Source organism: Myotis nattereri (genome assembly GCF_964212035.1).
Source record: "Myotis nattereri genome assembly, chromosome: 18".
Classification (NCBI taxonomy): Eukaryota; Metazoa; Chordata; class Mammalia; order Chiroptera; family Vespertilionidae; genus Myotis; species Myotis nattereri.
In genome coordinates this window covers 15,631,540-15,769,017 of record NC_138093.1, presented here as the reverse complement: position 1 = coordinate 15,769,017, position 137,478 = coordinate 15,631,540, and the positions used below count along the sequence as shown (strand labels likewise).

At 53.7% G+C, this 137,478-nt stretch overlaps 7 protein-coding genes across 11 annotated transcripts in view; 3 read left to right on the top strand and 4 right to left on the bottom strand.

The window, feature by feature from the left end:
* The window catches only part of SEMA4A (semaphorin 4A), a 17,419-nt gene extending 9,096 nt beyond the window's left edge, over positions 1-8,323 (bottom strand). Inside the window, exons 1-9 of the mRNA XM_081112234.1 lie at positions 7,466-8,323; positions 5,234-5,394; positions 3,687-3,749; positions 3,354-3,452; positions 3,041-3,146; positions 2,174-2,290; positions 1,706-1,830; positions 1,361-1,533; positions 200-350 (exon numbers count right to left, since the gene is read on the bottom strand). Coding sequence (XP_080968360.1) covers positions 200-350; positions 1,361-1,533; positions 1,706-1,830; positions 2,174-2,290; positions 3,041-3,146; positions 3,354-3,452; positions 3,687-3,749; positions 5,234-5,394; positions 7,466-7,604 — 1,134 coding nt within the window. The 5' untranslated portion in view covers positions 7,605-8,323. The remainder of the gene's footprint in view (positions 1-199; positions 351-1,360; positions 1,534-1,705; positions 1,831-2,173; positions 2,291-3,040; positions 3,147-3,353; positions 3,453-3,686; positions 3,750-5,233; positions 5,395-7,465) is intronic.
* Positions 8,324-18,932: 10,609 nt separating this feature from the next.
* On the bottom strand, positions 18,933-65,005 carry LMNA (lamin A/C). 3 transcript variants are annotated; one of them, XM_081112237.1, is made up of 12 exons: positions 38,793-39,568; positions 26,444-26,600; positions 24,454-24,579; positions 23,997-24,167; positions 23,695-23,820; positions 22,665-22,885; positions 22,350-22,572; positions 21,903-22,010; positions 21,689-21,808; positions 21,094-21,183; positions 20,090-20,359; positions 18,933-19,820 (listed from the first exon to the last, which is right to left on the bottom strand). In XM_081112237.1, exons 1-12 carry the CDS (start codon positions 39,146-39,148, stop codon positions 19,794-19,796), a joined length of 1,995 nt encoding a protein of 664 aa, XP_080968363.1. In that variant the 5' UTR covers positions 39,149-39,568; the 3' UTR covers positions 18,933-19,793. The 3 variants fall into 3 exon arrangements, with proteins under 3 accessions (XP_080968363.1, XP_080968364.1, XP_080968365.1); XM_081112238.1 differs by having other exon boundaries at positions 20,090-20,201; positions 38,793-39,338; XM_081112239.1 differs by lacking the exons at positions 18,933-19,820; positions 20,090-20,359 and adding an exon at positions 64,540-65,005 and having other exon boundaries at positions 20,968-21,183; positions 38,793-39,380.
* A 682-nt stretch (positions 65,006-65,687) lies between these two features.
* MEX3A (mex-3 RNA binding family member A) lies at positions 65,688-70,816 on the top strand (the record flags this gene model as incomplete). The annotated part of the gene is made up of 2 exons (XM_081112252.1): positions 65,688-66,141; positions 69,717-70,816. 2 exons carry the CDS (start codon positions 65,688-65,690, stop codon positions 70,814-70,816), a joined length of 1,554 nt encoding a protein of 517 aa, XP_080968378.1.
* Positions 70,817-75,883: 5,067 nt separating this feature from the next.
* Positions 75,884-85,332, bottom strand: RAB25 (RAB25, member RAS oncogene family). The gene is made up of 5 exons (XM_081112282.1): positions 85,073-85,332; positions 81,830-82,025; positions 80,451-80,644; positions 76,622-76,702; positions 75,884-76,227 (listed from the first exon to the last, which is right to left on the bottom strand). Exons 1-5 carry the CDS (start codon positions 85,113-85,115, stop codon positions 76,100-76,102), a joined length of 642 nt encoding a protein of 213 aa, XP_080968408.1. The 5' UTR covers positions 85,116-85,332; the 3' UTR covers positions 75,884-76,099.
* A 1,038-nt stretch (positions 85,333-86,370) lies between these two features.
* Positions 86,371-89,934, bottom strand: LAMTOR2 (late endosomal/lysosomal adaptor, MAPK and MTOR activator 2). Its single transcript, XM_081112293.1, has 4 exons — positions 89,770-89,934; positions 89,319-89,481; positions 86,941-87,030; positions 86,371-86,729 (listed from the first exon to the last, which is right to left on the bottom strand). The coding sequence occupies exons 1-4, from the start codon at positions 89,835-89,837 to the stop codon at positions 86,673-86,675; spliced, it is 378 nt and encodes a 125-aa protein (XP_080968419.1). The 5' UTR covers positions 89,838-89,934; the 3' UTR covers positions 86,371-86,672.
* Positions 89,935-90,950: 1,016 nt separating this feature from the next.
* On the top strand, positions 90,951-105,849 carry UBQLN4 (ubiquilin 4). Its single transcript, XM_081112241.1, has 11 exons — positions 90,951-91,108; positions 92,555-92,706; positions 93,796-94,013; positions 94,488-94,750; positions 95,838-95,996; positions 99,939-100,164; positions 101,226-101,365; positions 101,852-101,935; positions 102,088-102,203; positions 102,389-102,569; positions 104,087-105,849. The coding sequence occupies exons 1-11, from the start codon at positions 91,001-91,003 to the stop codon at positions 104,237-104,239; spliced, it is 1,800 nt and encodes a 599-aa protein (XP_080968367.1). The 5' UTR covers positions 90,951-91,000; the 3' UTR covers positions 104,240-105,849.
* Positions 105,850-108,211: 2,362 nt separating this feature from the next.
* On the top strand, positions 108,212-116,279 carry SSR2 (signal sequence receptor subunit 2). 3 transcript variants are annotated; one of them, XM_081112288.1, is made up of 6 exons: positions 108,212-108,477; positions 109,204-109,358; positions 110,043-110,141; positions 111,446-111,554; positions 114,591-114,668; positions 115,750-116,279. In XM_081112288.1, exons 2-6 carry the CDS (start codon positions 109,204-109,206, stop codon positions 115,858-115,860), a joined length of 552 nt encoding a protein of 183 aa, XP_080968414.1. In that variant the 5' UTR covers positions 108,212-108,477; the 3' UTR covers positions 115,861-116,279. The 3 variants fall into 3 exon arrangements, with proteins under 3 accessions (XP_080968414.1, XP_080968413.1, XP_080968415.1); XM_081112287.1 differs by having other exon boundaries at positions 108,453-108,522; XM_081112289.1 differs by lacking the exon at positions 108,212-108,477 and adding an exon at positions 108,529-108,578.
* Positions 116,280-137,478: the final 21,199 nt, after the last annotated feature.

Sequence of the window (137,478 nt, the reverse complement as noted above, 5' to 3'; positions counted from 1 at the left end):
GGATGGGGCTGGACACCTGAGGAATGGGGGCAGCTGGACCCAGTATATATCTCAGCAGACAGAACTGGTGGTGGCCGGGGGGGAGAACTAACATTTGTTGGGCACCTATTATGCCACGACGGGTACTTTGATAAGTGCATTATGTGAGTGTCTCTGGGGGGAAGAGGGGACTTTGCTCAGTGTGGGGGCTGGTACTCACGCTGCCTGGTCGAGGACTGATATCAGTGACCCCAAGAGTAGTCCATCGTGAAGTGTCTTTGTTCAACTCCTTGTACTTCCCCTCAAAGACACGCCTGATGTCCTTGAGAGAGAAGGCACAGACAGCTGAGCTCCTGGTCCCACCGATTTGCCTGGAGACAGCCAGAGGGGACATGGTCTGTGATCTCCTCTGCTCTATCAGGAAGCTCCCCCTCCAGCCCTGGCCTACCCTTGGTGAGGAACCCCAGGAGGGCAGGAATGTGGAGGGCTGTGCCAGCCTCTAGCTGCCTCTCCTTCCCCTAGTTGTGGTAATAAGGGCTAGGAGGGCCCCTGACTCTGGCCCATTTTAGGATCTGAAGTGTGATTATCCTTAAAGAGAATGAACTGGGGGTCAGGCCCTGGGGTTGTACCCATGGGAAGGGCAGTGTAGCCAGTGCCTGACAGGCTCCAGGTGAAGCCCTCCTCCTTTACGTCCTGTGGCTTCCTGATCCTCAGAGAATGAACCAGAACCTGACTACAATTCCTTCAGCCCTGGCCTGTGGAGACAGGTGTCTTTCTTGTTCTCTCTAACTTGACTGTGGCACACACCGAGTTCTAAGTTCTGGGTGCCATAGATACCAGACCCTGCTTACACCAGGTATCTTTGGTACCTGACACATTGTCAGCCGATCCCTAAAACACTATGGGATCAGACCACAGCAAATCAGTTCACCTTTCTTAGGCTCCAAGCAATGGATATATTTTTATCTTATGACGCTGATGGTGTTTCTCTCCTTGCTCTGGCCATTAGGAAGCTCGGCGCCAAATTTGTGACTTGGCATCCAGGGACTGTGTACATGACAAACGTTAGTAATATGTTGATCCTATCCCCGGCTACTCTTATTCTCCTTTTATTCCCATTTCTTTATGGGATATTTTTTAATTTTACTTTCCTTTTTTATTTTATTTCTCTTAATGGTTGCCTTTTGTAAGCTGCCTCCTACCCTTTTTGGAACCAGCCAGGATATAAACTAGTAAGAACTTCTCTGAGCTACATTTTTTTCCCATCTACATGAAGGGCAGAGATCAAATTCCTGGGAGGTATTTGGACTCACGTCAGTTCCCTGGCCCCCCTCCCCCTCCCCAGGGAGCCCCACTCCCCCCCCCCCTCCCCGGGACTCACCACTGAGAGGTGAAGACTGCGTAGACGTGGAGGTCGCTGGAGACATTGCCCGGCAGCAGGACGGCGTGGCGGATGACGTTGAAGGGCAGCTGGCCGGGCTGGGCGCACACCAGCTGGGCCTTCAGGAAGGTGGTCCACTGCTTCTGCAGCAGCCGCTCGCCGCCCACGTCGTTCTAGGGGCGAGGCTGGGTGAGGGGCGCGGCTGGGTAAGGGGCGCCTCGGGCCCCACGGGTCCCCGCCCCCGCCCCGCCTTCCGCTTCTCCCATTGGGCTCTAGGCTCAGCCCCGCCCCTGCCACCTCCCCATTGGCTCGTCCACGTCAGCCCCGCCTCCCGCCCAGGCCGACCTTGCAGACTCGGGCCACTCGGGACGTGCGGAGCTTGTCGAAGAAGTCAAACTCGCTGGCTGTCTCCTCGAAGAAGAAGTAGACGACCTGAGTGGAAGGGATGGCTGCCACAAAGGAGGCGTCCGCTGCGGCGGGGTGGGAGGGTAGGCAGAGAGGCTTAGGGCTGAGCCCCTGGGTGCCCTGGGGTCCCCTTGGTGAAAACCCTTGGTTTGGCCCTGGAGGCCAGGAGACCGGAGGCCTCGGGTGCCACGGCTGATCCAGGGTAGCCGTGGGGGCGGAGGGGAGGAGGACCGATACTTCTTTCTTTATGTCACACGAAAGCTTCTTGGGGACGGGAGCTCCGTCTCCTTCCCTGCTGTGCCCCCAGTGCCTACCAGGACTGCCTTGCATGTGGTATGCCCTTAACAATGAGCAGAGTGACTGGGGGGAGGGGACCAGACCTGTCCTGGACGGGGCTCAGGCTCTTACATTGCAGCCAATGGAGGAAATTGTCCGTCTTGAGCACAGGCAGGGATCCCAGCGCGCGCATCAGGACGGGCTCGCTGCCCAGGAAGTTGTTCATGGTGCCGGAATAGAGCATCCCGTCTGGGTGGGAGGAGGACGGACATGATCGGTTGGAAGGGGCCCTACCGGGCTCAGACCTGCCTCTGTCTGGGGCCAGCATTCACATCCGTCTCATTCCTTGTACACCTTCCTGTGGAGCCCCAACACCCAGCTCCTAGCCCCACTGAGCACCCTGCTTAGTAGGCCCTTCTGCTCACAGGAAGTGGCCAAGCCTCTTTCTCGCTACTCCCCAACACAACCAGCCAAACCACTTGCCAAGTAGAATCACTCATTGTTCCCAGAAGGTGGCTGGTTTTCTGTTTCCACACCTTGGGTCCTACCCTTCTCTTCCTGGTGGCCCTTCCCCACCCATCTTCCTGTCTTCCAAGGTCCCATTCAAAAGCCAAAGGCCATCTTCTCCGAGGAGCCAAGTTGGGAAGTCTAATGGTTTGTGTCTGGGAGGGTAACTGAAACCCCTACCGTTGTTAGCACAATGCCTGGCACACAGAGGAGGTATCGCACGGAGCCTGTTTGTTGAACAGTCGGCTGGATCTCGGGCCTCTTCTCTGCCTGAGACCCTTTCCAGACCTTCCTGCTTCTCTCCCCACAGCCATCTCTCCTCACCTTTGTAGCAGCTTCAGCAGGAGCTGGTGGTTGGGGTGCCCAGTTTCCCCTCTGAACTTGTGCTCTGAGGCTCCTCGCTTTCCCTCCCTCTGTCCCCTGCCTTTCAGGAAACTCAGATTCCATATGTCACAGAGTGACTTGGGATGGACCAGGGAACCTGATACTCACCTACCAAGACAGCCGTGTGCTTATGGGCAGGATCAAAAGGGCTTTGCCCTTTCCCCTCCACAACCTTGTCCTCCGAGATGGGCAACAGATAGGAATTTTGGAGTTCCTAGAAGCGGGCAGAGGATGGGAGACTAGAACGCCAGAGTCTCATATCTGGAAAATGAGGGGTGTGAGGGAGGAAGGTAAAGGGACATAGAGGGACATTGGTCTGGGGCCAGAAGCTCAGGAGGTTTCCAGAGCTGCAGAGGATGGGCTGGGAGTAGATGTGAGGAGGGAGGCTTGGGGCCTGAGAGCTGGGCGCCAGGTAACTCACAATGAAGGTACAGGCAGGGCTGAAGGCGAAGGTGCCGCAGGCGTAGAGGTGGGTGGCGTTGAAAGAGACCAAGACACGAATGAAGTTGAAACACTGGGTCTGGAGGAGATAGAGAATTCAGGCCTCCAGCACATTTGCCCCAAACTCCTGGGCCCCCAACTCCAATGCTCCCTCACTTCCTAGTGGGAAGAAGGGCTGGGCAGTGGGGAGGCAGTCCGTGTACGTCTTCATAGAACGTGATGCAGGCAATAATCATGCGAACAAGCTGCCTCTGCCGCCTGCCCCACCTGAGGGTTCTCTACTCAGAGCCCCGACACCCCCACCTCTGCTTACCTCATTGCTCTTCTTCTTAAAGGCACAATCACTCTTTTTTTTGTCACTGGCTGGCCAGGATATCTGAAATGGGGAGTTGGAAAGGGGGAGATGAAGGGATATGAGATGTTCAACTCTAGCTTTGACTTGCCATCCCCTCCTTGGCTCTGGGTGTGAAATCACCAGCAGCGATTAGTGATCTGCTGAGGGACTATAATAACATCAGCTGGTGACCAGAACTATCACTCTGACGATACTGCTAGTCATTAGGATAGTGCTCCACGCTAGACCTGAGTTTGGACCTAGGTTCAGCCATTTCCTGGCTGAGTGATCTTGGTCAGTTTTGCAGGCTTCTGGAGGGCGCCAGTAGGCAGTATATGCAAAGCACGTAAGGAATGCACGGTGCACAGAGCAGCAGTTGTCAAACCACCCATTTCCCAGGGAAACTGTTTAAATGTCAGTTCCTAAGTCATGCCTCAGGAAATGTGCCTTTTTAACTGGTAACCCATATGCGCAGGTGGCCTGCAGACCACACCGAGAAACACAAACCATGGAGATGCTCCATCCTTGCTAGCTCCCTCCCTCCCCTTTTTCCTTCCTTCTCCTTTTCTCCCTCACATCATTGCTGTTAACAGGGTGACTAAAATTTAACATAGGCCTGCTCTCCCTCCCCGTGGGACACGCCCACGCCTCTCTTCCCTCTCAGGCGTGCATCTCCTAAACTCTAAGGTCCCCCAGGAGACTTGCAACCAGGGGAGCAAGGGGCAGCAGCAGCTTGTCCCGAACTGAGTGTCCAATGAGCCAAGTAGCCTGGCCTAGGCTCTGCCCTGTTGCTTTTTCTATCCTAATTCTCACTATCCCCAGCTTCAATAAACATACTCTAAAAACAAAAACAACAATTAACACAGAAGCTTCGGTGATTTCTACCAGTGGGTAGATATCACATTATCGATACCATTTGAGTCAATGTTCCTCTCGTGTGTCAAAGATTTCCATCTCAGCCATTTTAGCAATTAATATTATTCAACCAGTAATCAGAATACCAATGAATAGTGAGGCCATGATAGTATTTCTTGCCTGTTTACCGACCAGATACACATAACAAGAGGTGCTGATTATTACCGGATACAGTTGACCCTCAAACAACACGAGGGTTAGGAACAACCGCCCCTTGAGTAGTGAGAAGACCTCATATAAGTTTTGACTCCCCAAAACTTAACTGCAGAGTCTCTCAGTATCCATGGGGGATAGGTTCCAGGACCCCTACATAAAAGTCCCTTATATAAAATGGGGTAGAACATCCATGGATTCCCAACCGCAGATTGAAAACGCTGGTTGAATTCTCGGATGGGAAATCTGAGGATACAGAGGGCCAACTGTACAATTACGGGGGGGGGGGGGATCTGTATAAAAGTGGACCCGCATAGTTCAAACCCATCTTGTTCAAAGGTCAACTGTATAGATGACAGAAACTGGGCCATTATTCACCCAGAGGCAGCGCAGGCACGGGGCATCTGCGGTCCCCCTCCTCACTCCCAGCCCGCACCCTTTATCCCGGGCCTCCTCACCATGTTCCTTAGCCTCGGCACACCTGGATCCTGGATATTCAAGGCCAGAATGGCCTCTCGGGCCCCCACGTAGAGAGTGCCTCCATCAGCACTCAAGAGCAGAGTGTCAAAGTCCTGGAGGTGCTTCTGGTGGAAGAGGCTCAGAACCCTGCGTCCGTCCCCTGTTAGGAGGTGATGAGAAGGGTGGTAAGTGAGGAGCAGCTGGCGGGCTAGCAACTGATTACTGAGATACAGGTCGGGGGAGGGAAAGGGCTGCCAGAGTGTGCCCCTCGGGCCTTGGCAGCCGGACCCATTCTTCATCGGCAGCTCCCCCTTCACCCACTCCACTGGCAGCCATAGGAACTTCGTGTGTAGAACCCACAGTAGAGAGGGGAGGCAGCCAGAGACCAGTAATGATAGCCTGGGAGGGTGGCCCACACCCAAGAGACAGACAAAGGGACAGGAAGTAAAGTGAGGCATGACGGATGCTCTCCCAGGCCTGGGGGGCTGCCGTGGGGGAGGACACATCGGTGCTCCCTGGCAGGGGGAGCAGAAGGCAGATAAACTGTAGGAGGTGTTAGCAGCCACAAACAGGAAAGTTAGGCACAGACAGGCCTGTGTCAGAGTAGCTGTGGGTTGTAGGGTTCCACTCACCAACCCCACTTCCTTACCCTCCCCTTGCAAGAAATTTCCACCACAAGAATGACTGCCTTAGGCTGAACAGAAAGAAAGCATCTCTCTTCAAAGGCCCATGGGCATGCCTGGATGTCACCTGGACAGGGGAGGTGAGTCTGGGTGGCTCTTCTAGGTCCTCTCTCTCACTTTGGAGTAGATGGGGGTCTGTGTGTTCCTGTCCTGCTGGCCATCAGCTCCTCAAATCCTCTCTCATGGACACTTCACACTTTTGCATTAGTTAGAGGACTGGCTAGCTAACTGTTACCGTTGAAGGCTCAGAGTCTGAGACAGGACCAATAGGAGGAGTTGGGGAGTAGTGTGTGGTGAGGGCCGGCTTCCATCCTACTTGCATTAAACCCCCCCTTGCCGAAACCGGTTTGGCTCAGTGGATAGAGCGTCGGCCTGCGGACTGAAGGGTCCTAGGTTCGATTCCGGTCAAGGACATGTACCTGGGTTGCGGGCATATCCCCAGTGGGAGATGTGCAGGAGGCAGCTGATCGATGTTTCTCTCTCATCGATGTTTCTAACTCTCTATCTCTCTCCCTTCCCCTCTGTAAAAAATCAATAAAATATATTTTTTTAAAAAAAACCCTTACAGAACTGATCATGACTGCTCGTTTGCTTCCCTTCGGGACAATGAGCACCTTGATCTTGTTTATGCTGCACCCAACACAGAGAAGGCCTCGCCATCAATGGGCAACATGCATTTCCTTTAGACCAGCCGTTCTCAACCTGTGGGTCGCAACCCCTTTGGCGGTCGAACGACCCTTTCACAGGGGTTGCCTAAGACCATCCTGCACATCAGATATTTATATTACAATTCATAACAGTAGCAACATGACAGTCATGAAGCAGCAACGAAAATAATTTTATGGTTGGGTCACAACATGAGGAACTGTATTTAAAGGGACACAAGGTTGAGAAACACTGCTTAGACATTGCCCCAGAAAGATGCTACGAGCCCAGGACTCCCTGCCCCCACTACTCCTACAGGCCCACGTCCTTTCCTGAATCTTCTCCCTGGAGGCGAGTGTATCAGCAGCCCCACAGCCTCAATAAGAAAGCAGCCACGCTGTGCCTCCAGGGCTCCAGGGCCTGTCCCCCAGCTGGGCCACCCTCAATTCTCGTATCCCTGGGGTCCATGGTACTAGACTTGCCGTGGTCCAGCCTGATCTGTGTGGTTGGCCTGGAGCAGCCTGAGTCACCAGGTCCACAGACCATCTTCTGTGGGCCTTGGCTTTGGGGGGAACTGAGGGCAGGAAAGCAGTTTTGGTTCGAAGTGCCTGCTTGAGGACGGCGATATTGCAGGAGGGGAGGGAAAACCACCAGTTTTGGAGAACCTGAAGGAGTGATGCCCTGGCTACCTGGCCCCTCGTCTCTCTTTCCTCGCTCTTCACCCCAAGTGGTTTCATCTCTCACTTCTGACTCAGTCGGAACCTCTATTTCTGGCTCTCAGTCACTCCCTGGACATCTCTCTGTTTCTCTGTGTTTCTTCCCCTCCTCCATTCATCTCGCCTTCCTCCTCGCCCTCCAGCTCGCTGTTGCCATCCCCACACTTCCCGGACATCAAACACTTACCTGCATAGTATCGGACCCTGGGAATGGGCTCCTGCCCACCGCCCCCTGTGGTCGTCGTTGGCAGCAGCAGCAGGAGCAGTTGGAAGAGGAAGAGGCCTAGGAGGCTCCATGGGTCCAGGCCCAGGGCTGGAAGGGCCATGCTCAGCCAGAGGCTGTCACCAGATGGCTCTGGGGAAACAGACACAGGGGCACTCTCTGGGTAAGCAGTCCTCACCACATCCCCCCCTTCCGTCACCCTCCCCACCCCCGCCCCCACTTAGACCAATCAGAGAGCCCCTTGTAGCAGAAGTGTGTAGGGCAGGGATGACAAAGTTTCCTGTCCAGAAGGCCGTGGAGTAGTCTCACTTCCATCACCCTCACAGGCCTCAGCCTGCAGTCCTAGTCTCCCTTCTGGGTAGGAGGGAGTCGTTCCCCATCCTGTTCTTCTGATCTCTTTTCACCAATAGCCCCGCTCTGCCTTCTCTCGGCTTACTCTCAGAGAAGTCCTTGCTAGCTACTCTCTGCCTGCCTTCCTGCCATAGCCCAGAGCCCACACCATTGCCTGGCCCCAGGCAGGGGAATTTGGGGGGGAACAGATTCCTATGCTCAAATATGAATTCCTCAGACCTGACTCTCCCGGCTCTTTCAGATCTGTGAGTACCCCGTCTCTCATACTTACCCCTGTGCTCTGACGACCCAAGCCAGGGACTACGTCTCAGTCAGCGGCTCTGACCTTGTCCCGGCCAGCCGGGCTCGGGTCTTTGATGTTCAGGCTTACCTGGCCCTTGTCTTGCAGGGTGGCAATGAGAGGACATACAGCCCCCAGGCTGGCTCACAGCATTGCCAGGGAAGTGGCCCAGGGCAGGAAGTGGCTGTGTCTTCCAGCCTCTGCAGCTGCCCACCACCCCTGGACTCTGTGCTGCTGCTGTCTGTCTGCTCAGGTCTCTGCATAAACTTCTCCTCAGGTCCGCCGAGCCCAGCCACCCGTCTCATCTCACGTACCCTTGAGCCAGCCACAGTGTAGAACCCAGGTGTCTGGACTCTTGGGTGGAGGTGCCATCCAGAAGAAAGAAGGTGAGTGGGGGCCCCAGCGGCAGGGGACAGAGACTTAGCCTGGCTGGGCCAAGAGTGAGACCCGCCAGGTACCCATCGTGCCAAAGCCAGCACTGGGAGCTCTGGGCAAGGGAAACCAGAATTTCTGCCTCTCGAGTTGTGACAGATCCCGGGCTTGGCGGAAGTTGGGAGGAGACTAAAGGAAGACACACCTTTCTCTTCCCCCCTCCTCTCACCTCTGTCTATCCAGAAAGTTTACTAGTAAAAGGCCAGAAGGCCCTGCCAGCGTGGCTCAGTGGTTGAGCATCAACCTATGAACCAGGAGGTCACGATTTGATTCCCAGCCGGGGCACATACCCAGGTTGCAGGCTCGATCCCCAGTATGGGACATGGGAGGCAGCCAATCAATGATTTTTTCTCATCATTGGTATTTTTATCTCTCTCCCTCTCCCTTCCTCTCTGAAATCAGTAATAATAATAATCATATATATATATACATATATATATATATATATATATATATATATATATATATAAAAATTTTTTTTAAAGGCCAGTCCTCTCTCCCTAAAAAAAGGCCAGCCCTGGCCAGTTTGGCTCAATGGATAGAGCCAATGAAGGGTCCCGGGTTTGATTCAGATCAAGGGCATGTACCTCGGTTGCAGGCTCAATCACCAGCCCTGGTTGGGGCACATGCGGGAGGCAACCAATCAATGTGTCTCTCTCACATCGATGTTTCTCTCTCTGTCTCTCCCCCTCTCTTATAGAAGTCAATGGAAAAAATATCCTTTGGGTAAATATTAAAAAAAAAAAAAGGCCAGAAAGTTTTATTTATTTATTTTTAAAATATATTTTATTGATTTTTTTACAGAGAGGAAGAAAGAGGGATAGACAGAAACATCGATGAGAGAGAAGCATCGATCAGCTGCCTCCTGCACACCCCCTACGGGGGATGTGCCTGCAACCAAGGTACATGTCCTTGACCGGAATAGAACCCGGGACTCTTCAGTCCCCAGGCCGACGCTCTATCCAGTGAGCCAAACTGGCTAGGGCCAGAAAGTTTTTAGATCATTTCTCGTTCCTCTATCACATCACATCTAGTCTAATCAGCCGAGCAGGGGTTTCTCCTCTTACTCAAGATTTCCCGGACACGAGTCAAGACACTGTCTTCCATATTCCTTTTTCACCTACCCACGGTGCTGGGTCTTTCCACTCCTACCTGCTTGGAAGTCCCTGCAGTGGTCTAAACCAGCGGGCGCCAACCTTTTGGACCTCACAGACCACCAGTGGTCTGTGGATCACCAGTTGGCGACCACTGCTCTAAATTTCTAACTCCCACTTCCAGCAGAGCCATGATCTTATAAAAATAAAACAATCGCACACCGCCTTATTCGTGGCTTTGCTAAGGAAATCCCTCCTGTAGTCTAATCTCCATCTCTCTTAGGGCGGCATCAGGGCAGTGGGAAGCCCAGAAAATTTCCCATCTGAGTTCATACTTTTCAAACATGCTGTGGAGGCACCCAACCCCTATAGTGGCTGCTCACTTCTCCCCCGGGGCTCCAGGGGGAACCTCGTAACGCAGGGCTAATGAGGCATCCAGCACCCAGAGCTCCGTGACCTTCAAAGGGGGTAGTTTCCTGCCCACTCAGCCCGAGACAGCTGACTGCTGGTTATAAAGAGCACAGCCAACCCAGGGCACATCAACTCCAATAAATAACCCCTCTCCTTAAGTGCACATTCCTCACTGTCAGGAAGTCCTTCCTGTATCGGCACTTCCATCCCTCTCGCCACAGCACCAGCCTGCAGGGCGATGGTACAGCCCGGTACAATCCTTAGAAGAATTCCTGGTCAAAGGCTGCTCAGCCTTCTTTCCTTCTCCCTCTGCTCCCATTTCCTCCTATTTTCCCGAGGGTTGGTCTTAGGCAGACCCCTCCTGACAACCGTTTCTGTCAAGACCTGCCTAAGACTCCCTCGGGCTCTCACGGAGGCTGGTGGCCAGGTCTTTGGGAGAAGCCGTGGACCAAGCCCCCCAGAGCAAGTCTTCCTGATTCTCAGAAGCAAGGGACACTCCCACCCAGACCCCACCTTCAGTGTCTCCTCAACCCCAGCTCAGATTTGGGAACCTACCCTTGCCTCTGGGCCTCTCTGCTTGAACAGATTGGTATATCTGGGTCACTGGGAGGAGTTCTATTGGGGGGGGCCATGAGGGGGGTAGAAAGTCCAGCCCCACCCTCCCAGCCTGGTGCCCTGTTCTGGCCTCTCTGGAAGTGTTAGATTAATGCCCTGGAATTACCCTTCTTCTCCAGATCCCAGGCATTCTCCTCCTAGCCCCAGGCCTTTCCCCAGCCCTTCAGCCCACATGAATCAGGCTGGGGCTTACCCAACAATTTTAGCAGATAGGTACCCCCAGGACCTCATCTTACAGATGAGGGAGCTGATTCAGGGAGGTTCCACAGCAAAAAGTCAGGTTAAACTCTGATCGGCCTCATTCCAAGCTAATCCCTTAGCTCTACTGTCTCTGTAGAGTCCTACTCCAGCCCTGGTCCAGGAAGCTCAGCCTCTTGGATGGAGAAGGCAAGTAGGTGGAGGTGACAAGCTCTGGCTCCTCTGAGCTGAGAAACAGTATCTCTGGGGTGATTCCTGAAACCTCTGGGAAGACAGGCCATCAGGTACCACCTCCTGCCTCCACAGGGCCTCCTGGTCCAGCTCCACGGAAGAGCCTGATGGAGAGGCAGGGCCACCTGCCCTTACCCACTGACCCTCTTTTTGTTGTTGTTGTTAATATACTTTTATTGATGTCAGAGAGGAAGGGAGAGGGAGGGAGAGAGAGAGAAACAATGATGAGAGAGAATTATCAATTGGCCGCCTCCTGCATACCCCTCACTGGGGATCGAGCCTGCAACCCTTCAGTCTGCAGGCCAACACTCTATCCACTCAGCCAAACCGGCTAGGGCTGCCCACTGACCCTCTTGCACCAGAACCTCTGGAATCAGACTCAGAGTCACTGCCCTCTCTCTTGCTGCAGCTGGCAGAGCCCACAGACAGGCCCCGCTCTCAGAAGGGCCCTCGTTTCCTCTAACCGTGGCCGTCTAGAAAGTCTTGGTCATTTCTGAACAAGGGGCCCCACATTTTTAGTTTGCACTGGATCCCACAGATGGTGTGGCAGGTCCTGCCTCCAGCATCAAGGAAGCTCTGAGCTGACCCCTCACTACAGAAATGAGCAAACCAAGGACAGGAAGAGGAAGTGTCCTCTGGGCTGGAGTCCGGCAGCAGTTGAGATGGGCGGTGGTGGAGGGGTCAGGTGTTCAGGGAACACACTGAAGGGGCCATGCCATTTCAAAGCCCTGAGGTGGGGGTTCCCCAGCTCCTTTCCCCCCTAGCCCTGGAGCCCAGCTTGGGGACCCTCTAGACCACAATGCTGAGTTCAACCCCACCCCTTGACCCCAGGGTCCAGCTCTTCCAGGGACTCCTCCCCCGCAGCCCCAAGGCCACATCACACAGCAGCCCCTTCCTGCCAGGCTTTCTGGCCCACGTAGCGATCCAGATGTGGGGGTGGTAGTGGGAAGGGAAATGGCGGTGTCACTCCTCACCCCTACCCCATGCTCACCCCAGGGCTCTGTCTCTTCGGCTCCCTGGGAGCACGGATACCTCACTGTGGGGCAGCCCTGGTGTCAGGAGAGAAGCCACTCGGGGCTTCACCCCGCAGGTCCAGTGTCCCCTACCCCCTCTCCCTTCTGGCCTCGGGGACAGATCCAGAAGAGCAGAGCCCTGGAGAAGAGCAGCGTCCTGGCTCCCCTCCCTTAGCCCACCTGCTCTGGCCCCGCGTTGCCCTCCTTCTATGATCACAAGCGAGTCAAAACAACTTGTATTGATTCCGTGCCTGCTGTGTGAAGGCACTAGGGACGGCCCCAAGCCTCTGCTCTCCCAGATCCCCACCCCTGCTGCCTCTCAGCGTTCTTGCCACCTGCCCAGCCCAATCCCGCCAACCCCTTACCCAGCGCCTCCTCGGATTCCTCCTCCAGTCTGCCTAGTGCTGGAAGGCTGAGCTGAATATCGCAAACAATGGCCAGACCCCCTCTGTCTGCCCCCTTCTCGGGGGCAGAGCCAGCACCAGACAATGGCCCATCCTCTCCTTTCAGAACTGCCAGCTCTCCTGCTTCCTTACCTGGCGCTTGGGGATGCTGCCGCGTTTCCCTCCCCCTGGAACGCCAGGCTCTCTCGGCTCCCAGAGCTGAGTCCTGCCACACCCCCGCCCCCATCCCCAACCCCATCCCACCTCACCGGTCCTCAGTCACCATGGCGACCGCATCTCTAAGTGGGAGGGACTAGAATCTCCCCATATTCTTCCTCCTCCTACCCGTGTCCCCCTGCACCCCACCTTCTGCGGCTTCTGGATCCACATGTGGAGAAGGCAGGGCTCCAGATGTGGGGGAGGTGGGAGGGGTCATTGTTCAGCTCCTTTGCTCACTGTTCGGCAGGCACCACAGCACAGAGGTCCCCCAGCTGGGCTCAGGGTCAGCCGGGGCCAATCCTCCTCCCTCATGGCCACTCCCTCTGGGTTTCCCTCTCCTGCTGTTTACATGCAGGGTGGTCACACCTGGATGCCAGCCAGCCTGACCTCATGCAGACTGAGTTTGCCTATGAGGAGGCAAACAAATACATAAATATCTATGCAAACAAGCCCAGACAGGGTCTCTCCTCTGTCAAGAGCCTAAGAAGCCCTGCCTGGCCGGGTGGCTCTGTTGGCTGGAGCATTGTCCCAAACACAAAAGGTTGCCATTTGGATTCCCAGTCAGGGCACAGATGTACACTGCAGGTTCCATCCCCAGTCAGGCTGCGTACAGAGGCAACCAGTGGATGTTTCTCTTTCACATCTCTCTCTCTCCCTGCCTCTCTCTCTCAAATCAATTCAAACACACACACAAACACATCCCTGGATGAGGATTGGAAAAAATTTAAAAACCAAAGGCAGCCTAAGAAGCCCTCTGCTATTAATATGACCCTGGCTTCTGTGGGAAGGGCCACCTCCAGGTCTGGGTCTGCTGTTCTTCCTCCGCCACCTGAGCTAGAAGATGACGTCTCCGGAAGCCGGTGACTAACCCCGAGGCCTAGCAGGGGGGGGGAGGTTTGTGCTGTAGGAAGAGGGATGGAGGGCAGACTTCCAAATGGACTTTCCAAAAGTCTGGACCAGATGCGGGTAAAAAGAGCTGGGTCCTCTCCCAGCTACGAAGGAGCAGAGGCAAGCAGGAGCCTGGGTGGGAGCTTTGGGAGCAGAGCCTGTGTCCTCGCCCACCCCTGATCCCACGCACCCTAGGTAACAGGTCTGCTGTCCCCTCTGGACTCCTTCCCTGGTACCATGAAGAACTGAAAAAGCCCCTTTCAGGCGGGCCTCCCTCCGCTGGGGGGAGACTGGGAGGGAAGACTGTGTGGTCCTGGGGAGCGGAGCCCTGGGTCCTAGGCCTGACTGCCTCTAACTTGCTGTGTGATCCTGGGCAGGGTGCTTGCCCTCTCTGATTCCCACAGGTTAAAAAAAAAAAAAAAAGAAAAGGTTTTTACAGCCTTCCTGGCAGAAGCTTGACTCCTTTCTAGACTTCATAATATTTTCTTAGGAAGAACGGAATGAGTGTCAGCCCCAGGCAGAGGATTTCACAGGCCAGGTTTGGTTCCCTTTTAGGTCTGGGCTGGGGTGGCGGGTGAGCGTGTCTGCCTGGGGCGGGGAGGACACGGCATGTGTTGAAAGCAGAAGTGAACTGTAAGCAGAGCTGCTGTCACATCCCCCATCACTCCCGACTCCATGACTCCACCTTGCTGCCCTCAGCACCTGGGCCTTCGGGCACCGGGGTGGGGGTGGGGGTGCTGGTTTAGGCTCTTCTCCCCCAGGAGGGACACGTGGCAGGAGGGGAAGAATCATTCGGAATCGGAATCAAGGTGGCAGGGACGAGATGAAACAGCTACCACTGTAACCGGAAGGAAGACTGGAAGACTTCACACCCTGCCCCTGCCCCTCCCCGACTTCCTTCCCTTTTGAGGACTCGGACCCAGTCTCGGTGGCAGAGTTGGAAGGGGCTACATTTCTGAGAAACCCAGGGAAGTAAAGGGAGGGAGCCTACAGCTTCCCCTGGCTCCACTTCCTCCTGGTGACCCAGCTGGGCGTCTGGGAGCCTCTCCTGGCCTTGACATAGGGAAATCAAAGCCTCCAGCACGGTGCTGAGTTGCCCCGAGAGGGAAGGGACCTAGCTTAGGTGCTGGCCATGGCTGTAGGTAGGAACTGGCTGTGGCAGCTGGACGCCCAGGTCCCCTGTGTCCAGTGCTGTGGGTGGAGAAGGAGGGAGAAACTTTCTGCAGCCTAATCCCCTCTTCTCCTCCGCCTCACACACAATTCCCGGTCCTCTGGTTGGCGGGGCCGCAGTTTCCCCACCTGTGAGAAGAGGGAGTGTCAGGGCCCTGTGTCTTTTATTGCAGGAGGGACCGGGAGTGGCTGATGGAGTGTAGCTAATGAGGGCCCTGGGGAATGAGATGGGGGAGTGGAGGGTGAGGAGACCCACACATCCTGCCCCCTAGGCTCTGCCCCTCAAGATCCTCTGCCCTTGCCCCAGTCTGAGGCCAGAGGTCCACCCCGCCGGGGCCCCCTACATTATCCACTGGAGTTGGCACACAGACACTTCATGTCCTCAGAGCTAGGAAACTGGCATCCCACACCCCCATCCCAACCCAGGGACCACGGTCCCTTTTTCCCGCCACTTTCAAACCTTACCCCCAGCCCAGCAGTGGAGACCCTAACCCAGGCGTCCAAGACTTCCAGCAGAGTCTGTACCAGTCAGGGGGAGGAGCGGAGGCGGGCATGGCAGGGTGAGCAGTGGGGGCCCTGCCAGCCCCCTCCGGTGCCCCAGTTCCCAGGCAGCTCTTAAAGGGACCAAGATGAATTAGTTAGGAGGAGCTCAAGGGGGTGGGTGCAGAGGAAAGTGGGTGGCGGGGAGATGATTAGTTTCTCCAGGGGCAGGAGGGCCAGAGTGGGGGCCTGCCACCCCCTCTACTCCCCTGGAAGCCTTCAGACTTGCCTTTCCATCATCCCTTGTTGGGCACCAGCTTCTGACTACCACCTCCTTCATCTTGGTCCCTTGGGCCCCTGCCCACGTCCTCCCCCTTCACCCATATTTGTGCCACCTCAGTCTCCGGTGAGAGCTGCCAGCTGGCACTGACTGGTACTAAGCATGGAGAATCAGCCCAAGGATTGTAAGGGTCTGAGGCCGGCCCCAGAGCGGGAGGGTGGCCAGCACCCCAGTCACTCCAGGGGGGTGAGAGCAAGAGGCTCCCACACGCTCTCCCAGTCCTGTTTTCTCTGCTCCTCCAGGGGCAGAACAGGGGGCACTGAGGCGCTGGGGAGGCTAAGACACACGGATCCTGCCGCATCCCCTCCCTCGCCTACATTCACCCTGATGGGTTGTCAGGGTGGTGACATGGGAAAGAAAAATGGCTTCCCCCGTGACGTCTGGCCATGAAAGGGCGGAGGACAGTGAAGAGAATTTAAAGTAAGGCCAGGCATCAGGGGACTCATTAGGATTCCATCCTAAGAAATTACCTGAAATGTTTAAAGAAAAGGCATCCACGGTAGCGTTATTTACAACGCGAAGCTGGGAACTGATGAACTGTCCAGAGGGGGGTTACAGGAAGTGTTGTATAAACATCCCGCCATGAAAAAGTATGTTTATATAATAAACATCCTTAATAAAATATTTTCAAAACATATGGTCTTAAAAACCAACATGAAAAAGATAATCTTGGCAATAAAACATGAGCAAAAGGGTCCCAGCTGGTAGCTCAGCTGGTTAGAGTGTTGTCCGGAGCAGCTAAGGTTATGGGTTTGATCCCTGGGTCAGGCCACATACAAGAGTCAACCAACGAATGCATAAATGAGAGGAACAACAAACTGATGTTTTTCTTTCTCTTTCTCTCACCCTCTCTCTCTCTTCCTCTCTCTAAAATCAACAAATCAAGAGAAAAAAATGAGCAAAAGAGATAGAAACATGTTATACCAGGAGAAATAAAACATACACATTAATAAAAAACTTTCAATTTCTCTTGAAAGAAATGTAATTTGAAGCAATAATGAAAATAACTGTTCTCCTATAAAGTGAGCTAACATTAAAACTGACAAAACTTGTGGTGTTGTTAGAAATGTGAGGGGGCGTGGGCACCGCTGCAGGTGAGAATGACAAGGGTCCCGTTTCACTTGGAAATATTACCAATGGCCTTTTTTTTAATGTGTATAATTTTGAGTCAACCAGTCCCTTCCTTAGAATTTATTTCATGGAAATTCCCAGAGATATGTGTAAAGATGTGCATTCCAGGAAGCATTATTGATCATAGCCAGTAAGAAATTGTAAATGTTGTACATATTTCAAAATTGAAAAATAAAATGCTCAAAGGCCTCCCACCATAATGTTCATGATGGTTTCTACGGAGACGATTTCTTTTTCTTGCTCCTTTTCTACCCTCTCTGTCATGGCAAAGTAGTACTGACATGAAACCGACAGAAAAGGAATCCGTTATTTTTAAATGTTTATAAACTTTGAAATAACATCGCAAAGTGCTTATGCATTTTACCTAAGAAAAGAGCAGAACCAAATTTTGAGCCACAGTGAGGTTTTAACCACGTACTTTCGCTCAGGAAAAAACGCCTGGAAGGAAGCCCATCAGTGGCTGTCTCTGGGCCATTGAAAAGAGATGACTTTTTTTTTTCCTACTTCTTTGTAGGTGCCGGTGTTTTCAGTTTTACTGCTTTCTAACGATATACATGTTTTCATCAATCACACGTGGCCTGCTGGGTGTGGCGTCCTGTCATGTGAGTGACAGCTTGCAGCGGCGGATAAGGCAAGCTCGCTGATTTGCTTTATCCCTTCAGCCGCCTCAAGAACAGGGACCTCGCCTGCTGCTGGTCGTGGTGTCCGTAGCCCACGGTCTCCCGAGGGCTTTTCTCTATAATTCAGAGCCATCCCCTTGCTGGCCATGGTGGGGCTTCGGCGCCCCCGGGTGCCCAGACCTGGAAGTGCATGTAAGCGCCCTCAGAGATGGGTCTCCTTCATTGATGTCCAAGACCTACCAGGGCCCCTGGGTCCTTCCTTTCTTTCTTTTTTCTTTTCTTTCCTTTCTCCTTTCTTTCTTCCTCTTTCTTTCTTTCTTCTTCTTCCTTCCTTCCTTTCTTTCTTTCTTCTTTTAAAAAATATATGTTTATTGCTTTCAGAGAGGAAGGGAGAGGGAGATAGAAACATCAATGATGATCGGCTGCCTCCTGCACGCCCTCTACTGATCGGCTGCCTCCTGCACGACCCCATCACGTGCCCAGAGCAAAATCACACCTGACCTCCGGGTGCATAGGTGGATGCTCCACCACTGAGCCACCCGGTGGGGTGGTTTCTTCCGTTGAAGCTGCCCACGGAGGCGGGGAGCTCTTCCTCTCAGGATCCCTTCCCACGCCCGTGGGAAACGCGTTTCCGGCACGAAGTCAGAGGCTCGTTTGCTCTCATTTTGCTTTTTCCAATATGTTTTCCCATAATCCCTGGCATGCGTTCTCACACTGACTTGAAAGTAGGCTGAACACCTCTGCCCAGGGAATGAAAGCTTGGATTTTATCATCAGTATTTTTTGTTCAGGGGGGAGGGAGTATGACGTCACGGGAGCTGTGTGGCCTTGGGCAAGTGAACTCCGAGTCCCCGCGACAACAACTGCCTCTCAAGACAGTAAGAGGTCCAATGAGACGGGCAGAGCTGCTGTGGGACGTACAAAGGGCCACGGAAGGCTGGTGAGCGTGGCTCATTTTCCTTCTGGGGGCCCTTTCCTTAGGCCCGGCCCCTCGTGCCCCCAGACTATAAACCGCCTCCCTCTCGGAGGCTGCTGCTCTGCCTGGCACGTCCCCTTGCCCGCAGGAATCCTCGTGTTTGACTCTCAGCGGAGTGTAAGTCCCCTGAGGACACTGAAGGTGTTGTCTTGTTCACGTCCTCTCGCCAACCTGAGCAGAGTCTGGCACAAAGGGACATTATCTGGGCGTCTGCAGCCAGTCCTGCTCCCTTCTGGTGCCTCCCTAGCTTCTGCTCCCCGAGATGGCACCACCCTCAGACCGGGCCCACAGGCAGAAGGTGCCCAGGAGGTAGAAGGTGCTGGGAAACGGCTGTGGGAGGAAGGGGGGGAGCCCCCCAAGTGGGTGAGTGTTGCTTATGTCACAGCCTCTGCCCACAGACGACACTAATGTGTACCCGGGTGCTCTGAAGGCCGCATCCTGTCCCCCTGGAGCTGGAGGCGGGGGGGGGGCGGGGGGGGGCAGGGGGTGAGTCTGGGCAGCCGTGAACATGAGGATGCTGGTGACTGTGCAACGTTTGTGTGTCTGTCCCTCGGAACACAGGGTGACGCCCACCAACAAAGACACCACGGCAGACAAGAGTAGAAACAACTAGTGTATTGATTTGAGAAGAGAAGGGGTGCAGACGGGGGATGGGGAGCCAAGGGGATCTTTAGTGTTTGCCAAAAACGACTGCACACCCTCCACCCCTTCTCACCGTCCTCCTCTGGGTGGGGCCCACAGGCTCTCACCGTTTCTAGGGAGCCTCCCTTTCCCTTCTCCTTGCACCCACTTGACCCTGACCTCCAGTGACCAGCAGACCCCACTCCGACTCTACAGCTGGGTGGCAGCAGGCTCAGGCTAACCCTTCGTCCCCCTTCCTGTACCGCTCACCTCATTCCCATCTCTTGTCTCATAAAATACAAGAAAAGCAAGCGCAGCTGGGACTTGGGAGAATCAAGTCACCTGGGGCTGGGGGCGGGCGTGGGACTCAGCCAGGTAACGAGGATGGGAGCCAGCCCAGGGCCTGGGAAGGCGGCACAGAAGACTGCACAGCTGCCTCTCAGGCTCCATGTTCCCGGGGCCCCGGGGTGGGGGCTGCAGGCAGGCAGGAAAGCAGAAACTCGGCTCTGTAAAAGCACCCCTCTCCCCTGGCTCCTGGAGGAGCCTTCTTTGGTTTTAAGGCAGATATGGAGTTTCCTGAAAGCTGGGAAAATGCAGGACAAACAGAGATAAATGCTAAATATATTTTTTTTTTGGTTGTGTTCTTCCTTCAGTATAAAACCACTGTAGAAAATAACTTCTCTTAGAAAAAAAAAACAAAACACAGAAGAAAAAAACCCAAGGGGTATTTTTCTTTGGCTTCAAGGCCCCGCCCATGAGGTGCAGGGGTGGGGTGGGCACGAGGTGAGGAGGAAGCCGGAGGCCTGGGTCCCCCGCTCGCTCGGCCTGGCAGGTCCCAGATTACATGATGCTGCAGTTCTGGGCAGCCTAGGAGGGGAGAGAGGAGAAGTGTGAGCGGCAGTGCAGGGCCCTTCCCTCCCGCCTAACCCTCGGCCCGCCCCGCCCTCCAGCCTGGGGCTCAGACAGGAGGGGCAGGATGCGGGAGTGACTGTGGAGGACCTTGGGCGGCGGTGGGGGGGCTCCCACTCCCCCGGGCTGCGGAAGAGAAGGCTCTGCCCCCACAGGCCCACCTTGTCCTAACCCTCAAGGACCGCGGTCCTCTGTGGGTGGGGTGCGGCGACAAAGAGACAACTCACCTGGGTCCGGGGACTGGAGTTGCCCAGGAGGTAGGAGCGGCCGACCAGGTTGTCCCCGAAGCCGCCACCCCCACTGCCCCCCACACTGCGGTAGCTGCGAGTGACTGTGACACTGGAGGCAGAAGAGCCAGAGGAGATGGATCCGCCCACCTGGGCTCCCGAGCCGCTGGCGGGCGCCTTATCGGCAGGCTGCCCGCACGTCCCGCACAGCACAGTGCGCGAGCGCAGGTTGTACTCAGCGGGGTCCCCCGAGCTGCTGCAGTGGGTTCCCTGAGGAGGGAGACAAGGCTCAGGGGCTCAGGCGAGTTTGGGACTGACTGCTTAGGCCTAACCACCAGTTCCACCAGGGCTCCTGCGGGCTGGCAGCCACCAGGCAGGAAGGTGGGGTTCTGTCCTCAAGGGGCCAGAGGGCAGGCCATAGGGCCTGAGAGGCTGGGCTGGGGGGGCGGGGGGGGGGAGGCATGGAAAGGGAGGAGGACCTGGAAGACCTGGGGACAAGGCAGTGCAGTGTGGCTTTGCCTGTCCCAGCTACTCTAAGCTTAAGAGGGACAGGAGAGAGAGGGCAAGCTTGGAGGGCGGCAGGCATGCAAAGTCAATCGGAGAGGGTGGGAACGAGAGAGAATGTTCTGGCAAGAAAATGGGGAAGAAAGGACATGCATGCAACAGAAATGGGGGAGAGAGGCAGGGCTGGGAGCCCCGCGTCTGTCCTCCCATCCCCTTCCCAAGAGACAAATCCAGACCCTTGTCCACTGCTCCCATGGGAATACTCCATGGCATCAGCGTTCCCACTCCCTTCTTTACCAGAGTAGGGCACCCAGACACCTGGGTCCCCTGTTCAAGGTATAGGGAGGAGAGAGAAGAAAAGCCAGGGCAGCAAGTGAAGTTCCAAAACATTCTTTAATGAAGTGATTTTTGGCATGGGGGAGGGAGGCCAGGGAGAGGCTGCCCCGGGCCTGGCTGGCTGCCCCAGTGTGGGCGTGGCCTCAGCGGCGGCTGCCACTCACGTGGTGGTGATGGAGCATGTCATCCCCGTCCTCATCGTCGTCGTCATCAACCACAGTCACTGAGCGCACCAGCTTGCGCATGGCGACCTCCTGTCAGGTACATGGGACCAGGCCCAAGAGTTAGGGGTGGGGCCGGGGAAGGGGTGTGCGGTGTAGCCACCCACAGGGACCACCTAAGAACCTTTCTTGTGCTCTGCCCTTTGTCCAGCCTGTTGCTTATTTGTCTCTCCCCATCCCCCCAAACCCCCGGGGGGTGGGGGCGGTAGGTGGGGGGGCGGCGGGTTGGAGCTAAGGAGCTGGTTTCTACCCCAGAGAAACACTGTCAAACGGCCTGGGTAGGAATGTGGTTCTGCCTTTAACAATCCTCCTCGCCATCTAACTTCTACCACGCAGGCTGAGGGAGGGGCATCTTTTGGTTTGCCACTGGGTGGAGAGCTTAGGGCCTGGGGCTGCACCATAGAGATAGAGAGATAGAAGAAAGTGACCCTGAATTGGCTTCCTTGGCAAAGGGCTCTCAACTGTGCCTGGGGAGTCCCCTGGGATGTGGCCGCCAGGGGAGCCTGGCACAGGACGAGGGCGGGGGCGGCACACTCACCTCCCCGTTGGAGTTGATGAGCGCCGTGCGCAGGCTGTTCCCACAGCCCCAGGTGTTCTGCGCCTTCCACACCAAGTCGGTCGGGGGGCTATGGGTGGCCCCTGCTCCTGCAGCCCAGATCTGGAGGGAGAATGAGAGAAGGGCGCTCACTCCAGCGCACCCAGCCTGAGGCCAACCAGCCCCCGTCCCAGAGTCCAAACACCCTGCCACTCACCGTCACCACCTGCCCAGCCTTCAGGGTGAACTTCGGTGGGAAGCGGTAGGTCAGCAAGGGATCATCTCCATTCTGGCGCTTGATCTGCCAGTTGCCCAGGGACTGGTCCTGCCGGGCAGGGGAGAGGAAGGTGGGGGATGCTCATCCAGGCTCCTGGATTTACATGGCTCAAGGGCCCCACAGGCACACGTGGAGGCCTCTCCCTCCAGCTCCCCACACTGCCCTCCCCTCAAGGCTAACAGCTGCAACCTGTGGGCACTTTACTTTCACCTTCTCCACAACTCAGAGTTAGGGACTATTGCTCCATTTTACAGATGCGGAGACTGATGCTCGTAGGTCTAGAACTAGAGCCTGGGGGAGACACACACACACTCACTGGGCCTGCCTCTCTCCATCCGCCATGCCTTCACCTCGCCCTAGTCCCTCACACCCAGCCTGGGCGCCTACCTCGTTAGACTTGTTGCGCAGCCGCACGAACTTGCCTTCCTCGTCCACCTCCTCCACGGCCACGCGGCCGCTGGTGCGCGCGTGCTGCGAGAAGCTGCTGCGGCTCTCAGCCGACTCCAGCTTGCGCTTCTTGGTGACGCTGCCCCCGCCCTGTGTCTGGGACGAGTGAGAGGAGGCACGGCCACGGCTGCGCTGCGAGGTGGGGCTGGGGGACAGGCGTAGCCTGGGGAGCGGGAGACAGAGTTGGGGGCCTCGTCAAGGCCAGTCACAGGCCAGAGTGGCTGCGAGCACCTCCCCGACCCCTGCCCGACCCACCTCTCCTCCTCGCCCTCCAGGAGCTTGCGGTAGGCGTGGATCTCCATGTCCAGCGCCAGCTTGATGTCCAGCAGCTCCTGGTACTCGTCCAGTTGCTGCTGCATCCTCGCCCGCATCTCTGCCATCTCGCGCTCCTTCTCGGCCAGCAGCCGGCGGCTGGTGTCCCGCTCCCGGGACAGCGAGTCCTCCAGGTCCCGCAGCTTCGCCTCCTTGGCTGCCAGCTGGGTGAGAAAGGCAGGGAGCTGGTGAGCTCCCAAGGACCCCGAGGATGGGGAGGCAAGGGGCGGGGGACACCCAGCCACACTCCCCGGGAACTCCAGGCTCCCGTAAGAGACTATCATGGCTCTCACATGGCCTGGGCTGGCGACCCGGAAGCCCTTCCCAGCATCTCACTGAAGTCCCTCATTCTCAAGGTAGAACCTATTTCTTCCTGTCACAAATGGCACAGACACCTAGAGTAATACTGATGCCTTTGTTTGTTAATCCTCACCTGAGGATATTTTTCCAATTGATTTTTAGAGAGACTGGAAGGGAGGGGGAGAGAGGGAGAGAGGAAGAAAGAGAGAGAGAGAGAGAGAGAGAGAGAGAGAGAGAGAGAGAGAGAGAGGAAGAGAGAGAGAAACATCAATGTGAGAGAGACACATCGATTTGTTGCCTCCCGCACGCACCCTCACTGGGCTGGGGATTGCAACCCAGGTATGAGCCCTTTACCAGGAATTGAACCCGAGACCCTTTGGTGCACGGGCTAACGCTCTAACCACTGAGAGCACCGGCCAGAGTGATATCTCATGTGCACGCGGTCCCCATTTTCAATGGGAAACCATGGCTCTGAGAAGTGAAGGTCATACAGGTGAGATAGGAGGTGGTCCAGGAACAGGTCATCTCACTCCAAATGCTATGCCCTGTCTCAGTCTGTGGTCCTGGGAGCCTGTTCTGTCCCTGACCTCCACCCCTCCTCAGGAAGCCCCTGGACTTCCACCCTCCGTCCTGGCCCTGCCCAGACGCCTGGCCGAGGGGGGAGGGGCCGCACCTGCTTCTGCAGCTGGCTGAGCTGGGCTGAGAGGCTGTCGATGCGGATGCGGGACTGCTGCAGCTCCTCGTGGGCGGCCCCCATCAGGTTGCTGTTCCTCTCGGCTGACTGCCTGGCGTTATCCAGCTGGAAGGGAGGACCAGGGTTAGGGCGACGGGATGGGAGGGAGGGAGGACCTGGGAAGGGCACCCGGACTGCAGCCACAGGTCCCGGGCACCCTGAGTCACCCCCCCCCCCCATCCACCCGGTCCCCTGTGGGACATGCCAGGGTGGGGGGGTAGGGCTGTGGGCAGAGGCAGCACCTTGGCAGAATAGGTCTTCTCCAGCTCCTTCTTGTACTGCTCCACCTGCTCCTCATGTTGGGCCCGCAGGTCCTGCAGGGCATCCGACAGCCGGCTCTCAAACTCCCGCTGCTTCCCATTGTCGATCTCCACCAGCCGGGTCTCGTGGCGGCGCTTGGTCTCGCGCAGCTCCTGGAGGGTTAGACACCGAAATCAAAATGAGAACTAGGTCCCTGGAGGCTAAGACCCAGGTGACCAAGCTCCCGCCCCAGTCCTAACCGGGTGAGTCACTGTCAGCCCCACTTTAACCTGGGAGCTGGGTGATGGCCACCCCAACCCCTCCCAACCCCCCATCCCCACTAGTGCAAGGGAGGCAGGCAGGTGAGCTCCACACACAGCTGATCTTCCAGCCCCAGCTCTGGTGTCTGTCACACCCAGCCCCGATCCCCGGTCCCCGGCCCGAGGGCACAATGCCCACCTCGCTGTAGATGTTCTTCTGGAAGTCCAGTTCCTCCTTCAGGGTCTGCAGCCTGTTCTCAGCATCCACCCGCCGCAGCATCTCATCCTGAAGTTGCTTCTTGGCCTCACCCAGGGCTGCCTCGAGCTGGAGGAAGGGGGCAGGTGTCAGGGAGCTGGCTGGGGAGTGGGCTGTTCCAGGGCATCCCTCCATGTGTGTGAAACAGGTCCCAGGGAGTGAGAGCCTTGAAGGCCCACAGAGGTGATGAAATCTCCTCACTCAGAGCAACTACTCTGGGTAGGTACTTGATAAGAAATAAGAGACAGCACCTCCCCCTCTGGCATCACACAGCAATAGCTATAAAGGAGATGTGTCCCAGATCTAGAGGGAACAGGAGAGAAGGAACCAAAGTGTGGGGTCAGGGCTGGGGTCAGGGTGGAATGATGGGAGAGGTGGCTGGGCCGGCAGTGTGAGCAGGGAAGCACCTTTGTTAGAGTTTCATCTCAGGAAGCTCAGGCTGGCCAGTGCAGCTGGAAGGGCTAGGGGCAGGGTAGAGCTGGAAGAGGAGGCCGGGGAGGAGAATGGCCCAGTCTTGGTTTTATAATCAGCCAGCACCTCCCCTTCTCTCCCTGGTGTACTGTGGTGCTAGGGCCTGGGAGGGGAGAGAGTCCTGGACAGAATCTTGGCAACTGACGAGTGCAGGCCCTGCTCTGAGCAGATGCGGCTGAAACTGACAAGAAGCCAGCTTTTTAAATAGTTTCCTAGATTGTACCCTGAGAGATTAGAGGAAGAAATAGAAAGCAGTGTTTTGAAAGTAAGGACCAGCCCTGGCGGGGTAGCTCAATTAGTTAGAGCTTCGTTCAGATACACCGAGGTTCAATCCCTAGTCAAGACACACACAGGAAACAGCCAGTGAAGGCATAAATAAGTGGAACAAGTCAATGTTTCTCTCTCTCCCTCAAATCAATCAATAAAATTTTTTTAAAAAAGAAAAGGAAGTAGCCCTAGCTGGTTTGGCTCAGTGGATAGAGCGTCAGCCGGCAGACTGAAGGGTCCTGAGTTCAATTCTGGTCAAGGGTACATGCCTGGGTTTTGGGCTCGATGCCCACTGTGGGGTGTGCAGGAGGCAGCTGAGCAATGATTCTCTTTCATCATTGATGTTTGTATCTCTCTTTCCCTCTCCTTCCTCTCTGAAGTCAATAAAAATATATATTTTTAAAAAATAAAGTGGCCGGAGCCGGTTTGGCTCAGTGGATAGAGCATCAACCTGTGGACTGAAGGGTCCCGGGTTCGATTCTAGTCAAGGGCACATGCCCAGGTTGCGAGCTCGATCCCCAGGGTGGGGTGTGCAGGAGGCAGTCGATCAATGGCTCTCTCTCATCATTGATGTTTATATCTCTCTCTCCCTCTCCCTTCCTCTCTGAAATCAATAAAAATGTATTTAAAAATAAATAAACTAACGATTAAAATTCTGTGGCACACCAAAAAAAATCTTATTAAAAAAATAAAAAGAGCCCTAACCGGTTTGGCTCTTCCACAAAATACCAACTTCTGCGCACGGGCCACGAAGTTTCAATTGCACTGTACGTGCGCGCCCTCACGTGGTATTTTGTGGAAGAGCCACACTCAAGGGGCCAAAGAGCCGCATGTGGCTCGCGAGCCGCAGTTTGCCGACCACGGGTCTAAGAGGTTGCAGCTCTTTATAAGGAGGCCAAACCAGGAGGAAATCCAAGGCCAAGCACAGTTCATTGCCACGTTAAATGGGAATGCTTTATGGAATATTTTAAATTCACTCTGCCAGATACCATGGGCAGCAGAGAGAGGACATATGGCCAGGACGGGGCGAAATGATGCTAGGATAGGGGCATGGCTCTGAGGCCGGGACAGGTCAGACCAGCCACCTCCAGAGAGCAACTGGGACAGAAGAACGAGTGTGCGAGTGTGCGTCTGTTTGGGGTGGGGGGAGAGCAGGGGTCGGGGGGTCATGGGCAGGCCCGGAGCGTGGTCTCACCTTGGCCACTTGCCCCCGCAGGTCGTGCAGCTCGCTCTCCAGCGTGCGCTTCTCGCTCAGAGCAGTGCTCAGCGCAGCCTCCTTGGAGTTGAGCAGCGCCTCCAGGTCCTTGAGGCGGGCCTGGGCGGCCATCAGGTCTCCCTCCTTTTTGCTGTTGCTAAGGAAGCAAGGAAGAATGGGTTTAAGGGGAGGAGTCTGTGTCCCTAGAGAGCGCCAGGTTCCCTAGAGAGAGAGAAGTCACTCCCTCCCCGCCACCAGAGGTCAGCTGTGGGGCCTGGCTCTGCTATCCCTCCAATGGCCAGCAGAGGGCATCCTGGGATTTGGTTTGGTGGCATCTGCCTGCCTGTGGGGCTGGACTCCCACGTCCACCAAAGTCCCCCAAACCCCTTCCCTGCTTCTCCACCCTTCCCATGACTCAGTGTGCAGGAACGTGCCTGGGGCCAAGGGCAAAGCCGGATCCCGTGAGATGAATGCACATGCTTTTCCCTTTCTCCCCTCCTTCCCAAAGAAACAGACCCACCTTTGTCTCCCACCCCTTCCCACACTGGGGCCTTAACCTTCTCCTCCCTGACTCCACCCACCTTTCATCCAGCCGAGCCTTCCCCCCAGCAGGGACCCAGACTCCCAGCCCTGCGGTCAGTGCATCCCTAATGGTTCCCCGTTTGAGCGCTAAAGGTGTTAGTCACCCTCCTCTAGTCCCTTTTACACTCTGGGGGCTGTGGAGTAAGCCTGGTTAGAACTCAGGGAGGCCTGGGATGAGGACAACCAGGCGTGGTATGAACCCTTCCCTTTCTCAGACTCAGCCTGGCTCCCGTGATCTGGGCAGAGCACGGGGCTTCCAGCCTCCCTCCTTCTGGGCCTCCTCAGAGCCTGAGAGAATGCTGATCCCCATGTGTCGACCATGAGCCTCGGCATCTGGCTCCAGATATGACCTCCCCACTCCTCACAGCAGGTGAAGCTTCAGCTAGAACCGAGCACACAGGCTGCCTCTGCCCCCACCCCCCACCCCTGCTCCCCTTTCTGGGCCCCTGGTGATTTTTGCTGGATAGTGAACTGGAAAAATAGAGGGGTCCTCTTTTCTTAAAAACCCCTGGGGAATCCAGGAACTCTCCAGATGTTCTGCCCTTTCACCAATGTCTGCTGAAAGAAAGGTTCGGATGCAGGGGGTGGGGGCGAGCCAGAGGGCCGGGTCCCAGCTGCCATCTGTAACACATCAGGCCTTCAGCACAAACCACCACAGCAGATGGAAAAAAGAAAACCCAACGTCGGCAGGGGGAAAATATTCGATCCTGGAAAGGGAAAAAGCGGCCCTGCCAACATTTTTCTCCGGCCACAAAAGCGCTAAGCTCCACAACAATCCACTGTGGAGCAGGAGGGAGAGGCCAGACTGGAGGCCGCGCTGGAGGGAGAGGCCAAGACCCAGGCAGCATTCTGCCGCCTTCGCAGATTCAAACAGGAGTCACTTCCTCTTCCACTGGGCTCCTCTGGGAGGGGACAGGGTGACGTCCAGACAGGCCCATCCAGACAGGCCCGGGAAGGATGTGAGCCCCTGGGGGGAGCACCCCCAGCCTGCATGCTTGCTCCTGTCGAGGCCTCTGGCCACACCTCACAACAAGCTGTTGAATGCCACAGCGTCTGTCTCCTGTGAAAGGAGGCCCTCCCAGAACTGGAGGAGGTCTCCCCTCCTCCGTCTCAGCCTGAAAAGCTAAAAATAAAGTCAAAACCCAGCTCAGGTTTTGGCCGCCATCCGGCCCAGCCCCTGGCTGGGAGCACAGCCCCAACTTTCCATGACTTCAGAACTTTTCCGAAGCCGAGGCAGCTGCAGGGGGAGGAGGGAGAAAGAAGAAAAACCGCTGGTAAAGTGAAGACGCAGCAGACAGAATCCGAGGGCCTTGACCAGACTCCAAGGCTGGCTGGGGCTTCCCAGAAGCGGCCTCTCTACCCTGCGGGCCAACAGCTGCCGCTGGCCGTACTGAGGGCTCTCAGGGTGCAGGGAACTAGAAGGAGTTTAGAGTGGGTTCAGCTCAACCCCCTCCTTTTACAGAAAAGGAAACTGGGGCACAGAGGAGGAAGGCAAAGGCCCATTGTCAAGCCCTGCAAGCCGCCGCAGGGACAGGCTCACAGGAGGGCTCCCCCTCACTGCTTCCTAAGCCCTAGGCCCAGGGAGAGTGGAGCTGGCGGGAGGGGGAGGGCTCCACCCAGCCAGGTCGCCTGAGCTGGGGAAGCCGGAAAGAGCGATGCCTGCAGAAGGCATCTCAAGGGCATCTCTTCCCTAGTCCTGCTTCCTGACCTCAGACTCCAGGCTCTAGTTCTTCTTGGAAATGCCCTCCTGGTGGCAGACCTGACCCCGGAGAGCAGAGGTACAGAGCCCCTGGCAGCTTACAGGTGAACAACTACGAGAATTTTCCCTTCCGTCTAACCTCTTCCCTTCCTACTGCTCCCAAAGGCAGGGTGGTTAGAGTCACAGTAATATCATAACAGCAAACACATATCGAGCTGATTACGTGCCAGGAGCTGCTCTCAATCTTTCACTGTTAACCCAATCTTCACCTGGCAGGCCACGGTAGATGCTACTACTGTCTGATGGAGGAAACTGAGGCACAGAGAGCGGAGTCCCGGGTCTGAGCAAGTCAGTTCACCCTTGGTGGCTGTGCTGCTTCAGCACCTGCCACAAAATAATGGCCCCCATGAAATTAAGGGGCTATTTCCCGTGCCCTCCTGGAGAATTAGATGATCGCCCGAACCACGTGCCATTGAAGGACCACGCCACACCCTGCAGACGAGGAGAACCATGAGCAGAGAGGGAACTGAGGAAGGGCCGCTGCGGTTTTCTCCGCTGGGCTCGGGGAGCTCCCATCGGCGGGGAAGAAGCCACTATCACTCATGCCTCATGACTCAGAGCCCGGGAGCTCTGTGGTTAGGAGCCACACGCACTCCCTCCTCCCCAGGGCTGCCCGCCCACCCGCCCCCGAAGCCATGTCCTAGCTAGTTGGGGTCTTCAGATCCAGTCCAGACCCCAAGCAGGCACTGGCCAGGGGCTCGGCCCCAGAGCAGTGGGGCTGCCTGTGCTGGAGTCCTCTGGGGGTTGGCAGTGGGAGAACTGGGCACGTGCTGTGCTGTCCCACACTGGTTGGCAGGGGGACAGGGTGGGGCAGGCCAGGGGAGCTGGGAAGGGTGGGAACCAGGGGCTCTTGCAGTGACTCATCCTCAGGCAGACAATACCCAGGCAGGGGTCGGGAAATCCTCTAGTGCTCACAGGGGAGATCCTGGCTCTGCCCAGTGTCCTGCCCCAGGCCCCATGGCATGCCAGTGCAGGGGCGACGCTCTCCCTCGCATCCGCCAGGCTCCCCAAGCACAGGAGTGGCTCCATCCCAGGGGTCTCGTGAAGCGAGAAGGGCTGGGCAGCCTGTTGCTGACTCTTCCCACAGCTGGCAAATCTGACCTTGGACGGAGGGAGGAGAGAGTGGTAGAGCGGGCAGGGGAGCAGGAGGGAGAGCATGAGGTAGAAGGGAGAGCCGAGAGCGGGCGGCCTGGCCCACGGCGGGGGGCCACGAGGCTGAGGCTGGCCAGGCCTCTGCGGGTGGGACTCCGGGCTGCGGTGGGGGAAGAAAGGAGCCCAGCACAGCTAAGGGGCTGGGTGGGCACGGGGCCCAGTGTGACCCACCCGCTGAGTCACCCTCTTCAGCAGAGCTCGGATGCCAGATATGGAAGCCGGGCCTGCCGCAGGCCTGTTTGGGCCTGGTTGCTGGGAGCAACTTGCTAGGCCCCGAGGGAGGGCCCCCATTTCCTCCCCTGGGCTGAGGGGAGCAGAGACAAGGGCTGGGACTAAAATAAGAAGTGGGAGGCCCCACCTCAGCCCCTCAGCCTCACCAGCCAATGGAGTTCCCCATGATGGAAGGGAGACCCTGGAGAAGTGGGGAGAGGAGAGGCAGGGTAGGGGGGCAAAGGTCTCAAAGACCCTGGGCATTTCCTGTCTCACAGGAAAGGGCGCCCCCTGTGGCTGGGCAGGGCGTGCTGGCCCTCCTGGCTTAGGAGCAGCTCTCTCCTGCCCGCCCAGGTGTCTAAACCTTGTGTCCAGGCTGACTTCTACCCCAAGCCTGCCTGCCCCTTCCTCCTCCTCCTCCCTTTGTCCCAGCAACCCCTCCCACTGAACACCCCCCCTTCCCTTCCTCCATCTATCTATCCAAATCCAGCCCCAACCTGAGCCCGCCTTAACCATGCTGATGCCCCAGCGCCCCCACCCCCATCCTCTTCCCAAATGTGTTCAGCTGTTGTTATACCTATTGGTTGATTCTCTTTCCACTTACACTGCATCTCTGGGCTTTTTCTGTATGTCCCCTGATGCCCTGACACTAGGGGGTTCACACAGACGCTCAAGGCTTCTAGACCAGTGGTTCTCAACCTCCTTAATGCTGCGACCCTTTAATACAGTTCCTCATGTTGTGGTGACCCCCAACCATAAAATTATTTTCGTTGCTACTGTTAAATTCATAACTGTAATTTTGCTACTGTTATGAATCGTCCTGTACATATCTAACATGCAGGATGTATTTTCATTGTTACAAATTGAACATAATGAAAGCATAGTGATTAATCACAAAAACAATATGTAATTATAGATGTGTTTTCCGATGGTCTTAGGCGACCCCTGTGAAAGGGTCGTTCGACCCCCAAAGGGGTTGTGACCCACAGGTTGAGAACCGCTGTCCTAGAGGGACCTTCTCCCGGGCCAACTCCTGCATTCTTACAGACAGGAAACGAAGGCCTAGAAAGGGGGAGGCTCAGACACTAAAAACCTGTCCACCCGGTCGCCTGAGGACACTCACAGCACAGACGGAACACAGACAATGGCATCATGCATGCAGGGGGCGCAGAGACACCCAGGAGGGAGACAGGCCAGTGAAACAGCCCTCAAACGCCCGCCGCACACCGTGTGCAAAGCCACGAGGGTGGCATCCTCCCTCCAGAGGAACCACTGCTTGGTTTGGTGGCTGGCCTGTGGTCTGGCCTCACTTTCGGGGAACCGCAGGGTGTGGGAAGGCTGGGACATCTGGCCTCCCCACTCTGGGGAGGAGGCCTTAAATAGAGGAACTGAGGGGAAGGTGCTCCAGGGACAGAGAAGCCCCTGGAGGCTTCCTCCAACCCCACCCTGTGAGTCCCAAATGTCTTTGACACCCAGGAAAGTGTATGGTAGGCCCTCCGGGAGGGCCCCCTCACTCCTGACGCCCCACACGGGCACATGCACCCACAGCAGGCACAGCTCTGCTCCCACATGCCTCTCTCTTGGGTGTCACACCCGCCACACATGCTCGGTGTCTGAGGCCCATCAGATCTCCTTCCAGGGCCGCCAGGCTCCAGCTGTCCTGCCCCCAAACAAAGCTGGCTCTGAATTCCAGAGGGAGGGCTGCGATGAGGGAACCAGTGCTGAGAAGGGGAGTAGGAGGCCTGCTGACATGTTCAGACACTGGGCCTGGCAGGGGGCCCAGCCTGAGTCACAGCTGCTGAGGATACAACGTGGCTCTGTGCAGAGGCAGGAGAAGCCTGCAGCCAGGGGCCAGGGCACGGGGGTCCTGGGCGGCAGGAGGCTGGCTTCCTGACCCACCGCTCCCGCAGGGTCCCCTGCCAAACTCCACTGGCCTTCTTCCTGGCCTTTCTCTACAGAAACCATTCCTGTGTTGTCACAGAAATGCAGGGGTGAGGTCTGGGAACAGACGAGAAGTGGGGCATGGAGGGAGGAGGGATGGCCTAGGAAGAGATAGAACATCTTGGGGAGTGGGAGGGAGGGAGGCCACTGGCCAAAGGTAGGGACAGTTAGGAGATCCCCACAAGAAGGTGCCTTGGCAGTCCCTTCTTAGGACATGTTAACCCTCCATCCGCCTTGGCCAGTGTGGCTCAGTTGGCTGGGGAGTTGTCCAGTATACTGAAAGGTCGCTGGTTCGATTCCTGTCAGGGCGCATACCAAGGTTGCGGGTGGATCTCTGCTTGGGGCACATATGGGAGGCAGCAGATCAATATGTTTCTCACATTGATGTTTCTCTCTCCCTCCCTCTCTCTTTCTCTCTCTTTCAAAATCAATAAAAACATATCTTCAGGTAAGGATTTAAAACAAACAAGCCCCATCTGGTGGCTCATGGTAATTAGCCCTGACAACAATGGGAGGGGTGGGAGCAGCACCCCAAGATCAAGAAAGGAGGTGGGGGCTGGCGCCATCTGATTTTCCAGATGACCTAACCAAAAAAAAAAAAAAAAAAAAAAAAGAGGTGGGGTAGGACCTAGGAGTTCTGGTCACACTGCATTCCAGCTCCAGCCTAGGGAGATGCAGCTCTCTCCAGACCCAGCAGAGGGAGGCAGCGTGAGTGCTTCGGGAGGAAGGGGGACTTGGCAATCCCAAACTGCCTCCTCTCCACTGCCCAGAACTGGGCCCCTCAGAATGAAGGGCCTCTCGCTCCCCTGGGCCAGCCTGGAAAGAACTCATCAGTCCTATTCCCTTCCATGTGTCTCCCATCAGATCAGACTCATCCCTCTTGCTGCCACTCAGCAAAAACAGCCATGGTCGTTCTCAAAAACGGCGACCCCTCCACCTTTTCTATGGCTGGAGAAGCTCAGGGTCTCCCCTCCACTCTCTACTCTACTCTCTGCGGTGACTCAGCTCCTCTGCTGGGCCTGGGATCCCAGCCAGAATTATTCCTGTTCCACAGGCAGGACTCAGGCTTCCTCTCCCGCTAAGGGTCGGGGAGCACCCCCTCCAGCCCTGTCTCCTTCCCAAACTATACCTTCCCTGTTGAACGACTGTTTAGGGCCAAGGCCTCACAGCCCAGCCTCCGGTTGGGGGAGCCAAAAATGGGTACAGGACGGGTAGAAGGTGGGCCCTCAAGGTCACCCTGCAGCTCCCTCTGGCTTAGACACACAATGTCTACTCCTGGGCAGCTTGAAGGTGACAGCCCTGCCTTTCCCAGGGCCTCCCGCCTCCCCTCAACACACGTCAATGGGACTCTCCGTCTCCTTCTGCATGATACAGCCCTTTCCGCTGTCCCGAAGGGAGAGGCACTGAAAACGGAGTATCCTTCCCCACTAGCGATAAAAACAAAGCACAAGCCAAGAGTGTAATGTCATCACTAACCCATTTTCTTTGGGAAGAAAGAGGCACGTATTTTTAATTCCACAGATTGTAGGAAATATTTCTACCGAGAATAGCACTGGCCATTCATTCTGTTTGATTTTAATATTTACAGCTTGGGATTTAGAAGGCTGTTTTCTCACTTTGTGGGTCATTGCACTACTTTGAAACCTGAGGGATCTCTGGAGACCTGCTCTCACCCCTTCTTTTATAGCCAAGGAAATCCAGAGAAGGGAGGTGATTGCTCAAGGGCGCACCGCAATTTAGTGACAGGGCACCGAGGGCCGGGGCTGCTGCAACTCCCTCACACACTGTTGTTGGTGGACCCCCATGCCTCTTGTTAAGGGCTGAGACTGCAACCTCCCCAGAGACAGCTCCGAGAAGATTCGAGCTCGGCCTGTGTCACCTTCAGTACAAAGGGGGCTAGGCGGTATGAACTGGATCAACTGTTCTAGTGTGCGGGCCTCTGAGCCAGACCCGGTCTTGGCCGCTACAGCTGCTAGAGGTGGTCAGGGGCTGGGGGGGGGGGGGGGGAGCAGAAGGCACAGTTGGTAGGTGAAGGCCTCTCCTACCAGTTGTTCCCCCAGCTGTCTCTGGCTTCAGCCCTGACACTGAGCTACTTGAATCACTGGGGGTGGGATTGGGAGTGGGGGCAATGGCCACATCCCAAACAAGAGTAAGTCTCAGACTCCTGAAGGGCAGGGCAAGTGCCAACCAAAGGCATCGATTGTGGGAAGGCAATCAGGGGCCCTGAATTATTGTCTCTGGTTTCTCCTCAGCCCCAGGGTTTAGCTGTATCTTCCTTTGCTTTGAATCAGAATGTGGGGGTGGGGGGTGGGGAAGAGGGGTGAGGACTGGGGCCCAGGTATACTCAAAGGCCTCCATGAAAAGGGCACATCCTGCCCGGCCATCGTGGCTCAGTGGTTGAGCATCATCCTATGAACCGGGAGGTCACGGTCTGATTCCCAATCAGGGCACATGCCCGGGTTGGGTTGTGGGCTCAATCTCCAGTGGGGGGCATGCAGGAGGCAGCCATCAATGATTCCCTCCCATCATTGATGTTTCTATCTCTCTCTTCCTCTCTGCTGAAATATATATATAGTTGTTGTTTTTTTAAGGGCATATCCTTCCTCAGATCCAGGTAGACAATTCCCATGACAAGTCCCAAAACAGAAATCATTAGCCTCCTGATCCATGGCCTGGCAAGGTAGGTCCTGGGTCATTCAGGCTGGGGCAAAGGCTGTTATTAAGTGTTAACAGGCTCTGACATAAGAGAACCAAGATGGCGGTGTAGGTAAATGCCACCTCCCACAACCACATCAAAATTACAACTAAAATACAGAACAATCATCATTCAGAACCACCTGAAAGCTGGCTGAATGGAAGCCCTACAACTAGGGAAACGAAGAAGAAAGCACATTGATACTGAAGCTTTGCAGACCAGAACGGAGTGGCAAGAAACATTCGAAGTGATGAATAGCAAGGACCTACAACCAAGATTACTCTACCCAGCAAAGCTATCATTTAGACCTGAAGGTCAGATAAAGAGCTTCACAGACAAGAAAAAGCTAAAGGAGTTCTACAGGTTGTTCTTTTAAGAAGAGGAAGAAGAAAGAAGAAGGAAGAAGAAGAAAAGGAAAAAAATATGAACAATAAAATGCAATAAATACAAATCTATCAACAATTGAATCTAAAAATAAATGAACAAGAAATCTAATGAACAAAATAAACTGATAAATAAAATAAGAATCAGAGGCATGGAAACATGGAACAGACTGACGAATCTCAGAGGGAAGGGGGTTGGGTGTTGGGAAGAGATTAACCAAAGACCTATATACATACATGCATTACCTATGGACACATAGACAATAGGATGGTGAAGGCCTGGGGCGGAACGGGAACCGGGCGGAGGGGGACCATAGGGGGGAAAGAGGGATATCTGTAATACTCTCAATAAAGTGCTAACAGGCCCTGGCAGAATAGCAGAGCATTGAGGTCCCAGAGCAAAATCTCCAGACTCCACCCCTTCCACCCTCCTGACCCTCCATCCTGTTCCCTAAGCTGGACGAATACGGTTTAATGGTATGATCACTCAACTAGAAGTCAGAACTGGACTTGTGCTCAAGCCCTAACGTGTCACTCCCTTGCTCTGTGACGTGGAACCTCTCTGGCCTGTGCTATGCTTATCCTGATGACAGCTCTGATGACCATGCGCCTACACTTCCCTGCCTGTCCCTACTGAGGTGGGCAATCCAGGAAGTTGTCAAGTGCACATGCCTCATCTGGATGGAAGTAGCACTTCTGCTTTGTGGGCCTGGGATATCCCCACTTCTGACTCAGCCTTCCTCCTCCAGTTCCGCCTGGGAAGGCACAGACCCCAGCACTGTGTCCTGCACCCAAGCTCATAATTCTAGAACCACTTGTGCACACTGTCTGCCCGGAGCCCTGGTTCCAGACCACCACCAGAGGTCCTAAGGAAGAAGGCAGGAAAGGATCCCAGGATGTTGTGGGGAGTAGGGAGCAGGAGGTTGGGATGGAGATGCAGACATTCAGGCCCCCATCCCTCCCTTGAAGACATCTGCTGTCTCTGCCCGGTCTCCCGCAGTCTCTTGTAAAGCCACCAGGGTGGGAGGGAGGGGGGCAGCATATGAGTCATCTACCCAGCTGTCCTGCCTGGGGTGGGGCCCAGCTCCAAGTCTGGACCCCAGGCAGGCCTTCCCTGATGCTTTCAATCTCATTCTCCCTGGACTTAGGCTCCAGAATAGAAAGGATGCGTGTATCCACGCGTGTATGTGTGTAGATGGGAAGGAGGAGAGGAGTGTTTCCGCTTGGAGCCTACAACCCAACTCAACAAGAGAGCCTGGGTGTGACCCACAGGATCTTACTGGTGGCTCTGCATCCCAGCCCAACGCCTGACCCTGAACTCCGAGCTCTAATTAAACATTAAACCAGACAACACCTCTTTAGGCTTTAGTGGGAGGAGTTAGGACAATGCCTTTCCTCCTCTACCAAATCTTCATTCGACTCTTCTCTACCTCCCCCTGAGCACAGCAGACACAACAGGGTGCAACGAATCCTAGCTCCTCCCACTGGGGGACATAGAAGGGATTGTCACCCCATTCTGAGCCCCCTTTGTCTCCACCCTGCTGTCCATCAGCTGGGGATCCAGATGTGCAAACCCACCCCCCTTTTCCGGAAGCCCCGCCAGGATCAGCGGGGGAGAAGAGAGTCAGGTGGCTAAATATAACAAGTCCACACGCCACCCCCACCCCTGCCCCACGTGTGCACACCTCCCTCTGGTGTCCGGGGCCTGGACAGCTGCACCAGGAGGCAGAGGATACAGGCTGGTGTTGCCGGGTTAGCATGAGACCATCAACTCCACCAGTCCCATCTCCTGAGCAGTGTCTACCCCAGGAAAAAAAAGTCTGCAAAAACGCCCTTCACGGGGATTTGCAACGGGGGCTTTGGTGGTTGAGTGGGCAGAACACTCACATTCTCCAGGACTCGTGTTTCTCCTGCTAACTAAACAGTTCAAATCTCTAGTGAAAAAAAACAAAACAAAACAAAACAAAAAACAGGAGCGATCCCTTTCAACAGAAATAAAAGTCAGCCCATCTCTCCACACAACTTCCATCTACTCTTCACCAGAGGATGGATCTGCCACACCCACCGTACTTGGGACTGGGGCTAGTGAAGTGGTGGAAAGAATACAGAATGCGTAGAGATTTAAGAGTTTGGAGATGATGCAAAGGGAGAAGAAGAGGAGAACTCAAACCCTGCTCCAAGCCCAGGGATCTTCAGGCACCTTTAGAGCTCTCTTTCCCTCTGTTTTTTTTAAGATTTTGTAGAGAGAAAGGAAGGGAGAGGAAGAGGAAAGAGAAACATCAATGTGAACGCAAAACATGGATCAGCTGCCTCCTGCACTTGGCCTACTGGGGACGGAGCTGAAACCCGCGGCATGTGCCCTGACCTGGAATCTAACCGGCCGCCTTGGGTGCTCAGGACAACGCCCAGCCAACTGAGTCATACTGTCCAGGCGCGTTAGAGCTCTTCAGCTTGAGCCTTGGTAGAGAAAGGGCACCAGAGAGGAGGGAACCAAATTCTTGGGGCTGAAAGGCGGCCTAAACTTCCAGGCTCCAAAGGCCTTTTTAGAAAAGAGGGTGGAGTGAAGTAGGGTGGGGTGGGGCGGGGTGGGGCAGGGATGGGTAAGGTAGGAGTGGCCTGAAGCTTCCAACGGCTGGATTTCAAAAATGTCACTGTATTCCAGCAATTTATTAAGGCAAAGGTCCAGAGAGGCAGTGGCTAAGAGTTCTGGCCAAAGCAAAGACGGCTCGGCTGGCCTCGGCTGGGAAAATGAAAGTGGCTCGCCCCAAGGAGGGAGGTAGAGAGGGACACAGCCCTAAACCGGACAAGACACCAGGCAGAGCGGGCCCGGGAGGTTCGGGCAGCCACCAGACCTAGGCATAACACAACTTCCTGAGGTGGAGCCTCTGCCCTCCGTCTCCCTCCCTCCCTTGCATTCCAGGCCAAGCAGGCCAAGGGCTGTGGGAGCTGCGGGGGAGCGGCTCTCTGGAGCTGTTCGGTGGGCCTGTCAGGGCCCAGGGAAAGTCCCGGACATGCCGGAAGCCAAGGATAACTTCCCAGCTCTTAGAAAGAACCCCAGAAAGGGTCGTGCCAAGAGGGCTACCCACATGCCCCTGCCGGGGGAAAAGGGGTCACTCTGCCTCAGTGACCTCTCCCCAGCACCACGCGACATCTGCCAGCTTGGGAGTTCCGTTTTATGGTCATCATGTGTTTAGAGGCCAGTCTGGGCAAAACTGGCACTGTGCCAAGCCTGCCAAGAAAGTTCTAACAGGCCCCTTTCACCCACTCCAATGCGTCCTGGGGTGCCCGGAATTCTTAGGCCAGGCTGGGTTCATTCTGCTTTGCTCAAGCCCCTGCCCCAGGCTCCAGATGGCTGGAAACCTTACCCGGATTGAATGTGGGCCTGCCACCAGTCCCTACTTGGCCCTGATGTCCCCACCATTTCTTATATACCCCACCCTCTCCCGGAGACCCCTCCCTTATCTGTCCTATCCAGACGATTTCCCTTGGCACTGCCAGGCACCCGCAGGGGGCAGTTCGGAGGGAGGAGACTATATGGCATCGTTATCAGCCGCCTGGGGCCAGGCGAGGGTGACCAGTCGGCCCGCACGCCGTCACGTGGGCCCGCCGCCACCTGGGCGCACTCACCGCGCTTTGAGCTCCTTAAACTCTTCCCGCACTTTGCTCAGCTCCAGCTGCAGGCGGGCGCGCTCCTTGGCCACCGAGTCGAGGGTTTTGCGGGCATCGCCGAGCTCGGCCTCATAGGCGGCCTTGATGCCGGACACCTCGCGGCTGACCACCTCCTCGGACTCGGTGATGCGAAGGCGCAGACCCGCGTTCTCCGTCTCCAGCGAGCGCACACGGTCGATGTAGACGGCCAGCCGGTCGTTGAGCTCCTGCAGGTCCTCCTTCTCCTGCAGCCGGGTGATTCGGGTGGGCGACAGAGGAGTGGAGCTGGCCTGCGCCCCGCTTCGGGTGGCGCGCCGCTGGGACGGGGTCTCCATGGCCGGCAGGGTGGCAGCGCTGCCCGCAGGGCAGGGGTCCCGGGAAGGGCACGGGGCTCCGGCGGAAGGATAGAGACGGCTCGGGGTTGGAGCGCACCGGCCGGCTCGCTCCTGGCAGACGTGGAGAGCTGGGCTGGGCGCTGTCAGATCTGGGATCCGGGTTGGCTGGAGTGGCTGCGGCGCTCCCGCAAACACTGAGTCACCGGTGTCCGGGCAAAGGCTCTAATAGGTCCTGGGAATGGGAGGAGGAGCCACTGCTCTTAAAGGGGCCGTCGCAAACCCACTGGGGCGGGGGCGGGAGTGAACCGGGGCAAGGACCGCCCCGCCTTGGCGGAGTCGCGCCCCACCCTCTCCCGCGCACCCCACTGTGCCAGGAGCTTTGCTGAAGCTCCCATCTTGGTTCCTGGCTGCTCAACCCTCCTACAGTCTCAGGCCTTAGGGGTAGAGCGCAGAGCCAAGGGGTGAGAGTGGGTGGGTGAAGGGCAGGGGGGAGAGGGAAAGTGGGTGTAAAGCCAGGGAGGGCGCCAGGCAAGGGGGGAGGGGGACAGAGGCTGGTGCCCATCGGGGTGACTCACTCTTCTTCCACCACCCGTCCCCCCTTCCCCCCCATAGTAATAGTGAGTCACCCCTGCCCCCCCTCCACACGTGGGCAGTCCATTGAAAGCTGCATCTCAGTATGCCAGGATGGGGTGGGGAAGGAATGCCTAGGGGGAGTTGGGGGAAGCAACAAAGTCCTAGATTCTGAGTTCCTTTTACGCCCCCAGTTTTGTGGTGGGGGCCAGGAGTTGGGGGTCCCTCTTTTTCCATTTTCTGCTCCAATTAATCTCCCTTCCAAACCAACCATTGCAACAAGCCACCCCCCACCACAGAGAAGGTCCAAGTAACAAGCCACAGATCTCCAGAGAAGGCCAAGAATAGGACCCAGGCCTTCCCCCTCCAGCCCCTGCCCCCTTCCTTTGGCCCCAAGCAATTGGGAAAAGAGGTTCTTTCCCCTTTCAGTCCCTTCCTACTGCTAACCCCACCCTGCTAACTGCAGGACTATACTGCGCCCCCCCGCCCCCCCCAGGATTGTACTTATTTTAATGGATAATTTAAAACAGATACCAAAGCTGTGTGCACACTCATCATGTTGCCAGGACACCAGGTCCCAGATTTTTGTGGTTCCCAAAGGGGCCTGAAATGGGGAGCAGGCAGGGAGCTGAGCAGCCAATGATATGCCTCCATCTTGGCTGCAGTCAGAAAGGGGAAGTGGAGGGCAGGGACAGCAAAGCCCCCCACAACCTTGCCAGCACTGCACTGATCTCTACCCCCCTCTCTGGCCACGCCTGCTTTGCAGCTGGCTCTGGGGAGGGGCCAGGCCCGCTCACAAAACAGGATCATCCAGGTCCCCAGGCTTCCCACCCCAAGCGCGAGGGACTCCATCCTCAGCCCTCACCAAGGACCTCTTTGATCAGTCCTTCCACTCCTGTCCCCTAATTCTGGCCCTGGCCCCACCAGCCACCTCATCTTCTCTAAGAGGTGGAGAGCTGAGGCTCTGGAACCCATGGGTGCCCTTCCCCTGCGCCTCCACAGCTTCTTCTGATGAGAAACCCGGTAAATTAAATTATGTTGCTAACTCCTACCGCTCCAGGACGTCAGGGTTCCTGTCACATGCAAGGGAAGCAAACTGGACAGGCCCTCTGTTCTGGGTTCTGGAGCTGGCCTCAGACGAATAAGGGAGGCAGGGCCTCGGTGTCAGAGAGGGGCACCTGGGGGGGAGTAGCTGCGGGGGTTCCCATCTCCAGGAGGGCACTGGGCAGTGTGGTGAGCATCCAGGACGCATCCAGGCGAGGACTCAGGATATGACTTCTTCTCCCTGCAGCCCTCTCCCCCAGGGGACAGCCCCCAAACTTGGCTTCCCAGAGAAAACAAAAAGTCTTCTTCTGCTTCTCCCTCTTCTGTTCCCCAAACCAGGAGTGGGGGAGGGGTGGGTGAGCGAGTGAAATGTGAGGGACAGGGCTCCTGCTGTTCCCACTGTCTCAGCACCCCTTGGCACTCCCCGCCCCACCCATTCCCCCCGCCTGGTCTGGCTTCTCCTCCTGGCTGGGGAAGCAAAGCCACACTTAACTCTTCCTATCCGAGACCTCCCTATCTTTGGAGAAAAGAGGCAGGAGAAAGGAGAGGGGAATCTCACCCCAAATTTCACTCTATACTCTTTCCAAAGTCCCCTGCCTCACCACCACCAAAACGGCCTCAATCCTAAATCTGAGCTTCAAAGTGGGCCTTTATCCTAAAAATTCAATCCTAACTCTGGACCCCAAGGGCCATCAGTCGCTCTCCTCCTTCCAGGGCATAGATCCCAGCCCCTGAAGAAGCAGGAGAAAGCAGGGGAGGCCAGCCAGCCGGAGGAGCAGTCTCCTGGGGGTGAGAGTGATGGAGGTTGTGACTGGGTGGGGACCAGCTTCCAGTCCTGCCTCTCACTTGCTGGGTGATGACAGAGCTACTGAATTATCTAGGCCCAAGTTTCCTCATCTGGGCAGAGTGGCTATCAAGACATGGGGACTGAGCCTTGACTGGGCGGCTCAGTTAGCTGCAGCATTGTCCTATACACCAGAAGGTTTCAGGTTTGGCCCTAGGGCAGTGATGGCGAACCTTTTGAGCTCGGCGTGTCAGCATTTTGAAAAACCCTAACTTAACTCTGGTGCCGTGTCACATATAGAAATTTTTTGATATTTGCAACCATAGTAAAACAAAGATTTATATGTTTGATATTTATTTTATATATTTAAATGCCATTTAACAAAGAAAAATCAACCAAAAAAATGAGTTCGCGTGTCACCTCTGACACGTGTGTCAGAGGTTCGCCATTACTGTCCTATACTTTCTCTCAAAGGAGTTGCCCGCTGGTAGAGAAAACAGGGAGAAGCAAAACCAGTGGTTAAGGAGCAGCCTGGGACCCTGAACTGGATGAAGTCCAAACAGATTCCAGAAGCCTGGGAGCTGGACCATTAATGAGCGATATAAAAATATTTATTTTTGGTTGCATTGAACTATAATCATGTTCTGTTAAAAAAAAAAAAAAAAAGAATACAGTGGTTGAGTCCAAGGGTAATTCAGGCAGTGAAGGGGCACATGTCTTGAAGACCAATGACCTTGGGGGGGGGGGTGCTCCTCTGTTCCCATAGCATCCTGGGCCTCCCTCTATGACCCTTCACCCCACAAGTGCTGTGAGGGACAGGAAGGACCAAGTCTGTGACCCTAATACTTGGCCCAGCGCCTGGCATACAGGAGGTGCTCCGTGTTTTAAATGAACAAATGCCTCTGGCCCTGACAGGTTCAGGTGAGTGACTGGGCAAGCTTCCTTACCTGGAACATGGGGATGCTGCAGTGGTTACGTTACAAGCATCTGAAGGGAGGTTTCTTGGAGGAGGTAGAGTTAGGGGCTTTACAGAAGTGCCTTATACATAGCGAAGTCACTCATCCAACAACTATTTATTGAGCACCGACTATGTGCCAGGCACTGCTCTAGACACTAGGGGTACAGTAGTGAATAAAACACAAAAATCTCTACCCTGATAGAGCTGACATGGTAGTGGAGGAAGACAATCAATAAAAGACAAAGTTACAGCTTGTTAGAAGGTGGTAAACACTATGAAAATAAAAAATATGAAGCGGGCTAGGGCTCAACAAACTGAATAACTACACTTTTACGCTCTTTACAGGCGTCTGTCTTCACCTACATTCTCACCTTGGTCCACAGAACCACCTCATGGATTGGGGATTACTTTCCTATTTTACGGGTGAGGCTGACTTTCTCAAACCTGGACAGTAAGTAATAGGCCAAGCACAGACTTGGACCAGGCATCCTGGTCCAAATCCAAGATGTGCTTTACTATCTTATGCCACTTTGGCTGGAGGTGTGGGAGGTGTTGGGTGGATGGGGCCAGGAGGAAGTCTGTGCAGAAGGAGCTGGCCCAGCCACCAGAGGTGAGGCAGGAAAAGTGTGGGAGGAGGAGCAGGCTGGGAGAAGTGGGAGAGGAGGTAGGAGCTGGGGCTGGGATGGGGTCTGAGTGGGAGGTTTCTGGCTGTTTGATAAGGCTGGGGTCACAAAGGAGAGAAGGGAGGCATGGAGACCAGCAAGGAAGGAGTCAGAGGCACTGGCCTGGCAAGAAGCAAGCCAAACAGAGCGGGCTTAGCAGAGGGCTGACACCAGGAGGCATTCCAGAGGCAGGCTAATTATGAGTGTATAGGTAGTTTTTATGAGGACCTACTGTTCTTAGGCACTAGGTATTCACATTACCTTGCTGGACCTACACAATAGTTCTACAAGGTAGAGCCTAGTATTAGCCCTATTTTACAGACGAGGAAACAAAGCCAGGGGAGGTTAAGGCAGTCATATAAGGCAGGGTGTTTCTGCTTTGGCAACACTGACATTCTGGGCCAGATAATTCTTTGTCGTTGGGGAGGGGCTATGCGTCGTGGGATGTTTTGCAGCATCCCCGGCCTTTACCCACTAAATGCCGGTAACACCTCTGCCCCTAGGTTGTGACAATCAAAAAAAAGTCTTCAGACATTGCCAAGTGTCCCCTGGGAGACAAAATCTGCCCTCAGTTGAGAACCCCTTGTCTAAGGTCACAGGGTTAGCAGCAGAACTGGAATTTGAATACAGGGTGGCCTGACTGGATGCCAAGATCTTACCATTAGGGTATAATCCTGGACAGGTGGGGATGGGAAATTCAAAACATTCAAATGCATCCTAGGCCATGGGGGAGATAGTTATACGCCCAGAGAGGTGGACGGGGTGGTCTTTGGAGGAGGATCTAGGAAGTGGAGGTGATTTGGAGAGTCAAGGCCATGGTTTGGGAATCCCTTTTCAGAGGGTCCCTGTCTTGTTCATCCTTTGATCACAGGGTCTGGTGCTAAACAAGTCTTACAGTGCTGACTCGCTCATGCCTCATGCACAGGTGATTGTTATAACCTTGAGAGCCTAAGGACTTGCCGGTTCTTTAAGTGGTTCTTTAAGTAACTAGAGTTACCTAGACCATGGGCTAGGCCCCGCTAGGAGCTATCTGGAGGTAATCCCATTTAACCTTCACCTCAGCCTTACGAGATAGGATTATCTGCATTTTGTACACCCAGAACCCAAAACTCCAAAGGTTGAGTAATTGGCCTGAGGTAGCCCAGATGAGATTGCCTTCTTTCCACCCAGACTCAGCAGGGAGAAAGAATGCAGGCTCGGCGTGGATTGGCTCGATTTAGTTTAGTGGGAAAGGCTTGTAGAAGGAGTGGTTGACAGCCATTTGTGAAGCCGGAGCACCCCATAAAGCCCCATATACTAAATGACAGCGGCAAAGTCTGACAGGGAGGTTTGGGGGCCCTTGCGTTGTGATCTTTACCCTCTTTTTACAAGTGGACTCCTGAGGCCAGAGGAGGAAAGATTTGCCCAAGGTCACGCAGCCAGGACCGCCCAGAACCCCCAAGTAGTGCTCTGACCCCCCTCTCACACCACCACCGGAGACAGGGCGTCACTCTGCACAGAGCCGAAGGGGCTAGTAGTTCGTCTTTAGGGACCGGCATTAACGTTACTGGAATGTGGAGAGGCTGGCTGCTCAGCCAGAGCTGGCTGTCTTCCCTCCCGGCTCCAGCCAGGCCGGAAATGGCCGGACGACACCTCACACCTGGCAGGTCTCCCAGGTGACAGTCCTTTCACAATCAGGATGACTACCGTAAGCCTCTGGAGTCTCTCTGAGGTGCACAGCGCAAGCGCCATTGTCCCCATCACACAGATGGGGACACTGAGGTCTGGGCAGGTTAACTGATGTGCTCAAGGCCACACCGCCGGCCAGTGACGGGAGCCGGCCCCAAACCCCGGGAGAACCACCCCGCCCCTCTCTTCTCCCGACCACGGGGACCCATCCAAGAGCAAAACCCTGGCGCTCCTTCCCCGCATCCCAAACCACCGCCCCACCTGGCGCTATTGGGTAACAGGTGTCCGCACGGCGTGGTTGGGCTGCTGCCGCCGCCCCCGCCCCCGCCCCGCGCCGGGAATCGCGCGCCGCTTCTCCCCTTCCCACCCCCCCCCACCCCCGGCTCCGGCCCGGCCTCACCTGGCGGGGTGGGGGAGGGGAGGAAGGGGCGGGCAGAGGCGGGGCCGGGGCGATGGGCGGGGCCATGTGCGCAGGCCCGGCCCCCGCGCCGCAGTTGGAACACCTTGGGCTCGGCCCAGCCGGGTGGTCCCGCCCCCGGACCCGGCGGGGCGGCGCTGCCCGAGGGCGAGGCGCTGACGCAGGCGCCTGCGTGTGGGCGGCCGGGCTGCCCGCGAGAGGCTGTGTGTGTCTGTGTGTGCGCGGTTGCCGGGGCCTCCCCGGCTCCTAAATAGGGATTTCCTCTCCCTGTTGCCAAGGAAACAAACAAGCGCCACAACTCTTGGAAAGGGGCTGGAGGAAAGGGGCCCCCAAGTCCCACGCCCCTGACCTTACACACTTCGGGGAAATGAGGCCCAGAGGGATTCCCTTGCACCCTCCCCTCATCCAGGTGCAGACCTACTGCGTGTGGGGCCTGAAACTAGAGCAGCCAGCTGCCTCGGTTTGCAGAGTGCTGAGGCGTGCCCTGGGCTTCAGCGTTAAAACCGGGACAATCCCTGGCAAACTGACAGTTGGTCTCCCTACATGTTCTTCCAATGTTTGTGGGGAGTCCCTCTTTAAAAATGGGAGAATGGCTCTGGCTGCTGTTCTCAGTGGTTAGAGCGTTGGCCTGTGAGTGGAAGGGTCGTGGGTTCTATTCCCGGTCCAGGGCACATACCTGGGTTGCAGGTTCAACCCCCAGCCCTGCCCAGGTAGGGGTGCCTGCGGGAGGTAGCCAATCAGTGTGTCTCTCTCTCATCGATGTTTTTCTCTCTCTCCCTCTCCCTCTCTTCCTTCCACTCTCTAAAAAGCAATAGAAAAAAATATATATCCTCGGATGAAGATTAACAACAACAAAAAATATGAGAATATCTTTTTACAAACTTCACACGGACATGTGACCATGTGGAAACAGAGGCAGGCTCCTCGGTCCTGGAAGGGCCTGTGCAGCTGAGGTGCTCCGAAGCTTCCCCTGCATTTCCCTCCTGATAAATCCGCCGCTGCCCCCGCAGCCCCCGCAGCCCCCGCAGCCCCCACAACCCCCAGGCTCCTCAGAGTCCCCCTGGCACTCAGGCCCCTGAAGGCAACGGGAAAGGAAACTCTCACAAGGATGGTGGTTAATCAGCCAATGTCCTGATGATGGGCAGAGCAGGGGACCCTCTCTGGAGAAGGGGCAGGGAATGCCGGCTGGGGCAGGTGGATGGGCAGGGTCTTTGCCCATCAGGAGCTCCTGGAAGGAGGGCCTGTGGGATGGAGCAGGGACTGCCTCGGGCCAACGGTTCATCATTAATTGCCTAGAAGCCAGAACTTCAGAGCTAGGAGGAGTCTTAGGGCATCGTGCAGGCCCCTTCATTTCTACACCTGCTTCGGTCCAACTCCCCAGAATCCTCTGTCCCACTATCCCTAAACCAGCCCAAAGGCCTGGCCCAGAGCAGCACCCCATTAGCCATCTTTACCAAATAAGTCCCAAACTTACAAAGCACCCAGAGAGCCCACCTCACCTTGGCCCTCGACCCCTAAGGCGCTCTTCATCCCAGTGACAGGTAATGGGGAGACCACTGGGGAGGGCGGGGCAGTGGGAGCCTGGCTGGAGGTACAGGATGCACAGGCTGAGGCTGGCTGCTCTCAGGCTGCCCAGGGAGGGGCCAAGGGGGCATCTGTTTCCTCTTGGCCACGTTTCTCTCAATTCTAGCCCCAGAGGAGGTGAAAATGGTGCTGGCTTCCTGAAGCAGAGCTTCCTGGCCTGAGGATGGAGGATGGAGGATGGATAGGGTGCCCATCAAAACATCCTACATCCCCTCACCCCTCGCCCCCTGGAGCTTCAGGGAGCTGAGTTAAAGCTTAGGTGGCTTTAACTTAGAACAAGAGAGGTGAGGACCTGAGGCTCAGTGAGTAGCAATGATTATCAAAAGTGATAGCCGGCTGGGCTCCCAGTGGGATGTGGTCAGGGAGGAGCAGGCGAACCGGCCAGTTGCTCCGTTGGTTAGAGTGTCGTCCCACGCCAATGTTTCAGGGTCAAACCCCGATCAGGGCACAGACAAGAAACAACCAATGAATGGGTAAACAAGTGGAACAACAAAGCGATGTTTTTCTCTCCCCCCACCCCCCAAATCAATAAATAAATTTTAAAAAAGAGTTGAGCAAAAGGGTAAGAGGGGAAGAAGGAAGAGATGAGTAGGTAAAGGGACACTGGGGAGAAAGTCTACATGAGAGGAAGAACTGAGTTTTGAAGTGAGGGGATTAGGAATCACATCTGGAGTCCAGGCCAGGGGGACAGAGAGGGGGACAGGGCAGAGGAGAGACCCAGGAATTGAGGAGAGGGGCAGCTTCCCAGGCTGACGTCTGCAGCTCTAGCCCCAGATCCTGGTGGGGCAAATATTTACCCAGCAACGGTTGCTAAGCAGGGAAGAAGGTGGAGGGAGGCCAGTAGCCAGAAGGCCTTTGAAGCTCCACCCCATCCTTCACAAAAGACAGCTCAGAGTGAGCCACGCAGTTCCCCCACCCAGGCTAGCTGTATCCCTCCGTGCACACATACCTTGGGGGTCACCTCTACCCACCCTACCTCAACCTGGCAACAGGCCAGAGGGCTGGACTAGGGGGAATTTAATTTCTGGGCTGCCAGGCCTTCCCCCACTTCAGTCCTCCAGCTCGGGGGACTCAAACCTTACAAAATGCCCCCTTCCCACCCTGCTGCTCAGTGGGGGCTGGAAAGGGGAGTGGTCCAAGGAGTCAGGAGACAGTGAGGAAAGAGATGCTGAAGGATGGAGATGAGGTCCAGGGGATGGAGACAGGAAGAGGATGAGGAAACTGAAAGGAGAGCAAGGAGGGGCCATCAGAGGCTGTCTGGGGCAGGTGGAGGGTTGTTGATGGGCCCAGAGAAGGGGTCCACAGAGGCACTCCCTGCTCTGGCCCCTGGGCAGAGGAGGGGGAGGGACAAAAGATGGGAGGGTGTGCTCAATCGGAGCCAGATGTGGCCCATGTGATGTGGGCTGTCGTTGGCATGGGCACAGCAACGGCAGGAAATGCAACTGTTGCCAGGAAGGACTAGACAGAAGCTGGGCGGGGGTAGGGGAGAGGGACAGCTAGTCCAAGACCCCCAAGGAAGTAGATGGGAGTTTAGGGAAGGGTAGAAAAGCTCACAGCCTGCAAGGAGGAGCCAGCTATGGGCAAGGGCTGCCCTCCCCAACCCCTCCACCATCCTCAAGGTTCCCACCCATTGCCCTGCCTGGGACTCTGTGTCCATATGCAGAACAACGCCCCTTCCCAGGGCCCAAGGTGTGTCCCGTGCACAGGAGGCACAGAGATCTCAGGATGAGGTCTTTGCTTTGCAGGGCTTCTCCCCGGGGCAGAGTGAGTGTGTGTGTGTGTGTGTGTGTGTGTGTGTGTGTGTGTGTGTGTGATAGGTTCTCACCCTCTGCTACAGGCCCTCTGGAATTGGGGTACAGAAATGGGAGGAAAGGGTACAAGAGAGGAAGCTGCTGGGGCTGAGAGGAGGCTCCTGGAGCCCAGGCTCCTGGTGCTGATGCAGGTTCTTAAAGTTTGAAGGGCTGCAGGCCCCCTGGCCACCCTGAAATGGGGGCAGATGGAGGGCTGTCACTGTGAAATGCAAAGACTGGAACTACCCCAGGAGGGGATTCGCCAGGCCCCTACAGTAGCATGAGCTGGTCCAGGGGGGTCGGGGACCCCAGGAAGCAAAGCAGGCCTGAAGGGTGGGCCAGGACGCAGCCGTTAAGGGAAGGCCTCCAGACACAGAACAAGGGACCCCTGAAGAGCCAGGTCCAAGCTGGCAACCACCAGAGTGTTGTTTTCCAAACTCCCATCGGAAAGTTTGGAAAATACACATGGAAACATGACTCACTGCCCCCTCCCCAGGGCTCCCCTTTCCTGGTTTCTGTGATTTTTCTCCCAAGAGCTAATTCAAATCACATTCTCACAGAAACCACGCTTAATGAGGGAGGGCAAAGAGCAGCTGAGGAGGCACGGAGGCGCCGAGGGAGGGGCCGGAGATGGAGAAGTGTGCTGAGCTGGCGGGCAGGGCTTCAGTGATTGCCCATTGTAGTCACCTGGGTGGGGGGTCATTTACACCAGCTCCCCGGAAACCCACGCCTCGATGCCCTGCGCACTCCAGGACCAGGGCGCTTGGCTTCTGGCCTCTTCTTTGGAACCTTCCCCAGGGCCACACCTGAGACCAGAGGCTGGGAGGTGGGGGTGGGGAGTTCCCTGCACTCACCTATCTCCATTGCTTCTTCCCCTGAAGCGGGCCCTGGAGCAGGAAGGGCACATCTCTCCCTTTGGCCAGGGTGCCTCCGAGCCTGAACCAAAGATAGGAGCCTGGCACTGGGCCAAGGGTGAATGGCCGCTCCACTCCAGAGAGTTCCCAGCAGAGGGTTCCAAGCATTCCCAGGTCAGGGGTTACCCCCAGCTCCCATACTTGCCAGGCCTCCGTGGATGTCTCAGATGGCGTTCCCCCTGTCTTCCCAACACACCCAACCCCACTCTGCTCCCCCTCCATTTCCCTTGGCCAGGGAGTCCCCAAGTCCTGTGGGTCTTACCTCCAGAATCTGTCTCCATTCTGTGCACCGCCTCCAGCTCCCCATTCTGATCTCCATCCCCCTGGCCTGGTACCCGCAGGACGTCGCAGCTAGCCCCCCTGCCTCCACCCTTGCCTCTGCTCTGATCCTTCCTCCTCCCTGAACCGCAGCCATCTTTCCAAAATATCAGTCTCGGCCTGTCTCCACAAGACTTCAAACTAACCCTGCATCCCATTGTATTTGGGATCAAGTACAGATTCCTTGGGAGGCTTGTAAAGTCCTCTGTGACCCAGTTCTGCCTGTATCTCCAGCCTCATCGTTTGCACCCCAGATTCCCATAATCCCGACCTCTCTTCTTACATCTCAGGTGACCTGCTTGAACTTGGCACATGCTTTGCCCTCTGACCAACTCCTCCTCCTCCTCCAGCTACTGGTGTCACGAAGACTGGGCTAGGTGTCGCCGCTGGTGACTCGGTCTGCCCACCTCTTGTCTTCCCCCATTTGGGGAAATCCTTCTGGGTAGAGGCTGGGGGAGGGGGCCCTCCCTGTATTCCCAGTCTCCAGCACAGTGTCTGGGACACGCAAGGGGCCCTTTTCACGCTTGAGCTGACCATCTCACCAGGCCTCCATCAGGAACCAGCACTCTCAAAGCGCTCAATGTCCCCCTCTACTTTCCCCACACACCCCACTCTTCCATACCCCATTCCAGCCTCACCTGCCTCCCAAGTGCACCCTCACTATCTCTCTGCATAGAGCTCCGTGTGTGCCCTGCTCCTAGGCCCCTCTCCACACCAGCCCTGGGGCCTGGTCACAACACCACCACCGTGGTAACAGGAGCTGCTGTTTATAGAGCACTCACTATGTGTCAGGGCCTGTTCTAGGTTCTTTCCATTCGTTGACTCATTTGATACCCAGCAGGAGCTTTAAAAATAAATAAATAAATGAAAAGGGCTAGCTGGAGAACTTGTCTGATGGTTCAAGACAATTCTCCCCAGGAGCTTATGACTCAGTAGTCACCATGTGTAAAGGAGATAGGGCATATGCTAGGGGCCCTTAATAACTGTTTATTGAGGGAAGGAATAGTATAATTGCCTACCTTTAGAGCACGTCCTATCAGGAAACATGATCTCCAGGCAGCCCTGGGAGGTGAGCGTAGCTAGGGCATTATTCTCATTCTTTAGAGGAGGACTCAGTCCAGGTGAATGGGAGGGACCTGCTTCCGGCCACACAGGTAGTAATGGCTCTCAATCAAACTGCAGCGTCTTCAGGGTGGTGCAGAGTCCAACGTGACACAGGATGGGGAGCCACTATGTCAGTTATTGAAGATTTTTTAAAAATATATAGTTTATTGATTTTTTTACAGAGAGGAAGGGAGAGGGATAGAGAGAGTCAGAAACATCGATGAGAGAGAAACATTGATCAGCTGCCTCCTGCACGCTCCCCACTGGGTATGTGCCCGCAACCGAGGTACATGCCCTTGACTGGAATCGAACCTGGGACCCTTGAGTCCGCAGGCCGACGCTCTATCCACTGAGCCAAACCGGTTAGGGCTATTGAAGAGTTTTCAGGGGTCAGGTGTGAAAGGGCCACTGCCAGCATGGCTTTTGGGTTCAAAGGCTTGGAGAAAGAGCTGACGCACAAATTGACACACAAGACAAGAAATATTAATTTTGAAATGATGGGGGGAAGCCAGGGAAAACTCAACTGTAGTAGTCAAGTTCCACTGAGTCTCCGTTCCCAGCTGCTTTTATTTACTAGAACACACAATTGCGTTTTAGGAATGCAAACAGACATATCAGTGGTAATGTTTAGTAAATAGTAAGATTATCAGGTTTTGGGGGAGTTTGCTTTAGGCCATTGAGTCAGCAGTAGGTAATAAAATGCAAATATTCATCCTGTTATCAAATATCAAAGCCCAAACTCAGCCTTCTGGGGGACTTCTCACATTTATATTAATTACTGTTGATCTTGGTTTCCAGCAGTCAGGGCTGGGGGGAACCTTGGAGATCACACATCCAGGGGTCTCAGCCCTTACTGGGCATCAACATGGCATCAGGGAGGGGACTTTCAAAGCTGCTAATGCCAGAAAAAAACAAAAACAAAAAACAAAACAAGCCGTAACCGGTTTGGCTCAGTGGATGGAGCGTCGGCCTGCAGACTGAAGGGTCCCAGGTTCGATTCTAGTCAAGGGCATGTACCTTGGTTGCGGGCACATCCCCAGTAGGGGGTGTGCAGGAGGCAGCTGATCGATGTTTCTCTCTCATCGATGTTTCTAACTCTCTATCCCTCTTCCTTCCTCTTTGTAAAAAATCAATAAAATATATTTTAAAAAAAAACTGATAACGCCCAAAGTCTCAGATATCTTGATTCATAAATTGGCCTGGGGTGGGACCTGAGCATTTTTCAGCAAACACCCTTCGATCTATCACTTTTCAGATGAAGAAGCTGAGGTTTGGAGTGGGAATTATAATAACAGCTAATACTTGCTGAGCACTTACTATGCGTTATCCACCTGACCCTCACTATAACCCTGCACAGAAGGGACTGTCTTTTGTTTGTTAATCCTCACCAGAGGATATTTTCCCCATTGCTTTTCAGAGAGAGAGTGGAAGGGGGGGGGGGGGTGGAGAGAAAGAGAGAGATCGATATGAGAGACACATTGATTGGTTGCCTCCTGCAAGTGCCCCCACCAGGCCAGGGATCGAGCCTAAGCCTGCAACCCAGGTGCATGACCTTGACGGGGAATCGAACCCACAACCTTCCGGTGCCCAGGCCAACACTCTAGCCACATAGCCCTCCGGCCAGGGCAGAAGGGACTGATACTTATTTACTATGTATTGATTTTAGAGAGAGAGGTGGGGGGAGGGGAGAGAAACATCAAGTTGTTTTACTTATTTATGCATTCATTGGTTGACTCATATGTGCTCTGACCGGGATTGAACCTGCAACCTTGGTGTACTGGGACAATGCTCTAATCAACTGAGCTACCCGGCCAGGGTGAAGGGACTGTCCTTACAGCTCAATTTTGCAGTAAGAAAACAAAGCCCAATGGATCCAAGGTCGTACAACCAACAAGTGGTAGAACTAACTGGCTTTGAAGTCCACACTCTCAACCTTGACCCTACACAACTGTCAACTCCAGAGTTGCAAAGAAGCCCATGGGAGTGCCAGGCCTAGCTCCCACAAGTCTGGGCAGAAAAGTCTGGAAGCCGGTGAGAGTGGGTAAACTGAGGTCAGAAAAGCTACAGTCCAGCTGGAGGCCTGGAGGCCTGGGAGCTCCTGAAGGGCTGAGTGGTGTGGGGCTGGGCTACCCTTTACCCGCCTGCCTCCCTTGCCCTCCTGAAGGGGCGCCCTGATGGGCCCAACTGAGCGGTCACCCTCCCTGTGCTAATTGATGCAGCCTCCTAATTGCTGATCACAAGGAGGCAATTAAGTCCAATTAGGGAGGGAGAGCTAATTGGTGTTCAGCTTCCCTGGCCTCTAGGCACCCCCCCCTCCTTTCCGGGAAACTGCGGCCCACCTTCCCCCATCCCAGGGAAGAGAACTGCTGCATGTGTGAAGCATGTCAGAAGTTCTCATTCCTTCCTGGCTCTCCCAGGGGTCAAGGGTCAAGCACGTCGGTTTGTCCCCGCCTCCACACCATAAGGCAGCTCTGTCTCACTTGACAAGGACATGCACGCCAACCCATCATTCACGAGTACTTGCCCACCATCCCATCTCTCCTCCCCACAGCCCTGAAGGTAGGGTACCCCTCATTATCACTGGGGCTCAGAGACGGTAAGTCATGTGCCCAAGTCACCCAGTCCGCTTGGACCCCAGATCCTGTACACCTGATGTACTCATGTAATCAGTCTTTCCGATGACCTCACCTCCATTATTCCTGATGTCACCTGGCAGGTAGGTGGAACAGGAATCGCCTGCCTTCTTTCCACGGCTGCACGCTGCGAGGCTATCCCAGTGACTCTGCTGCCTCCGTCTGCTCATCTGCCTGTCTGTTCCCAATCACCCAGTGCCAAGTCCAAGAGTCAGGAGGCCAGGAGCCTAGTTCCCTCTTCCACGAATTCACCCTGGAACCTTGGAGAAGTGGTTTTCCTTCTCGGGGCCCCGGATTCCTTCCCTATAAAACAAGCAGACTGAACTGGGAGATTTCCAAGGCCCTTCCAACCTTCATCCCTCTGCTGCCGGGGAGCAGGGGGTAAAGGCTGGGCTTCCCTCTTGCAGGCCATCACGGTCCAGGGGTGGGATGGGGATACCCCTTTCATACTGAAATTGTGGGGCCCCCACAGCTAAACAAGAATGACACTGTCCTCATGGCAACTGGAGGAGGCCGGGAACTCCCCGGCTTTAGAAGGGACTGTGCTCTAATCAACTGAGCTACCCGGCCATTGCCCCCACGCTGTGTCTGGTTCCTCACCACGGGGGGCAGGGTAGGGCAGACATGATGATTGCATCACACACACACACACACACACACACACACACACACACTCCTTCCCCTAGGGCCAGAACTGGAGGACACACTCTGGCTAGTGGTTATAGCGTCAGCCAATGCACTGAAGGGTCTCAGGTTCGATTCCCAGTCAAGAGCATGTACCCTGAGTGTGGACTTCAAAGCCAGCTCTACCACTTGTTGGTTGTGTCACCTTGGATCCATTATGGGTCGCAAGTTCGATTCCCAGCCCAGTCAGGGCATGTGTGGGAGGCAACCAACTGATGTCTCTCTCTCATAGCAATGTTTCTCTCTCTCTTTCTCCCCTTCCTCCTTCCCTTCCGCTCTCTCTAAAAATCAATGGGGGAAAAAATCCTTGGGTAAGGATTAACCACACACACACACACACACACACACACACAGAATTGGAAGAGAGTGGGGGGGGGGTGGACCCAATTTCTGGCCCATGTCAGGCCATCCATTTGCCAGCCTCCCTCCCTATCAGCGTTGGGCACACAGGGCAGGCAGGGCAGGTATGGAGGCTGGGCAGATGGAGGACCCCTTCCCATCTCCTCCAGAGTCTTAGCCACAACCTAACGTCCATGCTCCTGTTCTTACTTTCCGGCTTCCTGGGTCTTCACAAGCATGGTTACAGCCAGCCTAGCCTGGGTTCTAATCCTGGCTCTGCCACTCAGGTCCTGTCCTACCTGTGTCATCTGGGCGAGGCTAACGGTTTCCTCTTCTATAAAATGGGTGAGCCTGGCTGGGTGGCTCAGTGGTTGAACATCCATCTATGAACCAGGTCATAGTTTGATTCCCGATCAGGGCACATGCTTGAGCTTCAGGCTCGATCCCCAGTCGGGGCGTGCAGGAGGCAGCTGATCAATGATTCTTCTTCATCATTGATGTTTCTATCCCTTACTCTCTGAAATCAATAAAAATGTTTTTTAAATATATATATTTCAAAAAGTTAAAAAAAAAGAGTAACAGTAACTCCACAGGCCGTGTGAGCAAGAAGTCAGATGTGCATGTGCAGTGGGAGCAGAGGGCTCAGTTCCCCTCTTAGCACCTGGTAGAGCACAGGCCTGTGGGCTGGGGTTGCAGGAGCCACAGGGCATCCGGTCCCCAGCACCCCGTCCACAGCCTTCCCTTTCCTGTGGTGAATCACGGTTTCACAGGCCCTGGCGACTCAGGAGTCCCCAGCTTGCCACAAACACTACCATTGTCATAGAAACAGGGCTTCCCCTTCCTTTCCTGCTGATTGGTTTCACCACAGTGTCTGGTTCCTAGATCTCAGCTTTTGACTCATTGATTGAACCGCCTCTCATCTCAGGTCCCCAAGATACTGTCAACCTACCCCCCTTCCAGGGCCTGGGCCCCAGCCCCGCAGCCAGGGGCCCCGTACTCCCTTCCCTGCCGAGTTAGCCGGGCACCCTCTAGGCAACCACCTGTGCCTGAGCAGTGAGCATGCATCACCCCTGCTGCCCAGCCTGGCCCAGTCGATGGCTCGGCTCTGAGATGTGAGACCAGCAAGGGCAAGGGAGGTGGCCACTGGCTGCGACCCGCGGGCACTGGCGCCACCTGCCGTCCTGGGCGGAACCAGCCCCGCCTTCTTACGGGCGGCTGTGCCCAGGCTTGTCCGGAGCGGCAGCAGGTCCGGGCTCCCTGTCCTCTCGGGGGAGGCCATCACCTACACCATTTGTTCCTCCAGCCGCTCACAGGTAGTTACCATCTGGGTGCCAAAATGGTTCCCGTCCTCCTGAAGCAAGCCATTCAATTATAGTACAATGAGTGCCTCCAGCGGGGCGGGGCGGCTCAGGATGCCGGGGGCAGAGGCCAGACACCGGACCCTGGCCGTGGTTTTGGAGCAGGCCTCCCGGAGGAAGGGATGACTAAGTCCTCAATAACAAAAACATTTATTGAGCACTTTCTGTGTACTCTAGATGTTATATCCGTCCTTCACACACCTCTTTCCACTAATCACACAACAATCCCATGAGGTAATTGCTACTATTATCTTCATTTTATTAATGGGGAAACAGGTTCAGAGACATTCATTTGCACAGGGGCAGGCGGCGGCAGCACCACCGCCTGCACCCAGGTCCGGAGGGCGGCCGCGCCCCTGCAGCCTGGGGAAAGGAGGCCCATTCCAGGCGGAGCAAACGGCGGCCTTGGGCACCCTTGGCCGTGTGGACAGAAGAGAGAAGGGCCGAGGAGAATGAAAAGGAGCACCCAGGGAGATAGAGGAAATGCTGGGGAGGGGAGTTTGGAGAAGGAAGGAGGGAACAGCAGGGTCAGAGGTCAAGTGAGAGAAGAACTGAGACTGGACATAGCCCCTGCTCTGAAGAGCCTTGGTCAGCGTGGGCAGGAGGGGCACAGAAACACAGGGCGTAGGTCGTCCCTCACGCAGGTCTGATGTCAGGGCTTGGGCCGACCAACAGGCCTTTAGAAACCTGCGAAGGCTGCCTGAGAGACACGTAGAGTCACCCACCTGGAAGGGCATGGAGGCACTTCTAGAAAACTGGCAATGAGGGGCCCGGGGCAGCCTGGGCACCAGACAGCCTGGCACGTAGTGTTCCTCCTCTCTCCAGCACCCAGTCTGAGCTCACACACAGCAGGAACCCAGTGACGGTGCCCACTCACGGGGAGGACTTCTGACTGATGGCTCAGAAGGGATCTCTAAGCCTGTGAACGCCTTCCCTGAATCACGGCAGGCAAAGGGAGTCGTGCACATCGTATTCCCCAGAGAGGGCAAAAGCGTGTCTACGCACAGGTCAGTGCTCCTGCCAGACCCCTAGGCCTTTGCAGGTGCTCTTGCCTCTGCCGAGAACCCTCTCTGCCCCACTCGTCTTGGCTATCTCCTACTCAGCCTTCAGAGCTGAGCTTAGGAGTCATGTCCTCCGAGAGGCCACCTTGACCACGGCCTTCGACGCCGTGGCCTCCGGTGCCTGCCTTTTGCAAGCACTTAGCCCACAGCGCTGTCCAAGCAGTTTACGTGTTCTGCAAGTGACACCAGCCTGGAAGCTCCCCCGGGACCAGGGAAGTGTCTCTCTAACCCAGCGGTTCTCAACCTTCTGGCCCTTTAAATACCGTTCCTCATGTGGTGACCCAACCATAAAATTATTTCCGTTGCTACTTCATAACTGTCATGTTGCTACTACTATGAATCGTCATGTAAATATCTGATATGCAGGGTGGTCTTAGGCGACCCCTGTGAAAGGGTCGTTTGACCGCCAAAGGGGTCGCGACCCACAGGTTGAGAACCACTGCTCTAACGCCTATCATAGGGGAGACACTCAATAAAAATTTTTGAGTGAACAGTGAATTGAATGAATACAAGGAAGAAAATTACCATGTGATACTGAACAAGTCACTCCACATCTTTCCCCTTCCGTAAAGTGGGGGCAGGGGTGTGTGGAACAGTGGCGTGCATGTTTGTGCATATTTAATAACCTGGGGGCCAGGGGGAGCCCTGCTTTATGGCAGCTTCCAGTTTCTCTGGTGTGAATTCCCTCATCGTGGCTGATTTCAAGTTAAACAAGAGCTCACCACTGCATACAGGGTGGCTTGAGCCAGAGGGTCTCCAGGGCACTTTCTAGCTCCAACATCCTCGTACAAGGTCCCTTCCCAGGAACCGGAGGGTCAGAGGTTAGGCTGCCCTCCACACTCATTACCTCCCTAGCACCTCCCATTACCTCTTGTATCCAGTTCCAGGCCCCGGTGTACTTTATTCCCATGGTGTGCTCAGGGCTCGGAGAGAAGATGCATGTGGCTGCAGTGGAGGCTGGGAGGGGAGGGGCAGGGTCAGCTGGACAGGTGTGCCGGAGCCAGAACATGAAGGATGTCCTAAACCACAGGAAGGCCCTGACCAGGTAGCCCGGTAGGTTAGAGCATCGTCCCAATACACCAAGGTTGCAGGTTTGATCCCCGGTCAGGGCACATGCAAGAATCAACCAACGAATGCATACATAAGTGGAACGACAAATCAGTGTTTCTCTTTGTGTATCTCTCTCTCTCTGTAAAATTAATTTAAAAATTTAAAAAACACATGAAGTTCGGTCTTGAATCTAATGGCAATGGGGAGCTACTACAAGGTTTTAAATAAGAGTTCCATGGTCATTTTTTTTTTAAGTGATCTCTCTGGCCACTGTGTGGAGAATGGATTGGTAGGGGCAGGGGAGACAAGAGCAGAGGAGGGAGAGACTACTGCAGGCAGATGATGGTACCTCGGGTCAGGGGGGCAGCAGTGGAGGCGAGAAATTAGTGGATTTGGGGAATGTTTTGAGGTGCAGTTGAGAGGACTGATTGATGGACTGGACGGGAGGAAGTTTGGGAAAAGGCAGGAATCACAGATGGCTCCAGATTTCTGGCTTGAGCTACCATGTGGGTGGGGGTCCTTTCCAGAAGCAGGGGAACCTGGGGGAGGAGCAGGTATGGACCGTGTTGGCAGTGCCAGGACTAACAGCTCGGGGCTCCTGGTTCCAAGCCAGGAAAATGGAAGCACCTGCTTTTCCTGTGGGGGCCACTGGGAAAAACGTGGAGAAAATTGGGCCAGAGGAAGGGGCGCACGTGGCCACAGAACAGGGCAGAAGCCAAGGGCACAACAGAATAGTGACAACAGCCAACACGGTGCCGAGCCCTGTGCCCTGTAGACGTCCAGTTAAATTCTCCCAATGCGGCCATCCTTTCTCCATTCCTCACCTCAGACCTTCCCATCCCCATAGCCTGCTTTATTTTCCTTCAGAGCGATTAGCACCACCAGAGCTTATATGCTCTACTTCTTTACTGTCTGCCTCCCCCCTGTCCCTACAGACTGTCAGCTCTGGGGCAGTAAAGACTGTCTGTCTTGTTCAATGGCGTTACGTCCAGTGCTTAGAACAGTGTCTGACACAGCAAATGACCGATATATACATAGGTTGTCCCCCCCCAAAATGTGTACACACACTTTGAATATTTACAAAGGCAGTGTTTATTAAACTATACTTCATTTTCTTTTTTTTTTTTTTTTTTAAATATATTTTATTGATTTTTTACAGAGAGGAAGGGAGAGAGATAGAGAGTTAGAAACATCGATGAGAGAGAATCATCGATCAGCCGCCTCCTGCACATCTCCTACTGGGGATGTGCCCGCAACGGAGGTACATGCCCTTGACCGGAATCGAACCTGGGACCTCTCAGTCCGCAGGCCGACGCTCTATCCACTGAGCCAAACCGGTTTCGGCTATACTTCATTTTCAAAACTGAGCTATCAGCTGTTAAAGTGTGTATACATTTTGGGGGGCACCCTGTATTTATTTTAACTGCGTCGCACGTAGGTGTTATTAGAATTCCCCTCCCGGACCCAGGTCAGTTGGACTTGGTGCTTGTTTCCTTAGCCCTGTCCGCTGTACAGTTTCTCCCCTGGACACGAAGCCAGTCCTAAGCGGCGGGAGGGGGCTCAGGTGAACCATGGGGACAGCTAGGTATCGGCCACCGGGGTTTGGGTCCTGGTAGCCTCTTATTGCCTCCCATGTGTTGGATGTCCTGCCAGAAAAGGGCAAGGTGGGAGCTTGAGATGACACCCGAGGAGGCAGGGCTGGGCCTGGAGACCTAGCTGGGCAGGAAAGAAACATCTGGGCCCTAGTATCAGAGCCCACTGGAGCTGCTCCCAGTCGTTGGCCTGCAGCGCCCCCTCGTGGCCAAGGTTCAAAGGCGCTTTTCCTCTGACTGTCCCTGACCCCCCAGGATCCACCCAGGCAAGCTGGCCACCTGCCCAACCAGCAAGTTTCCCAGGGAACCTCTGGCATCAACCTCTAGACATCCCTCTCATTCTTTCCCTTCGAATAAGCCTCGTTCATCCGTCAAGGACTCCAGATCTACTGCATCCAGGAAGCCATTCCAAATGGCTCCCGCTTTAGGGATGACTCCTTCTCAGCCTCCAAAAACTCGCTGGGTGTCACTGTTTACCTCCGGGGTTCTAGGCTCTGGGTCAGACAGGTCTGGCTTTGAACACTGGAGTGTCCACTGACCACCTGTGTGGCCTGAGCAAGTTACTTAATCTTTTTGAGCTGTAGGTCCCTGGTGTGAAGGAGAGATGGCAAGTCCAGCCTCACAGAGGTGTGAAGAGGATCAAATGAAATCAAGAGAGCCTGGCAATCCATAGGCACTCCGGCGATGGCAAGCCCCTTCCCATCCCTCTCTCTGACTTCCTCTTTCTTTTCCTGAAAAAGGAAGCGTGCTGGAACAGAAGGCACAAGAAAGTCACAGGACCTGGGTTCTCTGTGCCTCGGTCTCCTCTATAAAACAAGGCCATTGGATTATTGGCGAACCTGTTAATTCACCCGTCCACTCCATTTCCACCGAGGACAGTCTGTTTAATTCATCTGTGCCTCATTGTGCCTCATACTCCAGTATCCCCTGCTAGTACCCAGCATAGTGCCTGGCCCAGAGGGGGCACTAGAAAAACCCCTCCACAACCTACTAAGGGGATGTGTACTGCCCTCCCCTCCCCGCCCCAAGAGAGCACTCAGCTCTGGCTGGCACCAGAAACCCTGCCCCTCACCCCAGCACGAAACCAGAGCCGGCGCCACCGGGTGAGGAATCTGGGGACCAACTGTCACAGCTCCGGTATCACCGCCTCCAGGACGCCTGGGTCTGGCGCTGAGTCCCAGAGGGGCCCTGTCAGCCAGCTGTCCTGGGGGACCCCAGTTCTGCCCCAACCCCTCTGAGCTGCTCTCCCCGGGGAAATCAGAGAGTGCAGAAGACCTAGAAGGGGGGTGCTGGGGTGGTGGTCCCAGGAGCAGAGGTGTTTCTCTGTCCAGGTCCAAACCTCAGGCTGGGCTTCCAAGCCCTTGGAGATCGGGCCCAGAACAGAAGGACCCGCAGCGACCTCCTCTCTCCTCTAAACTCTGTGTCCCTCCAACTCCCAAAGACTGTCTTGCCCTCACATTTACTCCTATTTGTCCACGTTCCTGGGTCATGCGGACTAGTTTCCGTGTCCTGCTGAGGGCAGAGATCAAGCCTGATGTTTCTTTTGAGCGACCTGCAAAGTTCTCCCCAGTACGTTTGTTCTCATTGATTGAAATTAATGAGCTGAGTGTGTTCCAGCAACAGACAGAAAACTGGCTGGTGTTTACATAACAAGGGGGACTTCCCCTGAGGGAGGGGTATTTTTAAAAAAGAAAATAGAAGTCCCATAAAGCATAGGAGAAGAGACCCACCTGACGAGGACAGATGGAGAAGGCATTCTGAGAAGAGCAGGGAGATGGGTCCGATAACCTCTATAAGGGCCGGCCAGCTAGCTAGGGCAGCCTGGGGGGGTGTCCTCCTCCCTCCCTAGGGGCAGGGAGGGGCAGGTATTAGGTGTATCCCCCTTCCCTTGGGACTTGGTGTGTAGACAGTGATAACAGGTGCCCAGGTTTGCTCAGAAAAGAAAGATACACAGATCTACACACACACAAATCCCCTCCCCCCCCCATTCTTGTCTTCCAGCCTCCACATGAACCTTGGGCCACCCATCTCAACTGGGTCACCTTTCCTGTCCTGCAGCCAGGCCTGTCTACACACGTATACACACACGCGAGCATACACACACACACACACACACACACACACACACTTGCACATGAACACACACTACACATACAGCCAACCCCACAACTCCACAGGGCCCTTTGTTCCTCAGGCCTAAGGCCAGGAGCCTGATGTGTGTGTGTGTGTGTGTGTGTGTGTGTGTGTGTGTGTTAGAGACAGAGTTTGCCTGCATTCCAGTGCTCAACAGGAATTATTTTTGGAATTATCTGCTCTTTGTTTGGGATGATCTTATTTCTGCAAGTCTAGATCTAGAACTGACTTCAAGTGATTCACAGTGGGTCAGGATCTCCAGTGCCTGGCACATCCTAAGAGTTCAATAAATGAATTCATTGTAAGAGCTGAATAAATGAATTAAATTTAATTAACAAAGACCTAAGTCTGGCCAAAGTCAACGGCAAGGGGAGGACAGGCAGGGCCAGGAAAGTAACACCGAATGAGCACCTAAGAGGAGCCAGGCAAGGTGCCAGGAGCTTGGCTTATTATTTCCATCTTAGAGATGAGGAAATTGAGGCTCAGCAGCAAAGAAATGCCCAAGGAGCAGAACTAAGAGGCAGTAGTTTGGCTTCCGAGGCCTGCTCCTTCCCCTTACACCATGAAGCTTCAAATATGCCGTTATACTCAACACACGCCTGCTTCTGTTTTAGGCAGGGCCCTGTGCTGGCTGGGCACTGGGGGGCCAAGGTGGGCGACAATGACAAAGATGAGAGATACAGTCCTATTCTCGAAGGTCCTCAAGGGGAGAGAGATGCCACCTACACACTTTTCTGGTCATAAGGCAGAGAGTGAGTGGCAGGGTGGGGTGGGCAAAGCCATCTATTGCTAAGTTTGGGGCCCTTATTGTCATAATTCTAGGTTGGCCTTGGAGAGAAACCTAGCTTGGCCGACATGAGGGTCAGTGGAGGAGGGGAGTTCCCTGAACCAAGGAGGCCACCAGCCTCTGAAAGCAAGGGAAGGGCTCATCGGAGCCCCACCCTGGAACTTGGCTCCTCAAGGGGCCCATCCTTAGGCTCCTCTGCTTCATGGACACTCGGGTGGCGGGTCCCCAGTGCGGATGGACATGCCCCAGGCCATCTGCAGGCACACACTCCTGTGTGTACACCCGTGCCATAGACCCAAGTGCACTCACACCTGTTCTGCCCTGCAGGGCCCGGGTCCACAGGTGCCTCTCCCACCGTGGAGATCTGCCTGGAGTCTCAGCAGGACCCCTGGGGGTGGGCGTATGGAGCATTAACACACCCAGGGGCTGGTTTGTCCTTGTTGGACAGTGAAGTGAGTCCGGCAGGGGCCACCGTCTCCCCTACCCCACCCCTTTGTCTACCCTTTCCCATTCAGCAGCTGTCCCCCTCCTCACACATACACACCAGTTTCTGTCCTTTGTTTTTCTCCCTGGCCAAATCCCCAAGGCTTCTTTGGTCATTAACCTCCTCCTTTAATTAGCTTAGTGGGGAGGAAAGTGGAAGCAGGGCCAACTCAATGGTGGGTGTCTACGGCGCAATCTCAATTGGGGGGGGGGGGAGGGCAGGAACGCTCAGACCAGCTGGTGACAAAAATGTCTGGCATACAATACGTCCCACGCAACTGTCTGCTATCCTATTAACGTGAAAAACTGTCACCTGGTCCGCAGAGTGGGAACCCTCTACCCAACGAAAGCCCCAGGTCCCCAGTGCCACGGCGCCCCTAATCCAGGCTCTTGGGGGCAGAGAGGGGACAAGAGTAGAGAACAGGCAACTTCCACGGGGCCTTACCTCTGCATTTCTTCCTCTCCCACTCTTGCTCTCCCGAGCGGCACCCAACTCCACGGTAAGGTTTGTTGTTAATCTCCTGTTAAGTCCCTGATCCAGGGGGCACCCCTCCCCAACTCCAGGGTTTCCCAGGGGTTCCTCAGTCATGGCTCCTGTGCCTGAATCTTCTGCTTAGCAGAGGAGCAAGGGCCCCGCACAGCGTCAGTCCCTAACCTCTCCAGAGTCCCCCCCCTCTCTCCCACTGGTGTGCATTTTAGGGAACTGGGTTTGGCTCAGCCCCCCCTCAGGGCCTCACAGTGCCAGGTCTACCAAGAGCTCATCTGTCCTCCAGCAGGACTTCACCTCACAAACTAGTTCAGACTTCTGGTTTCCAAGGTGCCCCAGAAAAGGACACCTACTCTTGCAGCTCACCCACCCATTCTTATAAAACTACTTTGGGAAGTTCTACTTAAAGTCTGACCTCACGCCCTCGTGCTGCAGTGCCATCCTTCCTCCTCTTTAGAAAGACCAGGCATAAGAGTGCAAAAGAGATGCTGCCGGTGCAGGGTAAGGAGAGAAGCAAAGAGTGCATTATCCTTCCACTCCCCCAAACTCTCTCTAAAAGTACCCGAGTGCCCAATTCATGCCTTAAAAACTTATTTTCACTTTCACCAAATTCCCGGCGTCAAAGGAACGAAGTGAGTTTTCAATGCGGAAGAGCCGGGCGGAATGATGGAGGAGGATAAGCAACAGCTCCCTCCAAGCTGCTGCACGGCCCAGGCCTGAAGGAAGTCTGGGCCACAGTCCATCCCCTCTCTCCCTCCTTCGGCGGCACCCAGAGCTCATGACTCTCACCCGAAAACTGTCCAGTCACCTCATGCCTTTAAGACGGACTCTGCCTCCCCGCTCTCTGCCCCCACCCCCACCCCACCCCCCACATCTCTCCTCTCCCTCCACCCCCTCACCCTCCGCACCCCCTAACCCCAAAGCCCTCCAGGCTCCCCTCCAATGATCCGAAGGCCATGAACTAACTCACCTCCCAGTCGATGCCTCTCAGATCTCCGAGACTGGGGGGCGGTTGGGTATGAGGGGGGAGGGCTTGCCGCTTGGGTAGGAGGGCACCCCGTCTTTTGCCTGGGGGCCCCACACTCCAGCCCGGCGCCCCATTCCGGCCCCCGCGGTGCCCTGAGCCGGGCTGTCCCCGCATCGCAGCTGCGGGCTTTGTCTGCTCTGCGGAGAACCTCCCCGCGGCCCCGAGCTGGATGCACAGGAGGAGCGGGCGGGGGAGCGGAGCGGGAGCGGCAGGGAGGGGGCGAGGGGAGAGGAGAGCCGCAGTGACCTAGCCGGACCGCTCCCCGCCCTCTCGTCCCCCACCCCCCCTCATTACCATGAGAAAGAGGGACCCGAGACCTGCCGGGACCGCGTGGGAGCCAGGCTTGGGAGGGGGGCGCGCTCCCTGAGTCTTTTTCCAACCCTTCCGTTTCTGTACCCCGACTCCTCTCCCCTCGCCCGCGAAAAAATTAGGGACCTCGACTTTCACCCCACCCCCAGCTTCGCCTCCGCGCCGCGGGTAAAGACCTACGGCGCACCCCGCACCTCCTCGGGTCAAGGAATGCGTCCCCGCGCCCCCCAGGGTGGGAAACTACAACTCCCGGCATGCCCCCGGCGCCCCCGGCGCGCCCCCCTCCCGTCAGTTCCATGCTGCTCCATCCAGTTCATTTAAAACAAAAGAGTTTGAGCGCTGGATGGGGCTGGTCTCTATTGGGGGCCACTGAGTGCTACTCCTAGACTGGGGCTTGGTGCGGGCGCCTGAGGGGGGCGTCTGGACGGCGGGGTCTAGAGACTCCGGGTCCGAGGAGGGAGGGGGGGGCCGAGATCCCGCAGCCCCCGGTCCCCCGTCACCCCCGGAGAGGAGAAGAGATCTGCTTTCTTGGTTTTGTTTCTCTTTCCCCCCACCCCCACCCCGGGGGCTGGGGCGAGGGGAGTCGGGTTACAGGGTGTTTGGGGAGGGGGGCTTAGGGGGAGGGTCTATCTTTCTATCTCGCCGTCTTTCCCCCTCCCCAGTTCTTTGTTCCCCCCTCCCCACGCACCCCCTCCTCTCCTCTCCCCTCCCCTCCTCTCTACTCTTTTCCCTTCCACCACCTCTCTCTCCCTCGCTCTCTCTCCCCCAGCTTTTGTTTCGCCATGCCTAGTCTAGTGGTATCTGGAATAATGGAAAGAAATGGGGGCTTTGGAGAACTAGGATGTTTCGGGGGAAGCGCTAAGGACCGAGGGCTGCTGGAAGACGAGCGCGCCCTTCAGCTGGCTCTCGATCAACTCTGCCTCCTGGGTTTGGGGGAGCCCCCCGCCCCCACGGCGGGCGAGGACGGGGGAGGTGGGGGGGGCGGCGCCCCTGCACAGCCGGCCGCTCCCCCGCAGCCGGCCCCGCCGCCGCCGCCCGCGGCGCCCCCGGCCGCCCCGACGGCGGCCCCCGCAGCGCAGACGCCTCAGCCCCCCACCGCCCCCAAAGGGGCCAGCGACGCCAAGCTCTGCGCTCTCTACAAAGAGGCCGAGCTGCGCCTGAAGGGCAGCAGCAACACCACCGAGTGTGTACCCGTGCCCACCTCCGAGCACGTGGCCGAGATCGTGGGCAGGCAAGGTAAGAGGGCGCCCCGATCGCGGAGCTGGGGGGGGGGCACCCCATCCCTAGCGCGGAAAGTTCATTTCCTCTCTCGTCCACCTCCGGCTCTGTCCCTTCTCCACAAAGGGGGGCCCTCCTCAAACCCTGATTTCCTAGTGCCACAAAGTTCCCTGGTACCCCCAGTCGGACTGTTCTCCAGACCCTTCCTCTCCCAGGGCCCGGCCCTTAGACAAAGAAATAGCCTCTCTTAAGAGAGAGGGAAAAGGGAGGGGATTGGTTTCCCAACCTAGAGAGGCTGTCTGTCCGGAGGGGGTGTCCACTCAAAGCCAGAAAAACTGGCAGAATGTGCAAAGAGTTACTCAGAAGCCACTGCTCTGGTATCTGCTAGTGGACTGGGGAGGGGGTACCCCTGGGACCCCCAGCTGCCTGGAGTTACACACTTTGGGGGAGACCTGGCCTGGGGAGCCAGTCTGAGTATCTGTCTCTTTGTTGGGCTAAGTGTAGGAATGGAAGGGGGTGTGGCTCCTGGGAGGGTCCCAGCCTGGGGGGAAAGATGGGAAGGGGGGCTCCTGGGAGGAGGGGAGCCTGTGGTCACCCACACACCGAAGTTGAACGGTCTGTGGGGTTTGGGAAGGGGCGCCTCCAAGGAAGTGCCACATCCTGGTGTGGCCCTCTCCTCCTCCCTCTCAGGCTTTTGTTCTGGGCTAGCCTAGGCCAGGGGCCAGAGGCCTGGACAGGGGTCTCTGGTGGTGCCAGAGTAGGACAGGGCGGTAGGGGACATACTTGGGGGGAGGGGTGCGAAAGCTTCACCTGGGGATTCGGTGCAGGGCGTGTGTCTGGGTGCGTTGGGGGAGGGATGTAGAATTAATACAGTGTAGTCAGTCTGATACCACACCCTCCTCCACTCCAGCATCCCTGGACGGGTGGGGGTTGGAGTGTTGGTGACTGTCCAGATTGAGCAGACGGAATCTTGGGGACCCTTCCCTCTCCTAGTTTCCCAAAGGGGAGTTGTTGGGGGGGTCGGATTTGGAAATTGCAAGGCTGGGCTGGTGAGGTGGGGGTGGGGAAGGAGCAGGGGAGGAGCTGTCCCACAGTAGGGAACAATAGAGGAGCTGCATTCCGGCTGGGGAGTGAGGGAGGAGGCCGGCTGCTGGCAGGGGAAGGGGGGAGGCGAAGCCAGGGGGCCCTGCTCCTCATCCCACCTCATCCCCCTGTAGTGCTGGGGCTTGGTGGGATTTTGCTCGGAGATCCAGAATGGAGGAGGGGAAGATGCCACTGGCCTACACAACCCTCATTCTCACCCACCCCACTCCATCTCTTGAGATTTCTGGTTTGAAAAGTTGGATTTCCTCTTATCAGAAACTAGGGACCCACAGTCCTGGAACTGGGTGGGGACACTAATATCTTTCTTGTGTGGGAGGGTGGTCTTGGGAGGCCCCAGAATTTCATGGAGTCATTTTTCCTCTTCTGCCTCCGCATCAGATGGAGCTGTCTCTCATAAAAGTAGGGGGGATTTCTCTCTTCCCCCTCATTCCTTAAGTATATGGGAGTCCTCCCTCTTGTCTAACCTCCCTTCTCCTGCTACAGGGTCAGTGCCCCTATATTTGACCTCTAGGAAGGTGAAGTCCAGAGGGTCTTCCCTTCAAGAAGTGTTCCTTTAGGCTTGCAAAAACCTAGGGTCAGTTCCACCACCAGTTCTGCACCCCAGCCGCTAGCTTTTGTACTTAAAGTACTCGTGCCCTGGCCTGTCCTCCTCACCCCACCCCAACCCCCAAAGGTATTTAGCTCACTTAAGTTTATGGACCCAAAAGTTAGAGCCAGAACCCAGGTGCCTAGCAGACACCTTGCGAGTAGACATTGTGTGAGAGGGAATGCCACTGTTCCTCCCCTCTCCGTGCCTTACGAACAGTTGTTTACTGGCATTAAAGCAGCAAGGACGTGAGCTCGACAACAGGTAGGACTTCTCAATTTCCGAGAAGTCTGAGGACAAAAGGGAGGGCAGGTTCTCCCTTCTAAGGTCTCTTGAAGGTAAGGAGAGCTGCCCCAACCCATTCTACCCTCCCATACACCACTCTGCTATGGTTGAAGGAACCATATGGAGTGGAGGAAGGAGACTAATAACAATAATAATAATAATAATAATAATAATAATAATAATAATAGGCTCTCCTCAGGCCTGTGGACGGAGAGTTGGGGCAGTAGTTCCAGAAAACTGGAACGACTAGTGTTGGTTTTGGGGATAGGTAGTGTGGTGGGGGAGTGAGAAAGAAATGTGAGTCTGTACCTGAAGAGGGGTGTGAATGTCTCTCTCTGTGAATGGGGTGAAAGTTGTGGGTGCAGAGGAATGTGCTGTTCGTATGCTGGGGGTGATAGGGATGGAGGAGTGGGATGGAGGGAAGCGGAGCCAGGGAATCCCTGTGAGCATGAGAGGTTCTGAAAGTATTGTTTAGAGAAAGCACACAGTACCTCACGGCTCTCAGGTCCTTATGTGTGCAAACTCACACATGTGGCCTGTGTGCTTCAAGAAAGGACGTGAGTCTCTGTGAAGCTGGGTGCAGAGCGAGGGAACTCGGGAGCGGAGAGAGGCTTGGCCAGGCGGCCATGGAGGTCTGCAACCTTTAGAGATGATGCTGTCGTCCACCCTCGCTCACTCTTCTCTTTCCCCTTCTCCTCTTTGTCTCTTTGTCTCCGATTTCTTCTTTCTTTTCCTGCCTCTCTCCCCAGCCTCCCAGCTTTAACCCACTCCTACTTCGAAGTGGAAATCAGGGTCCAGAATACCTCCTCCCTCACTCTAGTCAGCTCCGAGCCCATCTCAGCTCTCCTGCTCTTAGGGGACAGGGTGGCGGGAGTGACTGTGGGGTTCAGTCCTGTCCCTTGCACATTTTCTTTCTCTTCATATTCCTCTTGTCCCTCTTGAAACCGATTCTCAGGCCCTTCCCAGCCTCCCATACTCCACTAGTTGCTGCAAATCTGCTGCGAATTGGAGACACTGAGAGACACTAATGGGTGGATGCCATGGGGGAGGGGATCACAGAACAGATGGGGGTCGGTGGCCCCTGGGTAGGTTGGAGGACACTTTTAATGAATGGAGGCCCAGTGATGAGTGGATTGTGGGGTTACTGAGCGCATTTGGAGTTCTGTGGACAAATCAGAGTCCGTGGCAGATTGGGGGGAGGGGGGATAGAAAGGCAGTGTGATAGATTAAGTGATTTGGAAGTTTGTGAGTAGCCAGGAATCAGGAGAGAAGTTGAGAGAACAGCTCACGGTTGGGGAGGAATTAGTCTGTAGGTCTGAGGTGAGCCGCTCTCTGGGAGGGTTATTTCAGGGTTTCCAGGAGTAAATGAATTGGAAGGTCCTGAATGGAATTCAAGGGAAAGTTGTTACATTTTGAAAAATGTGGTTGATAGAGACCTTGGGTAGATCTGAGATGAGTGGATTGTTCAAATCAGGGTGGTTTGGGGGGCGGGGTTCAAAGGGTAAGTTGAGAGGCTCCTGGGGGCGGGCCTCTGAAGTAAGGGTCCGGAGCTTATTGGTCCCAGCACAAATCTTGTACAGTGAGTTTCTTTCTCTGTCCCCTTCCCTGCCTATCCCAGGCTGCAAGATTAAGGCTCTGAGGGCCAAGACCAACACCTACATCAAGACCCCGGTGCGGGGCGAGGAGCCAGTGTTCATGGTGACTGGGCGGCGGGAGGACGTGGCCACAGCCCGAAGGGAAATCATCTCAGCGGCTGAGCACTTCTCCATGATCCGAGCATCACGCAACAAGTCGGGTGCTGCCTTCGGCGTGGCGCCTGCGCTGCCAGGCCAGGTGACCATTCGCGTGCGGGTGCCCTACCGCGTGGTGGGGCTGGTGGTGGGCCCCAAGGGGGCCACCATCAAGCGCATCCAGCAGCAGACCAACACGTACATTATCACGCCGAGCCGAGACCGTGACCCGGTGTTCGAGATTACGGGTGCCCCAGGCAACGTGGAGCGCGCGCGGGAGGAGATCGAGACGCACATCGCGGTGCGCACCGGCAAGATCCTCGAGTACAACAATGAAAATGACTTCCTGGCAGGGAGCCCCGACGCCGCGCTGGACAGCCGCTATTCCGAGGCCTGGCGAGTGCACCCGCCCGCCTGCAAGCCCCTCTCCACCTTCCGGCAGAACAGCCTGGGCTGCATCGGCGAGTGCGCCGTGGACTCGGGCTTTGAGACCCCACGCCTGGGTGAGCAGGGCGGGGACTTTGGCTACAGCGGGTACCTGTTTCCCGGCTACGGCGTGGGCAAGCAGGATGTGTACTATGGGGTGGCGGAGACCAGTCCCCCGCTCTGGGCAGGCCAGGAGAATGCCACGCCCTCCTCCGTGCTCTTCTCCTCGGCCTCCTCCTCCTCCTCCTCTTCTGCCAAGACGCGCGCTGGTCCCCCAGGAGTGCACCGCTCTCCTGCCACCTCGGAGCTGGCGGGACTCCCGAGACGCCCGCCTGGAGAGCCACTTCAGGGCTTCTCCAAACTTGGGGGGGGAGGCCTGCGGAGTCCCGGGGGCGGGCGGGATTGCATGGTGTGCTTTGAGAGCGAGGTGACTGCTGCCCTCGTGCCCTGTGGACACAACCTGTTCTGCATGGAGTGTGCAGTACGCATCTGTGAGAGGACGGACCCCGAGTGTCCCGTCTGCCACATCACAGCCACGCAAGCCATCAGAATATTCTCCTAAGCCCCCTCCCCTGCCCCCGCCTCCGGGGGCCGCTTCCCAGGGGCCTGCCCCTGGAGCTGGTTTCCACCAGAGCCTTTTGGAAGTCAGCAATTCGAGGGGCCAGGTGATTAGAGATCCTGGCTGGGGAGCGGGGAGGGGAGGGGAGGTGGCTGGAGGGTGGGCCACTTTGAGACCCTCTGGTCACCCTATCCTTGCAAGGTTGGGAGGGGGCCAGGTTGGAAATTTTACTAGAGTTACAACTCTGATACCTCAACACACCCTTCAATCTGAAAGCAGCTAAGAGAAACTTTTGTTTTGCCAGCGGTGGCAGCTAAGGCATCCTGACCCCCCTTTGTCCACCTCCCCTGAGTGTGTCATACTACCCCTTCCTCTATGGAGGGAGGGGAAGGGAGAGGGAGAATTACCATCTGTATATAGAGGTGCTCTCTCCCATCCCCAAGTCCTCTGGTCCTGACCTCTGACCCCCTGGCATGACCCTTTGGACCCTCCACTGCCATATCCTGTTTGGGAATCTGTTCCTAGGTTTCCGAGATGGGAGGGGGTTGGGGCCCTTTCAGAAGCCTGCGTAGACTGTAGGGGGTGGGGAAACATGCCAATCAATTAAGGGCTCAGACCTGTCTGTCTCCACAAAGTTGGGCTAGAAGAATCTGGATGAGGCTCCCGCTGCCCCCTCCAGCTTTTCCCTCCTCTCTCCTCCCATTCTTCCTCCCCTTGGGTTCTCCTTTCTCCTTTGCTCTCTCCCCAGCTCCTCTCTTTACTCCCACCCCGTCTTTCTGTTTCTTCCCTTCTCCCCCCTCCCCTTCTAGCGCAGCTTTGGGAATACCATCCGCTTGGGGGAAGGACATTTTGGTGGCCCCCCCTAATTTCTCTTTTGGCACCTAGAGGCCCTCTTTCCCCACTCCTCCAAAGACGCACCTCAAATTCGTGATGGAATGTATCCCCATTCTCAGTGAAAATTTGAGGAGGGGACTAATACTGGGGTACATAAAGGGCCAACCCTCCACCTTTACCCTCTTTGGGCATTACATTTAGGGGGCAGTTCTTGGACTGGATTTCATGGCAGTGGTAGGAGGAGAGCCAGGGAGTGGGTCTGTTGTTTCAAGGAGCAATACCCCACTCCCGGCGCCCCTCTCGACCTCACACCAACCCTTATCAGCGAGCAGATCATGAAGTGTCTGTCCTACCCACTGTGGTTGAGAAGGAGAGGTCAGGTCTTCAGAGAGGGGTCAGTTCCAGGGCTAAGCAGGATTGGGGTGCGGCTGTTCTGAATCATGTTACAGGCCTTACACCCCCTTCGCTGCTTCCCTACTGCTCCCTTGGGGCTGCCACCAGCCTCTCACCCTCCTAGTTCCGCTGGCGGGCCAGGAGAGGATGGGGGATTGGAGTCCCTGGGGGGGTCCCAGGAAATTCTTGTATATAGTGAGGTGGGACTATTGTAAGTGATCTCTGAGCACGTAAGCTCTGGAGTCCCATTCCTGGACGGAGAGAGGGTGCAGGAATGGGGGTACAGAGGGGATTTCCTCCCCTCCTTCCTCCTGTTGTGAATTAACTCTCCACAGCCTTCCCCTCCACCACCAGCCAGGGAGGGGAGAGGAAGGAGGTCACAGCCAGGAACACTGGCCTGTGACAACTTCCCTCCTTCCAGCCAATGTGAGCCATCCTGAGATGTCTGTACAATAGAAACCAAACCAAATGGGTTGCCCAGGGGAGGTGGGGGGCTGGGGCAGAGAAGGGATGTCTGTCTGTGGACTCCCCTCCCCCTCTCCACTCCTTACCCACAAAGGCAGAAGACTGTTACATTAGGGGGCTCGGAAGATTCAATCCCACCCTTACTAATTGAGCCAAACCTAGAAACAAACGCAGAACACACATAGTGAGAGACAAAATAGAGGTGAGAAAGAGAGCGTGAGAGGGAGCGAGATAGGCGACCAACAGAGAAAACAAAAATAGCAAAAAAAAAAAAAAGCAGTTCTTTATAATTTAATATTCTATTTTAATAAAGGCGTTTATTACCGTATAAATGTAGCAAAGAACCTGGGCTAATATGAAAAAAAAAGACTTTTTATTAGGTAATTTATTATATGAAAAGGATATTTTATTTTATGATAAAGTGATCCTTAAAAAATAAAAAAAACTTTAGAAGGTTTAGAATATATGTAGGGAGAGAAGAAAAAAATACATTTGTATTCAGAGTTAAATCTTAAAAAAAGTGTTTTTAATATATGTTCAGGTTTACGTTCCTTTTTCCCCCACTTTTCTTTTGGGGAGGAATGTCACTTGCTTTGGGGGAGGAGGAGCATCCTGGGATGGATGGCGGCTAAGGGAACCTGGTCCCGCTGGGGCCCTGCAAGTGGATTGGATTTCATTCCATGGGCTCCCTTCTCCTCTCCCCCTCCCCCTCGGGGGAGCTGGCAGAGCCAAACAAAGAAAGGAATTAACAAGAAAGGCAGGAGCTGGAGGATTGAGGATCCTGGGTGCTCCCCTGCCCCTGCCCCTGTCTCAGGGGCAAGTGAGGAGGGGAAGTCCAGAATAGAGGCCTAGCAGGCCCCCGGGACCCTCAGAGAGGTGTGAGATTTAAGAGAAATAGTTTTTGTTTTTAACCAAAAATGAGAGAGAAGAAACTGAGGGGTTTAAAAGAAAATACTACAAAATAATAATTATTAATAATAATTCAAATTTATTTCATATAATCCTAGAGAAAAAGAGAATTACTAGTTACTTAGTAGACTATTCAGATAGCTTAAAAGTTAAGTAGCATTGCGGGCCCCTGGGTCCAGTAGAATGTATAAAAGTCGTAACAAAAGGAAAATAGAGGAGGGAAGTGGCTGAGTCACCCATCTTCAGATAACAGGGTGGAAGCAAATCGCTAGTGAAGGTTGGGAGCTTCTAGTCTGCTGGGGTTGATTCTGAGAATCCTTGGATTTTTAACTTGTAGGACAAATGGATGAGGGGCTCAGTTCCCGGGGCCTTTAAACGGATGGACACTGATCATTTCAACCAGGTGGGGGCAGCAGAGGCGGGTGAGCCTGCACCCTCGCTCTGCATCCCAGCACTTGGGGGCCTACCATCCGGGCCCCTCCTTTGTCTCTGTTGGGTAGCCCTTACTCCAAAGTGATTATGTCCATTCCTGGGGCTCTCAGTGAGGTCCCTACACCTAACTGAGGAAGTCCTTGAAGTGTAGCCGCCAGTGGTACAGACTGATTCAAGAGCCTGGTAGGTCATTGCACACACATGCGTACGCACACTTCTCAGCTGCGGGAGACAGGGTCCCTGCCCCATCCCTGCTCCTACCCAATCTTCCACTTGGCTTTTAGCTGCAGAGGAGTCGGTCTCACCCGTTCTCCTTTAAAGCTGCACCGTGCTTTACAGGTTTGCAACATGCTTTACTGTCTCATGGAAGTTCATTTCCAAGGACTTTCCACCCACTGGGAAAAGGGGCTCCCAAGCGTACAGAGGCAGGGGGTGGGAAGCAGAGACCTTGGGTGACCCTAGCCCTCTGCTCCATCCACCTCCAGCTGTCAGAGTTCAGGTAGGGATCATCCGTCGTGCTCTGGACATTGTGAGGGCACATTGCTCCCCACTGAAAATTGGGGAGCTTGGCTGTTGCAGGCGAGAAATCAATTTTTTAAGCACTTGCCTTCTACCCACCCCTGCTTGCAGTCAGGTCAGGCCCCTTCCTCCAGGTTCTCCAGGGGGGGTGGAGGTTCCTTGGCTCTTTTGGCAAGAAGAGCCTGCTCCATGACACCAATGACTCTGTCATGCCCCTCCTGGCCCTAAACCCCAAACACATCTCCCTCTTCCCAATTTATTCTTCGCGCCCCCACCTAGGGACAGATTACCCCCTGCTCTTTTTGTCCTAGAAACCCCCATAGTTTGGGAAGGTAGTGTCTGGGGTGGGGAAGGCTTCCCCTTCTCCACTCAAGGGTGCGGGTAGGGTAGGGTGGGTAGGTGGAGACAGCCCTGGGGCAGGGGGGATGGTCTCTCCACTGTAGAAAGTAGAGTAGGATTGTGGTCAGACTTAATTTGAGGCATCTAGTGAGGACGCATACAAATCCACCACGGAAAATAGTTCAAAAGCAAAATAAAAGGCGGGAAACGAAACGGACCCATGAATAATTGAGTCAAAGTGATGTTGCACAAAATGCAGAGAAACCAAGAAGGGGGAGGGTTAATGTATTAAATGTGCTATTAAGAAGTTAATTTTATTAAAAGTATTATTACTTAAAGCTCTGGCTTCTTTGCGTGTGGATCTGAACCACCTGGGGGGGGGGGGGCGTGGAGGTGGGGGTGTTCGAGGGACCACTGTGATTGTAGCTGGGAGTTCTCTCTAGTGTAATTCTGGGCGCCCCTCCCGGCTCACCTTTGGGAGGTGGGTGGCTCCTGTCTGCTCTCCACAGCTCCCAACTCCAGTCTCCAAATGCTCAACCCCCTTTTCTACCCATTTTACCCCTTCTGTTCCTGGAGGTGCCGTCAGACCTCCTTCCACTCTGCCCTGCAGAACAGGGGAAGACTAGAGACCGCCTTCCTGGGCTGATGGAGAAAGGGCAGAGAGTTGAGACACGCCCTCCCCACCAGATGCAATCTGTCCCTACACCCCAACCCTTCTTCTTTGGGGTCAGATAGAAAACCAGATGGAGACAGACCTTCCACCTCCCAGTCTTAAAGCCCTTTCCCCCGCACACAGAACAGGCTGGTCTCGACTCCCCCTCCTCTCTACCATCTCCCCTGCCTCCGTTCACCCCTGGCATTGGAGTGACCTCAGTTCTTGGCACCAGGGCCCTGGGCACCAGATGGTCCCCTCCGATGGTCTCCTTTGTCTTGCCTTCCAGAGATACCCCCTCTCCACCATGCTGTCCTCCCTCCCCCTCCTACTCTGGGGGTTTGCAGGGGGAAGGGCGGGCACCTCTCACCCCCTTGGCACTGTCCCCAGACCACAGGACTTCAGAGGCAGCTGGCCCTGGGGGGCAGCGGGGAGGATGGAGCGAGGGGAAGGGAAGGGGAACAGGGACTCAGAAGAGGAGCGACTTGCAGGGGAGGCACAGATGGGAGGCAGCAGGATGGCCAGGCATGGATATAAAACAGCTTTATTGGAGAGCTCTAGTCTGTGAGGTTAGCAGATAATACAGGGGTGCTGGGCATGAAGACCTTAGAGCTCGGCGGGGCTGTGGACAGGGAACCCGCCACTGACATCTGGAGCCACAGGGCAGGGAACGTTCCTGGAGCGTGGGGCTGGGGAGCACCCTCACTAGGAAGCTAGTGAGGCAGGGCTGGTGCTAGCCAAGGTCAGAGGCTGATGCAGCAGGCCCTCTTCTCACCAGGGCCAGGCGCCTGCCCAGCCTGGGTACTGCCCAGCGTGATGGCATTGGTCCGAGTGCTGTTCTGCCTCTGCTTGGACACTTTTGCGAAAATCTCTGAGAGGGGAGAGGGGCGTGGTCAGTTCAGAAGCCCACACTCCCTGTGCTCACACCACATGCCCCTTTCTGAGGGGGGGTCGCACTTAAAGGAGGTTTTGCTGAAAGGAAGTGGAGTTCCTGTCCCTTCTACTTACCTGGGTGAGGAAGGACCAAGACTCCGCTCCCTGAGAAGTGTGGCCTTCTGGTTCCTTCCCTAAGCTCCAGGCTCAGGGAGGGTGGGGCAGCACTAGGGACTGTCTGAGGGGTGGTGGGAGGCTCTGAGGAGGCTGGGGACCCACAGAGGTGCTGAGGGACCAGCTGGGGTGGAGAGGGCTGGGTGTCTGCATTCCTAGCACTGCCCATGCAAGCCTGGGGTTGGAATGGGGTGCCAAATTGAGGCAGGGGCTCTAACCTTTAAGGACAGTTTCAAAGGCCAGCTCCACGTTGGTGGAATCCAGGGCTGAGGTCTCCAGGAATAGCAGCCCATTGTTTTCTGACAGGAAAGGAAACACACCATTAATTGTGGGGTCAAAAGCAATAGTAACAATATTTATTTACTTATTATATATAGCTTACTATGTGCTAAACCCTTGGCATGTGTAGCTCATTTAATTCTTTTTTTTTAATATATGTTTTTATTGATTTCAGAGAGAGGAAGGGAGAGGGAGAGAGAGAAACATCAATGATGAGAGAGAATCATTGATTGGCTGCCTCCTGCACGCCCCCTACTGGGGATCAAGCCTGCAACCCGGGCACGTGCCTGACCCAGAATCTAATCGTAACCTCCTGGTTCATTGATTGACACTCAACCACTGAGCCACACCAACCAGGCAGCTCATTTAATTCTTAAAACAACTTGTGAAGTAGGTTTGAATACCATCCCCCCTCCTTTATTTATTTATTTTTTTGGCAGATATGTAGTCATTCACAATTTTTATAAGAAACATTTCAGTAGAGTGGTATAAATTTTTTTTTAAAGGCCAAACAGTAATTCTTTTATTCATTTAGTAGAGGCCTGGTGCACGAATTTGTGCACAGGTGGGGCCCAGCCGGCCTGCCCTGGCCTGCCCTGATTGGGGCAAATCGGGCTGGGCCAGCCAGGGGGAAGGGCCGAGGGCGGTTGGCTGGCTGGCCCCGCCCCCTGGTTGAACTCCCAGTGGAGGGGATAATTTGCATATTAGCCTTTTATTATATAGAATTTTTTAAAATTTATTTTTATTGATTTCAGAGAGGAAAGGAGAGGGAGAGATAGAAATATCAATGATGAGCCCTGGCTGGTTTGGCTCAGTATTTAGAGAATCAGCCTGTGGACCGAGGGGTCCCAGGTTCAATTCTGGCCAAGGGCACATGCCCGGGTTTCAAGCTTGGTCCCTAGTGGGGGGCTTGCAGGAGGCAGCTGATCAATGATTCTCTCTTATCATTGATGTTTCGATCTCTCTCTCCCTCTTCCTTCCTCTCTGAAATCAATAAAATACATTTTTTTAAAAATCAATCAAAAGAAACATCAATGATGAGAATCACTGATTGGCTGCCTCCTGCATGCCCCCTACTGGGGATTGCACCCACAAATGGGCATGTGCCCTTGACTGGGATCAAACCTGGGACCCTTCAGTCTGCAGGCCGACACTCTATCCACTGAGCAAAACCAGCTAGGGCTGAGTGGTACAAATTAAAGTTGCATCGGACTGAGGAGTGAAAGCAGTAGGTTCAGACTTCTATTCCAAGATGATAGGAGAAAATATTACAAAAATACAAAATGCTCATATTTGTGGGTTAGGACACATCCTATCTGAGGGAGAATTTGAAGACTCTAGCAGAGGAAGTAAGTGATGAAATAAGGTCATGGAGCAAGAGAGGGAAGAGGGGGAGATTAATAGAAGCCAAAATGTGTTTCCTTTCCAGGATTTTTTTTTTTTTGCAGGAATTTTTTGTTTACCAATCTCAGTCATGTAACTTCTGTGTCTGTGCTTAGATTGGGCCTAACATTCTGGCTAATTTTAATAACCCCACCTTAAAGAACATACAGTAGAATCTCGTTTCTTGAACTTAATTCATTCTGGAAGGCTGTTTGAAAACTGAATCATTCTTTCCCATTAGAAATAATGTAAATTGAATTAATCCGCTCCAGACTCCCAAGTGATTCCCTGATTTAGTCTTTTTTATATACAGGACATGTCTATTGTACTGTTTAATCTATAAATAAACACTTTAAAAACAAAAAGGACATGAAATGTAAATGAACATTTAATAAAAAGGAAAGGAAATGTACAGTAAAAAATGAAAATTTAACAATAATTAAAAGCAGCAAAAAAAAAAAAAAAACCCACAAAAATATTCACAGCACACTGTCCTGAGATTTTAACAATGGTAAACAGACTCATATTCATGCATTCTCTCTGTCACCTGGGAAATGTGTGACTGATCATACAGGTATCAGCATGAAAGGGTTGTCAGGTTGAAAAGCGAATTGTTCAAGATGGGAGACATTCAAGAAACGAGGTTCCACTGTAATAGCAATGTGATGTATTCCGTTTCCAGCAAGGGATTAACATGTCACCCATGAATGACAGCTCAAGGACACATTTCAAGAAAGTAAACCATCTCAGTATTCCAGGAGAAATCATAGATCCTAAGGTAAGTTCCTTAGAGGTCATCTGGGTTTTTTTAAAAAAATATATTTTATTGATTTTTTACAGAGAGGAAGGGAGAGGGATAGAGAGCCAGAAACATCGATGAGAGAGAAACATGACCAGCTGCCTCCTGCACACCTCCTACTGGGGATGTGCCCGCAACCAAGATACATGCCCTTGACTGGAATTGAACCCGGGACCTTTCAGTCCGCAGGCCGATTGTTCTATCGACTGAGCCAAACCGGATAGGGCGAGGTCATCTGGTTTTATCCTTTGGATTATAAAGAAACAACCAAAACCAGAGAGGTAATGTCCAAACTGACATGGCTCTGTGGTGGCAGAGTCTCCATCTCAATGACCATAATCTAGGTTTCAGAATCTTGTGGGGATTCAGAACGAGTCACCCCAAGACATGCCTCTGTGGTACTTGAATTAGGGGCCCTGCCCACAATAAGAGATACCAAAGATAACCTCTCTTGACCTCTCTCGAGGGCAGAACAAACTTCTATTTACTAAGCATCTGCTCATCTTATCCTGCAGGGACCCTCAACGTGCATGACCTCATCCCGAGCTCAGAGTGTCTTACATACCTCAGACCCCCTTTCTAGCTGAACTGCCTGGGTCTCCGGCTGCCTCCCTGTCACTCGGCCACAATCCCTGCTGGTTTTACAGCCCAAACTTACAGGGACTTCTCTTCCCGACAAAGGAACCCTGGGCTGTCGGACAAGCCCTTTTAGCGCCTCCACCCCTGCTACCAGTCTCAGTGTGATTTCTCCTTTAATTCTCTAGTCGTAGAGCCAGCTTCCAGGCGGTTCCGAATGACGGCTGATCTGTGTTTTAGTTGTAACTCTGATGTGGGTGTGGAAGGAGGCAAGGACTGTTTTCACCTGCACAGCCATCTTGGCTCCTCCTTGAATCCCATCCCATCTATAGAGGAGGGAGCTGAGGCCCAGGAACACAGAGAGAACGTGAAAGAACTCGCTCAGCGTCCCACATAGAGTAACTGGCCCAGAGACGTCAGGCTGGGCTGGTGGGAGTCCTGAGCCTACACACTTAACCACTGCATCTTGTTGCCTTGAAACCCTGGAGGACGTCTCGGGAAAGTGTGACTGGAGATAGTCAAGGGGAGCCCAGCTGCCACACTTAGGATCTTTGAGCGCTGCAAGGTGGGGCTGTCTTAAAATCAACGACAGCCCGACCAGCACCAGCGGCTCAGTGGTTGAGCATCAACCTATGAACCAGGAGGTCACGGTTTCGTTACCGGTCAGGGCACATACCCCGGTTGCAGGCTCGATCCCCAGCGTGGGGCGTGCAGCAGGCAGCTGATCAATGATTCTCTCTCATCACTGATGTTTCTCTCTCTCTCTTTTTCTCCCTTCCTCTCTGAAATCAATAAAAATATATTTAATAGATAAATAAATAAATAAATAAAATCAACTATAAATAATTACCCATAAAGACAATCTCAGGGCAAGAGGTGGGACATCAAGAGAAACAGGGTCACAGAGGGGAAGGGCTGGCCCTGAAGAAGAGGGGGTGAAGATAGGAGGCCCTGGGTGGGACCAGGGTGGGCGGGTGGAGAGGTCGGCCCAGGTCGTGGCAGGCTCTCACCAGCGAACATGCGGGCCTCGTCGCTCGGCACCTCCCGGGCCTGGGTGAGGTCACTCTTGTTGCCCACAAGCATGACGACGATGGTGGCCTCCGCATGGTCGTAGAGTTCCTTCAGCCAGCGCTCCACCACGGCGTAGGTGTGGTGCTTGGTTAGGTCGAACACCAGCAGGGCCCCCACCGCACCACGGTAGTACCTGGGTGGGGTGGGAGGGGTGGACAGAGAGGCAGGGTCAAGATGGTTGGGCCCAGCCTCAGAGCAAAGCTCCAAGCCAAAAAGCTAGAGTTGAGTCCTGGAGATGGGGACACAGGAGAACTGGAGTATAGGGGCGCAAACCCAGACCGGGCAGCCCGAGGCCCTGCTGCCGACATGGAGAGCCTTCAGGAATGCCGGCCGTGGAGGCTCTGAAGACTCCCTCCCTGCTCTACAACCACTGGCTCCCTCCTTCCCCCACGGCCCCGCTGCTTCCCCAGGTCCTTGGTTCTGATTTTAGTCCCTGCTATCCGCCAGTGCATCCCCAGGCCCCCGGTCAAGTGTGTCTGCTGGATGCCCCACCTCCAAGATCTCCCTCACCTGGCTCCTTGGCCCTCAGCACCCTCTTCTCTCTCATGGCCATCTTTCTAGGACCAGCTACATGCCCACCCCATGCAGCAGTCCCTACGCTGAGCATCGGATGCATCCTTGCAGGCACTGAGGCTCACTCCTGGAGCTTCTGCGGACTGGTGATATGTAACTGAGGCTTACAAGAGGTCAGGTGACCAGTCCAAGAGTGATGTGTGTAACCACAGCCCGACTCCAGCTTCCTGCCCCTGGCAGGGACTGCCCCCACCACACCTCCACGGACCACCTTTCTCATATCCGGCCGACACTGACTGGGAACGCCCTGCGTGTGGCATCCTGAGTCTGTAAAATGCAGTCGAGGGGTCCAGCCCTTCACCTTTGGGGTTGGATGTTAAAGGGTGCCAAGTGCAGAGCACTGTGCAGAAGTGAGGGGTGCCCTCACTCCCTGGAGCCTGGCCCCATCTCAGCTCTGCCTTGATTTCACTTCCTTGAGCTTCAAGCTTGTATTTAAACGGGGGTTAGGAGAGCGCCTTACTCCTATGGTACCTTGGGGATTGACTAAAATGCCTTCCTGAGCACACAGCAAAGGTTTCCTTAGAAAATGGGGGCAGTGACTCCTGTTTCAGTCCTAGTCGAAGGTGTCACTATATCCCGTCTCCGACTGTGTATGGCTCATAGCATGTGTCTCCACGCATCCTGTGACCCCACCAGGAAGTACACTGCTGAGGGTCCTTGCCTCCTCCCCATCCATCTCTCCTCCAGAGGTGTTCCCTGACCCCCCGCACCCTCACGCCCCAGCAATCCCCCAGCCCGGGCTCACGCTGAGGTGATGGCTCTGTACCGCTCCAGGCCGGCCGTGTCCCAAATCTGAGCCTTGACAGCAGCAGTGCCCAGCATGACAGTGCGGGTGGAGAACTCAACGCCGATGGTGGTGCGGCTATCGTGGCTGAATTCATTGCGAGTGAATCGGGACAGCAGGTTGGTCTTCCCCACTCCTGACTCACCGATCAGCACCACTGAAGGAGAGACAAGGGCTGAGCTGGGCCGAGTCCCCAAGCCTCCTGAGCCTGGAGGGTCTGCTCATCAGCACAGGGGAGCTGCTCTCAGAAAACTGGGAGGGAGCACGGGCTCCTGGCAGAGACGGGGGCCTACGCCTTCCCATGCTGTGCATCCGGGGCAGAAGGGCCAAAAACGGGACTCGGCTAAGGGGCTCTCATGGTCCCAGGCCTGGTCTGACGAGACAAGCCTGCGGTTCAGGTGATGGGTGGCATCTGCGGGCGGAGAACTCAACCCCGATGGTGGTGCGGCTGTGGTGGGTGCTGGGGTTCAGGGGCTGTGGGGAGAGGGCAGCAGGGGTGTGGATGTGGACAGGGATGGTAGAGTCTGGGGGAGGGTGCACATCCCTGGAGTAGGGAATGTGAGCACTGAGTTGGGAGGACAAGTGGGAGGGGTGCTTGTGCGGGAAGCATAGGTGGGGCTAGACGTGTGGGTGAGGAGAAAGTTCGGCCGACGGCACATCTGGGCCAGCAGGGAGGTATGGAGGTGTGTGTGTGTGTGTGTGTAAAGTTAGGATCCAGTTGTTCCCAAGGAGGGGCAGTCTTGAATGGGGCTACATGTTAGACCCCCTGTGTGTGTCCTTCAGCAAGTTATTAACTTCTCTGACCTTCTTTTTCACACGAAAAATAGGAATAACCATAGTACCTATCTAATGGGTTACTGTAAGAAATAAATGAGATATTGCCCGAGGTCTAGTGAGTGTGCAAAACTGTTACTCTCATGACTGTTGTTGGTGGGCCAGCATTTTTCCCTTCAGACTTTTAGGGTCAAGCATCCACCAGAAGGGCCCTGAAGAGCCTTTGAGCTGGAGGGCAGGGTCCAGGGCCCAGCCTCACCCACCAGGGCTGATGCGAACAAGGCTCACAAATTGCACAGGCACTGAGCTAAGCATACAGAGTGAGAGGAAGTCGCCCGGATGGTTCTAGAAAAGCATGGTAAGAGGATGTGTGTGTGTGTGTGTGTGTGTTCCTGTCTCTCCCCTATTGGGGACCCAGTCTACACTCATCCCTCCCAGTGAGTGGGTACCTAGCCCTATCCTTAGGCTCCAAAGGTGCTTAGGGCAAGGGCTTTGGAGTCGGAGGGACTGGGGTTTGTGCTGACTTTGTGACCTTTCGTTTGTTAATCCTCACGCAAGGATACATTTCCATTGATTCTTAGTGGAAGGGAGGGGGAGAGAGAGAGAGAAATATCAATGTGAGAGAGACATATTAATTGGTTGCCTCCTACACGTGCCCTGACCAGGGCTGGGGATCGAACTTGCAATCAAGGTACGTGCCCTTGACTGGAATGGAACCTGGGACCCTTCAGTCCACGGGACGACACTCTATCCACTGAGCCAAACCAGCCAGGGCACTTTGTGACTTTTTGTAAGCTACTTGGTTCTCATCTATTAAAGTTCAGGGAGTGCCTACAGGATCCTACTCAGTGCCAGGCACTGTCCTAGCGCCTGTACATGTATTAACTCATCTCACCCTCACGACAGTGCCATGGAGCTAGGACCACAATTAGGATCGCCGCCTTTTTACAGATGAAGGAGGCACTTGGGGGTAAACAGCTTGAACACGATAACACAGCCAGTGTGGTAAACACAGGTGTGCTGGCCAGATGTGCCCTCCAGCAAGCACTCAGCCCAGCGGCAGGCAGTGCGGTCAGCGGACAGCCCCCAGCTGCCTGCTCCTTTGGCATCTGCCTCTGGCGCAGAGAGCAGCCTCGCCTGTCCGTGCCTCTCCTGGGCCGTCTGCATCCAGTGCCCAAACAAGGCCAGGGTATCACGGCACTCCCCCTGAGGCCGTTTAACTTCTCTCTCTGCCCCGTCCTCTTTCCTCCCCCTTCCTTTCAATGGTATTGATACACAATGAACACCTTTCAGGGCAAACTTCTTAGTGGCCGCTTCTGGAGACCCCAACCTCAGTAAGTCGTGAGTGGCAGGGCTGAGATTTGAACTCTCTGTCTGGCGCCTGACCGTTATGCTTTGCTGACCACTATGCTTTCAAAATCAAAGAACGTTGGGGGGCTGTTATGGTGAGTAATAAGCTAGTGGCTGGCACATAGGAAGGGCTAAATAAATGGGAGGTAGTGACTAGTAGTTTCAGTGCCCCAAACTCTTGCTAGCTCTTGCCCGGTCTCCTCTTCCTGGGAAAGATGATCAGAGGCAGATGCTAAAGGAGCAGTTGGGAGTACGGGTTTGGGTTCGCCTGTGTCCCAAGTGAGGGTGGGGCTGCGGCTGGGAGAGGCCGTGGGGTGGGGTGGCTGGACAGGGAATCATAGCTCTGCCAGTCCACCCTGCTCTGAAGGAGGTGTGGCGGAGAAGGGGATGTGGGGGCTGGGGAGCAATAAGGGGGCCAAACACAGGAGCTTAGAATACAGAACAGGAAAGAAACTGCACTCTCCCAGGGACAGCCCAGCTGAACCCGGTGCCTGGTATTTGGGCCCGGGGGTCTGCCTGTCAGGTGACACACAGAAGGCTATGGTCCTAGGAGTCCTCTGAGCCCTATTAGACCCTGCTCCCAGTACACCACATCTCCCCTGTATCTTCACCCAGCCCCAAGGCCGGAGAAACCTGTCCTCTCTCCTTCTCTGTACAGCTGCCCAGAACGATGACTTTTCCCTCTTAGGTCTGCCTGTTTCTCCCTCCCTCCATGAGGGAAGTCCTCTCAGACGTCTGACCTCTATCTCTCATGCTGCAGCAGGTGACTATTCCTAGGAACTTGGCCTTCCATCAGGAATGGGGCAGAGGAGCCTAACTAGGCACTATTAGAGAGAGAGAGCAGCACCATTCATTATTTACAACCGCAGAGCATTCGGGCAGCCCTAAGACTTTTGCTACAGTAACCAGACCCTCCCCCATGCTTGCAGCTTTCTTTCTTATACAAAGGAATGACGAGCCCTGGAGTGTCCTGTAAGAGACTAAAAAAACAACAGCAACAGACGAACAGGAGGGACTGCCTCTGTGGGTCTCCTTCTGGGCCTCTCCCAGGCTCCCTCTTTCTTAGGAACCCCAACTTACCCTTAAAGACAAAGTTATAATCTTCCTCGGTTCCATTCCCCATCTTGGCTCCGCATGGAGGGTGCAGGTGTCCTCAGGGGCAGAGGTGACGGGTCTACGCGTTGCCTCAATGCCCTCAACCCTCAGCTCTTAAGAGACCTGGATCTACCCCTTCTCTCATTGGAGGTAAAGAAACTTCTGCAACCAGAGGGATTGGGGGGCAAGGCCCGGGCAGGCTCACCTCTGGCAGGTGGAGGTGCTGCAAGGAAGCTGAGGACGGAACAGGAAGAGCAGGCCGGCTGGAGACCTGGGGCCCAGGTGGGTGGAGACGATGACGTCAGACAGGTTAGACAGGTTGGGTGCCTGCTCTCAGCCGGCTCCCGCAATGAGGTGAGCAGGCTCCAGAGGGTGACAGTCGGGGAAGTGGGGACAGGGCCTTCAGAGAGCCAGCTGAGGACTGAGTGCATGTTGTTCGGCTCCTGGGACGTGTGGCCAAGATCGGTCCAGCTGCCAGTGAGAACCAGTCCCTCAGGGAGCAGAAGCCTACTTGGCCTTCTTCTTTTCCTTTAGAGCCTCTGGTGGGGGGTGGGGGGGGGGGAACTGGGGGCACCAAGGGAAAGGTTGACAGGATGGCAGCGACCCTGCAGAGCTCTGGGAGTTGCCTCTTGGGTGCAGCAAATTCTGCCCCTCCCTGATAGCCCAGGGCCTGGGAGGGGCAGCATTTCTTACTCTGGGTGGAGCTGGAACTTGCCACCTACCTACTTTCTTTGGATGGGTCCCTTCCTAGAGCACTGGAAGCGGGCTGGGCGCTCCCCGCCCAGACCTGCTCTAAGAACACTGGTAGGGGGAGACCTGGGGCAGAAACAGCCAGACAGGGTGAGGGTCTGATACAGGGCCAGGATCTGGAGACGAGTTTCTTCAGATCACTGCCCGGGACCTTTGGCCTCAAAACAAAGCCACCCTGTCTGCAAAGGGCTTCAGGATCTGGAGGTCTGGGTGAGTGTGTGAATGTCTGAGAGAAGAGGAACAAAGGGGTGGCCCCTCCCAACCTAAAGGGTAGAAAAGGCACCTTACCAGTCGGGACTGGAGGACACTGAACTCTCAGGCCCCATATTGTTTTTGTCCAACGTGACCCCCACTGTCCCCCTGCTCCTTGGAGCTCACTTCCAATCACTGTTTCTTTCTCATCGATGTCTCTCTCTCTCCCTCTCCCTTCCTCTCTCTCTAAAGCAGCCGTGGGCAAACTACGGCCCGCGGGCCGGATCCAGCCCGTTTGAAATGAATAAAACTAAAAAAAAAAAAAGACCGTACCCTTTTATGTAATGATGTTTACTTTGAATTTATATTAGTTCACACAAACACTCCATCCATGCTTTTGTTCCGGCCCTCCGGTCCAGTTTAAGAACCCATTGTGGCCCTCGAGTCAAAAAGTTTGCCCACCCCTGCTCTAAAGTCAATAAAACCATATTAAAAAAAAAAATACACATGACAGGAGTGAAATTTATTCTTGGAAAAAACGAAGTCCCACCCTCCCCCCACAGTCCAGGAAAGGTATCCCAGGGGGCCTTGCCCCTCCAAAGAGTCATTTCTCTCATCTGGCCCCTACTTCCATCAGTGCCCATTACGATGCTGCTACTTGGGTGAGGGGCTCCTCCAGGTACTGCACCAAGGCCTGGGCCTGCGAGAGGGGGAGGAGAAATCAGTGCCACACACGGCCTGCCGTGAGAAGGATCCCAAATCGGGGCAGACTCCCAACGCTGAGAACCCAGCCCCTAGCCCCACGTCATGGACTGGGTGACATGAGGACATTAGGAAGGTGGTGGGGATGGGAGTGGTGATAAAGCACAGAGGCCAGGCCTAGGGTTGGAGCGGGATGGGCACATACACACCTTCGCCTTGAGCATTCCGAAGCCAACAGTCTCCTTGGCATACATACACAGCAGAAGGTTGGCCACTCGGGTGATGGCTACACGGCCCTCCTGGAGGGGTGATACCGTAGGATGTGATATTCTGCTTGGCACCCTCGGCTCCCTCTCTCCTCAAGGAGTCCTCTTGAGAGAGACTGTATCCTCCTTCCATGCCCTGGGCACAGCCCTGGGCATGGGGTCCTACACTCAGATGCCAGCCTTAGCACAGGACCTACTGGCCAAGTTACCCTGGGAAACTCGGTCTCTCAGAAACTCAGATTCTCTTTCTGTAACCAGTTGGGGAAGGTGTTAGGACACAGGAAGGAGTTTGGGATCTGCAAAGGGCTATCCAAATGGGTGATGTCATTATGATGGGTTCACCCCCAAGACACTGTAAGAAGCTTGAAAGCAGTCACCCAACATATTTTCCCTCCTTCCCCATGATAATGTTTCTCAAACTGTAGGTTTGACCCCAGAGTTAGATCAACTAAGAAGGGTGATCAATATTAAAAGAAAAAGGAAGCCTGGCCGGTGTGGTTCAGTGGTGGAGGGTTGACCTTTGAACCAGGAGGTCATGGTTCCATTCCTGGTCAGGGCATAGGCCTCCGTTTTGGGCTTGACCCCCCGTGTGGGGCATGCAGGAGGCATCCAGTCTATGATTCTCTCTCAAAATTGATGTTTCTCTCTCTCTCTTCCTTCCTCTTTGAATTAAATAAAGATATATATTTTAAAAAGAAAGAAAAAGGAAAGAAGAGAAATTAAGTGCATTGCATGTAGTAAGGGAAGTACTGTTTCATGCAACTTTTGTTTTTGTGGGCATGCTAGTATGTATGTGTGTACCAGGCTCTGACTTAAAATGTGTTTCTTATGGCTGGGTTGTGGTCAAATGTTTAAAAGCGATTGCCTTGCCCTCACCGGTTTGGCTCAGTGGATAGAGCATCGGCCTGTGGACTCAAGGGTCCCGGGTTCGATTCCAGTCAAGGGCATGTACCTTGGTTGCGGGCACATCCCCAGTGGGGAGTGTGCAGGAGGCAGCTGATCGATGTTTCTCTCTCATCGATGTTTCTAACTCTCTATCCTTTTCCCTTCCTCTCTGTAAAAAATCAATAAAATATATTTAAAAAAAAATAAAAGCGACTGCCATATAGCACCAGCTCCAGGACAGGTACCCAGTAGGAGTCATTAGTTGAACTGAAATGCATCCTTGGTTGGGCAGGTGGTGAGAAAGAGATAGGCAGCTGAGCTACAGTGCAAATCCTTCACGCTTGGGGCCTTTTCAATTTGGTTCAGCTCACCTTCACTAGGTAACCATTGCGTGCGGGGAATCAGGTGCTGCACCCCTGCTTCTCTGGCCTCATCTCCTAATAACCCCTCCCATTCTCATGCCACTCCACCCACATCAACCTTGTTGATCCTTCACCCGGCACCATTTTGCCTCACGGTTGGTTTTTGCACCTGCTGTTCTCTCAGAAATGTTTTCCCCCAGACAGCCACATGGCTTGCCAACTTCCTTCAAATCGATGGCAAAACGTCACCTTTTCAGTGAGATTGTCCCTGGCACATGTCCCCCTCTATCTCACTTGCTTGCTTCCTTTCCCCCCCCATAGCATTTTCAATACCTAACGTACTGCACACTTTTTAAACTTACGTATTTTACAAAACATATTTACAAACTTATTTTACAAAGCGTACACATTTCACTTATTTTAAGACATGTCAAACTGGGAGCTGCCTTAGGGCTGCAGTTTTTGTCTGTCCTGTTTGCTACTTTCCCCCCCCGGGTCCTGAGAACACTGCAGGGACCTAAATATTTGTGGACAGAACAAAAGGGAGTCATAGTTTCTGTTTCCAAGAAGTTCACAACCTAATGGCCACTTCCCTTTTCTGGAGGTCAAAACCCTTCTCTGTAAAATGAAGGGATTGGACAAGGGTTCGGAGACTCTCTCGTGGTTCTGTAAGTCAATGAATCCGGGATGCCCACCCTTTGTGTGCACCTCCCTCTACAGTTCCTAGCTCCACTCTTATTTGATCTTCACAGCCACCCCTGTGAGTTGGTGGTGGTGGTGGGGGATTATTGTTTCCTCCTTAGAGTTTAGGTAAGGAAGGGAGGCTCAAAGAGGTTAAATAACTTATGCAAAGGTCCTCAGATGGTAAGCGGCTGGCTGAGACCACAACTCCAGGTAGATGCTGGACCCTGGGCTCCTTCCTCACCACTTGATGCATAAGATCCTGCCTATTACAAAAGCTGCTGGCGCTAAATCTTAGCAATCCTCCATAGATCCCAGCCATCCAGCATGGGGTACTGGTCACCCCCTGGGGATCCCCTTTGGGGACAGAGGAAGTGGCTCCTCTCTCCATACCATGCAGTCCATGAGGATGAATTTGAGATTGTCTTCATTAAACGCTTGGTTCCCGTTGCGGTCGTAAGCGGCCCAGATGTTGCTGGCGATGGCTGCGGTGACCCGGGCGTCGGTATCCCCGTAGCCAGAGTAGGCCAGCAGAGATCCCTCGTTATTCAGCAGCCTGGCGAGGGGCAGGGAGGGAGAGCGACGTGCTCAGCATGGGGAGTAAAAGCCTCGGGTTCCCATCACAGCCCCCGCCACGGACGCTTCTAGAAAGCAAGGGTCTGGGCTGAGTGTGTCCTGGAACGTGACCCGAGCACCCAGCATGTCAAGTTCCATTTTCCTGAGGGGCCCTCCTGCCCTAGCTGCTGCCCTTTCCCTTCCCCGACATCCTTCCCCATCCCTCCCTCAGAGAGCCGCGCGCTGCCCCGCTCCTGTGCTCGCCACTAGGTCCTCGGTCCACACTCACAAGGTGCTCTGGACACCTCCAGTGTTGGCTTGGCTCAGCACCTGGGTCAGAGCCTTGGGACGCAGCATGCCTGCGATTCCTAAGCCGGGACTTTTGCACCTAGACCCCCCGAATTGCCTCCTGCGGGGCTCCGCCAGCCGCTTCCGGTACTGCCCTGCTCCAAAGCGCTCTGGGAATTGTAGTTCCCCGGCCTGACTTTATAGTTCTGGGTCAACCCCGCCCCGCCGCAGGGGCCACTGGGAATGGTAGTTCCTTGAGGCCTCGCGAGGCACCCTGGGAACTATAGTTCGCCTTTCCGCTGAGACCAAGCGGTTATGTCGGACGCGGGGGGAGAGGGGGAATTTGAGAGCGGGAGTGAAAGGACAGTGGTGGTATTGGAAGAACATGGAACTCCTTCGGGGAGAGAGAAGTTGTCGTGTTCGCTTAGTAATCCTCGATTCAGTAATTTTTTAAAAAAAAATCCCTATATTGGTCAGGCACACCTTTGGTTATTTTCAAAGTAATTTTCTACGTTGTGCACAATTTTGCGAGGTGGGATACGTGCAATTGAGGAAACCCAGTCTCGGGAAGGTCACGCAGGCAGAACCCTGACTCTGGAACCGAACTTCATAGAGTTCATTCGGGCCCCGACCCCGGGGGAAGGAAGGCGGCCCTCAAGAGCAGGTTCGTGGTGGCCGCGCACAGGCGGAGAAGTTCGGCCTCCGGGCGGCGGAGGCCCCGGCCTAGGAAGGACTTGGGTTTCCCGCGGGCGACGCGCTTTCGCCGGGGACGGAGAGGAGGAGGCCACAGAGACCCCTTTGTCCGCAGCGGGAATGACCTGCCGCGGGGGCAGGGGCAGCTTCGGGGCGGAGGGGACGCGGCTGGGTGCGCGCCCTCTCCGCTGGGCCCCGGTCTCCCGCGGGGAGCCTGCCCCCGCCCCGCCCGTGAGGGACCCGCCCCGCCCCCGCCCCCGCCTCCGGGGGTCAGCGCCCCGCGAGGCCCAGTCCAGGCGGCGGGACCCCGGGCTCAGCCCTGGGCGGGCTCCGCTGCAGCGGTCCTCCCAGTCCGCCCGGGGCGCTGTGGCTGCGGCGGCCCGAAGGGGGTGGCGAGGCCTTGGGGAGGAAAGGGAGGGGAGGGGAGGGGAGGGGAGGGGAGTGTTGGAGGCGCCCGAGCCGAGCCAGGTCAGCGGGGCGGGCGGGGAGGAGGAGGAGGAGCCGGGCGTGCTGGCGGGCGGCCGGGTGGCGGCGGCGGCATGGCGGAGCCGAGCGGGGCCGAGACGAGGCCCCCCATTCGGGTCACCGTCAAGACCCCCAAGGACAAGGAGGAAATTGTGATCAGCGATCGAGCCTCAGTCAAGGAGGTAGTGGGGGCGGGGTGGGGGTGGGGCGGGGGGAGGGGTCCACGCGGAGGGGGGGTGGCTCTGGACGGCCGGGCGGTCGGGAGGGCCCGGGAGAGGAGGCGGGGGCCCCGCGGGCACTCGGAGCGGCGGGAGAGAAGGAGCGGCGGGCGGGCGGGGGGCGTCCTGCGAGGGCGATCGGGGGAGCGCGGCGCGCGCTGGGGCGGGGAGGCCGGGGCTCGCCTGGCGGCCTGGGCTGGGGGCGTGGTGGAGAGCGGGGTGCGGGCACCTGGCGCAGGGAAGGAAGGGGGAAGCCTTTCGGGGGAGCGTGCGCCCCGGTGCCTGGTCGGGGTTCGAGGCGTCGAGGCTGCGTGGGGGCCGGGCGGGGTGCTGAGCCCCGAGAGCCGGCGGGGGGCGCCCCTGTGCGCCCACGGGAAGGCTCCGCGTGCTCCGCGCCGGGCGGCGGGGGTGGGATCCCCCTCCGCCCCGGTCCTTCTCGCCGTTTCAAATCCTGGCGGTCATGCCTGGGTCTCAGCCCCCCCGGGATTCACGCCATGTGCAGCGGGTGTGCGGTAAAGTCGTGTTGAACAGGGAACGCTGCCCGTGGCCGCCACCTCCCCGTGGCCCTCCAGAATCTCACGTGGGCGGGGCTGAGCACAGGCCTGCGGGTGGAAGGAGGGTCTGGAAGCTCCGGTGCTTAGCAAGCGCACTGTTTAGAGTGCATGATCTGGGTGCTGGTGATAGATTTGGGAGTCTTAGCTTCCCAAGCCAGCCTTTAGTATCATCACTGCCCCCCCCCCCCAGCCTTATAAAATAACTACATCCCAGAATTTAAATATTTCCCCCTGCAACGCTGGACTTGAAATCAGCTCCAATCGAGAGGCATGTTCTGGTTAAGAGCCTGGGCTTTGGTGTGAAGACAGTCCGTTCTGCACTGGCCAGTTTCCTATCCATTCTGACCCTCTTCCCTCTCATCTTTAAAATGGAAATAATAATCAATGTGTATCTCCTAGGACTTGCTCTTAACTCATGAATAGTTAGGTCCCATTACAAAGAACTGGGATCCATGTGTGTCGTTGTTACAAGCATGCTGGGAAGAAAGGGGGGATAGAAACTTGGGGTCATGAGAAGAGAGGGCTGAGGGACACAGGGCCTGCGTCCGAGGCTGTGGAAGGAGCTGAGACCCGGGGTTCCCTCCCGGGGAACTGGGCAGAGGGACTGAGGAGGGAGGGGCAGGTAGCAGCGAGGGTGTCCTGGGTTGGGAGAGTTGAGAGAGGAGCCTCTCTCTGGCCCATCTCCTTGGTTAAGAAGAAAGGAGCTGCTCATTGCAGCTGGAGGGTGGGAGTCATGATTGCAGACGGGACTTCCCGCCGCTGGCGGTGGGAGCAGAAGTGTGCTGAGGCACTTGAAGCGTCCCTGGCGGATGGAGTCCCGGCAACCTTTGCAGTGATCTCTGCCTCTTGATCACAGTTCAAAGAGGAAATCTCGCGGAGGTTTAAGGCTCAGCAGGATCAGCTGGTCCTGATCTTCGCAGGCAAGATCCTCAAGGATGGGGACACACTGAACCAGCATGGAATCAAGGATGGGCTTACCGTCCATCTGGTCATCAAGACCCCGCAGAAGTAAGTTCAGGAGAGGAGCGGGTCCAGCTTGTGACCGGACCACTTTCCCCTGTCTGATACTCTCTCGCCCACCCTGCCTAGACCAGTGGTTCTCAACCTTCTGGCCCTTTAAGTACAGTTCCTCGGCGAAACCGGTTTGGCTCAGTGGATAGAGGGTCGGCCTGCGGACTGAAGGGTCCCGGGTTCGATTCCGGTCGGGGGCATGTACCTGGGTTGCGGGCACATCCCCAGTGGGAGATGTGCAGGAGGCAGCTGATCGATGTTTCTCTCTCATCAATGTTTCTAACTCTGTATCTCTCTCCCTTCCTCTCTGTAAAAAATCAATAAAATAAAAAAAAATACAGTTCCTCATGTTGTGACCCAACCATAAAATTATTTTCGTTGCTACTTCATAACTGTAATGTTGCTACTGTTATGAATCGTAGTGTAAATATCTGATATGCAGGATGGTCTTAGGCGACCCCTGTGAAAGGGTTGTTCGACCGCCAAAGGGGTCGCGACCCACAGGTTGAGAACCGCTGGCCTAGAGGGTCTGTGCCTAGAGGACCTATCCAGTGATGGTGAAGCCTTTGAGCTCGGCGTGTCAGCATTTTGAAAAACCCTAACTTAACTCTGGTGCCGTGTCACATATAGAAATTTTTTGATATTTGCAACCATAGTAAAACAAAGATTTATATTTTTGATATTTATTTTATATATTTAAATGCCATTTAACAAAGAAAAATCAACCCAAAAAATGAGTTCGTGTGTCACCTCTGGCACGCGTGTCATAGGTTCGCCATCACTGATCCTATACCAAGACCAGGAGAGTGACTCTTGAATGGGTTGGGTTGCCAGGCAGGCTTATGGGCTCCCCTGCAGGGGAACGGATCCTGACTTACATCTCCCAGAATGCCCTGGAGACAGCTGATCCTAGCTCCTCCTTCCCTATCTGACTGACTACCCGCTAGCTAGCATCACCCCACCCCAGCTTTAGTGTTGCTTAGGATGCAGCCTGGGTTGGGGCAGTAGCTGCACACCAAACACCGAGGCAGTTGTCTTCCCTCTTCTGTGTTCACGTAAACTAAGATTTTCTTCCTCTGTCCTCAGGGCTCAAGATCCAGCTGCTGCCACTGCTGCTTCCCCCTCTACTCCAGAGCCTGCCTCAGCGCCCTCCACCACGCCTGCTTCACCTGCCACCCCTGCCCAGCCCTCCACCTCTGGCAGTGCCACGTCGGATGCTGGCAGTGGAAGCCGGAGGAGCAGTGGGGGGGGTCCCTCCCCAGGGGCTGGGGAGGGCCCCCCCAATGCTACCACATCCATACTCTGTAAGCCCTTAGGCACTGGGGGTTGGGGGAGAGCCGAGAGAAGGGAGAAACATGGTCCTCACTCATGAACTGATGGGGATAGAGGACCCTGGACATAGGACTTTCCAGTTAAGGGGAGCATGGGCAAAGGTTAGAGTGGGGGGAAATGGGGCTGGGATATGGGGAACCGGGGGTGAAGACATTATAGGTAGGGACAAAAGTGGGTCCAACAGTAGCCAGCGGGGAATATTGATTTACTCATTCAACAGGCCATCAGGGGGTGCCCTCTCTGTGCTCAGGACTGTGCCCAGCTCCCAGCCTCTGCCACCAGAGCGGGCTCAGTCTAGCAGGTTCAGGGCTGGGGCTGTGGGAACGCCTGGGAAAGGGAGCTGTGCGAAGCAGCGGGGGCCCACCCTGGAGACCTGAGCTCAGTGGCTCTGACCAGGTGGAGGAAGGGCTCCTACAGCAGACTGTGATTCTGCCTCCTCCCCGCAGCTGGCTTTGGGGGCATCCTCGGCCTGGGCAGCCTGGGTCTGGGCTCCGCCAACTTCATGGAGCTGCAGCAACAGATGCAGAGGCAACTGATGTCCAATCCTGAGATGCTCTCGCAGATCATGGAGAACCCCCTGGTCCAGGACATGATGTCCAACCCTGACCTGATGCGCCACATGATCATGGCCAACCCCCAGATGCAGCAGCTGATGGAGCGGAACCCTGAGATCAGCCACATGCTCAACAACCCTGAGCTCATGAGGCAGGTGGGTGTGAGAGAGGTGGGGTGGGGGTGTGCCTGCCCAGCCTTTCTCTCCCCACCTTGTCCTACCTTGATTTGTTCATTCATTTGTTCAGCAGCCGTGTTTTGTACACTCGGGGTCCAGTGATAAAAAGACACAGGCCTAGCTTTTCAGGAACTCCTGGTCTTAAAGAAAAATGGGACAAGTGAGCAGACGATGATAATACAGTGTGATCAGTACTATCACACGGATAGTCACAGGGTCCCCCAGGGGCACAGCGTAGGTCTTGACTCTCTACTCGGGCTCCAAGGAGGCCTCCTAGAGGAAATGTCACCCAAGCTGAGGTCCAAGGGAGGAAGCATGACCCAGAAGAAGGACCAATGGACAGCAAGTGCAAAGGCCTGGGAGTAAAAGACAGGAAGGTATTCGGGGAGCATTGAGAATGGCCAGGGCCAAAGATCTGGGGATGGGAGTTAAAGGGTGTTGGTAGCATGGCCCCAGCTTGAATCCTTTCCCTCCTCAACATACCATTTACCAGGGGGCAGAGCTGGTGTTGGCCAGACAGACTGACCTGGCCTTGACAGCTGGCTCCACCACTAACTGGCTGTGTGTCCCCAGGCAGTGAGTCTCTGAGCCTATTTTTTCTTCTGCGAACTAGGGACAGAGATACCTACTTGGGACCATTATTGTGGGGATTAAATGACTTGAATTCTGTAAATTAGTCCAACGCCTGTAGGTAGTAGGTGCTCAAGAGATGTTAGTTTTTGTTTCTGCCTCCTCCCCTTCCTCATGTCCATTCTTACTCAATATCCTCGTGCTCCCTGACCCTGACACCCCTGTGGGCCCCCTGACCTGAAGGAGGGAAGCTGCTGCTGTGATCACTTCTGTGATCATTGTGCTCCCCTGAAAGAGCCAACTAGAATGTCCACAGGGAAGATGGTTGGAACCAAAATGACAGGAAGGAAGGAAGTCTAGTCAACCCTGTTCTCTACCGCAGTAGGCAGACCCTGGACCCTGGTCCTGATGCAGGCCTCCTCCTCAGGCCCACCCTTGGCAGGCTTGGGGCTCCCTGGTTCTAGGGCCCATTCTGTCTCTCTGCCTTCCCCACCAGACGATGGAGCTTGCTCGAAATCCAGCCATGATGCAGGAGATGATGCGGAACCAGGACCGGGCCCTCAGCAACCTGGAGAGCATCCCCGGAGGGTATAACGCCCTCCGCCGCATGTACACTGACATCCAGGAGCCCATGTTCAGTGCTGCCCGGGAACAGGTGGGGCCAGGGGCTGGGGCGTTAGGTGGGTGGTCTGGCCAGAGATTCCCGACCTCCAGACCCAGGAGAGCCTGGGGTGCTGTCTGCTCCTCTTTCTAGTCCCACCCTCCACCCCTGAGGGTGGGCCTTGGCTTGGAAATGGTTCCCATAATGCATAGTCAGGGATGGTCCAACTTGGCGTGGGACTGAGGCACTAGGGCAGAATGTAGCAGAGTTTCCCAGGGAAGTGGGTGAGGCATAGAGCCCAGGGATTTGATGTTGTTCTGAAAAACTTCTGGCACCAGGGGCTCAAAAGTTGTGGGTCAGGCCTGGGGTCAAACAGAAGGGATACAGCCTTCTAGAAGTGGTATCGTGCTGTTCGTATAGTTTTTAACTGTCTCAAGTGTGGTCCCTAGATCACCTGTGGTAGAATCACCTGGAGAGCTTGTTAGTGATGAGATTCCGGGTCCCCACCTTTGTGCTACTAAATGACTCAATCTCTGGAATCAGCTTCTGGGAGTATGCACTTTCAAACTTAAAAAAAAATTTTTTTAAATTGATTTTAGAGAGGAAGGGAGAGGGAGAGAAAGGTAGAAACATTAATGAAGGGAATCATTGATCAACTGACTCCTGCATGCCCTCTACTGGGGATTGAGCCCACAACCCACAACCTGGGCACATGCCCTCCAGGAACCCAACTGTAACCTGGTTCATAGATTGATGCTCAACCCCTGAGCCACACTGGCCAGACTGGGAATATACACTTTTGCACTTTAAAAATGCTTTATGAATTCTTTCCAAATGTACAACAAATATAGATAAAAATAGAGCATTCTGTCGTATCCATGTTGCCCTAAGATGTTGCCATATATAGTTCCAGTGCCTCTTTTGGTTCTTTTTTTTTTTTTAAGTTTTATTTACATCAAATACATTACACATTTACATGTTTCAAAATTCAAAAGGTACACAAAATAAACAAAAGGGCATTTAAAAAGCATGGAAAGGAATACAAGCTCAATAAGTTATGCAAAAGGGATCCTATTTTCTTCTCCAACCACTTCTTTTCTTACCCCAAGTTAATGAATGTTGTTAATATTTTGAATATTTTCCTGTACATATTTAATATTTGCAAATAAGACATTACAGATAGAATAGCAGCCTTCTCTATGGTTTTCTTTCCTTCTCTAGAGCTAAGTACTACCCAGAGGTTGGTGTTTGTCATTTTGATTCTTTGATTACCTATATATGTATCCATAAGTAATCTATAGTTTTGTTTTGCATATTTTTCAACCTTCTAGAAGTAGTATCATGTTGTTCATATAATTTTTAACTTGCTTTTTAAACATTTTTTAAATATATTTTTATTGATTTCAGAGGAAGGGAGAGGGAGAGAGAGATAGAAACATCAGTGATGAGAGAGAATCATTGATTGGTTGCCTCCTGCATGCCCCCTACTGGGGATCAAGCCCACAACCCAGGCATGTGCCCTTGACCGGAATCGAACTTGGGACCCTTCAGTCCGCAGGCTGACACTCTATCCATTGAGCCAAACCAGCTAGGGTGCTTTTTAAACATTTTTTAAAAGTTTATTGAAGGATAATCAGTGACAGAAAGGTGCACGGAAGTGTACAGCTTGATGGGTTTCCACAAACGGAACACCCTCCCACAACCACTGCTCATTTGGGAGGGAGGCTATCACGCGATTTTTTCCTTGTGGAAAGGAACAAGCACCATGTCCGAGTGGCCCATGGTATCCAGCAGATTCCTCGTTCCTGCTGCCTCTGTCCTACACCAAGTCTCCACAAAGGAGTGTATGTCCTTCTGGCTCTGCTCAGTCCCACTGGTCTGTCTGTCTGTCTGTCTCTGCAGTGCTACCACATTGTCTTATTTAAGCCTTAGCTTCCTCATTTCCAAAATGGAAGCAATATATTACAGCAGAAGTTCTCAATCATTTTGGTCTCAGGATCCCTTTATACTCTTAAAAATTATTGAGGATCCTCAAAAGCGTTTGTTTTCATGGGTTAGATCTGATATTCACTGTATGTAAAATTAAAACTAAGAAATTTTTAAATGTTTATTAATTCACTTTAAAATAACAATAAATTCATTACATTAACATAAATAGCATATTCTTTTGAAAAAACTTTATTTTCCAAATCAGAACTTTAGAGGAAAGAGTGACCCTGTTTATGTTTTTTGTTGTTTTGGTTTTTTTTACAACACGGTGTTTTTTGTTGTTGTTGATTCCTGTATTTGCCCTGACCAGGGATCAAACCTGCAACGTTGGCATATTGGGACGACACTCTAACCAACTGTGCTATCTGGCCAGGGTGTTGTTTTGCATTTTTACAGATCTCTTTAATGCAGTGGTTCTCAACCTTGGCTGCACATTAGAATCGCCTGGGAATCTGTTTAAAATCCTGATTTCTGGGCCGCATCCTCCGGAAATTCTGTTTCTTTGTTACTAATGTTGTGGCCCTACCCCATAACAAAGAAACAGAATTTCCGGAGGATGAGGCCCAGAAACCAGGATTTTAAAAAGATTTCCAGGCGATTCTAATGTGCAGCCAAGGTTGAGAACCACTGCTTTAATGTCTGGCTACGAAGCAGCTGGATTGTCAGATCTGCTTCTGCATTCAGTCCACTGCAGTGTCACATGTTATGTATGTAGTCCTTGGAAAACTCCACTCAGTCCTCATGAGAGAATGAAAGTGAGAAATGCAAATAACATCTGAGAATAATAAAAATAGTTTTGAACCTTTCAGGGGTCCTAGGACCACACTTTGAGAACTGACATATTGGAGGGATATTGTAAACATTACAATAAATGGCAGCTGATCTCACTCTAGGGCGTTTAGGAAGAGAGATTTAGTCCTTAGGGTATACCAGGAAGAACAAAACCGGGCTCCAAAGTTGGGTGCTAGTCAAGTCACCAGGACAGGAAATCTGAAACAGGGACAGAGCCTGGAACCTGGTGCACGAACTCTGGCCTGCAAGCCCCATTATCTGAACAGGCATCTGGTGAGGGGAGAGAACCACCGCTCAGAGCAGCTGAGTCCTTGGTCAGCCGTGGTCCCATGACCCACTTTGAATAAACAGAAAAAGTGACTGGATGTGAAACTGCAAGCTGCACGGTGGGGCGGGCTGAGGCTGCTCAGAGACCTGCTTAGGTCAGGGCGGCCTAGGAACTCAGGACAGAGGCTGAGCCCGGGAAATGGGGCTGGGACTTCCCCAGCAAGCACACCCCTTGGACAGGGGGCGGAGGTTCAGGCAGCACCATAGGATGGTCCAGACCCTGAGATAATCCTGAGTGAGTTGGTGGGAGCCTGGTGCTGAAGGGGATGAAGCATCTGGTCTGAGGAGGTAGGCTGGGCGTGGGGGGAGGAGATTGGAGGCCTAGAGATGTGCTCCACGGTGGTGTGCCTGGAGGGACGGAGCCCACATAGGGGACCCAGGCAGTGAGGGAGGAGGCTCTGGGGAGTTAGTATTGGGCCAAGGTGGTCGGAAAAGGGGCAGCTGGAGGCAAATCAGCATTGAAGGGAAAGCCAGCACTTACTTATTGAGCACCTCTGAGTGCCAGGAGCAGGGTGTGAAGGTGAGTCCAATGTCTGTGCCTGAGGAGCTGAGGAAGACGATCTCGCTGCACCCTGGGAGTGTGTGTAGAGTACTGTGGAACACGGAGGAGGCTAGAGACCGAATATTAAGAGCCACCAGGAGAGTGGGGAAGTTTCCAGTTATCTGAGGGGTTCAGTTATCCAGTCATTAGCATCAGCCAGCTCCGCCTGCAGGATAGGGGTGGAGCTGCCCATGGTGGGGCTAAAAATTGAGCTGAGGATTCCTCAGGTCTCAGTTCTCTCTCCCTTTCCTGGGAAGGGGAGGCTACTAGGTGAGAGGAGAGAAGGGGTGTAGCCCTTGTCCCTGCTTTGTTTCAGTCCTTAACCCGAACCCTTTCCCTCCTCCCAGTTTGGCAACAATCCCTTCTCTTCCCTGGCCGGGAACTCCGACAGCTCATCTTCCCAGCCTCTGCGGACTGAGAATCGAGAGCCCCTCCCTAACCCCTGGAGCCCCTCGCCCCCCACCTCCCAGGCCCCCGGGTCCGGTGGGGAGGGCACCGGAGGATCGGGGACCAGCCAGGTGCACCCGACAGTCTCGAACCCCTTTGGGATCAATGCGGCTAGCCTGGGGTCAGGTATGTCCTAGGGTGGAAGGAGCACAGTGGGTCTCCAGGGCACTTCCTCTGGCCCAGGACTGAATGGGGTTCATACTGTTTCAGAATATTGAAGACAGAGGTGAGACTATGGAAGCCACAGAGGGGGCTCTGCAGCCTGAGGCAGTGGCTCCACCCCTCAGAGAGTGAGGGTTGGTTCCAACCAGGCCCTGATACCATTGGGAGTGACCTAAGTAATGGCTCACCAATAAGCCAGCCCCACCTTCTAAGCTGTTTCAGCACAAGTGGTACTGTCCAGCATAAATGGGTCAGACTGGGGATGAGGGTGTGGAGAGGAACCAGGGCAGACCTGGGGACAGGCAGATGCGGGGGTGGGGTGGGGGGAGTACAGAGCTACCATGTGCAGGTTGTGACTGCACGACCGTGGGGGTGCCCCACTTATCTGGACTCTGGCTGTACTTACGACCCAGAGGATGTCTTTGGTAGATGCCCTGATTTCTCTGTTCCCTGGGGGATATCTTTATTGGGAAAGTCCCCTCCCCTCTATCTGCTTCAGTTCCCTTATTTATAAAACAAGGGACTTGAACCTGACTCATGGTTTTAAAAGTCCGCTCCTGAATTCTGGGAAGTCTGGGCCATCTTCAGGATGGGAAAGGACCAAAGGGGAGAGACTCCAGGCCTCCTGCTCCAGCCCCGACCATGCTGGGTTTCTGCATGAGATTTGGTTTGAGGAAAGAGTCTCTGCTGCTAAGACAAGTTTGGAAACCATTGGTCTACGTGATCTTTAGTCAAATCCTTTCCAACTCTGACATTCTCTGAGCTTGTGAGAGGAACAGGGCATGAATCAGACCCAGTTTCCAACTGGCTTGTCTTGTCCTGAGCAGAGTGGATGGGAAAGGGGCCGGGCCCCAGCAGGAGTCAGCAGATCCTGGACCACGCCCAGGACCTAGGTGCCCATTGTCCCGCTGCCTTTCTGAGTTTTGTAGCCGCTCAGTGTCTGAAGTAAGGTTGGTTGATGTGGCATCTGGTTTCCATCTGGACCCCCTCTCTCCTGTGTGATTTGTTTTTCCTCCTTGCCTTAGGGATGTTCAACAGCCCGGAAATGCAGGCCCTGCTCCAGCAGATCTCAGAGAACCCCCAGCTGATGCAGAACGTGATCTCCGCCCCCTACATGCGCAGCATGATGCAGACGCTTGCCCAGAACCCGGACTTTGCCGCTCAGGTATGTAACTGTTCCGGGTGGTGCACTGGGGGCAGTTACTTGTGGTCAAAACACTCAGGAGCCAGACTGCCTGGGTTTGTATCTCAAGCATCAGCACTTCCTCGCTGTGTAAGTTAAGCAAGTAATTTAACCTCCCAGTTTCCTCAGCTGTAAACTGGTAACAATAGTTCCTCATAGGTTTGTGAGGAGTAAATGAGTTGATGCATATAAAGTGCTTTGAGCTTGGCATGGCACATCGTAGGCACTGTGTCCTCGGTCATTATCAGACCCAGGGCTGAGCAGCCTGGCTCCTGATGTCATCACTGCCCGGAGTATAGTTCTATTTCCTCTTCGCTGTCCCACTTAGGCCTTCAGAATACTTTGGGATCCTTGGAAAAGCTGGCCAGATTTCCTGCAGTGGTAGGGGTGCCGAGGGAGACTGAGGCTGTGGGGGAATTCTGAGGGTGGGTAGGCCCAGGCCTCCCCCTACTCCCTTGACCCTGGCAGATGATGGTGAACGTGCCACTCTTCGCGGGAAACCCCCAGCTTCAGGAGCAGCTCCGCCTGCAGCTCCCTGTCTTCCTGCAGCAGGTCAGTGAGGAGCCTAGAGGGCAGGGGGTGGACCCTGAAGCCCACGGGGTGGAACTGCAGGGACGGGGCAGAGCTCGGCCCTGGACTCAGGGTTTAGGCTGCTTCCTGTCTCCTGCCACCTCCCATTGCCTTTCTTGCTCATTTCCCACCAGATGCAGAACCCAGAGTCACTCTCCATCCTTACCAATCCCCGCGCCATGCAGGCGCTGCTGCAGATCCAGCAGGGATTGCAGACCTTGCAGACTGAGGCCCCCGGGCTGATACCCAGGTGAGGGTAGGAGGCAGGTGGGCAGCAAGGTTCTGGCGACTTCTCCCCTCACCCCCTCCCTCTGCCACTCCGAGCAGCCATTGTGTCGGTTTTCCTGTTTCCTCCAATTGCTTTCCTTCCGGATCTCATGTTCCCATCCCTTTCTCAGAGGCCATCTCCCAGCTTTTGGTCTCTCCTGTCTGCAGCCTTGGCTCCTTTGGGATGTCCCGGACCCTCACACCCTCAGCAAGCAGCGCCGGGCCTGCACCTGAGGCCCCCACCTCCTCACCAGCCCCACCAGCCACTTCTCCCACAGGGGCTTCCAGTGCCCAGCAGCAGCTCATGCAGCAGATGATCCAGCTTTTGGCAGGAAGTGGAAACTCACAGGTACACGGGCAGCGGGGTGGGTGCTGGAACTGCCACTCCATCCCGGTGGTGTCAGGGGTCGCAGTAGAATGGAGAGAGCAGAGCAGGCTTTGCAGGCAGCCAGCCCTGGCTTTACACCCTAGTCTGCCACTTTCCAGCCTTGGGCAAGTTACTGATCTTCCCTCAGTTCAGTTTCCACAGCTGTAAAACGGAGATGAGAATAGTAATAGCACTTACCATGTGCTCGGCACTGTTCTAAGTGCCTCATTTAATTTATTTCTCACAATAGCCTTGTGAGGGAGCTATTATTATAGTTCCTGAGTTACAAAAGGCGAAAACTGAAGCCCAGAGAGATGAAGGGGCTTGCTCAGTCGAAAGCCAGTAAGTAATGGAGCTAAGACTCAAACCGAGGCATGCTGGCTCCAGGATTTACACCGTAACTACTGTGTTTTACCACTTCCACTCATATCATGGGATTCTTTTTTTTTCTTTTTATTGATTTCAGAGAGGAAGGGAGAGGGAGAGAGAGATAGAAACTTCAATGATGAGAGAGAATCATTGATCGGCTGCCTCCTGCACATCCCGTACTGGGCATGTGCCCTTGATCGGAATCGAAACCGGGGACCTTTCAGTCCTCAGGCTGACGCTCTATCCACTGAGCCACACCGGCTAGGGCCATGGGATTCTTTTGATAATTAAAGCAGCCTCCATCTCTGAGACCTGAGAAGAGGATTATGGGAGGTGAGGTAGCTAAAGCCCTGGGGTACTAAGTGAAGGCTAGGGGTTTGAGGGAGTGAGGATGACCTCGGGGAAACCGTAACCTTTCTCTGGCCTTTGTAACTCATCTGGGGAAAGCCTGTCAGTAGAAATGTAGGTATGCCCAGCTCTGCAAAAGCTGAACCAGTGATCGCCAAGGTTGAGCCCCACTTAAACCCTGTGGGTGGCATGGAGCACTGGACAGGGCTTTTGTGCAGCAGCTAGGTGGCCTGTGATTGCTGGGCTTCTTCCAGCTCTGGGTCTTCTGTTCATGGTCTAGGTAGTGCTTCCTAAACATCCCTTGGGAAAACACTTCCAGGAGATGTTTATAGGAGTGTCACATAGGAAAAGCCTCCTCTTTTGTAAATAGCTATGTTTGTGGATTGGTTAAAATTAAACAGATTCTTTCCTTCCTGGAGCCATTCTCTGGCCTTTACTGTGACTGTATGTGTGAGGATGACTAGGAGGGGTTTAGAGGTGGTGTTTCGTACACATCTTATCCACCACCGCGCATCTGGCGTTTGGAGTACCTGTTAACATCTCCAGACTGTTGATGGGAAGTAGTTAGGCATATAAGCTGACCGAAGCCTGTCTGCTACTTTGAAATTTTAAGAAAGACACCTCCACCTCATTATCACACAGTTGTTTGCAGCTCACCACCCTGCTCCATTGATTGACTCTGAGGAGGTTCGAGAAGACCTACAGGTTGTCTTCTCTTCGTTATAAACCCCCAGCTTCTGAAGTTGGTCCTGTGTCTGCTTCACAAGGCCTGTCCCCTGTAGGTGCAGACGCCAGAAGTGAGATTCCAGCAGCAGCTAGATCAGCTCAACGCCATGGGCTTCATCAACCGGGAGGCTAACCTGCAGGCCCTGATTGCCACAGGAGGGGACATCAATGCGGCCATTGAGAGACTGCTGGGCTCTCAGCTCTCCTAAGCCTGTGGCCGTGCCTCCTGCTTCTCCCTTCCCTGGATGCCACCTCTGGTTCCTGTCAGCTCCTTCCCTCTGCCGCTTGTCATCCTGTCTTCTTCCTGTCCTCTTCAGACACAGGGTGGCTTTAGAGGCGTGGACCCCAACCCTGTAGCTCTGCCTGAGAACTTTGGTTCTACTTCTACTTCTTACAGAATCTTCTCTCCTGCTCCTGCTTGAGCAGAACTATTTGACGGTCTTCACAGTTTTGTTGATTGGCCCACAACCGCCTTTGCAATCTTCACACTTCTCAGTGGCAGCACAGAGTTGAAGGAGGAACCAACTCTCTGGTTATTGGAACATGGTCTTTTACCTGTACCTCTAGGGTTTTGCTGGTCTCATGTTTACTTTTGGTAACTCTCTTCTTTCTTTCCCCATCCCTCTCACCCCCAGCTAACCAGTGCTAGAACTCTATCCTTGGAAGGAGGGGCAGGTGAAGCAGGCTGAGATTTTCCTCCTCGCCCCTGAAGTGCTTTTTAATGGGGTCTGTTGGGACTTCCAGGGGGAGGAAGATGCCTGTTCTTCCTGTCTGAAGGAGGAGATAGGACTGTGTCTGAACAAGGAATTAACCAGCCCTGGACCAGCCCAACAGAGACTGGGCCTTCTCAGGAGAAGGGCCTGAGATTTTTGGAGGAAGGGAATGGGCAAAACAGCCTGAGGAAAAGGCTTGGAAGTTGAATTGACAGTTAGGAAGTGGAAGCACTAATTGCTCTATTAGGCAGGAGAGTCCTGGTTCAGGCGTGGCAGAGGAGACTTGGAGATGCTAATGTAGCCTGAGCTGAAAGGGGCTCAATGACGCTAAGGGAGATGGCTCACAAGGGGCCATATTAGCTCCATTTCCTCAAACACACGTGCTTATGTACACACACACATTTCCATGAACACAGGACCTGTCTGTGTCCCCAGGTACCAGTGATCTGAGCCCCCCTTAAAAGACATGAAGTGGGTTGGGGTCTGGCTCAGCAGTGGGTGTGTGGTGGTGGGGTGCATATGGGTTCAGTAGAAATGGATTCTTTGCTGATTTCTGGTTCAGAGCTCCCCCCACCAGAGAAATAGGCAGAAGGGCTAGTCTAGGGCAGGAATATGTACAGCCCAGGGAGCTAGGTCCCTTGGGCCTCTGGATGCTGGGTAACCCAAGGGTAGTGTGGATACGCCTTCTACCAGAACTGTGACCAACACCCTTACACCCCTCTCCTGATTGCTTCAGGGGATGGTAGAAGGGTCTTTCCATCTAGAGCCCCTGGCCCTTGCCCTTTGAGTTCTTCACTGTTTCCCTCCAGGCCAGAAAGTTCTATTTGAGACAGGAAAGGAGAGGCTGGCAATGCTGCCTGTGATCTGGAGTTGGACGTGACTATACTGGAGCACAAAGGAGGCTCATATCACCTCCGCTCTCTGCTACTTAGCCCAGCTGCTTGGCGGGCCCATGGCTGAGAATATGGAGGCATGAGAAACAGGATTTTCTCCCAGTGGGAAAGGGCCTCAAGCACTCCAGAGAGGATGTCTGCGTGGCTCCTCTCCATCCTTCCCTCAGCTCCCACACTGGCCTTTGTAAATAAATGGCGTGGTCTTTGTTGTGAGTGTGTCTTGGTGTTTGTTTTCGGGGGGCGGGGGGGGGGGTGGAGGCTAGCTGAAGACAACTTCTTGGTCTTAGAGGGTTTTTATAAAGTGGATCTAGAGGAATTTGAAGTTTGGTTCACTTAACACAGATGTTAAGAAACACTGAAAGTTAAGGGATAACTGGTCGTGGGATATCTATAACCCATGGTTTAGGAATGAGAAAGGTTGCATTCTTCCATTCCCCATCCCCAGACCATAAAATACCAGATTCCTCATCCTACCCCCCACCCCCACCCCCATTAGTCAGTCTGGGAGAAGAATGTATACTTTTTTAAAAATATATTTTTATTGGTTTCAGAGAGGAAGGGAGAGAGGGATAGAAATATCAATGATGAGAATCATTGATGGCCTGCTTCCTGCATGCCTCCTACTGGGGATCAAGCCCACAACCCGGGTATGTGCCCTTGACCGGAATCGAACCTGGGACCCTTCAGTCCGCAGGCCGATGCTCTATCCATTGAGACAAACCAGCCAGAGGGAGGAATGTATACTTCTAACTGATCTTTTGGCAAGACTGCTCTCTCCTTACCTCAGGTAAAAAGGTAAAAAAAACACCAAAACACCAAAAAACCCTTGCATCCAGATCTTATGCAGGTGGAATTTAGTAGTTCTTAGTCTTGATCTAGACTAGACCTGGCTCTACCGCTAATTGTGTGAACTTTTATCTTGTGTAGTGAGGTTATGGCCTGGAGTTCTGTGATATATGAATAAATCATGCTGGGAGGTTCCACTTCTGATTATGGTAGTCTGGATATTTTCCAGAGGTCCTCAAACTTTTTAAACAGGGGGCCAGTTCACTGTCCCTCAGACCGTTGGAGGGCCGGACTATAGTTTAAAAAAAAACTATGAACAAATTCCTATGCACACAGCGGCAGCAAACACACCCGGCGGGCCGGATAAATGTTTTCGGTGGGCCACATGTGGCCCGTGGGCCGTAGTTTGAGGACCCCTGTTAATTTAGACCAACATTCTCACCAGAAAATAGTTAAATTTTTTTATTGATTTTAGCGAGTGAGAGAAACATTAATTTGTTGTTCCACTTAGTTATGCATTTATTGGTTGCAAGATTGAACTTGCAAGTTCAATCTTGCAACCTTGGTGTATCAGGAGGATGGTCTAACCAACTGAGTTACCTGGCCAGGGCCTCACTAGAAATTTTTACAGTCAGATGCAATATATGTTTAAAGAATCTAAAAAGCATCAAAGGGCCAATAAGATGGCTGGGAATCTAGAGAGGAAAAATGGCCTAAAGACTACTTTTGTCCTGGGAGTTTTGCCACTTGGGGAAAAGTTCCTGAGAGGATTTGAGGGCCTTGAAGGATAGGGAGACAAAAAGTTAGAATCTGGGGAGAGCTAAAGATAGGGATGCTGGTAAAGATCCAGCATTTGAACTAGGACCCCAAGAGGTGGATCAGAAGTAAGCCATTCCTCATATTCAGCAGCCTAGCCTCCCATCATTCTGGGTGGTCCAGAAATTCTTAAGCCTCAAATTTAGGAATAAGATGATCCCAGATTGCTATCATATCCAGATGCTTGGTAGGATCAAGCAGAGGAACGTAACATCAACCTAGACCTCAAAACTATTATAATAAATAATTTTTCAAATATAACATCAACCACAATAAAAATTAAGCAGTTGAAGAGATAAGGCAATATAAATGAGACCAAATAGAAATGACAGACAATAAACAGACCCATGGCAATTCCACATATTGAAATTATACAAGTGAAAACAAAAAGATAAAAGCCAAGCTTAGAAATTTCAGCAGAGACATGAAACTATAAAAATGGACATAGCATGCCCTAGCCAGTTTGGCTCAGTGGATAGAGCCATCCTGCAGACTGAAGGGTCATGGGTTCGATTTCAGTCAAGCTCATGTACCTTGGCTGGATCCCTATTCGGCGGGGGTGCATGGAGGAGGCAACCAATTAACCAATGGATGTGTCTCCCATCTGTGTTTCTGTCTCTTCCACCCTCCCACTTTCTAAAAATTAACGGGAAAATGTCCTGGGGTAAGGATTAACAAAATAAACAAACATTGACTCTAAAACAAAAATGACAATGTATCGTGGCGTTTAAAATCTATAGAAAGAAAATTTAAGTATGTGACACAACAGCACAGGAGTCAGACTGGTACATGGAGTTAGCACCTCAAAGGAATTCGAAATAAAGCTCAGGGCTTGGTTACTTACTGGATGTAGGGGGTGACTAAGTGTCCTGCCTAGAATCAGAATTCTAGTAACCCTGAGAGGAATAGCTTTTCTCTAATTCCTGGTTCGACAGTACACTCGCCATTCTAAATATATGATCAAAATCTCTAGGTATGCCAATTCCGCAAAGCAGCTGATCAGGTGCTGGCCACATACGGTAAAGGCAAACCAGCTTGAAAAGCCATTGAAAGCGGCAGAATAATAAAAGCAAGGAGAACGCATAGCCAAGTGCCTCGTGTCTCCGAGGTCCGCGAGCACTACAAAGGGAAAGGTGGGGCTTGTCCAAGAACTACAACTCCCAGAAGGCATCGGGCGGAGCACCGGGGTTTCCTGTCAAAGCTTACTTCCGGTCTTTCGGATGCTGACGCTCTTTTCCGGTACTGGTTCCTCCCCTCCCCCTAAAGGTTTCTTTGGGGTGCACGGTGAGTCCCGAGCAGGAGGGGGAGTCTCATGTCCGCGGCTCACTTAGCGGCGGAGGGTCAGCTGGGGGAGGGGCAGGAGAGAGGGCGCGCCGCGGAAGGGCGTTCAATCTTGGGGAGAGGCGAGAAGGGGGCAGAGTAGCCTGAGCCCATGAGGGAACCACAAAAGGATGTGGGGGCGAGGAGAATGGGATCCCGGGGGAAGGATGGAGGGTGGGATGCAGGCTGTGTGGGAGGACCCCGCGAGCGCGCGGTGGGGTCTCAGTGGAGCTGGGCGATGGAGGAGAGGGCCACGTTCTGGAAGGCAGCAGCCATGGGGGACTCCTGTGTCAGGGAAAGCTGGGGGTGCTGCAGGGCTGAGATCGGGCACCCCAAGAAAAGCCCTCTTGTAGCCACATGCTGTCATCTCAGAAGACCCTATCAGCTGGGGAGCACCTCGGTCCCCGGCAGAAAGAGGGTGGTGGGTATGCTGGTGCTTAGGCCGATGATCCGAGGGCTGGCAGGGCCGCGATGGCAGGAGAGGCGCGAACAGGCCGTCCCAGCGGCTCCGAGGCTGCTCTGTGGCAGGGGCTGCTGCTTCCGGAACATCCAAGAGCTTCCCTGGGTTTTCAGGAAGGACTGTGGGGAAGCTGTTGGTGATTTTCCGTGCTTGCATGGACTGCTCGCTTCGCCTCTTTCCCACAGATGAGGCTGCTGGCATTGCTAGTGTTGGCTCTACTTGCTGTCACACAAGCAGAGGAAGGAGCCAGGCTTTTGGCCTCCAAATCACTGCTGAACAGATATGCGGTGGAGGGGAGAGACCTGACCTTACAGTACAACATCTACAACGTGGGCTCCAGGTAAGGAGGCCCCGGGGCCGCAGGCTAGGCGCCTCTCAGGCTTCTTGGATTTCCCAGCTGGGACAGCACCAGCAGTGATTTCCCGTTGGGAGACCTCCAGCAACAGATAGGAGCGGACGAATGCACTGCTGGACCTAATGGAGGAGGAGGAGGACATTCTTGCCGAGGCTATAAGAAACCATCTCCCACTTTTTTTGAGTTGGGAGAGTTTTAGAGTGTGAGAGAAGCAGGAATTGTGAAACAGGGAGAGGAAAATGAGAAGGCGTAAAATGTGTGATTCCGTCTTACCTCAGCGTTTAAAGTTGCAGCTTCCTTTGTTTCATTAGCCTGTACACATTTTTGTTGCCTTTCTAAATTTTGTTCCCTCTAATTTGATCTTCCATATGCGTCTTTGCTCCTCTCCCCCTTCATCCTCCCAACAACACACACTGAGAAATTGAGACAAGAATGGGTTTGGGCCCATTTCTTCTACTAGATACTTGATATTTTGGTGCCTCTGAGGCATAGAATCCAGTCCTTACCCTGGATTCTTCGGTGCAACAAACCCAAGTTACTGTGGATGTGAGTCACATGTGTCTTTTGTAGTTGTGAATGTTCAGGACAAGCGGGCGGATTTGATTGCTGATGGCTTTCATTTTCATATCCATGACTTGCAAACCTTTTTTTGTTGCCTCTGTTTTCTAGTGCTGCATTAGATGTGGAATTATCTGATGATTCCTTCCCTCCAGAAGACTTCGGCATTGTCTCCGGAATGCTCAACGTCAAATGGGACCGGATTGCCCCGTATCCTCTTGACACTGGGTGATGAAGGCTGGCGGTGGGGGTGGGGGACGTTGCCACCAAAGAAAGCAGCGGGGTCCCTTCGAACGGCCCAGGTGTGCATGGCCGTTCTTCTGTCATCTCTCTGGGTGAGCTGGGGCAGGAGATACTGGTGGCAGCTGTGTTCGTGTGCTTTGGATGCCCCTGCGGTTCTGACGTTTAGGTTATAAGCCCTACGACATGCTCTGTTGGGAAGACGTTGACACTTACCAGTAGAGATGTTTGTGGCCCAGCAGAGGAGGGCGCCTTTAAAAGAAATTCAACTGGATGCTAACCTGGGGGATCTTTCAAAGACTCTCCTTAGTCAGTGAGTCTCTTATTCTGATCTACCAGTTGTTTCCTGAGTGTTTTGAATTAGATTTTTTTCCCCATGTGAGTTAAAGTAGGTTTAGATTTTCTGATGAGAGTTAGTGTACTCTTTGTGGTTTTTGTTTGTTTTTATTTTGCATTTTCAAGAACTTCCTTCAGTTATAGTCAATGAAAGATTTTCTGTGAGCTTAAGTGACTAATTTTTCATCCATAACATATATTGCTTGAAAGTTTACTTTAGCCCTAACCGGTTTGGCTCAGTGGATAGAGCATCGGCCTGCAGACTGAAGGGTCCCAGGTTCGATTCCGGTCAAGGGCATGTCCCTTGGTTGCAGGCACAAACCCTAGTGGGGAGTGTGCAGGAGGCAGCTGATCGATGTTTCTCTCTCATCAATGTTTCTAACTCTCTATCCCTCTCCCTTCCTCTCTGTAAAAAAATCAATAAAATATGTTTAAAAAAAAAAAGAAAGTTTACTTTAAAAACTTCAATACTAAGTACATCATAGATTTAAAACTTGACTAAAAAGGCATCATATTGCCCTACCTGGTTTGGCTTAGTGGATAGAGCTTTGGCCTGCGGACTGAAGGGCCCCAGGTTCGATTCCAGTCAAGGGCATGTACCTCCGTTGCAGGCTTTTCCTGGGCCCAGGCCCTGGTCAGGGCTAGTGCAGGAGGCAACCAATCGAGAGATATTTCTCTCTGTCTTTCCCTCTCTCTTCCACTCTCTCTAAAAATCAATGGAAAAATGTCCTCGGGTGAGGATTAAAAAAAAAAAGGTATATTATAATATACTTTAGGCTTACAAAAAAGTGTATGTTTATTATTCTTGCAGAGGATTGCAAATATGCAATCACCACATGTATTGGCAACTTCTTTTGTAAATGGTGCATTTAGTCCACAACTTGAAAGGTTGTTACAACTTTAGCTTCATCTTTTCCCTTCCTTAACTCTTGGGCCAGTGCTAGCAATGTCTCCCATACTGTTGTCCTGCGCCCTCTCAAGGCCGGTTATTTCAACTTCACTTCAGCAACTATTACTTACCTGGCCCAGGAGGATGGGCCCGTGGTGGTGAGTTGCCCAAACGCTCAGATCTGCCTTTGAAAACTCTTGCAGAAAATTGTCAAGGTAGCCACTACATTCTGAGAAAGATAAGAAAGACCAGAAACGTGGGATATTGCCCTTAGGAAATATGTTTCAGATTATAAAGTTCCAGAATAAAGCAATTGAAATGGATGGGAGGGGAGTACTGTAGCATTCCCTTCCTCTTCATTCCTTCTGCTTGGCTTTTTATCTGGAATGTGTCAAATATTGCCCCGTTCATTGCTGTCTTCGCCTTTCCAATTCATCTATGCCGCTGTCAGATCATTCCCCATCTTCATTGTTCCCATGTCTTTCCCTTGCTTTGGATGCTCCTGCTCATTCCATCAAAGTCAAGCTTTTCTGCCTCTCATCGCATACCCTCCAGTAGTCCAGCTGCTCTCTGCCTGTCCTGCTTTCTCTCCACTCGACCCACAAAGACCCTCCATCCCAGTTCGGCCAGGCTCCCCCCAGTGCTGCATTCCCACTTTGCCTTGCCTCTGTTTGACGTACTCTCTCTCCTCCACTTCGTTATCCGACGCCTTCTCGAGACCCAGCTCTGAGCTGCGAGGCGTCTGCTTTCACAATTCCCATTGCCCTTTCCCACTCCTTCTTTCAATAATCATTCACCGAGGCAACTGAACGTCTGTCGCTCTTATGTTGCGGGCACTTGAACATTTAATTATTTATTGTCTTCAGTAGTTCTCTTTCTTTATGTGTAGGTCTTCCCCCCACCCTCACTCCCAATTTAATACACACCCCTTGAAGCCAGGGACTTTGTCTTAGATTTCTCTCTGTTTCCCATATTTAATAGAAATAGTAGTCAGTAATCTTTGACTGATTGATGTAAAGGTCAATAGACGTTTATTGAGCCCCTGCAATGTGCTGGACCCTGGGGGATACCAAGAAGATTAAGATGCTGCCCCAGCCCTCAGGAACCTTAGGTCATGAACTCATAAAGGCCTCTGACGGGACCATATGATGGGCTGTTGGCTACGTAGCAAGTACACAGTAGGGAGAGGACTTTGAATAACGTCAACCATAGAACTAAACAACATCCAAAATTCTCGTTAAATGCACATTCTGAATTTTCTTTTTTTATAAACCACGTGGAGCCATATTTCTGTAATCCCTGTTACATTTCTGCATCTTGTGTCATTTCTACTTTCAGAATCAGCTTTAGAAGTAGTGCTGGGGTGTAAAGCACAGCACAGGGAATACAGTCAGTGATATTGTAATAACTAGCTGTGGTGCCAGGCGGGCACTGAAATACCAGGGGGAACGCTTTGTAAAGTAGATGACTGTCTAACCACTATGCTGTACACCTGAAACTAATATAAAATAATATTGAATGTAAACTGTAATTGAAAAAATATTTAAAATAGCCTGGCAGGGTGGCTCAGTTGTTTGAGCTTCCTGTACACCAAAAGGTTGCCGGTTCGATTCCTGGAAAGGGCACATACCTGGGTGGTGATTTTGATCCCCTCTCAGGGAGCATGCAGAAGGCAACTGATTGATGTTTCTCTGTCTCTCTCTGTGCCTCTCTCTTCTTCCTCCCTCTCTCTACATGTCCGTGGGTGAGGATTAAAAACAACAGCAAAAAGACATAATAAGATACTGCCTCACACACACTGTGATGGCTGTAACAAAAAATGAAGACAGTAACGTGTTGGCAAAGATGTGAAAAAACAGAATGCTAAAACACGGCTGGTGAGGACATAAAATGCTGCTGCCGCGTTGCGAAAACAGTTTGGCAGCTCCTCAAAAAAATAAAAAGAAAGAAAGAACCAACTTTTAGGACTCTGGTTCCACATGGTGTCTAATGGGTTAAAAGACAAAAAACCAAAGGCTCAGCTGCCACTTTAGAACGAAGTTGTTTGCAGTGTGCTGCAAAGTCTTGGCCTGCTCCCCAAGACAGGAATGTGGGCCAGACTCAGCCCCCCTAGTTATGTGCTTTTGGGCAGGGCTTTGTACTGTCCAGAATCTTTCTCATTTCATTGGGGCCTCGCGGCACTCGGTACAGAGGAGTATTTCCACGGGAGGAATGAGGAAATGAGTGGCAAGTGCCAGTCATTCCATCACACGCTTGGCCCTGCAGCGGGGCCAGTGGGGGTGAGCCACTCTTTCCTAAGTCTGAGTCTAAGGTAGAAGGATTTGGTTTGAATTTCAGCTGCATCCCTGGCCTACTTGTTTAGTAAATGCTCATCCTGTGTTTCTCAGGTCTCCTGGCTCCTAATTTACTCCCCTTTACAACACAGTAAGGATCATCCAACTCTCTCTAGTTCAAAAGCTCTTCTTCCTCTTGAAGCTCTAAGAATCTAACACTTAGGCCCTGACTGAGTAGCTCAGTTGGTTAGAGCAGCGTCCTGATACACCAAGGTTGTGGGTTCGATCCCCTGTCAGGGCACATACAAGAATCAACCAATGAATGCATAAATGAATGGAACAACAAGCCGATGTTTCTCTCTCTCAAGTCAATTAAAAAAAAAAAAAAAAAAAGCATGTTGCATGAAAGGAGAGAAGGTTAGCACTCCCCTTGACAAGGATGGAATTGGCTGTCGGGCCTAACAACATGCATACGGTTAAGGCATTGCCACCTACTTCGTGGCATCTAACCACTGTTTTTATAAGCCAGTCAGAGAAAGATAAATACCACATGATCTCACTCATTTGTGGAATATAGAGAACAACATAGACTGATGAACAGGGACAGATCCAAAGACAGAGAAACAGCGATCAGACTATTAATCCCCAGAGGGAAAGTAGGGGAGGGAGGGGGTACGGGAAGAGATCAACCAAAGGACTTGTATGCACGCATATAAGCCACAGCAATGGACATGGACAACAGGGGGATGAGAGCATGAGTGGGGGGGGGGGGGTAATGAGGGGGATGAGGACACATTTGTAATACCTTAACTAATAAAGAATTTTTAAAAAAGAATAACGCTTAGAACTAGGTTGGTTGGGACTGCCCTTTCTCAGGTGAGACAGTGTGGGGCTTGCCTTATGTCCTGCTTTTCTTTTCAGGTTGGCTTTACCAGTGCACCTGGACAGGGAGGAATCCTGGCTCAGCGGGAGTTTGATAGGAGATTCTCACCTCACTTTGTAAGCCTCACAGTGTTGTCTGGGATGAGACCACCTTGGGTTCTGGGACCTCTTAGCCTCCTTAGATTTGTTTAGTTGGTTGGTTTTTGCCGTATCTGTTTTTTTGGTGTCTGATACAGCCATCAGATATCCTGATTTAACTATAATTAGAGATTTTTAGTAATGAGATCACAGTTATCAGAACCAAAAAACTGCCCTTTTTCTTTCCTCATCCTTGAGTAGAACCCCATCTTGGAGTCCTGAGTCTATTTTGAGATTTAAAAAGAATATCTGCTTAGATTCGAAGAGTTGTAGAGCATGGGAAGGTGAAGCGGGAACTTAGCTGTGGTCTAGTCTAAGAGAATTTTTTGAAGATTTGCCTAAAGTTCTGAATGAGGAAATTCACGTACTCAACCATTCATTCAGTGAATAATTATGAGGTTCCTAATTATGTGTTCGGTTCAGTGCTTTGCTTTGGGAAACAATGGTGACCAAGACATAGCCCTTTTCATAAAGATCTTAGGGGCTCCTAGGGACTCAGAACAAGTCACCGAGGGGAGAAGCTCTGATGGAGATCGTATACAAGGTGCGGGCGGAGCATGCAGCAGGAACATGGAGCCTGGTCTGAGTCAGGGCGGGTTTCTGGAGGAGGAGGTTGGCAAGGATGGGCATCGTAGGGAGAGGAGCAGCTCAGTGAGAAAGAGCGAGGTGCCACCCAGGGATGGCGAGTAGTCTAGGAGGCTGGAGGGCAGATGAGGCGGAGGAATGGGGGAGGGGCTGGAGACAGTGGGGTTAGATCACAGGAGGCTTGACTGTCAGGGCGATACTTGGCCATCTCCCTCCTCACAGATGGTCTGGAAGAGAAAAGCTTTTCTTCCCATCTGGGTGGGGTCAGGTGAGGCTTTGGCTTCACAGCGAGAAAGATGGATTGGTCTTCAGAGAGCCATTCTCCCGCAGGAGTGGTCAGAGGAGCCTTCCCACCTTCCCTTCAAGGTTCTGCTTAAAATGTGGGCGGGGCTGCTCCCTTTCTCATTGGCCCCCTCCTTCCTGGTCCTCTCCTGTGCCCTCCTCCCTCGTCTAAGCAAGGCCTTGTCTTCCACAGCTGGACTGGGCAGCCTTCGGGGTCATGACTCTCCCCTCCATCGGGGTCCCCCTGCTGCTGTGGTACTCCAGCAAGAGGAAATACGACACGCCCAAGACCAAGAAGAACTGAGGGGCTTGCACAGCCCTCCCATCCCAAGAAATGCAGGTGCTTTCCAGACTCCAGAGGGATCTCAGATGCAGTCTCCTCCCTTAGCCCTCGGCCACCTTCTCCTGGGCCCTGCCCTGCTCTCATCCCGAGGGAAGGACTGGGCCGAGGACTACGAGAGCCTCCTCGCTTCCCTCTTGAAGCCATACAGACAAGAAGGCCCGAGCCTAGAGGTGCCCTGGGGTGTTTTGCTGGCGTATGAGCTCTCCAGTGCAGGAGGGGGCCTTTGGAGACGGCATGACACCGCCCCCATCTGCGCTCCCCTCTCCGAAGGGGAGAGAAGATACAGTGGAAGCTGTGGGACTCTCGGAGGCTGCCCAGCTCCTGCTCCGGGTTAGGGAAGTGCTTATCAAATGGGTTTTCTAATAAAAACAAATGCCACACTGACTTGCCCGTTTTCTCATCAGCTGAGTGAGTGCAGGTTGTTGGGGCTCCTGGGCAGGTGAGCCGAGTCCTGCCTCCTTGCTGTGGGGGTGTGGGTCCTGTTCCCATGGAGATACTGTCTGTCTGCTTTTGAGCGCCTGCTGCCTCTCTGATTTCCCTCTGCTCTCACCAGGCACCACATATTCCCCAGAACCGGTCTTTTTTTTTTTTTTTTTTTTAAATATATTTTATTGAGTTTTTACAGAGAGGAAGGGAGAGAGATAGAGAATTAGAAACATCGATGAGAGAGAAACATCGACCAGCTGCCTCCTGCACACTCCCCACCAGGGATGCGCCCGCAACCAAGGTACATGCCCTTGACCGGAATCGAACCTGGGACCTTTCGGTCCGCAGGCCGACGCTCTATCCACTGAGCCAAACCGGTTTCGGCCCCAGAACCGGTCTTGACTGTTCGCTCCTCTTAGCTCAAGGAGGGGTGGGGAAGCCGTTCTCACGCCGGGAAGACATTCTGGTCTCCTATACTGACTTGTTTTTGTAATCCTCACACGAGGATATTTTCCCCCATTGATTTCTAGAGAGAAGGGGGGAGGGGGCGTGGAGAAACATCCATGTGAGAGAGACACATCGGTTGGTTGTCTCCTGCACAAGCCCTGACCAGGAATCGAGCCCAAGATCCTTTGGTCCCCAGGCTGACACTCTGACCACGGAGAAAACTGGCCAGGGTTTCTTCCTGACTTCCTGAAAAGCTCTCTTACACCTGGTTCTAGTCCTCCCTCTGTTTAAGAACCAGCTTTTCTTGAGCTTGAATTATGCCTCTGCTCTGAGCTCTGGCCCGGGGGCAGCACCGGGATGCCCTGAGCTGTCCCTAAGCACGGCCTGTGGAAAGGCGGTGGGGAGAAGCCACTCCGAGCTGACTCTGTCCAGCCCAGGAATGCCGTGGTCCGAGAACAGCCTCCCAGGCAGGGGAGCAGCCCAACAAACACCCGCTTTGTTCCTGCCACGAGTCTCCCAGTTTAGACTCTGTTGGGGATGGGGGGGGGGGGGCCCGGCGTGCTGCCCAACCGGTTTAACCTTTCCTCTGCCCAGCAGCGGAGCCTCTGGGCCCCAGGAAGGATGAAGAGGACGTGGAGGCAACGCGAGGCTCCAAATGGAGTGGCCCTCCACCAGCTCACGTCCCTCCTCCAGGGGCTGTGGCTCGGACACCCCGGGACCGGGACCGGCCAGGTGAGAGGGCAAGGAGGGGACCCCACCACGCTGTTGCCAGGGGTCCTGGTGGAGCCCTGGGGCTTGCTGGGGAGAACGGGGAGGAAACAATGGTCAGAGCTGGGGCTGAGGAGGAAGGGGAGCTGGTCCATGAAGCATCCGTCTGGAGGGGGAAGCACCCTTCCACCTGCGCGTCTCCGGGAACAGCGTGCTCACCTGCAGGAGGCGGTGTTGTGCCCCAGGGGCCAGGATGAGCTTCCTGACCCGAAGGTCCTAGAGGACTCTCCTCGCGTCTCCACTCAGAGGCGCTCCTTTCCCGAAACGGGCGATCTGTACCTTTCCTGGCGGAGCTCAGCACTCCGTCCTGGGCCTCGTAAGAACGGGGGAGACTCCGGCGGGAGAGGGGGCGCGGACAGCCAACAAGAGCAGCATTGTGGAGGCAGTTGGTGTCACTGGCACCTTGAAAAGGGGCCAAAACCAGATACTTCCTCTCTGAAGGGATCCACTTCCACTGGGGTCGGATGGAATGCCAGCCCACCCGTGAGCAGTGGGCTTGGAGAATACGGAGCCTCTAAAACAGGTTCTCAACCTGTGGGTCGCCACCCCTTTGGGGATCGAACAACCCTTTCACAGGGGTCGCCTACGACCATCGGAAAACACAAATATAATTACATATTGTTTTTGTGATGCATCACTATGCTTTAATTGTGTTCAATGTGAACAATGAAATTGGGGGTCACCACAACATGAGGAACTGTATTAAAGGGTCGCGGCGTTAGGAAGGTTGAGAACCACTGCAATCTAGAGCAGTGGTTCTCAACCTTGGCTGCACATTAGAATCCCCTGGGAATCTTTGTAAAATCCTGGTTTCTGGGCCCCATCCTCCGGAAATTCTGTTTCTTTGTTATGGGGTGGGGCCACAACATTAGTAACAGAGAAACAGAATTTCCGGAGGATGAGGCCCAGAAATCAGGATTTTACAAAGATTCCCAGGGGATTCTAATGTGCAGCCAAGGTTGAGGACCACTGCTCTAGAGGCAGACTTAGCTGGAGTAGTTGGCTTTATGATTGAACCCTGTTCACTCTGAGGTAACTGACTGGGAGGAGGAGTGGTCGATAGCGTCCTTTGCTCTAATGGAAACCACCCTAGGAAGGTGGGAACCCTAATCTCCAGACTGTGTGCAGGTCTGCATGGCGGAGGGAGTGTAAGCCTGGGTCCCCCATCCTTCCTGGAGGTGGGGTACCATAACGGGCTCCTCCCTAAAAGGCAATACAGAGAGTAACCCAGCTGCCAACGTGTTCCAGATCCCACCCTGGAAGCCAGCTGACTGTTCCTCCCACGTTGTCCAAACTCTCAGCTGGCACCTGCTCACCCACACACCCAGCCCTGGTACCAGGAGGAACCAGGTGCCTGGGTGTCCACCTGCACACGCTAGGCTTGGGGACTCCTCCTGAAGGAAGTCAAAGGGAAACGGGTGTACGAATTTCCAAGAAACGGGGAAATGAATGCAGTGGCTCCGAGTGGTGGAAGCAGGACTGACCACAGACGGGCAGCATGCTGGGCATCCGCCCTCCTCATCCACCACTTGCTGGCTGGCTGACCTCAGGTAAAACACGCCCCTCCCGGAGCCTGTGTCCTCATCTGAACAATCGCGAAATTGTTCAGTTAGAGGATTCCGAGGCCCCCACGCCAGTAAAATGAGGCAGGTGTCTCCCCTGTGTTCTTGTGAAAGGAGAAGCTACCCCTGTCACCCATCGTGGGGTTTGGGGCCCAGCCAGGTAGGAAACGATGCAGTTTCCACATCTGGCAGCAACTGCCCTCTTCCTTTCACCCAGAACGAGGATTTTAGAGCAAGCATGGGCCGTGCCCCACCTGATCCAACCCTCTTCTTTAATGGGTCAGGAAAGGCACAGCCGGGTCAAGTGGCTTAACCCACACAGTGGCAGCTGGCGAATTTATTGAATAACTAGCAAGGCCCGGCACTGGTGTGCCAGTATTTGCCCGTTTCTCATTGAACACCTCCATTTTACAGATGAGGAAACCAGGCTAATTCATCACTTCTCCAGGCCCCGTAACTAGTGAGTTGGCAGAGCCAGCTAAGGTCTTGCAGCCCCAGCAGGGCTGTCAGGAGGAGGATCCAGTTACCTCAGGAAGTCCAGTGTCTGCCCATGCTGTCCTCTGCCCCATGGAAGATGTGGGGGTGAGCCAGCCACCCCCCACCCCCAGCTGGTACCAGGGGAGAGGGTAGCGCAGCCGGTCAGATATCCTGGCCTGGTATCCACAACAATGCGGAGGGAGCTGAGCTGCCTGGTCACCATGTCCCTGGGGCTGAAGGGAGGGCCCTCCTCAGATGTAGCTGACCCTGTGAAGGCTCCTCCCTTCATCACAGAAAGTACAATCTTTCCTCCTCTACCCCCTGCGGTAACCTGCCTCTTAAAGGGACCAACACGCAGTTTTGAAGCCAAATTGGAGGGAGGACCAAGGGCCTCCCTGACCCCAGGAGGACCTGGCTGTGAAGTCAGTTTCCAGCTGTGAGTCTTGCCCTGCTGTTCTCTTCCTCTCCCTGGCTTCACCCTGTCCCCATTGGAGGGAGGGCGAAGGCTCCTTGGATGTCAGGTTCCCACGTATGCTCCCCTCGGGATGACCCCAGCTTGGTTTCCTCTGCCTGTTTCCACATGACCTGAAACCCGGGGGCCGCCCTTTGTCCAGGGAATGCTGAGGACGGGGATCAGGAACCCTCAGGACCAGCGCACAAGGGGTTAAAGGCCTGCGCACAGGGTGTTTGAAGTAGGGCGGGGAAGGGAAGTGCTGGAGTAATAGAAGAGGCGGCTGGTCTGGCCGGGAACGAGTCCCCCTGTCTTCTCCTGTGCAAACCTCTGGGTCATGAGCCCTCCCTTTAAAAGGACCATGTAAGGGGCACTTCCATGGAGGCGCTGGACTGGATTCTTAGCCGGCCGACCTTGATAAACCAGGACTTTTTCTTATTTGAAGTCACCAACTGAGGGCAGGAGCAAGTCCCCCATCCTTGGGATATCTCCCGAGTCTGGTGAGTTTCCCTCTTGTCCCTTTCTCGGGGTCCCTTCCCTATACAGGGGCAACTCCCCCAGAAGCAGAGCTGGGAGGGGAGAACAGTGTGTGGCCTCTCTACCAGCCCCCTGCATTCAGCTCTCATTGTTAATTAGGGGGCTGTATGTGTGTGTGTGTGTGTGTGTGTGTGTGTGTGTGTGTGTGTCGCGCACAAAGAGGGAATCACAATTATGGCCAACAGTTAACACTCAAATACGTGTGTGACAAGTGATGCTAAACCCTTATCCATATTCTTAATCTCCACAATCCTATGGATTTTAAAACTCTGATATCTGAATTCATTCAGGGTCCCCTTCCTAGTGCCTAACATTGTTCCTTTACTCCTGGGGGTTGTGAAATTTAAAAAACCACCAACTCATACCTGGAGCCAGGGACATCCTGATTCTAGATTATCTATCAGATTAGGGGCTCCCTACTTTGCCCCCTACTTTTAGCTGTCTCCTAGGATCTGATGGGTTAATTCCCTGGGACACAGTGGCCAAAGTCTTCTCAGGTGTGTCCCTCTGAACCTCAGACCCTTTCTTGCCCCACCTATTTGGCACAGTACCCATAACATATGCCAAGAAACTGGCAGGAGGAGATGGGAGAGGATTGGTTGGTCTCCCTCTCTTCTGTAACCCCCACATGTCATGGGCTTCCCTGGGTCCATGCAGGGGATTTTGCTAACCCAAGTTTGGTTTGCAAACCAATTTAAAAAAAAAAAAAAAAAAAGGTGACACCTGGAAGCCCAAAGCAGCAAATTCCGGATTGATTCGTGAGCCTGGTTTATCAAAGACCTGGGTGTTATTTAGGGTGGTTGCTTAAGATGCCTGATTGCTGACTGAGTCAAAGGAGCTGTGGGTAGGTCAGGGGGCTGGGGCTGCGGACTCTCTAGCTTTGAACTTAGTAATTAAGTAGTAACAATAAAATCAATAGCTCTGCGCTGCGGGCCCTGAAGCAGGTGTGTACCTTGCAGAAGTCAACCTGGAAGCTGATGTGGGCTTTAGCCTGTACTTAGCCCTGTCCCACTGTGAGATGGTACACAGATCCCACCATTGTCTTGGTCCTCAGACGCTTCTGGGTTCTCTTCTCCATGCCTGACACCTGAATGAATGAATCCTCTCTCTCTATACCAGCGGTTCTCAACCTTCCTCATGCCGCGACCCTTTAATAGAGTTCCTCATGTTGTGGTGACCCCCAACCATAAAATTATTTTCGTTGCTACTTCATAACTGTAATTTTGCTACTGTTATGAATCGTCATGTAAATATCTGATATGCAGGATGTATTTTCATTGTTACAAATTGAACATAATTAAAGCATAGTAATTAATCACAAAAACAATATATAATTATATGTGTGTTTTCCGATGGTCTTGGGCGACCCCTGTGAAAGGGTCGTTCGACCCCCAAAGGGGTCGCGACCCACAGGTTGAGAACCGCTGCTCTATACCCTTTGCCTTTCCTTTCATGTTTGGCAGTGGACAGGAAAGTAAGAGAAGGACAGTGAGTTCAGGACGCCAGCCTGCAACACATGTCAAAATCTCATGTGTTTCACACTGAGAAACAGAGTAATGATGTGACGGAATCAGGATGGGGAGACGGGGTGTCCGGGGTGCAGGGTGGGAAGGAACTATGGTGACGGGGCCTCCTTTATCTGAAGTTAAGAGAGGCCCTGATTTAGCCCTCTTTGCAGACACTGTTGGATTAATGGTTTACTTTCTACAGGAAAAGAAGCAGGTAGGTTAAATTTTGAACCATCAAAGGGTTTTCAATGACCCTGTCCCCCCAGGGCTGGGAGACCTGGAGGAGAGCCAGCAGGCCTCTCCCTCCCTCCCTCCCTTTATTATCCGGATCTGGGTCTGCCACATTATGGCCGGGCTTCAGGCAATTTAGGACCTAAATCCAGACCCAGGAAGCCCCCAGGCCGCCCTGGCTTCAGAAGGGCTGTGTAGTGTGGCCAGCAGTACTTACTATCCCAGTGTTTGCTGGCAGCAAACATAGGCAGAGCCCTGCCTGCCCCCGGCCTCATTCAGATTTCTAAGATAACAGACGGAGTAGAAAGGACAAATTCAACTTCTTTGGAGCCCCCATCTAATGTCTTTAGCAGTTTCTTCTTTTCTTTGGCTGGGTGGGGGGTGGGGTGGAAATGAGCACAACCATATTGCCAGATTTCTTTCAAAGCTAGAAAGAAAAGAACCCGGGCCCCACAGTGCGATGGATTTGCTCTGAAAGAAGCCCTCGTTCCTTAACTTTCTTCCCCTGTAGGCTCCAGAGGCAAGGTAGGACAGGGATGTGTTGGGGTCTTCCATGTCCCTCTTCTCCCCAGCTCGCTGCAGAATGGAGTGCAGTGAGCCTGGATGTCTTTCTTTGATCTCTTTTTCCTCCTTCCTAGATTTTTAGACCCTGTTGCTCTAAATCAGGAATCTGCACAACTTTTCCTGTAAAGACCCAGATGATAAATATTTTAGGCTTTGTGGGCCACATGGTCTCTGTTGCAACTACCAATTTTGCTGTCGTTATGCAAAGACAGCCACAGACCATATATAAATGAATGAGCATGGCCGTGTTCCCAAAAAAACATTACGAACACCAAAATTTGGATTTCATATAATTTTAATGTGTCACAAAGATAGCAGGACAGATTTGGCCCACAGGCTACAGTTTGCCAACCCCTGCTTTAAAGTATCAGGGGTCACTCTGTCCCTCCCTTCTCTTTGAAGAGGACAGCTTCATCAGGGTCCATCAGGGGCTCTGAGCACGAAAGGCTCTCTCTTAATGCTCTGGTTGTGTGCACTCTACTCCATCAGAAGTTATTTATGATAATTAGTCCCCATCACAATTGTGACTAGTTGGCCCATGGGTTATTTATTCTCCCTTTTTTTAAAAAAAAAAAAATGTTTTTTATTGATTTTAGAGAGAGAGGAAGGGAAAAGGAGAGAAAGAGAAACATCCGTTGATCAGCTGCCTCCTGCATTTCCCCCACCAGGGATCCAGCCTGCAACCTGGGCATGTGCCCAGACCAGGAATTGCACTGGTGACCTCTCGGTGCATGAGACAATGCTCAACACACTGAGCCACCAGACTGGCCAGGGCTATTCTCTCTCTTTTTCTTTTTTTATTTTTTAAATATATTTTTATTGATTTCAGAGAGGAAGGGAGAGGGAGAGAGCTAGAAATATCAATGATGAGAGAGAATCATTGATCGTCTGCCTCCTGCACACCCCCACAGGAGACCGAGCCCGCAACCCAGGCATGCGCCCTTGACCGGAATCGAACCTGCGACTCATCAGCCCGCAGGCTGACACTCTACCCACTGACCCAAACCGGCTAGGGCTCTCTCTCTTTTTAAAGGGATGATGGTGGGTAACCATCATATAATGCCTATTCTGTTTCTGCTTCTGTGTTGGGCCTTCCTCTCTCCATCTCTCCATTTCTCTGTGCCCTACACTCTCTCTGCTTTTAGATATTAAAACCAACAATAATAATAGTAGCATTTATTAAATACCTAAATATGGCCCAAGCACAATGTTAGTCACATTACATACATTATCAATCAAGTCTGTCAACATTCTTTTTTTTTTTTTAAATATATTTTATTGATTTTTTACAGAGAGGAAAGGAGAGAGCTAGAGAGTTAGAAACATCGATGAGAGAGAAACATCTATCAGGTGCCTCCTGCACATCTCCTACTGGGGATATGCCCGCAACCCAGGTACATGCCCTTGACCAGAATCGAACCTGGGACCTTTCAGTCCGCAGGCCGACGCTCTATCCACTGAGCCAAATCGGTTTCGGCTGTCAACATTCTTACAACTTAGGTATTATCATTCCCATTTTACAGAGATTCTGAAGCTCAAGAACATTGCCCAGCCAGCGTGGCTCAATAGTTGAGCGTCAACCCATGCACTAAGGTGTCACAGGTTCCATTCCTGGTGAGGATACATGCCCTGCGTTGCGGGCTAGATCCTCAGCAGGGGACATACAGGAGGCAGCCAATTGATATTGATGTTTCCCTCTCATCGATATTTCTATCTCCCTCTCCCTTCCTCTCTCTCTAAAGTCAATTACAAACAACAACATTAAGCAAGTTCCCAAGGTCATATGGCTTTTGAAGGCATCAGAACCAGTGAATCTGCTGGACTTCAACTCCACTATACCCATGTAAATAAATGATGGGGTCTCAGAGTTTGGAATAACGCATGTCTCTCTCTATTAAAACATTATACGCTCCCATCTCACCACCCAGAGTCACTGACGACTAGTGTAATCGGGGGAGGTTGCACACTCAGAGGAGGAGACACTGGTGGTCTGTGCTGGTGGGAAAACCATCTAATCCAGGAGCAGGAATACAAGTAAAAGGACCTCTTAGAGCCCTGCTTGCCTTCCTCCCCTGTCCCCGTCTCCGGCTTCTGATCCCAGACCTATTTCAGCATCTCCGATCGCTCTGCTCAGCAGAAGCAATAATGTGACATGATGTGATCACATCCGGGAGCTAAATAAAGCCATTGTGTGAGGCCCAGCCCTGGCTGTTCCCTTGCATCATTTCCTGAGCCTGGGAGGCTAGGGGGCTGGGAGAGAGCCGATTGGAGAGGAGGGAAACCAGCACAGCCATGGGCACCCCAGCTTGAGTTTCAGAAAACGGAGGAGAAATATCTCTGGGAGGGGGTTGAGGACAGAATAAAACGACTGGCATTAGAGCATGGACGGGTGGAATTTAGGAACCAGGAAAGACTCTGGGAAATGGATGAAGATATGAAGGAGAAGGAGCTCAGTGGATTCCATTTTCCCAGAGGGCGGAGACAATGACTGAAATGGCAGGGATGCTGGGAAAAGGGCAGATCCTCCCGAAGAGGCCAGAAGCCAGTTGTTCTGCGGTGGAAAAGGAAGGGTGAGCTCTCAGGACCAGATCTGTCCGCCCATCAGCCAGGATGGCAGGGTACCATCTCTAGCAGGTGGCATCTCCAGGAAGAGGGAAAGAAAAAGGCTTCAGTTCACTGCATTTCATTGATCTTGCCAAATCCCGCCTTGCGGGCAGAACTGGGGCCAGGAGAGCAGACAGGCTGGGTACAGGGGGTGTACGCCAAGCAGTGTTTCCTCTTTCATGAGGTCACTGAATGCCAGACCAGGGTTCTCACAGCGCCCACTCAGTGCCCCTCAACTTCTGTCCTGTTCCCAGTCCCGTTCCTCTCTTCCTAGTGAGCACTTCCTTCTCTCCACGCCTGCTTCTCACAATACTTTATGCGACTCCTCTTTACCCCCAAACCTTAGCTTTGGAAACCACTGGGTGGCAGGGACCGGTCCCTGGCCCTCAGGCTCTGTCCTGCTCCCTGCAGATCTGCACCCTGTTTGCAGCCGCACGTCAGATGGCAGGAGGCCCGAGTCTGATAACAAGGAGAGAGGCCTGGCCGGTGGGGCTCGGTGATTGAGTGTGGACCCAGGAACCAAGAGGTTGCCGGTTCAATTCCCAGTCAGGGCACATGCCTGGGTTGCGGGCTCCATCCCCAGTGGGGGCTGTGCAGGAGGCAGCCAATCAATGACGTTTCTATCTATCTCTCTCCCTTCCCATCTCTCTAAAAGTCAATAAAAACAAAAACAAAACAAGGAGAGAGAGGATCTCGCGGTGGCTGCTAAGGGTGCCCTCTACGTTGCTTTCCGATGTTATGATCCTGGGCGGGCACAGGCCTTCTCTAGGCCTCCCCTTCTTTGTCCTTAGACTTGCCCTGAGAATGCGGCTGCAGAGGCCTGGGCACTTGTCGCCTTGCTTCTCCGGGGTAGCAGACAAAAGCACATTCTCAGCAGTCCTGGGGAGGGTGGGGCAGTGACCAGGTTGAAGTGAAAATTGTTGAGGGAACCATTTTCCAACCACCTGGACTCTCCCAGGTGGGTGGGGTGGGGAACCCAGATAACTGGAGGAGGCTTGACACCCTCACGGCAAGCCGGGGAGGAGACCGTCTTCTGACTCACGGCTTCCTGGTCCTCCTGGGTCCTCCCAGCACCTCAGCAGCTGGGGGTGGTTCCAGGAGAAGGGGAGCCTGGAGACTCATTCTAGCAGAAGTGCCAGAGCCTGGACCTGGAAGCCAGGTGCTCAGAGGAATGCAGTCAATGTGAGCGCCCTCCCGCCCTCCCCTGCACCGCCTTGGTGCTCTGGTATTTGGTACTTCTTCCTGGAATGGGCTTATCATTTGCAACTTTAAGAGCACCTGAGGGTTCTTATCTCTGAGACACAAGGAGGCCAGCCCTGGTGGCAGCCACAAGTGTTGGGCAGTGAGAACAATGCCCACCTGGGAGAGAGAAGGAACTGCACGCAGGTCATGATGTTGGAGCCCTTCTCTCTGCTCCATGGGAGGGGCCATCATGGTGTTTTACTCCCCCAAGACCAGTCTTAGAAGAAATCACAATACTTCCTCACGCAGGAACCTTTACCTGCCTGGACGCCTCCCTCTCCAAGTTGGCCAAATCCTAGCCACTCCGCCCCGCAGCCCACCTCAAAGGCTACCTACCTACTTCCTGCTGTGTCCCTTTTTTGAGTCCTCCAACTGAAATATGCGCACATTCCTTGGATGGCACAAAGCCTTTTGTTAAAGCTTGTCTCTCGTGGCATTTGGCATACTCTGACCAGTCATTTGTGTCTTTGTCTGTGCACACACACACACAGACACACACACACACAGGCACATGTGCACATGTGTCACTCCCTAGACTGTGAACTCCTTGAGGACAGAAACAATATCTATGTCCCTTTGCTTGGCTTGGCTTCCTGCCACAGAGGTGCTCACTGAATGGAGTAGCAATGAGGGGCGAGGATGTCATTATGAACTGGAGAGAACACTATCCTGGGAGTCAGAAAACCCAAGTCCCAGACTTGGCTCTGCGGTTAATTCCTGGTGTGATCCTCAGCCAGCCATTCTCCAGTCCTGTGCCTCCGTACGGGGCGGAGTGGCTCGATGCGCTAGGCCTGGCTGACTGTGACACCTTTCTAGTTCCAGGGTTCCAGAGTTCTAGAACTCTGCTCACCCTTCTCCGTCTTCTTGACTCAGACTGGCCTGCGTGTGCCTTCCATGAGCAGAGACGTCCCAGAGGTGCCCCTCACAGGTGGAGACCTGGTGCCCCAAGGCCACACTCGCCGCTGCCTGTCTGCGGTTGAATCCAGAGAGCAGCTGGAGGAGGAGGAGGAGGAGGAGGAGGAGGAGGAGGAGGAGGAGGAGGGGAAAAAGAAGGAGAGAGATGGTTTCCACGCTGCACCGCTCCGAAGATCGGGGGCTTTCCGTGCCCATAACCACAGCTATGACCCCTTCAAAAGACACAGTTGGGGGCCAGACAGGGAGCCCCAGGATCAACTGAGCAGGTAAATCCCCAGGGGCCTCCTGTCCCTACTTCCCTTGAGTCCGAGACCTGGTTCAAAAGGAATGACTCCCTCGTTCCTTCTCTGGGGGGCTTAGAACCCAGGCCCATGTGAGCCTGTGGGAAAGGGGGACCCTGCCTTTCAAGATGTGGCTTTCCCTGGTGTTTCTAGACCAGCGGTTCTCAACCTGTGGGTCGCAACCCCTTTGGGGGTTGAACGGCCCTTTCACAGGGGTTGCCTAAGACCATCGGAAAACACAGATGTAATTACATATTGTTTTTGTGATTAATCACTATGCTTTAATTATGTTCAATTTGTAACAATGAAATTGGGGGTCACCACAACATGAGGAACTGTATTAAAGGGTCGCGGCATTAGGAAGGTTGAGAACCACTGTTCTAGATCCTTCTTTCTCCCTGGTCTCAAGGGCACATGGGGGAGGGAATAGAGAAGGGGAGATACAGGGCTGGGGTATCAGGACACTTGGGTCTTGTTGCTTCCATCTCCCACTTTGGGTTGAAAAGAACCGTACGACGGTTCAGTGCTGGAAGGGACTCCAGGGTCATATGGTCCCATTTCCTCATTTTACAGATGAGGAAACAGGCCCAGGGAACTGTGGGAGGTTTCTTGAGAGAAGCAGTTCTAGGGTTGGGGCCTTGAGCCAGCCCCTTTCCCAAATGGCTGCCTCCTTGCTGGTTCCGGCTGAGGCAGACTCAAGGTGTCTTGGACCTCATAGTGCAGTCCTGCCGTGAGAGACGAGTGGCTCTCGCTCAGAAATCTGCGTATGCCTGGCAGACCAGAAGAGAGGGACCCATCTCTGCCCACCCCGCCTCCTGGAAAAATCCCTGACCACTTCCCCCAAAACAGAGGAAGTCAGAAAGCGAAGGCCCCGGGGTCAGCATGAAGAGTTCAGTGTGAGTGCTCACTGTGAGTGCCTGCTAGCGATGGAAGGGCCCTGTCTCTCTGCGTTGGCACTGGTACCCTGGCACAGGTTCTCTTAGCTCTGGTGAGTAGACCAACCTCTTCTGGGTCTTGGTCAGGGCTGGCTGAGCAAATGAGGGGAGAGGACCCTGCGCCTTGGGCCAGAACTTGAGCGAAAAGCCTTGCCTGCCGGGCTCGGGGCACTTGCCTAAGAGCAGCCCGCTGAAGGCAGCGATGCCGTGGGTAGCCCTTACCTGGTGCTAACTGTACCTCAGGCCTTCCGGATGTCTCCTTTCGCGATCAGGCATTAATTCTGCTCCCGGGGCAGAGAGAGAAGGGACCTCTGGATACATCATCTAGATGAGCAGGGACAAACGTTGTCTTTAGAAAGCAGGCAGGGAGCGAGAGTCCAACTTGCTCGTTGCCTCCCTCGGGGCACTGGCTTTCTTCTGGAGGGCAGTACTGCGGCATGTCCACCAGGGGTCACCCTTGCCTGCAGCCAGCTCTGCAGCTCCTCCAAAGCACAGCTCGGAAGAGAGGGAGGCCAGTTTGAGTCAGGGCTGTGCCTGTGCCAACAGGAAGGGCTGGGCTGGGGGCAAGCAACAGGGCTGGGCTGAGGCCGTTTTCCTCTCTTGTGCCCATCACTGGCCATTGGGTACAGAGGGCAGTGGTGGCAATGTGTGTTTCAGGAGCAAACTGCAGGCTTCGGGATGCGCTGGGGCCCAGGAGACTCCCTTACTGCAGAGCCAAGAGGACCTGGGCACGTTTCGGGAACCGCAGCACCAAGGTGGCCAGCCTTCCAGTGTGGTATGGACAGACACATTCCCAGGGAGCCCCTCCCCTTCCCGCCCCTCGCCTTTCCAGCCATCACTCTGTGCCGCCTCTGTTCTGCCAGCTGCCGGGTCTCCCTGTGCCCGGGCATCGCTCCGTCTGACTGACTCTGAGTCTCTTGTCTGTACCCCTCTGTCTGCTCCCTGCGTCTGCATGCCGAGTGCCCCACTCTGGTCGCCTGCCTCTGTCTCTTTGCTCTGAGACGCTCTGTTCCTTCCTTGCTGGGTCTGGGTCTCTGTGTCGATATAGGAATCTCTATTCCTCTCTCATTAAAAGGCCCCTGTTCCCCTGATTGTTAGAACCGCTTCTCCGATTTGAAGCCGGACTCATCATTTGTGGGAGGAGACTAGGTCTCTGGCACCCTGAGAGACAAGAGTTCTCCCGCGAGATAATCAGAAGATGATTAAATGAGAAAGATAGAGATTGCCCAGTCTTCTGGCTTAAGGGAACACAACTCGGGGATCTCAAACCAGGACCCACAGACCACCGAGGGTACACCAGGGCTGTAGAGGCCTCCCTTGGTCAGCCAGCTACCAGTGCCTCACAGAAATGTCTCAAGCCCGGTGACTAAGAGGCTGCCTCCCTCCCAGCTCTTCCTCCAGCTGGCCAAGGAGCCCAGCCCCAGCCTCGTCCTCCGGTGCCTGTGGTGTGGGAGAGGCTGAGAGAAGGGAGCTGTGATGTTACAGGGGAGTTGCAGGCCCCAGCGTCCCCCTCGCCTGCTTTTCTCCATCAGCACCCTGCATGTCTTCCTTGCCTCCACGTCAATGTGGTAACGTAGAAAGAACAGGGTTTCCGAACCAAACTGACTCCTAGATCCTTCGTTTACCAGCTGAGCACTTCGTTTCATCCTCCTGAAAATCAGGACCATAAAAACGACCTTTTAAAGGTGTGATTCTTAGATGACAAAAAGTTGTCAAAGTGCCCGGTACAGAGGCTGGCGTACAGGATGAGCGTGAGAAATAACCTTTTCCCTCTTCTCTGCTCCATTCCTTCAGACTGCTTTCCCTCCCTCCCGCCTTCCTCTTCTCCTGCCCACTTCGCCCCTTGTTGGTGCGATATGTCTTCTTCTTTCCCCCACTGGATACAGAGGGCAGTGGTGGCAATGTTTTCCTAGTGTTTTTCTCCGCCTTCCCGCTCTGATTCCCCTCCTCTCTCCATCTAATCTTTAAACCATCCCCTTATATTTCTTCTTCTCTATATGTTTGGGGTCTTTTTGTTTCTTCCTGCAATAGCAAGTGAGTATAAGTGAGTGTAAGTTCTTCACCAAAGTCCACAGACCAAAAGTCTGAGACTCCTTAAGCTAGACTGGGGCTTGCAGACTGAGGGCCCATGAGCCAGGTCTAGCTCCTAGATTTATTTTGTTTGGCCAGCATGGTGCTTCCACTTTTAAAAATTCAGACGTCCTTAAATGGGACCTGTGCTCTCCAGTTTGCCAGAGTTGCTAATACTCTTGTATTTTTTCATTTATCTTTTATTTTAAATTATTTTTTAAATATATTTTTATTGATTTCAAAGAGGAAGAGAGAAACATAAATGATGAGAGAGAATCATTGATCAGCTGCCTCCTGCACACCCCACACACGGGATTGAGCCTGCAACCTGGGCATGTGCCCTGACCGGGAATTGAACCGTAGCCTCCTGGTTCATAGGTCGACACTCAACCACTGAGCTACACTGGCTTGGTCATTTGTCTTTTAAATATAATATTTAAAAATGAATGCCCAATAAATCATCCACCCATCTCAAGAACCAGAACATCACCAATACATTTATCTTTACTTATGTCTTCCTCTCTTATTCCCTTGGCTCCCATAGAGGCAAACACTATCTTGATTTTTTTCTTTATCATTCATTTAATAATTTTTTAAAAATATATTTTATTGAGGAAGGGAGAGAGATAGAGAGTTAGAAACATCGATGAGGGAGAAACATCGATCAGCTGCCTCCTGCACATCTCCTACTGGGGATGTGCCCGCAACCCAGTTACATACCCTTGACCGGAATCGAACCTGGGACCTTTTAGTCCGCAGGCCGACGCTCTATCCACTGAGCCAAACCGGTTTCGGCCATTCATTTAATTTTTTTTTTTAAATATATTTTATTGATTTTTTACAGAGAGGAAGGGAGAGAGATAGAGAGCTAGAAACATCGATGAGAGAGAAACATCGATCAGTTGCCTCCTGCACATCCCCCACTGGGGAAGTACCCGCAACCCAGGTACATGCCCTTGACCGGAACCGAACCTGGGACCCTTCAGTCCGCAGGCCGACGCTCTATCCACTGAGCCAAACCGGTTTCGGCTCATTTAATTTTTAAAATAGTTTTAACACAAATATATGCATCCCCTAATATTACATTATTTTTTCTTGCTTCTGAATTTAAAAACAATGATGGTATAGTATACACATTGTTCTATAATTTTCATTCAACATTCTGTTTCTAATTTTTATCCCTGTGTTGCAAAAAGTTATAGTTCATTCGTTTTCATTTCATTCTTCTGTTGATTGACGTTTGGATAATTTCCATTCTTTGCCATTATGAAGCACATTATTATGAAATCATCATCATCATAAAAGAATGAAATGCTTGCCATCATAGTGGATTCTTAAGCTCGTGCTCCACGTATGCGGCGTGCTAGCTGGCTGTTTGGGCATAATGGTTACACGTTTGGCGTGGATAGCACACAGATTGGTGTCTTCAGAAAGGCCAACCAGATAGGCCTCACTTGCCTCTTGCAAAGCACTAATAGCTATGCCCTGGGAGCGCGGATGTTTGAAGTCCTGAGCAATTCCTCGCATCAGAGGCTGGACGGGACGTTTGCAGATCAGAAGTTCAGTGGACTTCCAATAACGTCTAATATTTAAGGAAGTGCCACAGAACCGGGCCTGTGACGACGAGGTCTCTTCACCCCTCCAGTAGAGGGCGCACCCTTTGGAGTGGCTTTGGCAGCCAGCTGCTTTACTATGGACCGGATGGGACGGGCAATTTGTGGGCAGTCTACTTCGTAGGAGCCTGGCTATAGAGACCGCTTTACGTACCCCCTCCTCGCTGGGATGGAACTCTGTGAGTCAGATGCTGCATCGATGCTAGAGAGCAAGGGCTGCCAACACCAGCTTGTCCTTTTCTTACTGATTCGTAAAAGTCCTTCCTGTATTCTGGATTTGAGTCTTTTGTCAGATATGTGTATTGTGAATATTTTCTCCCAGTGTGCATTTTTACTTTTAAAAAATATTTTTATTGATTTCAGAGAGGAAGGGAGAAGGAGAGAGAGATAGAAACATCAATGATGCAAGAGAATCATTGATCGACTGCCTCCTGCACATCCCACACTGGGGATCGAACCTGCAACCGGGGCATGTGCCCTGACCAGGAATTGAACCATGACCTCCTGGTTCATAGGTCGACGCTCAACCACTGAGCCACACTGGCCGGGCTATCAAAGGTTCTTTATCCGATCTACTGGAAAGGGACTTCTTGGTTGTTTCCTATGATTTCAATGACACAGACTATTTGAAATTATTAAAATTTGCCTTATGGCCTGATATTTGGTCAGTTTTGTGATGCCCCAAGTAGGCTTGGGATAAAGGTATTTTCTAATGGTTGGGTGTGTGGTTTATAAATATTTTTATTCCGTATTGTCTTAAACCCAAATGACCTCAGTTTTTCTCATTACATGTCTGGCCTCCATAGGTTGAGTGTGTCATCTCTGGAAATCATTCAGGGTAAATCTTTTCTAAGACGTTTTCTCTATTAAGGAAGCCTGGGCTTGAGTTGCACAGTGCTGACTAGTAACTAGCAGAAGAACTTCCCAGTTATTTCAATGGAATAGCCCAGTTATTTCAATGGATTGTGATGGGGGAGGGGGTGAAAGGCTTGAGGCCCTGAAGATGGGCCATGTTGTGCGGGAAAGTGAAAAATGGGGAGTAGGGGAGATGGATGAAGCCTAACCTTTGTGTGAGGATTTTTGACGTGATTCTAGGGTCAGGGTTCCTGTCATCCACCTGCTGGCCCTTTGGACCACTCAGCCACTGGCATGCTTTCCAAGTCTGTATCCATGAGTGGCATCAATTGCTTCTGGAGTGGCTCAGATCCAGCTGGTGAGTCAAAGTGGGGAGCAAAGCAGTGGTAGCTCCCCCTGTCTGTCTCACCACCACTCCTCAGGGTGAGCTATTTAGGGTTCAGATATATCCTGGGTTATATCTAACTCTAATTCGGAAACTTCAAAATGCCTTTATTGCAATGAGAGGTTTGAATTCAGGACTCTGGCATTCTGACACTCTCCTTCCAGTGAAGGAGAACAGAGGACACCTGAGGCTCTCCAGCCTCCCTTATCGCCAGAGATGGAGGACGGTTAACTGCAATGCACCTTGTCCTCAAGATGAGGCATTGGGAGCTCACTGCGAAACCGCTCTCCTCCCCATTCACCAGAAGCATGACGGAGACACGGGGTCCTCAGCCCCCTTCTCCACATAACCCTGGCGCCCTGTTTCCCTGGCTCCCAAGTTCTTCAGCTCTGCTCAGACCCCGCCCTCCCTCCCTACTCCCCAGAGCTCGCCCTCAGGAATGGCGTCACATGCACCTGCAGCTTGGGAACCTGATCCAGGTGGAGGGGGTGGGGGAGGCAGCCCTGGACGCCTTTGTCTGGCTTCAGCTGGACACTTCTCGTCTCCTTTTGTGTTGGCAGGAAATTTATCCCAGTCCTCTGCTGCTAACTTCAGCCAAAGGTAAGTTTGGGGAGATCTGGAGTCCTTCAAAGGCCTAGATGGGGGAGGGGCAGCGCTTCCTAAACATTGCTCCCCTTAACATTTCTGATCCAAGACCTCCAAATATCTTCCTCCCTGAGCTGCATAGAACAGACCCAGGGAAGGCTCCGGAAGGTTCTGGTAGCCCATGGGATGGGGGAGAAATTAAAGAAAGAAAAGGAGTATCCAGACGACAGGGTGTCCGTTAAATGAAAGAGAGAGTTGCTAGTTGCCAGTGCCAGAAAGGTGAGCAGGCAGACGGGCTGTTGGACAGTCTTAGGGAGAGTCAGTGAGGCAGAACCACGGATGAATCAGCTTTGATGGCTCAGGTAATTGACCAATGGGCAGTGGCTCTAAGGAGAACCCCCAGGGGAGAGGGCAGAGGCTGAAGGCATAGTTCAGGAATCCCGGCAAAGGCTGGGCGAGTTCATCGGCTATGTCAGTAAGCATGCAAAATCAGCACCTGTTTATCTGGCTCCTGCCGCTGAAGCATGATTGGAGTGGGTCAGCCCTCTAAGACAGTGCGGGTGTGAGAGCTAGTCATGGGCCCTTTAAGATGTCAGGCTCTGATTTGCGGTCCCAAAATCTCTAGCTGACACATCCTCCTGGCTCTGGCTTTGGGATTAGCTCATGGGATGGGGCTGATGAAATCCCAGGAAATTCAGTCCTTATTGGCTTTAGGCCCAGAGGCCCTTTCCAAACAGCGGAGGGGGTCCTACACAGGGCTCTTGTTTTAGGAGGGGAAAATGCCGCCCCAGAGAGCTCCCACCCCATATGGCTTCCGCTGGGAGCAGCATGAGAGAGAAGATTGGGCCTGGATGAAGTAGGGGGGTGTCTGCATTTATCTGGGAGGAGCCTGGAGTTTTCCTCATAAATAGAGGGGCCTGGAAAACTAGCCCTTCACACCCAGGAAGTCCTAGGAGGTGGGGGTGGGGAGTGTCTTTCTCTCTGAGTCCTTCCTTTATCTTCCTCACCCTCTTTCTGCCTCTTTCCCCTTGTATCTCCACTTTCTTTCTCCTTATCATGGCACCTCCATCCACCATCTCTCTGGGAGTATCTTTTCACCTCTGCCTTCTCTTTCTGCAGCTGTAGCCAACTGGAACGCGGTTCGGATACCTGGGTAGGCTCCTCCCTGCGACGAACCTTCAGCTTCCTCTGGGGCATGACCGGCAAGGCCAAGGTAAGAGTCACCTGGGGAAGCAGGCGGCCTGGGACCCGCTGCCTCTCCAGCTCCCTTCCTCCCCACCCCTGGTAGACAGAGACTCAGGGCAATGTTCAAGTTTTAAGGGAACACTTGCTGCCTCTCCCAGCCTTCCTCCTGCAGTCCAGGAAACCGCCTTTCCTCTGTTTCCCTGTGCCCGCAGCTTAGCAGCCAGCTGTGGACAGCTGGACGAGACAGCCAAGAGCCTCAGCAGCTGCAGGGTGGACTAGCCCTCCTTTCCTTTAGGCCTCACATAGCTAAGAGGTGGGCAGCAGAAATCATAACCATTGGACATAATAATAATAGTTACAGCAACACTGTACTTCATTTTAAAAAAATATATATTTTATTGACTTTTTACAGAGAGGAAGGGAGAGAGATGGAGAGTTAGAAACATCCATGAGAGAGAAATATCGATCAGCTGCCTCCTGCACATCTCCCGCTGTGGATGTGCCCTCAACCAAGGTACATGCCCCTGACCGGAATTAAACCCGGGACCTTTCAGTCCGCAGGCCGACGCTCTATCCACTGAGCCAAACTGGCCTCGGCTGTATTTCATTTTTTAAAATATATTTTTATTGATTTCAGAGAGGAAGGGAGAGGGAAAGAGATAGAAACATCAAGGATGAGAGAGAATCATTGATTGGCTGCCTCCTGCACACCCCCCACGGGGGATCGAGTCCCCAATCTGGGCATGTGCCCTTGACCAGAATTGAACCCAGGACCCTTCAGTCTGCAGGCTGATGCTCTATCCACTGAGCCAATCCAGCTAGGGCTACTCTTTACTTCTTCGTAGAGTATTAGCATTATGAAATGTTTTAAAATTCATAATTTTATAGGTGGATACGGCAGCAGCAGGAGTTGAAGTTAGAGGGGTGGGCAAACTTTTTGACTCGAGGGCCACAATGGGTTCTTAAACTGGACCGGAGGGCCGGAACAAAAGCATGGATGGAGTGTTTGTGCGAACTAATATAAATTCAAAGTAAACATCATTACATAAAAGGGTACGGTCTTTTTTTTTTTTAGTTTTATTCATTTCAAACAGGCCGGATCCGGCCTGCGGGCCGTAGTTTGCCCACGGCTGAGTTAGACTATAGGCAAAGGGGCAGCCAGGAAGGGAGATGACTAGGGAAGCAGGTGCACATCTCCGTGGAAGGCCCTGTGCAGTGCTAACCCTGGGCAGGTGCAGGCACTTGGCTCTCTTTCTTATTACCAACCTCTGGGCTCTGGTGAAGCTGGGAGCTCTGCCTGCTATTCGAATTTCTATCCACTTTCTTCATTTTCTGAGCCCCCCCCCTTTTCTTCTGGGGGCCTCCCCAATTATACATGTACTTTCCACCTCAAGGTGGCTCCTGAGCACTGAGAGACGCCCAGAGCAGTCATCATCTATCCACTTGGAAGAATCACAGGAGTCTCCCCTAGGAAGGTTGTCCAGGCTCCTTCTGGCCCCACCCACAGAGCCAGGGCTCTCTCCTCTGCCTGCCTTTTAGCCAAGATCCCCCTTCCTCTGGGCGCACAGGGAAGGCAGAGACAAAGCCAGGTGGTTAGCCCCTTCTCACTACTGGCCAAAGTGGGCAGTTGAGGCTTGAGACTAAGTCATCTGAGAAGTGGAGGAGCAGGGGGGCGGGGAGGGGATCCTAAAGCTGGGGGAGGGGAGGGAGGCAGGGCAGTGAGGCCTGTCCTCTCCGTGGGTGGGGGGGGGCAGAGCTCTTTAAAGAACAAAGCAAACATGCGGCCTTGGGTCTGAGTTCCATCTTCCCACAGGCGCTCTGGCTCAGTTCAGGGCTTTAGCGTCTGCTGGCAGAACCACCCTCTTTTCCTGCAGTTGTTTGCCCACTCTTGACCTAACAGTTTGGTGCCGGGTTGAGTAACCCGGTGAAGGGGAGTGT

Excerpts from the sequence above, each read along its gene's own strand:
- RAB25 (XM_081112282.1), bottom strand. The coding sequence starts at position 85,115 with ATGGGGAATGGAACCGAGGAAGATTATAACTTTGTCTTTAAGG. Across the intron at positions 82,026-85,072 it reads TTATAACTTTGTCTTTAAGG|TGGTGCTGATCGGTGAGTCA; the intron begins GTAAGTTGGGGT and ends TCTCTCCTTCAG. Across the intron at positions 80,645-81,829 it reads TACAGAGCCATCACCTCAGC|GTACTACCGTGGTGCGGTGG; the intron begins GTGAGCCCGGGC and ends CACCCCACCCAG.
- LMNA (XM_081112237.1), bottom strand. The coding sequence starts at position 39,148 with ATGGAGACCCCGTCCCAGCGGCGCGCCACCCGAAGCGGGGCGCAGGCC. Across the intron at positions 22,886-23,694 it reads TCAGCCAGCTGCAGAAGCAG|CTGGCAGCCAAGGAGGCGAA; the intron begins GTGCGGCCCCTC and ends TTTCTCACCCAG. Across the intron at positions 20,360-21,093 it reads ACATGCTCCATCACCACCAC|GGAACCCACTGCAGCAGCTC; the intron begins GTGAGTGGCAGC and ends CTCCCTCCTCAG.
- SSR2 (XM_081112288.1), top strand. The coding sequence starts at position 109,204 with ATGAGGCTGCTGGCATTGCTAGTGTTGGCTCTACTTGCTGTCACACAA. Across the intron at positions 109,359-110,042 it reads ATCTACAACGTGGGCTCCAG|TGCTGCATTAGATGTGGAAT; the intron begins GTAAGGAGGCCC and ends TCTGTTTTCTAG. Across the intron at positions 111,555-114,590 it reads AGGAGGATGGGCCCGTGGTG|GTTGGCTTTACCAGTGCACC; the intron begins GTGAGTTGCCCA and ends TTTTCTTTTCAG.
- LAMTOR2 (XM_081112293.1), bottom strand. The coding sequence starts at position 89,837 with ATGCTGCGTCCCAAGGCTCTGACCCAGGTGCTGAGCCAAGCCAACACT. Across the intron at positions 89,482-89,769 it reads GGAGGTGTCCAGAGCACCTT|GCTGCTGAATAACGAGGGAT; the intron begins GTGAGTGTGGAC and ends GCCCCTCGCCAG. Across the intron at positions 87,031-89,318 it reads TCATCCTCATGGACTGCATG|GAGGGCCGTGTAGCCATCAC; the intron begins GTATGGAGAGAG and ends TCACCCCTCCAG.
- UBQLN4 (XM_081112241.1), top strand. The coding sequence starts at position 91,001 with ATGGCGGAGCCGAGCGGGGCCGAGACGAGGCCCCCCATTCGGGTCACC. Across the intron at positions 92,707-93,795 it reads GTCATCAAGACCCCGCAGAA|GGCTCAAGATCCAGCTGCTG; the intron begins GTAAGTTCAGGA and ends CTCTGTCCTCAG. Across the intron at positions 95,997-99,938 it reads TCAGTGCTGCCCGGGAACAG|TTTGGCAACAATCCCTTCTC; the intron begins GTGGGGCCAGGG and ends CCCTCCTCCCAG.